The 144,179-nt window shown below is 40.4% G+C and overlaps 1 protein-coding gene across 1 annotated transcript; it reads left to right on the top strand.

Moving 5' to 3' along the window:
* Window positions 1-38,196: 38,196 nt before the first annotated feature.
* On the top strand, window positions 38,197-109,993 carry TMEM260 (transmembrane protein 260). Its single transcript, XM_005898774.3, is given in 17 exon segments — window positions 38,197-38,244; window positions 38,246-38,372; window positions 48,280-48,311; window positions 49,043-49,194; window positions 70,579-70,756; window positions 71,917-72,030; window positions 75,659-75,838; window positions 77,642-77,682; window positions 85,062-85,145; window positions 86,968-87,082; window positions 89,547-89,716; window positions 92,092-92,263; window positions 95,365-95,513; window positions 100,265-100,441; window positions 102,175-102,228; window positions 103,685-103,775; window positions 107,655-109,993. Coding segments are annotated over 17 exon segments (2,124 nt in total). The 5' UTR covers window positions 38,197-38,211; the 3' UTR covers window positions 107,910-109,993.
* Window positions 109,994-144,179: the final 34,186 nt, after the last annotated feature.

The raw sequence follows: 144,179 nt of genomic DNA, 5'->3' as shown, positions 1-144,179 counted from the left end.
TTTGGTACTGATGAGCCAGAAGATGAGACCATAGCACTGATTAACTGCTCTTTTTAGTCTTGTTCATTGTAATTTTCAGCAGACAGTGGGAAAGAAAGCCTTAATTACTGTAGTACCTTTTAAAATATGCATTTTAAAATATCAAAGTTCCTGAATGCCAGGGTGGGAAGGAAAGGGGGAAAAAAAAAACTGAAGTAAAACAAACAAAAAAACCCCACTGTGGAATAAAATTTTATTAGCTTATCATAAAATGGCATTTTCCATGCCCTATATGAAGATAATGTAGGCATTTTTTAATATAAAATACCATAATCTGAATGAAATCAGAAGCAAATCTCAAATGAATATAGTTGACTTGTAAGCATGAATTAATAATCAAATTCCTATGGTGGTTGTAATACTCTAGTTAATAGCCACACAGCCCATAAATGTGCATTCTCATGCTCTTACATGAAAAAATTCAAACATTTCATCAGGTTAACTTCTAAATTAAAATAATTATTTATTTTTGCTTATTTTTTGCTTTAATTTATGTTTTGCTTATTTATTCTATCTTGGGGGCAAGCTATAACTATATCCATTTGATCAGCATATCTGCAACCAGGTACAATAACTTCAGAGAAAACATTCTGTGAGTTTGCTGATGACTACCACCTGATCTGCCTCTTGAGAAATTTGTATGCAGGTCAGGAAGCAACAGTTAGAACTGGACATGGAACATCAGACTGGTTCCAAATAGGAAAAGGAGTTCGTCAAGGCTGTATATTGTCACCCTGTTTATTTAACTTATATGCAGAGTACATCATGAGAAACGCTGGACTGGAAGAAACACAAGCTGAAATCAAGATTGCCGGGAGAAATATGAATAACCTCAGATATGCAGATGACACCACCCTTATGGCAGAAAGTGAAGAGGAACTCAAAAGCCTCTTGATGAAAGTGAAAGTGGAGAGTGAAAAAGTTGGCTTAAAGCTCAACATTCAGAAAACGAAGATCATGGCATCCGGTCCCACCACTTCATGGGAAATAGATGGGGAAACAGTGGAAACAGTGTCAGACTTTATTTTGGGGGGCTCCAAAATCACTACAGATGGTGACTGCAGCCATGAAATTAAAAGACTCTTACTCCTTGGAAGGAAAGTTATGACCAACCTAGATGGCATATTCAAAAGCAGAGACATTACTTTGCCAACAAAGCTTCGTCTAGTCAAGGCTATGGTTTTTCCTGTGGTCATGTATGGATGTGAGAGTTGGACTGTGAAGAAAGCTGAGCACCAAAGAATTGATGCTTTTGAACTGTGGTGTTGGAGAAGACTCTTGAGAGTCCCTTGGACTGCAAGGAGATCCAACCAGTCCATTCTGAAGGAGATCAGCCCTGGGATTTCTTTGGAAGGAATGATGCTGAAGCTGAAACTCCAGTACTTTGGCCACCTCATGCGAAGAGTTGATTCATTGGAAAAGACTCTGATGCTGGGAGAGATTGGTGGCAGGAGGAGAAGGGGATGACAGAGGATGAGATGGCTGGATGGCATCACTGACTCAATGGACGTGAGTCTGAGTGAACTCCGGGAGTTGGTGATGGACAGGGAGGCCTGGCGTGCTGTGATTCATGGGGTCGCAAAGAGTCAGACACGACTGAGCGACTGATCTGATCTGATCTGAGCAACTCCAAGAAGATCCTCCATTCAAAAAGATTGCCTATCACTCATTATCAGAGAAATGCAAATCAAAACCACTATGAGGTACCATTTCACACCAGTCAGAATGGCTGCGATCCATAAGTCTACAAGCAATAAATGCTGGAGAGGGTGTGGAGAAAAGGGAACCCTCTTACACTGTTGGTGGGAATGCAAACTAGTACAGCCACTATGGAGAACAGTGTGGAGATTCCTTAAAAAACTGGAAATAGAACTGCTTTATGATCCAGCAATCCCACTGCTGGGCATACACACTAAGGAAACCAGAAGGGAAAGAGACACGTGTACCCCCAATGTTCATCGCAGCACTGTTTATAATAGCCAGGACATGGAAGCAACCTAGATGCCCGTCAGCAGATGAATCGATAAGAAAGCTGTGGTACATATACATAATGGAGTATTACTCAGCCATTAAAAAGAATACATTTGAATCAGTTCTAATGAGATGGATGAAACTGGAACCTATTATACAGAGTGAAGTAAGCCAGAAAGAAAAACACCAATACAGTGTACTAATGCATATATATGGAATTTAGAAAGATGGTAACAATAACCCTGTGTACGAGACAGCAAAAGAGACATTGATGTATAGATCAGTCTTATGGACTCTGTGGGAGAGGGAGAGGGTGGGGAGATTTGGGAGAATGGCATTGAAACATGTATAATATCATGTATGAAACGAGTCGCCAGTCCAGGTTCGATGCACAATACTGGATGCTTGGGGCTGGTGCACTGGGACGACCCAGAGGGATGGTATGGGGAGGGAGGAGGGAGGAGGGTTCAGGATGGGGAACACAGGTATACCTGTGGCGGATTCATTTTGATATTTGGCAAAACTAATACAATATTGTAAAGTTTAAAAATAAAATTAAAAAAAAAAAAAGATTGCCTGGCACTGTGGCCACAGCAAACTCTGTGGTCTGAACTGCAGAACTGCCTTGACCTGAAAATACAGCTTTTACACCTGGGAACTTATTACAACAAAAGGAAAAGAGTAACGAACAAAGAAGAGGGAATAGCCAAACTTTGAATCCCTCACAGAAACTGAGCCTGAAGAGGTTCAGATCATTTTAATTGAAAATGTCCCAATTATCATCAGCTAAGGGGCCGTATTTCACACATGACTGACTAATCAGGACACACTATCAAGCATTTGATCTGCAACAGGACAGGATACTTAAAACTGGGACAGCCACAGAAGGTCTGACTAATCCGTGAGTTTCCTATAATGGATTCTGCTGCTGTCTTAGAAGAAAGTAATATTTATGGTGATTTCTATTGTTCCTGCCTGAGTTCTGCAATCCAGGGTCTAACTCATCAACTGCTATCTCTGAAAAAAATCTCTCTTCCACAGCTTCCATGTCTACATGTTTGCATTCACAGGCTCACAATAATCACCCACTTGTTTCCTAATTATTAAAATACTTCTTGTTTTTATCTATAGCATCCCATGTCTCCTAAGAAGAAAATACTATTTTACCAAAAATGTGAAGCTTAGTTCCAGTAACTTGCCACCCAAAGGCAAAGGATTTGAGGCAGCTCTTTGGGGCTAAAAACTATTAGTAAAAGCTTAGACAAAATAAGGAACAAAAGTTAGTTTTGGAATTGTTTTCTCTATCTAGCTAGAGAAAAATCTTTTTATGTAGAAAGTTTCCAAACCTTAAAAAAAAAATCACTTAGCATTCCTGCTTTAAAAAAAAAAAGACTATTTTATTTATGTATTTAATTTTTTTGGCCACAGCACATGGCATGTGGGATCTTAGTTCTCCGACCAGGGATTGAAACAGTGTCCCTTGCACTGGAAGCAGAGTCTTAACCAGTGGACTGCCAAGGAAGTCCTAGCATTCCTGCCTTAAAAAAAAAAAAAAAAATTATCTAAACAGAACACCCACTCCAGTGTTCTTGCCTGGAGAATCCCAGGGATGGGGAAGCCAGGTGGGCTGCCCCACCAGGGTCACTATGGGGTCACACAGAGTCGGACATGACTGAAGTGACTTAGCAGCAGTAGCAGTAGCAAACAGAGACTATCTTAACATTGTACAGCTAAACTATATAGCCACTGTTGCTGCATTCATCATCATCCAAGGGAGATTATAAGGAAGGTGGGACACTAAACTTTCTCTGGTAGGATTTCAACATGGTGCCTGAAGTTACAAAACCTGTGTGCCAACTTGTGCCAGTCAAGCGTGGGAATGTGGTAGGGTCCTTAGGAGCCTGCAAAACACTTAAGACCTGAGTATGGGTTTTGGACTGAGATAACCCTGGAATCCAACCCCAAAGTGACAGGTGTTAAATTACTTGTCTAATCAGTCTCTTCTTACTTCTTGCTAAAGAATCCAGCTTTAAGTTCATTATTCAGACAAAAAATACTGCCCTTGAGTTTTCTTGCAGATAGAAGTAGCCATGAGACATGTTCTGTCCAATGAGATGCTGGATATGATTCTGAGGAAATTTTTAAATTATTATAAGAAGGGAAGTCTCAGTTGGCAGGGTCCTTCACCTCTCTATCCTCCCCTGTTCCTGCTAGAGATCTAGTAATCACACAGCAATGATGAATCCAAAGACAGAAGCCAACTTACTCTGAATGGCAGAGAGAAAAGACACAAAGAGGGTCTTTGAGCCAATGCAGTAACCCTAGATGGCCTCCCCACAATACCTTGTTGCATGGGCCAAGTAAATTCCAACTTGCATAAGCCACAAGGTGTCAAGTGTTCTAGTATTTGCAATTAGGCATTTCTCAGTGATAAACCAGTGTCTCAGAGCTTCATTTCTTCACCTACAGAATGGGGATCTAATCTTTATCAACTTTGAAGATTTGCTGTAAAGCCTCATTGTACGTGCATGCTCTGTTGCTTCAGTTGTGTCTGACTCTTTGCGACCCCATGGACTGTAGCCTGCCAGGCTCCTTGGTCTATGGGATTTTCCTGGCAAGAATACCAGAGAGGGTTGCCACGCCTCCTCCAGGATCTTCCTGACTCAGGGATCAAATCTAAGTCTCATGTGTCTCTGGCTTGCAGGCAGATTCTTTACCGCTGAGGCATCAGGGAAGCCCTAGTTGATATACCTATAATTCCTAGCCCAACGCCTAACTCAGTAATAGCTAGAGGCTGTTATTATTATTATTTATTGGTAAGACTGAAATGAGTATTTCTTTTTCTTTCCAGAAACTTAAAGGAGCAGAGCTCACCTTTCCCTGAGCTGGGGACTGTTCTGGGCAAAAAGTTGAGGTCATATTGGGTTGGAAGCCTTAGTTTAGTAGGATGATCTATAAATAGTCAATATCCAAAAACTTCATCCTTCTGTTCTTACTTTAGGAGATTTTTCTGGCTTACTGCTAATGCATACTAGCTGTTTCTGACACTCAGCAAGCTGTTGTGTTGTTTATACTGAAACCAAATTCCTTGACTATATTTCATTCCTGACACAATAATCACAGCAGCAAACTGCAAAATTAGCATTTAATAGGGCATTTCAATTAAAAGCTAGAGAAGTATTCTCTGAACAGATTCTTGCCTCTAAAGATAACATTTTCTTTTTTTTTTGAGTATGTGCAATTGCCATAACTCTGCTTTATTTAATGTGATATGCTTTTGGCTTCCTGGTTCCAATTTTGAGGACAAAATGACCAATTGTGGCTTTTTCAACTTGTATAAATTAGTTTCAGGAGACGGCTGTTGATTTTTGGACTAGCACAAACATTACAAGGGACTCAAAAATTATTTTGATCATGTGTGGTGATATAGAACATCCCTACAACTCAGCCCAATAACAATAACACCTCTTTTTCTGAACTTCAGCTAACTGAATTAAGAATGTTAATCAATGAAGGGTGAGATTTGGTCTAAGACAGATAAAAGAGCCCCTATTTGCTAGGCAGCCTGTTTGAGGAGTGGTAACCTAGACAGCATATTAAAAAGCAGAGACATTACTTTGTCAACAAAGGTCCATCTAGTCAAGGCTATGGTTTTTCCAGGGGTCATGTATGGATGTGAGAGTTGGACTGTGAAGAAGGCTGAGCGCCGAAGAATTGATGCTTTTGAACTGTGGTGTTGGAGAAGACTCTTGAGAGTCCCTTGGACTGCAAGAAGATCCAACCAGTCCATTGTAAAGGAGATCAGTCCTGGGTGTTCATTGGAAGGACTGATGTTGAAGCTGAAGCTCCAATACTTTGGCCACTTGATGCGAAGCACTGACTCATTTGAAAAGACCCTGATGCTGGGAAAGATTGAGGGCAGGAGGAGAAGGGGACGACAGAGGATCAGATGGTTGGATGGCATCACCGACTCAATGGACATGGGTTTGGGTGGACTCCGGGAGCTGGTGATGGACAGGGAGGCCTGGCGTGCACGGGGTCGCAAAGAGTCGGTGGGGTCGCAAAGAGTCAGACACGACTGAGCGACTGAACTGAACTGAACTAGAGAAAAAAGCTATAATGAGTCTCTCCATCAGTAAAGCAGTTTTCCATACTATAAAAATTCCAGTCCACTATTCTGAGGTATTTTAAGCTGCTCAGTTTCCTAGAGGAAGTTGTACTGCTAGCATTGTCCAACAGAAACAGTATAAACTACACATGCCAGCCACATATGTAATTTTAAGTTTTTTAGTAGTCATATTTTTTAAAAAGTAGAAAGACACAGGTAAAATTAATTTCAATAATATGTTTTGCCTAAAAGTATATCCAACATATTACCATTCCAACATGTAATCAATAAAAAAGCTAATGAGATATTTTTTACCTTTTGGTAATAAATACTTAAAATCTAGTGTATATTTTATACTTACAGCACATATCAGTGTAGTCTAGTCACATTTCAGGTGTTCAGTGCCACACGTGGCCAGTGGCTAACCTCTTAGATTGTAAGCACTAAAACTTCATGTGCTGCCTTGATCTCTTTGCGCCTCACAGGCCAAGTCCTAACTCAGTTCTCCTGCTCTTGCCAGATATGCCTCCCTACCCCTCGGGGACAGGCTTCCTATCCAGCTAGTTCCCCTGGCAGCCAGACCAGCTGCTCCCCACATGGTCCTCCACCTAATGAGTTTCACCTTTCTGCAAGCCTGTGGCATTTTTCAAACAATCCTCCTGTGGGAACCAGACTTATCCCACCCTCTTGTTACTACAGAGCCAGCCTCCTACAGCCCCTGCTGCTTCACTCTGCAACCTGTGTGTGGCGCTGCATAGTATGTGGTGTCCTCCCCAGGCTGTGAGTATACGGGACAAGAGAACTGCTGTCAGGATCATCTGTTCTGTCCAGTATCACATATTCAGTCCTCCCTGGAACCTTGGGGTAAGACTCTCTCTCCTACCCACGAGATTAAGAGAATATGAGCAAAACAACAGCATGAGTCTTTTTTTTTCAATTGGAGGCTAATTACTTTACAATATTGTGGTTGTTTTTGCCATAAATTCACATGAATCAGCAGTGGGGGTACATGAGTTCCCCATCCTGAACGCCCCCCTCCCACCTCCCTCCCCATCCCATCCCTCAGGTTCATCCCAGTGCACCAGCCCTGAGCACCCTGTCTCATGCATCCAACCTGGACTGGCGATCTAATTTACATATGATAATACTACATGTTTCAATGCCATTCTCTCAAATCATCCCACCCTCGCCTTCTCCCTCAGAGTCCAAAAGTCTGTTCTTTACATCAGTGTCTCTTTTGCTGTCTCGCATGTAGGGTCATCGTTACCATCTTTCTAAATTCCACATATATGCGTTAATATACTGTATTGGTGTTTTTCTTTCTGACTTACTTCGCTCTGTATAATAGGAATGCATGAGTCTTTTATAGTCAATTTTTCAAAATATCTGGAAGGATTTGGAGTCAGCTCTTAGCTTTCCAACATTTATATTTATAGCACATTGTAATTTACATTTACCTTGCCTGAAAAGGTTTGGTGGTAACTTTGTAACATATTTTCTTACTTGGTTAATATTTTTGATATTTCCTGGTACTGATCTTTAACTCAGCTTTGCAGATAGTTATGTGTTGGTTCTGCATTATCTTGTTGGAACTTCTGGTTTTTAGCATTCATGCTGAAGATGACCAATAAAACATCGTTATTAGGCAATATTATGAGTTTCCTTCAAAGATAAAGGCCTTCTCCATGGCAAACCGTTCATTTAGGCTGGAAAGGATGACATATGCCTGGCAAGTGTGCTGCCACTGCTCTTCCTGTGTCTGTGGCAAAATCATTAAGCCACTTCTCCACCTCAGAATCTCTTAGCATTCCAAAGGAAATCTGATTGTTATTTCTGGTCTAGAATCACCGAGCTATCCTGAGCCTTCTACATGATCCCCAAACTCTAAACAGGAATCAGGAGGCTGCCTCCCTCTCTCCCACCATTCTACTTCCAAACATCTTTCGAATATATTTTTGTCTTCTTCATGTACCTTGTGCAAACTCTCATCCAGGTCTTTGGCAGGTCTAAGGTAGCCCATCAGATTCAAGGTGCAATGGGTCTTTCAGACTCCAATACCTCTAGCTTCCTTCCATCCTCCACTCTGCTGCCCAGGTGGTATAGAACTCAGAGCTTATTTATGACTTTTTATTTTAAACATTTCCAACTGCGCCCTACTCTTATGGGGTAACACCCAAATCCCTTAGACTGGTAATCAAGACCCTTAAAAATCAAGCCCCAGTCTGTCCTTTCATTTTAGTCTTCACTCACCTAATCTCATGCATCCCTGTTACAAACTATTTCCCATCAGTTCAGTTCAGTTCAGTAACTCAGTCATGTTCAACTCTTTGCGACCCCATCACCAACTCCCAGAGTCCACCCAAACCCATGTCCATTGAGTCGGTGATGCCATCCAACCATCTCATCCTCCATCGTCCCCTTCTCCTCCTGCCCTCAATCTTTCCCAGCATCCGGATCTTTTCCAATGAGTCAGCTCTTCACATCAGGTGGCCAAAGTATTGGAGTTTCAGCTTCAACATCAGTCCTTCCAATGAACACCCAGGACTGATCTCCTTTAGGATGGACTGGTTGGATCTCCTTGCAGTCCAAGGGACTCTCAAGAGTCTTCTCCAACACCACAGTTCAAAAGCATCAATTCTTCTGTGCTCAGCTTTCTTTATAGTCCAATTCTCACATCCATACATGACCACTGGAAAAACCATAGCTTTGACTAGAGGGACCTTTGTTGACAAGGTAATGTCTCTGCTTTTTAATATGCTGTCTAGGTTGGTCATAACTTTCCTTCTAACCATACACCCCACATTAACCTAGCACCTTCATGCCATGGTACCTCTTTTTAAAATATCTATTTATTTATTGGCTGTGCTGGGTCTCCGTTGCTGTGCGGGCTTTCTCTAGTTGCAGTGAGTGGGGGCTACTCTCTAGTTGTGATGCGTGGGCTTCTCATTGTGGTGGCTTCTCTTATTGAGGAGCCTGGACTCTAGGGTGCTTGGGCTTCAGTAGTTGTGGCGAGAGGGCTTAGTTGCCCTGTGGGATGTGGAGTTTCCCCAGACCAGGGAATGAATCCATGTTCCCTGCATTGGCAGGAGGATTCTTAACCACTGGACCACCAGGGAAGTCTCTATGGTATCTTTATGGACACTACTCTCTACATGGTTTGCCCCTAATTCCTACCTAAAAGAAACAATAGACTGAATTGAGCTTACTAAAATTACACAGCAATGCAGGACACTGTCCATGAGTTCTCCCTCCAGGGCCGTGCACAATCCCCTCCATCAGCCATGCCAGACATAACAGGTAGCTTTCGAGTCTCGGCTGCTCCCAAAAGATTTATTTGTGTGATCTGCTTTATCAGTAAAAGTAACTATAAAGAAAAGTTCATCCATAACACAACATGAAATAAAAGTTGAATTTCACTTCATATAGTCTTTTGAGGCTCAGCTTTGTAAGAATGACTCCTAGGACAGTATAAAGAACACCACCTCTGCATTCATTCAGAAGGGCCTGGAAATCCTAGCTTTTTCAATTAGAAGACATATTTTGCTTCTCTTGCCTCAGTTTTCTCATCTGTAAAAAGCAATAAGTTACTTACCTCCAGAAGTTCTGAAGGATTTAATGAAAAATTCCACACTATATACTTACACAGAACATATAAATGGTACTATTATTATGTAATTTCACAAGCTTATTTTTAATTTTAACAACTATCACAGGAATTGTCTTAGAAAACCCTCTTTGATTGGAAAAAATACTTTAATAAATACCTACTATAGATTATGCCTTCCCTCATAGCTCAGTTGATAAAGAATCCACCTGCAATGCAGGAGACCCGGTTTGATTCCTGGGCCAGGAAGATCCCCTAGAGAAGGGATAGGCTACCCACTCCAATATTCTTGGGCTTTCCTTGTGGCTCAGCTGGTAAAGAATCTGCCCGCAATGTGGGAGACCTGGGTTCGATCCCTGGGTTGGGAAGACTCCCTGGAGAAGGGAAAGGCTACCCACTCCAGTATTCTGGGCGACTTTCACTTTCACTTTTCACTATAGAATATGGGACCACAAAAGCCTCTTTTTTTTTTTTGTTACTTGTTTTTTAATATCACAAGAATACACCATTTGTGATGACCCCACCAGTGATTAGAATCAGAGGGTAGAGGTATTTTGCTATCTCCAGTGCCTGGCATCTAGTAAAAGCAGAAAGCGTCCTTAGATATAGCCTGGTAACTAGGCTACTGTTAGAGTTTCTTTCCCCTTGACAGTCATTTACCTACCTATTTCAGCCTGGAGAAAGTTTAGATTTTTCTTCCTGAAAATAGATGCTTTAAACAGAAGACACAGGGGTGTAGAGACTCACCAGGGAGGGAGAGGAGCACGAGAAGAGGGAACGTGCCCAGACAAATTTCTCCCCCTTCATCCCTCTCTAAGGCTGGCACTGAGAAAATTATCATCTTAAATAACAAGAAAAAAGGGAGTGAATATTTATTGAGTATCTACCTCACTCATGTACTTTGCTAGTACTTTATTATAATTAAAAACAATATTAGCTATCATTTAAAAACTAAGCATTTGCTATACTTTGGCCACCTGAGGCAAAGAACTGACTCATTGGAAAAGACCTTGATGCTGGGAAAAATTGAAGGCAGGAGGAGATGGAGACGACAGAGGACGAGATGGTTGGATGGCATCACCGACTCGATGGACATGAGTTTGAGCAAACTCCAGGAGTTGGTGATGGACAGGGAAGCCTAGCGTGCTGCAATCCATGGGGTCGCAAAGAATCGGATATGACTGAGTGACTGAACAGAACTGAGGCATTGTACTAATTGTCTTACATCTGTTTTTTTCAGTTCATCCTCATGACCATGTTATGAAGCATTATAGGAGATGGAAACAGGAGATAGAGGAGGAAGTAGAAGCTCAGAAAGGCTAAGTCATTTACCCTAGGTTGAATAGATAGTTATCCTAATTCCAGCACCTGGAACATAGAAGCTGGAGCCACCCGACTTCAGTACCTGTGCTCTTTTCCAGGTACCACAGTACCTCTCAAAAGGCAAAGAGCTCCATGGGAAGGATTGCCCTTTCTTATTAATTTTCATATACCCAGTCCTACTTGGAATCCCTCACTCATAGTAGGTGCTCAGTAAATGTTTATAGAATGAATAATAGCAGAGAAAAGACTGGAGAATAGTACAGGTGTTGCAAAGAAGCAATCGAGGGATTGAGAAAAGGGACAAGTGGATGTCCTTCATAATTCAGAGTGACACTACAGAACACACCGCACCATCCTTGGATGGCTACATTAAATGATGTCCACACCTGATTTACATGGTCAGAAATAAAGTCAACTGCAGCAACTATCATTTTGTGAGCCTGGTCGGGCTCTTCATACCTGCTGATTTTCATTAAATGCTGTTTAGAAAAATAATTGTGTGACTCTGCCCTGTTGGCATTAAATATAAATCGTTGGTTTGGCTGCTAAAATACAACATTCAAGGAGTGCAGAGAGAGGGGCAATTTAAAAAAATGCTTTAGCTGAAGACAGGAGCTACTAGATGGCTTCCCATGGCAATCGGCCACACGTGTGTGGCTCGCTCTGCTGGAGGCGCTGTGCTGTCCGTGTCACAGAGCCATCAGTCACGGATTATGGGCTGCAAGGGGTGCCTGGGTTTAATCTCATTTTTGAATGAATTAATATTATTAGTTTTGACAAATTAATGGTATTAAATGTGCAAGGTTAGTGTGAATTATGTCCACATCCACCTATTACTAGAGGTGCCTTACTCTTGTGTGAAAGCTTATTGAATCGATTCAGTGGAATTGTCTTTTCTATTTTCTAAAATATTTTCTTTGAAGCCTTCAAAATATGGACTAGTATATCTATGGACACGAGTTTCCTGATACAAATCAGTACTTAAGTCCATGCTATGAGGGGCTATACAACTGAGTCAACCGGATGAAGATATAAGTTTCTTGTAGTTTATTATTTATTACAGATAATAAACTAATCACTGGGGAAATGCTATCTTCTAGAAAAGTTTCAAGTCTCCCCTCCTGCTCTTTTCCCTTCCAATTAAAAAAAAAGTCAGTGCTAAGATATACCCATTTCCTTTGCAGGGAAGGAAGGAAGGTAGGAAGGGAGGGAAGAAGGAAGAAAGGAAGAAAAACAGGCCCATATGCTTCTGTGTATTGTTTTCAATTTGAAATCTAAATGAAACACATATTGTTAGAGTATTATGTCAGCAGAACTAAATTTCATGCCCATGGTTGATCACATATGAATGCGCACAAATGATCTTTTAAATAAAAATTTTGGACTTTCCTGGTGGTCCACTGGTTAAGAATCCACCTGTCAATGCAGGGGACACGGGTTTGATCCCTAGTCTGGGAAGATTCCACATGCTGAGAGGCTACTAAGCCCTCGAGCCACAACTACTGAACCTGCACTCTATAACTCGTGCTCCCCAACAAGAGAAGCCCCCACGACGAGAAGCTCGCATACCACACCTAGAGAGTAGCCCTCTTCATCGCGCTTACCAGTGAAGACCCAGAACGACCAAAAATAAAATAAATAAATAAAAGAGAAACAGTTAATGTTAGTATTATGTTTAACTCAATATTTTATTTCAACACATAATCAATATGAAAAACTTAGGTATTTTACTTTCTCTTTTTCAGATTAAGTCTTTGTTCCAGTATGTCTTGTATACAACAGTACATCTCAATACGCAATAGCCATTAGTGGCCAGACTTTCTTTCTCCCAGTCCAACTTATCCTACTGACCAGATCATTTCATACAATTTTCAATGTTTCAAAGCGTTTCCTTCCCCAAACTATCTAATTTCTACTCATTTTATATCTTTCAATTTAATAAATATGTATTATTTAATACCGACTATAAAAAATGAAGGAAATATTTCCTACTTTTGAGCCATTTACCTGTTTGATGAAGAGTGCCCTACTCGGAACTAAGGGCTCCTCCTCCCTCCCCGTCATGTTTTATATGCACCTGCCTTAATGTACGGAGAAGGCAATGGCACCCTACTCCAGCACTCTTGCCTGGAAAATCCCATGGACAGAGGAGCCAGGTGGGCCGCAGTCCATGGGGTCCCTAAGAGTCGGACAAGACTCAGCGACTTCACTTTCACTTTTCACTTTCATGCATTGGAGAAGGAAATGGAAACCCACTCCAGTGTTCTTGTCTGGAGAATCCCAGGGACGGGGGAGCCTCCTGGGCTGCCGTCTATGGGATCGCACAGGGTCAGACATGACTGAAGCGATTTAGCAGCAGCAGCAGCAGCCTTACTGTAATTGTTGGCCTTTCTGCACGCAGGGAATGGCTAGAGAGACAGAGCACCGATTCTGCTTATAAGAGAGATTTTTTCTTATTTACTAGTGATAAATATAATTTTGTATCACTGAGGCTTAAATTGGAAGAGCCTTCAGAAGGTGGGATGGTTAATTTTATGTGTCAACTTGACTGGGCCATGGGGTATCCAGGTATTTGGTAGAACATGATGATGTCTCTGTGAGGGAAATTTCAGATACAATTAACATTTAAATCAGTTGACTGAGTAAACTGAATTGCCCTCTATAATATGGGTGGGCCTCATCCAATCAAGGTCTAAACAGAACAAAAGACTGACCTTCCCCAAGTAACAGAATTCTTTGTCTGAAGGCTTTAGAACTGAGCAGCTTTTTTTTTTTTTTTGGCCTTCAAACTCAAACTGAAGCATGAGCTCTTCCCAGGTTTCGAGTCTGCTTGCCTCCAGATGAGAACTATGCCATCAACTTTCCTGCTGACTCACCAGCCTCCATAATTACATGAACCAATTCCTTATAATAAATAAATAAATATCCTATTGGTTCTATTTCTCTGGAGAACCCTGACTAATACAGAAGGCATTTCATCCAACCTCCTCTTTCTAGAGTTGAATCAACTACGGCAAAGAGAGATTAGTGACTTGCTTAAGGTCACACAGCCAGTCAAGGATGGATCAGTAGCAGAAACCAAGTCCTTAAATTCCTACCTTCAGTGCTCTTGCACACTGTACACGTGTGTACAGTTCCACACTGGCATTTTACATTCACACACACATTTTAAAAAGGGAAGCAACGTACTTCAATGAGAACTTTGCTTTTACACATAGCAGGAAATATTTTTGGAACTCAAGTCATGATTAAATAGTCCATCTGGAGGAGGGCATGGCAACCCACTCCAGTATTCTTGCCTGGAGAATCCCATGGACTGAGGAGCCTGGCAAGCTACAGGGTCGCAAAGGGTCAGACATGACTTAGGCAACCGATCATGCATGCACAGTTACATGAAGAGAATTCATTACTTAGAGGCCCATTAAGGTTGGTGGTAAAACAGCTGTGGTTTTTCAATCAGTGGATAAACCTGGCTGGAACTGTGGCCGTATCAGTGGATCTGGCTTAATGATTTTATGAGTAAGCTGACCTGACATCTGAGGTTTCTGTTTGGCACATTCTCCTAGTACACTGTGTTCCAACCCAGAAGTGTCAGAACATTGAGAAGCTCAGAGGGCTATGTTAGAAAATAGCAAAGCTGGGGTGAGCCAGAGACACCAGCACAGAGGCAGCACTTGGCTGCTGAGATAGCCTCTCTTCACCAAGGAGAGTGAGAAGAGTAGCCACTGTCTACTGGGTGCCATGAGCCAGACAGCCTGCTAAGCCTTCCGCTGGAATTCATCATTTAATACAATAGTAATTCTGTGAGGAGGTGCTGTCTTTACCCCCTTTTTTTAACCTGTGGTGAAACTGGGGTACACAAAGGTCAGGAAATGGTGGGTCTGGGGTCCAGCTCCAGTGGTCTGGCTGAAGAGCCTGTGCCTTTAACACACAGAAGCCTCGGCATATTTCCTCAGAAAACTTGAAGTTTTACATTTAATTCAAATATCTGACTTTCACCACTGTATCCCGGGTTAGAGTGAGGAGACCTGAGTTAGTCCTAGCTCTGCCACTAGTTAGCCACTTGCCCTCCGGCAAGCCACACCACCGCTCTAGGCAACCATTTCCTCATTTACAAATTATGTTGTCAGTTTAATTCCCACAACCACATCTAGCTATGAAGTCCTATGAGCCTAATCCCTCACTCGGAGATTATCCTATTTAAACCTTAGTTTTATCATTGTGGTTGTTGTTTAGTCCCTAAATTGTGTCCGACTCTTTGCGACCCCATGGACTGCAGCATGCCAGGCTCCTCTGTCCTTCACTATCTCCTATGAAGGTTTGCTCAGATTTATGTCTACTGAGTCAGTGATGCTATCTAACCATCTCATCCTCTGCCGCCCTCTTCTCCTTTTGCCTTCAATCTTTTCCAGCAACAGGGTCCTTTTCAATGAGTCAGCTCTTCGCATCAGGCGGCCAAAATATCAGACCTTCAGCTTCAGCATCAGTCCTTCCAATGAATATTCAGGACTGATTTCCTTTAGGATGGACTGGTTGGATCTCCTTGCTGTCCAAGGGATTCTCAAGAGTCTTCTTCAGCACCACAGTTCAAAAGCATCAGTTCTTCAGTGCTCAGCCTTCTTTATGGTCCAACTCTCACATCCATACATGACTAACGGAAAAACCATAGCTTTGACTATATGGACCTTTGTTGGCAAAGTGATGTCTCTGCTTTTTAATACACTGTCTAGGTTTGTCATAGCTTTTCTTCCAAGAAGCAAGCATTTTTTAATTTCATGGCTGCAGTCACCATCTGCAATGATTCTGGAGCCCAAGAAAATAAAATCTGTCACTGCTTCCACTCTTCCCTCTTCTATTTGCCATGAAGTGATGAGACTGGATGCCATGATCTTAGTTTTTTGAATGTTGAGTTTTAAGCCAACTTTTTCACTCTCCTCTCTTATCACTACATAGATTCCTAAAATTTTTTTCCTTATATTCAGGAGAAAATTTAATAATAAATAGATGACTTAACTAATTTGTGAGTAAAATTCTGAGGGTATATATTTTATCCTCTGAATGATATTTTAACATCATACCCTTCTAATATTTTCAAATGGGATCAGAAAAGAGAAAGGATTTCAGGAGGAATTTTTCTAAGAGAAGGCCAAGACATGTGTTAAGGGAAGTCCCCCAAAAACAATGATTCTTTTGGTTGAGTAGAGACAATTGTTCATCTTCCTGATCTTCGTGTGTGTGTGTGTGTGTGTGTGTGTGTGTGTGTGCCAAAGCTGCTGCTTTCAAACTTGAGTCTTGCCAGTCTCAAACTCCTTCTAAGTGCTTCTGTAAAGATTCTGGGTGTTCTTTTTGTACCACACCTACCAACGCCCAAGTAGGTACTAATCCCCCACAGTGACTAGCCCTAACCAATATTTAAGTGCTTAATTTTTTTCAAGCTCTGTTTGTTTTGCCCATGACACTAATTTATGGTTAGGTTATAACATTGGCTATTTAAATTGCTGGGGACTTCATTTGTGGGAGAGAAAAATCCCTCAAGTATTGTTTATCATTATTTTTGTTTTAAAATTCTTACAGGATTTTCTCTCCACACTTTATCTCATTCTAGGTATTTTAGGAAAAACTAACAGTGAACTTGTCTGAGTAAAACTGCCCTGAGCTATTCTTTAAGTTAATTATCACTTCTTTTGGTTTTGTGAATGGCTGTTCAATGACACTGTCAGCAAGTGGAATGAACCAAATTACTTTAATTATGGAGTAATTGCACAGAGTGATGGTAATTAAATCTTGATCAGTTTAAGTGAGTGAATTAATTGCTCTAACTTGGAATGCACACCACAGCAAGAGGAGTTGTTTTGTAGTTTAATTAACACCATCCACTAAAGTCTTATCGTATCTAAAATGTAGACAATTAATGAGTTTGATATTATTCTCACCTTCACAAGAACTAGGACAGAATACATGCTGAGAAAGGTAGTGTACTAAGGGAATGACAGAAAACTTAATATTCTTGTCACTTGTATAGATATACTGGTTGCAATCTCTACTTTGCCTTCTGGAGAAATGTGCAAATAGGAATATTTCCATGTAATTAGCTTCTGGCCCCATTTCATTTCAACATTCCCTGATCTATGCAACAGTATACATTTCCAAATTTGTTAAAGTCTTAAATTTCTACCACCTGGATTTCATTTTGAATCATACATCATTTACTTCCTTTTAGTTTGAAGGAGTACTACCCTTACGAAGGTGTGCCTGGGGTCTTCATAAAATTTGATCATTTATCAATCACTTATTGGATATAGATTTCCACACCTGTTTTATTATCCATTCCCCAGTCCTAGTAAATGCTTTATGTTTTTAGAGGAACTTTCCTGCCAAGATCCAGATAAGTGATGTTCAGCCTTGACCATAAATTAAACCTACAAAGCTTTAAAACATTATTCATGCCCAGGTAGCCCTCCAGAATTTAGAGGGTAGATCCAGGCAGGTTTGAAAAGCTCCTTGCTGCTGCTGCTGCTAAGTCACTTCAGTCGTGTCCGACTCTGTGCGATCCCATAGACGGCAGCCCACCCGGCTCCCCCATCCCTGGGATTCTCCAGGCAAGAACACTGGAGTGGGTTGCCATTTCCTTCTCCAATGCATGAAAGTGAAAAGTGAAAGTGAAGTCACTCAGTCGTGTCTGACTCTTAGCGACCCCATGGACTGCAGCCTACCAGGCTCCTCCGTCCATGGGATTTTCCAGGCAAGAGTACTGGAGTGGGTTGTCACTGCCTTCTCCGTCAAAAGCTCCTTAGGTGATCCTAATGTGCACCACAGGTCAAGAACCATTGATTTAGAAAGTTCACACAGCTCATCGATTAACTCTCAGAGGAAGATGGTATTATCACAAATTTTCAGGTGGAGACCCTCTGGCTTGGTCATGTGGTCAGGACAGAATTTGAGGATTAAGACCTGGGTGTAATCCTCGGACCCTCTGCTGATGCCTCTTAAGAGCCAGTTCTTCATAGTTGTTTTACACCTGTGCACTAGAATAAATCAAATTGATAATTCCAAGTTTACAAACTAGAGAAACAAAGAAAAGGAACACGATTTATTTAGGCATCTTGGGCATTCTCTTATTAAGCTCCAAATAAGAAAAGATGTAGTGTTCTCAGCCCCAAGACTGTTAATATGTGTGCATTTGGTTTCAGGGTCATTTCTTAAGTGTCAATGATGGTGGTAATAATCAAACAGAATTTGTTGGGGGAATAGTATTTGCTAGTTCAGCCCTGATTTGAGTAATAAGTAAGCTTCTCAACATCATGCATTGCCAAAGCCAGAACCTGAATCTGGTCTTCCCCGATATCAAGGTCCACAGACTTTGAACCTCTCCATCATAGGCTCTACCCACTCCAGTGTTCTTGCCTGGAGAATCCCAGGGACGGGGGAGCCTGGTGGGCTGCCGTCTATGGGGTCGCACAGAGTCGGACACGACTAACGAGACTTAGCAGCATCATAGGCTCTGGCTGAGTATCAACACCAAACAATGGGAACTTGACCCAAGGAAGAATGTTGGTTCTTAGAAGTGTTCACACATAAGTTGACATGGGAGCTGGATTTTGAAAAGATAAGAGTTTAACTAAATAGACATTTCTCCAAAGAAGACATACAGATGGCTAACAAACACATGAAAAGATGCTCAACATCACTCATTATCAGAGAAATGCAAATCAAAACCACTATGAGGTACCATTTCACACCAGTCAGAATGGCTGCGATCCATAAGTCTACAAATAATAAATGCTAGAGGGGGTGTGGAGAAAAGGGAACCCTCTTACACTGTTGGTGGGAATGCAAACTAGTACAGCCACTATGGAGAACAGTGTGGAGATTCCTTAAAAAATTGGAAATAGAACTGCCTTATGATCCAGCAATCCCACTGCTGGGCATACACACTGAGGAAACCAGAAGGGAAAGAGACACGTGTACCCCAATGTTCATCGCAGTACTGTTTATAATAGCCAGGACATGGAAGCAACCTAGATGTCCATCAGCAGATGAATGGATAAGAAAGCAGTGGTACATATACACAATGGAGTATTACTTAGCCATTAAAAAGAATACATTTGAATCAGTTCTAATGAGGTGGATGAAACTGGAGCCTATTATACAGAGTGAAGTAAGCCAGAAAGAAAAACACCAATACAGTATACTAACGGATATATATGGAATTTAGAAAGATGGTAACAATAGCCCTGTGTACGAGACAGCAAAAGAGACACTGATGTATAGAACAGTCTTATGGACTCTATGGGAGAGGGAGAGGGTGGGAAGATTTGGGAAAATGGCATTGAAACATGTAAAATATCATGTATGAAACGAGATGCCAGTCCAGGTTCGATGCACGATACTGGATGCTTGGGGCTAGAGCACTGGGACGACCCAGAGGGATGGTATGGGGAGGGAGGAGGGAGGAGGGTTCAGGATGGGGAACACATGTATACCGGTGGTGGATTCATTTTGATATTTGGCAAAACTAATACAATTATGTAAAGTTTAAAAATAAAATAAAATAAAAAAATTAAAAAAAGAGTTTTCTATGTGGAGATAGGGAGAAAAAAGTTCCTAGAAGCCAAGGGAGCCGCCTGCGCTAAATGACACAAGTTTGGGAAACTGCATGTGGGCTTGCTGTGATGAGAGCATCTGCTGTGGCAGGGAGAGATGTGTTAAAGCCCATGGACCAAAATTATTGATAACCTAAACCTGGGCAGAAAAGGCAAATTTATCAGGCTCGTTGCAGCAAGAGAGAATGATCAGCGAAGGTAAAAGGAAGTTGTGAGGGATTCACTCTGGCTTCTGCAGAGCAGGTCTAAGGAGGGAATGAGAAAGTGCAGACTTGTTCTGGATGGCGTGCCATCCAGAACAAGGGCTATTCAGTGGTTGGGTATTTGATAATGTGATCAAGGAGCTGGATGGACTAAATCAGAGTTAACACTGTTGTGGTAAAGTTTTCCATGTTAGCTGGGAAAAGGGGATATTTAGTTGCCTCTGTGGTTGCAAATCGGAGAAGGCAATGGCACCCCACTCCAGTACTCTTGCCATGGACAGAGGAGTCTGGTAGGCTGCAGTCCAGGGGGTCGAGAAGAGTCGGATACACTGAGAGACTTCACTTTCACTTTTCACTTTCATGCATTGGAGAAGGAAATGGCAACCCACTCCAGTGTTCTTGCCTGGAGAATCCCAGGGACGGGGGAGCCTGGTGGGCTGCCGTCTATGGGGTCGCACAGAGTCGGACACGACTGACGAGACTCAGCAGCAGCAGTGGTTGCAAAGCATCCTTGCCTGTTTTAGACAAGGTTATAGAGGGAAGCTGATTACTGTTCTGTGAGCAGTTTATGTACAGTTGAGAACATCACAGGTGAGCTGCTTCACATGTTTTTATTTTCTCAAGCAACCATGCCGTGATTGCCATTTTAAGGAGCTAGAACTTACATGTAAGGAGTTTTTAAAAGTGAAATAACATATAAAGTTTCTGTTTGGGGAAGATCACTCAGGTGGCTATGCAGAAGAAGGTTTTGAATGTGGCAAGACCAGATATAGGTGGTCCAACAGGAGTAGAGGAAAGAAAATGCCCGGGGAATGGGGATAGAGAGGAAAGCGCTGCTGACAGATGCTTTAGGAGAAAAGAGAAAAAGTGCTACACAACAGTTCAGAGAAAAATAGCAACACAAAGCCACTGGGGCAAATCACAGGATGTGTCTCTATCTCCATGGTTTCACTGGGAAAACTACTTCTGGGGAAAACTGTAAAGGGTTTCCTTTGCCTTGAAAACTAAAACCCAGTGTTTACTAAGTTCTTACAGGGCAAATAAAATTTCTTAGACACCTGTAACTTGTTTCAGCTCTCGTAATGGCCTTTTCTTACCTCAGATGCAAAAAGTTTGCAATTTATTCTTCCTGGTACAATCAGAGCAAATTGATAAAGCACAGACATACCTGGCCCCAGGTTTTCTTGGAAGATGGACTCGGGTGGTCTAAGAATGTGAGTCCTGAACCAGCTGTCAGAAGCCTGAGCAGCAGATAGGAAGGACCAGTGGTAAAACAGAGTCAGGTCATCCAGTTCCTAGTCCCCACTGAAAAGAGCAAACGGGCCATTCTGGAGAGACAAGAAACTAGTAGAATATAGTAGAACCCTGGAAATTGGGAAGGAAAAAAACAGAAAAGAAAGAAAATTTTCTGTAATGTCAGGTGGGAGATTGGGAGTAACTGCGCACAGAGGAGAGGAGACCATCTTCTTTTTGGAAACAGTGCTAATTATACTGTTGTCCTGCTTTTCTTTTAATCCATAAAATTGTCATTTACTGATATAAAAATGGACACATAGAGAAGACTCATGTAATAGAGGGGGAAATGAAAAGAAAAATGAAATCAGTAAAATAAATCATATAGTATTATAACTATTAATGACCATAAGATAGATATTTTGGCCATTTAGAAGGAAAAAGGATATGGAAAAATCCAGTCTTCCCTTTTAGTCTTGTTTTGTTCTGGGGAGACTGCCTCGAGTCACAATTCTAATCTGTGACAGCACAGTTACATAAATAGCTTTGAGCAGAGTGCTTCTTAACACTTACTCCATTTAACACTACTCCATTTAACATAAATATTTTGAAGAGCAGACATTACTTTAAGAGCAACATTTCCTAAAACTCAGATGTCTTATTTATCCAGTTCTTCCACAAGCCTATTCTGCAGATTAATCTTTTCTAAAAATGTTTTTTAAAGCCAAATGAAACACTCAGAAAGTGAGGATACTATTAGTTCACGACCTTATGTTTTAGTGGAGAAAAAGTGGCTTTGCAACCCATAAAATGTGTTAATGTAGGGATAGAAATCTTTATCCTTCCACTGATACTAGGTCCAATCAATAGGGCAGATTAGACCTAAATAATCTGACATTAGTATTAAAATATATTTTAAAACATGTGTATCCATTACTGGTACATTACGTATGGAGCTTTATTTCTTGGTATTAAGACATATCCTGACCCCAAAAACACTGAGTAGAAATCATGACTATATGTGAAGTTGGGTAGGGGATACAGATAACGACTTACATCACTTTTTCAATTAGTAGCAAAGATTTGATGGCCATTTAAGAACTGATTAGCGAGTCAATAGATTAAAAAGACGGTACCTTGTGACGTATTTTGCTTCCCTGCCTTGGAATGTGTTCAACAGCAGTGAAGGACATCTGCCATGATCAACCAACATACCAGTGTTCAGATTTCATGACCAAACAATGTGGTAATAAGCACAAAAGGCGTGTCAAAGTCTCCAAAAAGCAAAAACCAATATTTACTGTAATGACAGAAATAAAGAAATACTGAATTTTAAAAAGCATAAATCAGTTCTATTAACAAACTGGAAGTAGCATTACAACAGCTATTTATATGGTTAAATTATCATCTGAAAATATGATTTTATGTGTTTAGAATGTATTCATTTTCCATTCAACTGCCTCGGTTTTTCTAGCATGTAATTATCAGTAAGTAGCTCATTTCTTTAATATATTTTGTTTTGAGCTGAAAACACTAAGATCATGGCATCTGATCTCATCATTTCATGGCAAGTAGATGGGGAAAAAATGGAAATGGTGACAGACTTTATTTTCCTGGGCTCCAAAATCACTGTGGACAGTGACTGCAACCATGATATTAAAAGATGCTCCTTGGAAGAAAAGCTGTGAACAACCTAGACAGCATATTAAAAAGCAAAGACATCACTTTGCCAACAAAGTTCCATATAGTCAAAGATATGGGTATTTCCATATTGAACGGTATTTCCATTCAATAATGAATGGATGTGAGAGTTAGATCATAAAGAAGGCTGACTTCTGAAGAATTAATGCTTTCTAACTGGTGCTGGAGAAGACTCTTGGGAGTCCCTTGGACCGCAAGGAGATCAAACCAGTCAATCCTAAAGGAAACGTACCTGAATATTCATTGGAAGGACTGACGCTGAATGTCTAATACTTTGGCCACCTGGTGCAAAGAGCCAACTCACTGGAAAAGACCCCGACGCTGGGAAAGATTGAGGACAGGATTAGAAGGGGGTGACAAAGAATTAGATGGTTGGAGGACATCATTGACTCAATGGACATGAGTTTGAGCAAACTCCAGGACACTGAAGGACAGGGGAGCCTGGCATTCTGCAGTCCATGGAGTCACAAAGAGTCAGACTCAACTTAGTGACTGAACAACAATCTTGAGCACCACCCATTCACTTTCATGCTGACAAACCCCATGTGGTAAATAGATAGCACACTCTTCCTGCTCTAATGGAGCTTACAATCCACATGAAGAATCATTTAAGGTTAAATGGAAAAATGTTAAGAAGACAACTCTGAAATATCCTAAGCCACAATATATTGCTTAAGTTTAAATAAATGGAATAGATTGTACACACGCTTTCAAGCCATGGCAGGCAGGGAGTCCTTGTTGAGTTGGAGTTCAAGCTTTAAGAGGAAACGAGTATTAAGCTGGTTCATGGAAGATGTATGGATAGGAGCAGGGGTGTGCTGGTGGGCTGGAGTAGCCTGATTTGTAGCATCTGTGATTTCCACAAGTACTCCCACCATGGTTGACTGAAAGCTACCAACTTGATTTTACTGAATGTGAAGTGGGAGAGTGCTGTGTTGTGCTTAGTTTCTCAGTTGTGCCCAACTCTTTGCGACTCCATGGACTGTAGCCTGCCAGGCTCCTCTGTCCATGGGGATTCTCCAAGCAAGAACACTGGAGTGGGTTGTCATGTCCTCCTCCAGGGGATCTTCCCAACCCAGGGATCAAACCCAGGTCTCCCACATTGCAGGCGGATTCTTTACCATCTGAGCCACCAGGGAAGCCCAAGAATACTGGAGTGGGGTGGGAGAGAAATGTTCACAACTGGCTTTTGTGAGCCAGTGCAAGCTGATATTGATACCACCAAATACATCTACAAGTGATGAAGATTCATTCAACAAGTATCTGAAAAGAAGAAAAGGCTGGTGTGGTTTTTGAGGTCTTCCTAAAAAATAAAATAGAATTTTTGCCTATCTCTTTTCCCTTATCAACCCCCAGTTAAAACACAGTCCTAATTATAAATTGAATACTTTTGAAAGCTACTGAAGGCTCTTTCCTATTAAAGGTACAATGCTGACCTATCACCAGCAATGCCTTTGAAGTGCTTTTCCCAGGGGTGATGGTGGTAGTCTTGCCCTGATCAATTTACCCCTTCTTTCTCAGTATCTCTTATGAACAGGACACACATTTTGCATCTCTTATTAGCAGGACCACGGGGCCCAGATTAGAAGTGCAGGCTGTGTTCCTAAAACAGATCAAAGTTACACACAACCACAAAATTAGACTGGATTTAAAACTTGGTAGAACTAGGCTAATTTGCTCTCTCTCTCAGCTGTACATTTGAAGTGTTTGGTGGGGACCCCAAGTCCTGATCTCATCGCTCAGGAAATGTTAAAATGCCTCTAGTGAATCTGACTTTAATTCACCATGACTGCTAAAACACAGGCTTTGAAAGCTAAAGGAGTAGCAATTTCCTATGTGAAATCAGAGCTCATAGGAGGATATTCTGCACCAGCTGCTTTGGATATATATGTGGATCCAAAAAATAACCTAACAGATACTTCTAGCAACCTTCCAAGTGCAAATGCATGGCTGAGGGGTTAAAGAGGCAAGTCATTCATTTGGTTCTAAAAGGATTAGAACAGACTTCATTTTCCTTGCTTCAAACTTTGCCTCCTTTCTTTCCCTTTTATCCCTTTTATTTTCTCCAGCCCATCCCGTTGTGGCTACCTCCCCCATTCATGACTCTGATTAACAGACAACCTCTAAGCTTACAAAAACAGCTCTTGAAAGAACTATTCTGATAGTTGCTGGGATGAGACTGCTCAGTGATCTCCAGCAAGAATCAGGAACACTCAGAGTAATCTCTGACCATTTGCTGCAAGGAAAATTTTGCAACAGTTAGAGATCAAGAAAATTGCAAGCTAGGCTAGACCACAAGGTCACATACTCCTTGCTTCTCAATTTATAAGATGCCAATACTGCTTCATTTTCAAGAGTTTCTGGGTCTTCAGGGCCAGATTTGCATCAGCTGAACAAAGCCTTTAACCTCTATTTGGATCACTTGAACGATTTCTTTTTCCCTCCAATACAACAAATATTTATTGAGTATCTCCTCTGGCCAAGCACCAACCTTGATGCTTTGGGGACACAAGTGAACAATATAAAGAAAGGACACCTACTCACATGGGGTTACATCCCTGCTATCCACAACACCATGGGCTTACTGATTTTTGGATAGTACAGCAGGTTTATATAGGGGAGCCGAAAGTAAAACTGAAAGAAAAATTCTAGGATTCTAGACCCATTGCCCATTCCCTGAATATTGTTTACATACACAGTCCTCTCACTGATGTCACATTTTCATTCTAACTTCGAATGATGATCTGACTTTTTACACTAGACTTTTCAAGAAGAGGTGAGAGATTGAAAATAAAACACAACTTATCTGACAGAAGGAATTGGGAAATCCAATACTTAAGAAAGACTACGGATTTCTTTGAGAGTAATATAAAAGCACACAGCTCGTACTGTTGGGCAATAAAGGACTACTACCAGACAGTCTTGTATTGTCTAGAATTGCTGATACACCGTGATAATAAAGAGTGGACTTTTAGTTGGTTTTATTGTTTTTAGATTTTCTCCAGAGAACACACCTTCCTTTTACCTGCACCCCGGGGTAACCACTCTCCCTGCCCCTTGGTACACTATGGCTCTTGCTTCAACTATTTTCTTAGGTTCATCTCATCTGTCACCAGCCCCTGTCAAGCCAACTCCTAGTCTGCGAAGATCTTCTGTAGCCATCATACTCTGTCCATCTTCACTAGCCCTTATCTAAACACAAACTTAAATGCTAATTACTCCTTTCTGTACATCCTGTTCCTCCTCAAAGAGAACATCACAAGGACAGGTCTGGGTCCAGCATCCATCACTTGTTGAATGACCTAACCGGTGCACAGTTACTGTTTAGCTGGTGGTGGAAGAGCGTGGGGATGGCGATGTGCCCCCACAGGCCCTACTCCTCTTGCAGAGGGAAAGAGCATCAGCATCCCAGCCTGACCCAAGCTGTGCTCCCTGCAGAGATTCAGTTCTGCGTGTCCAGCAATGTCTAATGAGTGCAGGTGGGGCAAAGAGGAAGTCGGGCCGCTAAGTATGATCTGGTAAAAACATTTAAGAAATAAAGGGCGGAATACACTTCTGAGTACAAGGTAAGGACTTGCGCCTGGGTCAGAGAGAGAAAAGGAAGAAAGTAAAAGCTTAGTGAGACTTTGGAACCCAAGTAGTGCTGCCATAAGAACAGTGTAACAAAATTCATCTCCCAAAAGGCTGGGACTCTTCCCATCTTTGCCATAAGCCCCAGTGTGGTCTCCAGATCATGGTAGGAGCATCATGAGGAAACAATCTGATGGGGGAGAAACAGCAGTGTTAGGGGCCTGCCAACCAAATGGGGCCTTGTCGGGTGGCTGAGCCCAGCATGTGTCACCTATTAATGGTAAAGAAAAACCCTAACATGTACTGAAAACATACTTTGTTCCAAACACTAGGCTAATGTAATTTAGGTATGTTATTTATTTACTATTCACAATCCTTTGAGGTATCTTGAGGTCTCAGATACAATGCAACAGAACAAGGAAGGTAATAGACTGGATTTTTTCAAGAACACACATGAGCACCACCCCCAACCCCATCCTCAGGAAACAGATGTTTGTGGAGTGATCTCCCAAGTGCAAGTTTTTCTGCTATTTTAATCAAAGCCCATTTAATTTCATTGGCTGGAGAGACCGCAGAAAATTCTGCTATTTTAATCAAAGCCCATTTGATTTCATTGGCTGGAGAAACCTCAGAAAACACAGGTGACTATATAATAACCATACTGGGTTAAGGAGAAGATAATCACAAATCACAAATAAACAATGTAGTCCTAGTTCAAATATCCAAAGAGATGGAGCTGTGCAGTGCTGATGTCCCCAGAGCAGAAATATAACTAGGGAGATGCTGATTAGCACTGATGGCTGGCAGATTGCTGTTCAGGTAAGATCAAAAAGAAGAAAGAGAAGCCTTAGGGGTGTGTATGGGAGGAGAGGGGCAGCCTCTCTCCCTCCTCCTCTCTACACCACCCCTGGGGAAGGTTAATTAGCCAGTGCCTATTACCAGGCTCCTCAGCTTACAGGTAGATGAGTGATTCTCAGTCTAGGCTGAACATTTGAACCACCTGAGGCTTTAAAATACCCTGCCTCGTTGACTCCCTCAGGGAGTATCTTTTAATTGGACTGCAGTATGGTGGAAGTGGGGAGGCGGAATCGGGATTTTTCTAAACTCCTTCTGGTGATTCTTATGTGCAGCTGCCAAGGTGCCAAGTTTGAAAACTGGATAAGAGCAAGCCCTGATGGGAGTTAATTGTACCTGATATTTATTGAGCAACTACTATCCCCAGGCATTGCACTGGGCACTCTACACGGATTCTTTCCAGGCCTTAACATCTGACTTGCAGATAGGTATGCTCATCCCGCTTTGAGAAGTGAGTACACTCAAATCAGTCATAGACAGTCTAGGCCATTTGCCTGCCCCCAAACCTCATCCTTTCCTGGTCTAACTGCTGCTCTCCTGGAAGGACAGTACCATAAACACTGAAAAGAGAAGTAGAGAGACCAGAGATGCTCTTCTCAAACATTCTTCATGAGAGACTGTAAAGATAAAAGGGCTCTCTGATACCTTTTCTGCCGATATCACAAATTGTCCTTGAACCTAGGTCTTCTTCCTTGTATCTGTGCTGCATTGCCTCTGGAAAGGTTTGCTTCTGAAACTTAGTTACTTCATCTTTTTTGTTCTGCTGATGGCGCCATGCTAGGTGCTAAGAGATCTACCAGGGAGCTAGAATATGCAGTGCTTGTCTTCAGGAGAGCTCTTGTTGAGTTGAGTAAGAATTCTTAAATGAAACTTCTTTGAAATAGTATTGAGGGGCAAGTATTTGAAAGGCCAGTAAATTGGTCTAGCCCCTAATTATTTAAAATGCGGTCCTCAGAGACTTCCCTGGTGGTCCAGTGGTTAAGATTTTGCCTTCCAATGAAATGGGTATGCATTCAATTCCTGGTCTGGAAGCTCTCACATATCTCATGGCCAGAAAACCAAAACATAAAACAAAAGTTGTAACACACATGTAGCACACATGAGTAACAAGTTCAATAAAGACTTTATAAATGGTCCACATCAAAAAAAAAAAAAAACTTAAAAATATGGTCCTCAGACTAGCTGCACCAATATCCTGTGGGAGCTTGTCAGAAATGCAGATTCTGAGGCCCTACCCCTGACCTACTGGTTCACAATCTGTATCTTACACAATCCCCAGGTGATAGAATATTTACGCATTAAAGTTGGAAGCAGTAGTCAGGAGAAACATTGACATTACGTCTGTCCCACTTTGTTGCTTTAGGAATATCTGTTTTATCCTTTTTCCTAAGAATGTCTCTCATACACATTTTTAAAAAAGAGCGTAGCTGCAAATCTCCGATTCTTCCTGCCCTTCTTGAAGCACATGAAGCCATGATGAGCAGAGAACTGGGATCTTGTTCATAACTAAGTCTTTTGTCAGTCTCCTTATATGGCCCCAGGTGCCCTGGCACAGCTGCTGATATTTAGTTACGTTCTGCACCAGCAGTTCTAGCATTTGGGAAGTGAAATTCCTTTTTCTCTGTCTGGCTTTATGAAAGCCTAGGGCAAAGGAGGTGAAGAAAGGGGAGCTTGGAGGAAATCAGCCTTGGAAGTATCAAGTGTAGCAGCGAGGTCAAACCATTTTCATTTTAGGTCCTGGCGTTTCATTTAGGCCTTGGCAAGCTATCTCTTTAAATGGCGATGTGAGAATTTCTTTACCAAGGCCACAAACAAAGGTTTGTAGTTCTAAAGGGTTCAACATTTGACTCACAAGTCCTTATACTGAGTTACACCTTAAATAGGGCTTGTGCTCTGCTTTGTGTTTGGAATGATAACTCTCGAAATGTCAAGAGAAGTCCTCTCAAGCATGATCTTCAGACACGGGTAATATTAATTGTTCCATTTAATAAGGGAACCGCAGCCCCACCGATCCTGACATGGATACGATTTTAATTTAGTCAAGTAATAAGGTGAATTACATTCTCAGATCCCAGATCTCTTCTTTCATAAACCCATTCTGTTCCTTGTTTTAGCATTGAGAATAAAAGACCTACCTTTGCTATTGAACAGATTCACAAGCAAAACCTACTCAAAGCAGGGAATGAATTTGCACATATTGGGAAACTCTTTGGAGTTTAAGGATGTAGGTGACTTTGAAACTGACTGAATTATTCTTGCAAAGTTGCAGAATTATGCTATATAATGTTTGCATTTGGAAAAATTAATTATGATCCTAAAGTCATGGGTTAGAAATATAATTAAACTGATTAGTGTCATAGGATAAAAATAAAAAGCAAGGCCTGTGACAGCTTCCCACTTTCCCTCCACTCCCCAGAAAGGCTCTTAAAGGAACATTTAAAACACGAGTCTTTGTTCCCTCAATCTATGGTGCTCAGGTCAGGTGGACCCTGCAGCGTGGCTGCAATATTTCAAGCAGGCACTCACAAATGTGTCATTTGACCTGCTGTTCTTCCAAAGAGGTAGGAAAAATGTGTTTCTTGCTGAGATAACTTGAAATCAAATAAACATAATCTCTTTAATTCTTTCTAAATAGTTCCATATTTTAAGTCTAAACACAATAGAACACAAAGCTTCTGGCTTTTAAAAAAGTTTTTCTTTTTTTATATGTGTTGTATTTTTTCCGCCAGTTTGTGTTTGTTTGATTTTAAGAGTACAATTTACCTTTCAAACTAGTGAATCTATTTCTTTTGGTTGAGAGACACACACATAAAAAATGGTAACATTGTTACTTGGCTAAATGAATTTGAGCTCCTTTCTAAGAATGCCATCTATAAGCAAAGACAGACATTCTTATTTATATTAACCATCATTTGACAGATCAAAGTCTAAACCAAGGCTTGCAACAAATTGAATATTTCCTTATGTAAAATTGGTTCTGGTCCATTGTTTTTATTTATCTGCAATAATGGTACTCACTCGAGTTTGTAATAACACAGTCATGGCTGAAGGGAGTTTGTTTTAGGTATTATATCTATTATCTGCTTCCTTTCCTTTCTTTAAACAGAATCTCCAAGGAGAAAGTCTGCATGTGGCTTGGATTTAAGAAGAAAAAACAAAAGCTTTCCTAAAACCTCACTGGGTAAGGTGTTATTTCAGATTGTTTTACGATTTTGAATAATTGTTATTTGTTTGCCTTTGGCATTGAACACTGGATAAAACAGAACTTGCCCTATTCTTAGAGAATTAGAAGGCTTGGAGTCATTGTAAATGTTCTATTAATTCCCTTAGCTGTTTTGAGGCAAGCCTACATAACCTTTTGCCCAAACAAGGAATGTTTATCTAGTGTGCCCTCGCAGTGGATAAATCCAACAGTGTGGAAGTGGTTGCTGTGCTTCACCACCACTAGAGTGTGCTCTAGTGCTGTAAGATTCAGAACGTTTTCTTTAGGATGTGGGAAAGGTAGATGGATAAACCACCTAGGAAAAAAAGCCTTTGGCATCTAATTTTACAAGTGTCCTTTTAAGTGTCTTGGTAAGGCTGGATTATGTTTGTGGAGTTGATTAAAGTGGATCTGGAGACTTTACCTTCAATATTAATGCATACTGTTTTGGATGAGTTCATTTTTTGTATCTGAGTTAGCCTTGTTTAGGTTCAATGGTAAAAATATTTCCCTGTTCATCTACAAGCTATGTTTTCAGGCAATAACTCTTTTGATTTATAAAATAACCATCACTACGGCCCCAGGGCATGGATGCATAGTGGCAGGGACTTAGGAAGAATTCACACTTTGACTCTGTCAGAAGACCCCTCCCCTAGTCCTGGATGCTCCGTTGGTGATGGGAGCACAGTCTCGGTCTCCACTGGGGGCCAGTCATGCTGGAGGGTGATTCTAGCATGTTTCAGCAGCATCTCCTCCCCCTGCAGCTCCCACATTGGAACAGGGTGCTTTCATCTCTACTTCTCCCCCAGAAGAAGTGGCCCCTTAGTCCCCCTTGTATCATCACTGATCCCTCTTGCTTCAAGGCCTTTGAACAACCTGAGACCCAACACAACTTCCTTCTTTGGGCATCAGTATAGTTGCTTCTGCAAAGTCTGCAACAGGGTCCTTGTAGCCCAGAGTTCTGTGACCACAAACTCTGGGGCTCACATTCCCCTTCTGACCAGAGGACAGCCCAGGACCACTTTCAGAGCATTATGTGGCTGAGTCGGCCTGGACAGATGGAGATTTATCTTAGGTCCTGCTCCGGAGGCCACCCTAAAGCAGACCGGCCATAAAGAGATTGCAGCCCAGAGAACTGTCTGAGATCTCCCAGTGCATCAGGCTTCCTTTGCCCCTGGAGAGATCCACATAGGAGTTTAACCTCCCTATGCTTCTTCCTATGAACTTCAGATGTGGAATAGACAGTATTCCAGCCCCCTTTTCAGCTGGGAGGTGGTGGTGAGTGCTCTTTTAGTTCTCTAGCACAATGGAGTCACAGAGAAGTAGCTTGGAAGGTTTCAGGCCCCTCTTCCCCTGCAATAAATGTTACCAAGCAAGGGCTTGCTACAAGAACCTCACAGAAGCCAGTAAGATGGCACTTCTTTGAGAAGGCCCTTTCAGAGCCACCCCAAATAGGGACTTCCAGGGTGATCCAGTGGCTAAGACTCTGTGCTCCCAATGCAGGGGCCCCGGGTTGGATCTCTAGTCAGGGAACTAGATCCCACATGCCGCAACTAAGATCCACCACAGCCAAATAAATTAAAAAATATACATTTTTTAAAAAAGAGCCACCCTAAATAAAATTAGAATCTAAATAAAGGCGGTGCACTTGCTATATCAGTACAGCTTTAAGCCAAGTTATATGAGAAGCCTCTCCAGCTTCTAAACAAAGCCCCATCAACGCAGACACCAATGAGCCATCTTTCTTCCAATGCAACTCTGAACAGTTGTTCCTTCAGACTCCTCTTCCAGAAACCTGGGGCAGCCAGCCTCTATGGTCTCTAAACCTCAAGGGGCACTACCTGTCCTACTCCTGACCCCGAGATTCTATCAGGGAGGGCCAGGAGCCCCTCAAATACCTCACTGGCTTCTGAGAACATGCATCAGAGTGATCTGCGTAAGAGCAAAGGCCCCCGGCAGGTCCTGCTTTTTCTCTTGCTCTCAGAGTTCCTCAGCCTTGTATTCCTGTGACTTGCACTCCTTGGGCAGGAAAAATGAACACAAACTTCACAGTGTGATGTTGTGTATGGAGAGAGCACGGGCTTCAAACTCCTTAGTTCATCGGTTGTGTGATCAAGGTTTACTCAAACTTTCTGGGCCTCAATTTCCTTCTTTGTAAAAGAGAGGTGATATGAGAAGCAGGCTGAGTGTAGCATAACGCTACCAAAAGTGAAAAATCGGCACCGTTAACTCAGAATTCTTCAATCTACAGAATGGTTTCCTCAATCCCATTTGTCAAAACTGCCTTTAAAAAGGAAGAAGAATATTACTCCTTCTTGCGTTTATATTATTTACCAAATAAGCTGTAATTTCAAAAGCAACAAAGTTTTGACAGATTTGAAAAAAAAGAACTCTGAGATTTGCACAAAAATAAATGTTTTCCTACCACAATAGAGCTTTCACCACTGAATATATGCTGGTTTTTTAAAACTAATTGCAATTATTTAATATGGGAGACACTGGTGATATAAAAATTTTAAAACATATGGTTCCAACTTCTGAGCCACTTACATTCCACTTGGAGTTAGAACTAACACTATGAAGTTGTGAAGACAGATTGTTCATTGACTTTATTGTGTATAACTATGGTTACTTGCAGTTTAAAATGATGAATACTATTTGATAACTGCATACCAAAACACCTTATATTTCAGAGTTTTTCCCCTGGAAGGATTTTACCTATTCAATATAGTGACAGGAGGGTAGAGTATTGTGGAAAGAACATTGCATTAAAGCCCAGTTCCACTTCTATCAACCAGCTGTGTGGCTCAGGTGAGACGCTTAACTTCCCTAGAATCTGCTTCCTTATCTGTAAACTGAGGGGTTGTAACTTTAGATCAGTGGGCCCCAGACCAAGCTAATCAACAGGTTCACCTGGGAACGTTTGAAAATATACAGATACCCAAGACCTACCTGGAACTACTAATTAAAATCTCCAGTAGTGGGCCCAGAAATTTACATTTTTTTTAAAGCACTGCGAAATGTTTCTGATGATCAGCCAGGTTTAAGAAAGACTACCTCAGAAAACTGGCCACTCTTGGTCTTTCTTTAACGAGCCTGTTTTCTCACCCTGACTAAAGGAATCTCCCTCAAATTCACCCTGGTCTCTTCCATCACTTTCCCACTCCTTGCTGAGGGGTTTCATGACATGCTCCTATGAATCTGTGGTCACAGATATACATCTCTGCTCCTCCTCTGTCCTCTGGACCACTGGGAGACCATCACTCTTCCCACTGCTTGTATTCCTACCACCACCACCCCTGCCCCCGACAGCTGAAGACACTGATAGAATGAATCCAGTCCTTCCAAACCCACACAACCACATATTCAAGCTCTGGGACCATGATTTGCCCAAAACATCAGTTCAGTTCAGTCGCTCAGTCGTGTCCAACTCTTTGCCACCCCATGAATCGCAGCACACCAGGCCTCCCTGTCTATCACCAACTCCCGGAGTTCACCCAAACTCATGTCCATTGAATCGGTGATGCCATCCAGCCATCTCCAGCCATCTCATCCTCTATCGTCCCCTTCTCCTCCTGACCCCAACCCCTCCCAGCATCAGGGTCTTTTCCAATGAGTCAACTCTTCTCATGAGGTGGCCAAAGTATTGGAGTTTCAGCTTTAGCATCAGTCCTTCCAAAGAACACCCAGGACTGATCTCCTTTAGGAAGGACTGGTTGGATCTCCTTGCAGTCCAAGGGACTCTCAAGAGTCTTCTCCAACACCACAGTTCAAAAGCATCAATTCTTCGGTGCTCAGCCTTCTTCACAGTCCAACTCTCACATCCATACATGACCACAGGAAAAACCATAGCCTTGACTAGACGAAGCTTTGTTGGCAAAGTAATGTCTCTGCTTTTGAATATGCTATCTAGGTTGGTCATAACTTTACTTCTAAGGAGTAAGTGTCTTTTAATTTCATGGTTGCAATCATCATCTACAGTGATTTTGGAGCCCAGAAAAATAAAGCCTGACACTGTTTCCACTGTTTCCCCATCTATTTCCCATGAAGTGATGGGACCGGATGCCATGATCTTCGTTTTCTGAATGTTGAGCTTTAAGCCAACTTTTTCACTTTCCTCTTTCACTTTCATCAAGAGGCTTTTGAGTTCCTCTTCACTTTCTGCCATAAGGGTGGTGTCATCTGTATATCTGAGGTTATTGATATTTCTCCCAGCAATCTTGATTCCAGCTTGTGCTTCTTCCAGCCCAGCGTTTCTCATGATGTACTCTGCATAGAAGTTAAATAAGCAGGGTGACAACATACAGCCTTGACGTATTCCTTTTCCTATTTGGAACCAGTCTGTTGTTCCACGTCCAGTTCTAACTGTTGCTTCCTGACCTGCATATAGGTTTCTCAAGAGGCAGGTCAACCAGTTAGGACCACAGTTAGGACCTGATTACTGATATTCAATCGCTAAGTCATGTCTGACTGTTTTGTGACCCCACGGACTGGAGCCCACCAGGATCCTCCATCCATGGGATTTCCTAGGCAAGAATACTGGAGTGAGTTGCCATTTCTTTCTCCAGGGGATCTTCCCCACCCAGGGATCAACTCACGTCTCCTGCATTGCAGGTGAATTCTTTAACTGCTGAGCCACTGGGGAAGCCCTTTATCAGCCTAGAGTTACTATTTAAAGTCTCAATAAGATTATCTTGGGAAAGAAGGCAGAAAGAGAAAGAAAAGTCTACAACCAAGGCCTGGTGCACTCTCATTAGGTGGAGGCTCGATAGAAGTGATCCAGGGCAGAGAGGCCAAGGGTAAAAGGAAAGACAAAGAATTGTGCTTTCACTGATAGCTGAAGGAGAAACAGTTTCAGGGTGGAGAGGAGTCAGCATGCTTACTGAGAGGTAGTCAGACACAGATACACAGAGAACTGGTTGTTCTCCATCCTCAAAAGAGATTAGCCATGAAGCTAACAAAGCTTATATTTCACAGCCCAAATCTTATGGTTACCGAAGGGGAAGGAGTAGGGAGGAATAAATTAGGAGTTTGGGATTAACATAACATTCTACTATATATAAAATAGATAAACAACAAGGATCTGCTGTATAGCACAGGGAACTCTACTCAATATCTTGTAACAACATATAACAGAAAAGAATCTGAAAAAGAATACACACTAATATATTTATCTGAAAAACTGCTGTATGCCTAAAACTAACACAACATTGTAAATAAACCATACTTTAATTTAAAAAAAAACTTAACAGCCTGTCACTAGTACAAGCTCCTTCCAATGCCCATAGTTAATTTCGTATCTGCAGTTTTGTATCCTTTTGCTTACAGGATTCTCCAACTTGATAAACTTAAGCCCCATAAACCTAGATGTGGCTCTCCTCACCATCCTTCTCCTCTCTCTAACAACCTGCCCAGGTAAACATCACTGATGTCATTTTTTCCTTAGTTCCCTGTGCTGCATTCCTCTCTTCCACTGTTCTCTTTTCTTCTCCTTTCATGCCCTAAATGAAGATGTCGACTAATATTTGACCTCAACCTGTTCTCCCTACATTATTGCTCTGTGAACTTATTCATTCATCTCATTCTTATGTGGCAATTCCCAAATTCAAACTCCAACACTGAACTCTACCTCTCAAATATGGGCAAATACTTATGCTCTTGTGGAATTTGCCATGATAAAAAGTTACCCTTTTATAAAGCTCATGAGCAAAAGATGAAATGGATAAAAAGGGAAAGAAGCATATGCTTGGCTCAGTCAGTATTACTCACTAGCATGTTCTTTCAGAAAAGAAATGGAACGGTACTTCCCTAGTAGAAAGAATCTGCCTTGCAATGCAGGGGACATCCCTGGTCTGTGAAGATTCCACATGCCTTGGAGTAACTAAACTCCACTCATCACAACTTCTGAGCCCAGGTTTTAGGGCCCGTGAACTGCAACTACTGAGCACTTGAGCTGCAATTACGGAAGCCAGGGAGCCCCAGAGTTTATGCTCCACAAGAGAAGCCACTGCAAGGAGAAGCCCGAGCCCCCAAACAAAACAGTAGCCCCTGCTCCTGGCCACTAAAAAAAGCCTGTGCAGCAACAAAGACGCAGAGCAGAAAAATAAAGGAAAAAAAAAAAAAAAGAAATGGAAGGCAGGCTGTCTTAGTAACCTATTGCTGAGCAACAAAGGACCCCCAAATTTAGTGGACAACAGCATTTATTATTTATTATTATTGCTGTCCTGTTTTTGCAGGACAGCAATCTGTGTGAGACTTAGCTGGGTCTCTCGCAGGCTGCAATCAAGCCCTTGGCGGAGGCAAGTCATTACTTCAAGGATCCCATGGGGCAGGATGGATCCCTTAGGAGGGATTAGCAGGATTCAGTTCCTCACAGGTTGTTGGACCAAGGGCCTCAGCTCTGCGTGGGCTGTCTGGCCGGGGGTGATGCTCAGTTCCCTGCCATGTGGATGGCTCCATAAGACAGCTCACAACCTGGTTAAGTGGCTTCATCAAAGTGAACAAGTGGGAGGGCAGCGAGGTAGTGCCCATGGTGGGGAGTGCAAGAAAGATGAAAAGTCAGTCTTTTATAACCTCATCTCCAAAGTGACCTCCATCACTTTTGTTTTATTCTATTGCTAGAAGTGAGTCACTAGGTCCTGCCCACACTCAAGGGGAGAGGATTTGCATAAAGGAGTGAATACAGGGAGTCAGATTACGGGGAGCATTTTAGAGGCTTCCTACCGGTTCTCCAGGGACTCGCAATCCTGCAGAGACAGCCTTATGGAGTACCTGAGAAAGGCCAAGGTAATGCTGGCGCCATGGCTGCCAGTCTACACAGGTGTGTTAAGTCACTCTACGTTTGAGACTCTATGTTCCTGTCAGCTTGCTTATAACACGTTTTAGACCATCACTGATCAGTGTCTTTTGAGATGCGTTCCAGGGAGATATCCACCTCCCCTCCCACTCCAGAATAGTTGCTACAATACTATATAAAGTAAGCTTAAAGACTTTACCAAGAACCATTCTCTGTGCTGGTGTAAGAGTCCCCATTCTTTCTGGTATTGCAGCCAACTGGAAAATGCAGTGACTTCAATTCATTTTCCACCACATGGTCAAAGCTTCACAGAAACACTCCTCCTCATCAATGTAGGAGACAATTTTATCATGATATAAATTATTTGTACTACCTCAGAAACTCAAGTTTTTCAACTCATCTCCCAAGTTTTCCTCATGCTATAAGAAAAGAAAAGAAAAAAAAAAGACCAATTAGCTTTCTTTAATCTCTCTGAAAATAACTCGGCGATTTAACAATTAGCACACGGGCATATAATTACTCGCAGTAAACATGTGATTTAGGTGTATGTTGGCTAACTAGGCGCACATTGCGGGTTGGCGGGCTGGGGCCCCTCGTGCAGTTCCACCCCACACCTCAGGGGGAAGTCGCTACCCTTCCTTCGGCCCGCTTGGCGACCCGGCTCCCGTCTCTGTCAGACCCGACCAAGTGGCCAGGAAGTGGGGGAGGCCATAGCGACGGCGGCCCAGGCTTCCTCTGTTAAAACAAGGTTTGTCCCTTGTGATGCGCTAGTGGAAAGCACACTATAATTCTGTAAACCCTGGGCACTCTGACGGCTGCCCGGGCCTGGGTCCCGCGAGATCCCGCATTTTCTACCCCCGCGCCGGCGCAGAAAGGTGCGGTCCGGCCCGACCCGGAAGCTGCCGCGGCCGCCTAGTGCCGAGCTCGCCTCTCGCCTTGTGGGCTCCTGGCGCCCCGACTTCTGGGGCCCGCCGTGTCCTCCTTTCTTGGTCCCCTCTGGCCCATGGGTCTCCATGGCGACGGCGGGGGCCCGGCTTGGGGGGCAGGCAGCCCGAGTGGGGGCGCGGGGCGCTGGGGGCCTCTGCGGCGGCGTCGCCGTGTTCGCCGCTGTGGCCGCCGTGTTCACTCTCACGCTGCCCCCCTCGCTGCCAGGGGGCGACTCGGGTAATGTACTCTCAAGGTCGTCCCTCCTGCCCTCCCTGATTCTGACCGTTTCCACGAGATCTGGTCAGTTCGCCCACTCCATCCTCCCGCCGGGGCCCCCCGCAGGGTTTTGCGTTTCAAAACCAGTTTGTGTGTTTTCATTTCTGTAATTGTCCTGTAGTTCTGGTCTCTTGTAGTTTTTCAGCCTTTCGAGACAGGGCTGGTTGCTTTCTCCTCATGGGACTTAACTGACCGCTCCACTTCTCCAGATCATCTTCCTAGCTTTCCATTCCTTTTTCGTCCACAGATACCAGTGTTACTTGCAGAGTCTTTGTCGTGTACCAGACAAAAGGGCTGACAGGAGCCGCGAGCAAGTTTCATGGAGAGTGTTGTAATGCGGGCAGAGACAATACACAAACTGTTGAATAAACACAACGTATTGGGAGAAGTTATTGGAGACAGTAAGAGGAAAATGTGATTGATAGTTGGGTAGGCAGTGGCTCTCTCCGGATGGCTAGTCCGGAAAGGCCTCTAAGGAGGTGATATTTTAGTTGAAATCTGAACGTTGAAAAGCAACCAGCCTTGCAGACTATTTGCGGGAGAACACTTAAAAATAGTGGAAACCAGTTGCGGCTTAAAGCTGATTCTATCGAAAAGCGTGACTCGGGGCTATTTAAATCACATGAATAATCGTTGCGTATTTGGGATGAGATGCAGAGGCAGGTTTTGTTTTGTTGTCAAACTGATCATCTAATACTGCCTAATAATGATCAGTGATTTTGTCAGAATGGTGCTGAAACTTGGGGTAGTGAATCTATAGACTGAAAAAAACTGAACACCTTAGTTGCTGCATAACAGAATACCCCCAAATTGAGTGGCTTAAAACAACAAACGGTTATTCTCTCACATGTTCTGTTGATCAGGAATCTGGGTGCAGTTTAAGTGGGTGCTCTTATCCAGAACAAGTTTGTTGTCCTGGTGTGGGCTGGGGTGCAGTCAACTCAAAGGTTCAACCTAACAAGGATTAAATTCTAAACCTCATCCAGCTCTTTGATGTGGGGGTTTCACAGAGAGAGAGAGAGATGGCACCTCTGCCTACAGCTCCGTCATTTTGTAACCCAATCTTGGCAGTGGCAGACCACTGCCCTGTTTTATTCTTGGAAGTGAGTCAGTATGTCCAGCCCATACTCAGCGGCAGAGGGTTATCCAGTGAGAATACTGGAATTTGGGAGTTTTAGAGGCCGTCTTCAAGGCTGCCTACCACATTGAAGATCCCTGATGTTCCTTTTACACATCATTACCTTTATTTTTTCTTTCAGATCCTATTGAATAGGAGCAGTGTTTCATTAGTATAGTGGGGAATGGAGTTATTTTCAAGTTTTATACTAAATAATAGAAATAACTTTATAGTTGTGAGAGCTTTGATATTGGAGAGTATTACTTACAGGTTGAATAGTTCTGTACCTTTGAAAAAAAGCATTGATAGTTCTTGACTATGGTTGTTTGAGCCTGAAGGATGAGATTAGAATGAATAATAATAACACTTGTTGAGCACTTAATATGTGCTAGGCACTGTTCAAAGTGCTTTACATAGATTGCCATTTTAATTCTCCCAGCTGCTACCCTGTGAGGTAGGTACTCATTTATTTTATAGATGACAAAACTAAGGTTAAGCTCTGTCCAGAATCACACAAGTAGAAGATAGAGGTAGTCAAGAGGAAAAAAACCCAAGTAGATTGAATTTAGAGCGTGCTCTCTTAACTAGCCTATGCTCTAAATTCTTTTAAATCTATCATCATGTATTTAGTGATGAAGTCTATTTAAAATTTATGATTGTGTTACCAAGCTCATTTTGCTTTCTGTACAGCAGGCCAGTAAATCGGGAAAACAGTTGTTGGAGCAAGGAATAACCACTTTAATTGTAAAGCTAGCAGACTGAAAAGATGACAGACTAGCACCTCAAAAAAAAAAAAACAAAACAAAACCTTGGTACATATACAATGGAATACTACTCAGTCGTTAAAAATGAAGTAATGCCACTTGCAACAACATGGGTGGACCTAGAGATTGTCATACTGAGTGAAGTAAGTCAGAAGGAGAAATACTGCGTGGCATCCCTTGTATGTGGACTCTAAAAAGAAATGATACAAATGAACTTAGAAAACAGAAACAGACTCACAAGCTTAGAGAAGGAACTTAGCGGTTTGCCAGGAGGAATGGATAGATAAGGAGTCTGGGATGGACAAGTACACACTGCTGTATTTAAAATGGATAACCGACAAAAACCTACTGTATAGCACATGGAACTCTGCTCAATGTTATGGGGCAGCCTGAATGGGAGGGGAGTTTGGGGGAGAATGAATACATGTATACATATGGCTGAGTCCCTTTGCTGTTCACCTGAAAATATCACAACGTTGTTAATCCACTATACCAGGTTTCCCTGGCAGCTCAGCTGTAAAGAATCCACCTGCAAATGCAGGAGATAAGGGTTTGACCCCTGAATTGGGAAGATCCCCTGGAGAAGCAAATGACAACCCACTCCAGTACTACCTGGGAAATCCTATGGACAGAAGAGCCTGGCAGGCCTCACAGTCCATGGTGTCACAAAAGAGTAGGACATGTCTTAGCAACTAAACCACCACCACCCCAATACAAAATAAAAAGGTGTTGTTGTTCAGTTACCTAGTCATGTCTGACTTTACGCCCATGGACTGCAGCATGCCAGGCCTCCCTGTCTCTCACCATCTCCCTGAGTTTGCCCAGGTTCATGTTCATTGCATCGGTGATGCTGTCCAGCCATCTCATCCTCTCACTTCCTCTTCTGCCCTCAATCTTTCCCAGCATCAAGGACTTTTCCAGTGAGTCATCTGTTCATATCAGATGACCAAAATACTGGAGCTTCAGCATCAGTCCTTCCAGTGAATATTCAGGGTTGATCTTCCTTAAAATTGGTTTGATCTCCTTGCATCCAAGGGACTTTCAGGAGCCCTCTCTAGCGTCACAGTTTGAAGGCATCAGTTCTTTGGCGTTCTGCCCTCTTTACAGTCCAGCTCTCAACAACTGTACATGACCACTGGGAAGCCCATAGCCTTGACTATACGGACCTCTGTCAGCAGAGTAATGTCTCTGCTTTTCAATACACCGTCTAGGTTTATCATCGCTTAACTGTCAAGAAGCAATTGTCTTCTGATTTCATGGCTGCAGTCACCATCTGCAGTGATTTTGGAGCCCAAGAAGAGAAAATCTGTCACTATTTCCACCATTTCCCCTTCCATTTGCCATGCAGTAATGGGCAGGTGCCATGATCTTAGGTTTTTTAATATTTAGTCTTAAGCTGGCTCTTTCACTCTCCTCCTTCACCCTCATCAAGAGGCTCTTTAGTTCCTCTTCACTTTCTGCCATTAGAGTGGTATCATCTGCATATCTGAGGTTGTTGATGTTTCTCCCACCTATCTTGATTGCAGCTTATAACTCATCCAGCCTGGCATTTCTCATGATGTGCTCAGCGTGTAGGTTAAACAAACAGGGTGACAGCAGACAGCCCTGTCGTACTCCTTTCTTGATCTTGAACCAATCAGTTGTTCCATATAGGATTCTAACTGTTGCTTTTTGACCCGCATACAGGTTTCTCAGGAGACAGGTGAGATGGTCTGGTGTTCCCATCTAAGAGCTTTCCACAGTTTGTCATGATCCATACAGTCAAAGGCTTTGGTGTAGTTGATGAAACAGATGTTTTTCTGAAATTCCCCTACTTTCTCTATAATCCAGTTAAGGTTAGCAACTTCATCTTCAGTTCCTCTTCCTTTTCTAAACCCAGTTTGGACATCTGGAAGTTCTTGGTTCACATAATGCTGAAGCCTAGCATGCAGGATTTTAAGCATGGCCTTATTAGTATGGGATATCAGTACAATTGTCCAATGGTTAGCACATTTTTTGTATCACCCTTCTTGGGAATTGGGATGAGAATTGACCTTTGCTAGTCCTATGGCTACTGCTGGGTCTTCCAGATTTGCTGATGTTGTTTAGTTGCTCAGTCATGTCTGACTCTTTGGGACCCCATGGACTACTGCACACCAGGTTTTCCTATCCTTTCCCCTATCCTTCCAGGACTTGCTCAAACTCATGTCCATTGAGTCGGTGATGCCATCCAACCATCTCGTCCTCTGTCATCCCCTTCTCCTCCTGCCTTCAGTCTTTCCCAGCATCAGGGTCTTTTCTAATGAGTCAGCCCTTCGCATCAGGTGGCCAAAGTATTGGAGTTTCAGCTTCAGCATCAGTCCTTGCAATGAATATTCAGGACTGATTTCCTTTAGGATTGACTAGTTTGATCTTCTTCCAGTCTAAGGGACTGTCAAGAGTCTTCTCCAACACCACAGTTCAAAAGCATCAATTCTTCGGTGCTCAGCCTTCTTTATGGTCCAGCCCTCACATCCGTACGTGACTACTGGAAAAACCATAGCTTTGACTAGATGGATCTTTGTTGCCAAAGTAATGTCTCTGCTTTTTAATATGCTATCTAAGCTTGTCATAGCTTTTCTTCCAAGAAGCAAGTGTCCTTTAATTTCATGGCTGCAGTCAACATGTGCAGTGATTTTGGAGCCCAAGAAAATAAAGTCTCACTGTTTCCATTGCTTCCCCATCTATTTGCCATGAAATGATGGGACCGGATGCCATGATCTTCACTTTTTTGAATGTTGAGTTTTAAGCCAGCTTTTTCGCTCTCCTCTTTCACCTTCATCAAGAGGCTCTTAAGTTCTTCACTTTTTGCCATAAGGGTGGTGTCATCTGCATATCTGAGGTTATTGATATTTGTCCCGGCAACCTTGATTCCAGCTTGTGCTTCATCTAGCCCAGGATTTTGCATGATGTACTCTGCATATAAGTTAAATCAGCAGGGTGACAAATTGCTGACATAATGAATGCAAAACCTGATGGCATCATCCTTTAGGGATTTGAATAGTTCTGCTGGAATTTCATCACATCCACTAGCTTTATTAGCAGCAGTGCTTCTTAAGGCCCTCTTGAAAAGTCAAGAATGTACTCCAGAATGTCTGGCTCTGGGTAACTAACCACACCATTATAGTAATCCAGTTCATTAAGATCTTTTTATACAGTTCTTCCATGTATTCTTTCCATCTCTTCTTGGTCTCTTCAGGGTCTATTAGGTCTCTACCATTTTTATCCTTTATTGTGCCCTTCTTTGGGTGGAATGCTTCCTTGATGTTTCCAATTTTCCTAAAGAGATCTCGTCTTTCTCCCTTTTGTTATTGTCTTCTATTATTAAGCACTGTTCGTTGAAGAAGGTCTTCTTGTCTCTCCTAGCTATTCTTTGGAACTCTGCGTTTAATTGGACGTACTTTTCCCTCTCTCCCTTGCTTTCCGCTTCTCTTCCTTCTTCTACTATTTGTAAAGTCTCCTCAGATGCCACTTTGCCTTCTTGCTTTTCTTTTTCTTTGGGATGGTTTTGTTCGCCACCTTCTATATAATATGTGGACTTCTGTTCTTAGTTCTTCAGGCACTCTGTTAACTAGATCTAGTCCCTTGAATCTATTCGTTACCTTTACTGCGAATTCATACGGGATTTGATTTAAGTCGTACCTGACTGGCCTAGTGTTTTTCCCGGTTTTCTTTGTGCTGTGCTTAGTCGCTCAGTTGTGTCCACCTCTTGGCGACCCTATGGACTCTGTCCATGGGGATTCTCCAGGCAAGAATACTAGAGTGCCATGCCCTCCGCCAGGGGATCTTCCCACTCCAGGGATTGAACCCAGGTCTTCCACATTGCAGGCGGATTCTTTACCATCTGAGCCACTAGCGAATTTTCTATGAGAAATTGATGATCTGAGCCACAGTCAGCTCCAGGTCTTATTTTTGCTAACTGTATACAGCTTCTCCATCTTCGACTACAAAGAATGTAATCAATTTGATTTCAGTATTGACCGTTTGGTGATGTCCATGTGTAAAATAGTCTCTTATTTGTTGAAAAAGGGTATATGCTATGACCAGTACATTCTCTTGGCAGAATTCAGTTAGCCTTTGCCCTGCTTCATTTTGTTTTCCAAGGCCAAACTTGACTGTTACTCCAGATATATCTTGACTTTCTACTTTTGCATTCCAATCTCCAATGATGAATAGAACATCTTTTTTCGGTGTTAGTTTTAGGAGATCTACTAGGTCTTCATAGAACTGATAAGCTTCTTTGGCATCGGTGGTAGAGGCATAAACTTGGATTACTGTGATGTTGAATGGCTTGCCTTGGAAATGAACTGAAATCATTCTGTCATTTTTGAGGTTACACCTAAGTACTGTATAAGTATAATTTCATACTCTTTTGTTAATTATGAGGGCTACACCACCACCACCACCACCCCAATACAAAATAAAAAGTTTATATACACACACACACAAAACAACCTAAATTTGGATTCCTTTTATACAGAAGAGGGGGAGGGTCCGCTGTGGTGCTGACCAGTAGCTAAGTGGGGCTGCTATATCTGGCGCCTGCCCCACACCATTACAATTGTTACTTTGTTTTCGTTAATAATGTCTTTTATTTTTTTCCCAAAAGAATAAAGTTATCTATTCACTTAGAGTTATCAGATTTTTTAGGTATTCTGATTTGTTTCATTTGACGCTGGACAGTAGTTGCTTCTAATATTTTTATGTTCATTTTTTTGAGAATGCTAAATAAACTTTTCCAATGTTGCCAGTAAAATTTGTAAATCACATCTTTGATAATTTTGCTTATGTGTTTAATGTACTGTTCTCTTTAGATTTCATGTTTATGAATTTTTTTTAACCAATAAACAGAATGCATCTCAAGACCAACATAAAGCATATACTCTTCTTCCTAATAAGTCTTAAATTATACTTCATGAATCCATCACATTGTGTGGCCTAGCCAAAACTACTTTTTGTACCACTTGATACACATTGTTGATTTATGGGCAAAAGCATTCCTGGTCATTTAGAGGAAAGGTTGGGAATCTAGCCTTCACTTGTGTTTGTTATTCTTGGGAAAAATAAATTAGCTTATATGTATATTTATATATTTTTAACATACAGAGGGATCTGGGTTATGTAAAGGTGAAACATCTGCTAACTACTCTGAGTTTGCCACCCATTTTTGTCCCAGACAAAGCTGTGGTTCTCAAGCTTGAGTATATTGATACTTGAGAATTGCCTGGAAAACATTGGCCCTGATTCCAGAGGGTGTCGTGTAAGGAGATTTAGGTTATGGTCAAGGAATCTTCACTTTTAAGGCATCCAGGTAATTCTGATACAGGTTATAGTAGGACTTATATTGGACAAATTGTGTTTAGTTGCTAAGTACTGTCCAACTCTGTTGAACCCCATGGACTATAGCCTGCCAGGCTCCTCTGCCCATGGGACTTCCCAGGCAAGAATACTGGAGTGGGTTGCCATTTTCTTCTCCAGGGGATCTTTTTGGTCCAGGGATCAAACCCACATCTCCTGCATTGCAGGTGGACACTTTACCACTGACCCATCGAACCCTAGTGTAAAGGGTTGATTGAGGGAAAGCAAGGTGCCAGAAGGCTTTTTTTTTTTAATTATTTCTCTTTGTATCATGTTCAATTTTAAGAGTAGTGCTTCTCTTTAGCTTTTTATCAAGAGTACATAATAGACTTTGAACACTAGCATCTTTTCTATTTAGATTTTAATTCACATACGAAAAGAGTTGGTGTTGGAGGTTTGTAACATTCAAGATTCATCTTTCTACCAACAACTCCCACAAAGAATAACAGTATATTGACTTTTCAATGGTAAAAAGAGAAAATAGGGCATTTTTCTTAATGTTAGATGTAATTCTAAATACATTTTTATTTGAGGAGAATGAATAGTGGCCTTGAAAATCTGAACTGAACTGTGCTTCATTGCACTTACAGAAATGTAAGAATCAGAAATTAATTAAAACCTTTTGGGACTGAACACATAAGAGCAAACCCATTTTGGAATATAAAATGATAAATACAGTTTTGGTAACAGTATCTACAAAGGGAAGGTTATTTTAAGCATTTTAAAACCATGAATGATTTGTGTAAGATACAAAAAGGGCTTTTGTCTTCTAAGATGTTCTTGAATTTTTCTGGAAGACTTCAAAGATGTCCTTAAGCATGTGACTTAAGTGAGTAGTATCTGTCTTTCATGCCCTTGTAGGGCTTCTCTGAAGTGAGCAATTATCCCACCTGATGGGGATGTCTGAGTCTTTTTGTCATCTTCTATGTGCGGGACTCTTCTGGGTGGCACAGGAGGGAGAGGTGCCGATGTCTTCTTGACAGAACCCTAAAATGGATAACTTAGTGGAAAAGACAAATGAAAACAACTAACCAGAATAGAAAGCAATCTAAAGAAGTGCTAAATAGGTTCAGGCAGGTTCTATGAAGGAGGCAGAAGTGATTAATTCTAATGGGTGAAGCTGGGGAGGGGTATGTGTAAGGAAAGGTGTCACTGAGAAGGTAACAATTGAACCAGGCCTTGAAGGATTTAGGAGAGAATGCTGGGTGAGAAAGTGAGTGATAAGAGGTGCAAAAGAGGACCATTTCAGAGTAACAGTGGGGAGCCCGATCTGACAGAGGTGAGCCTAAGTTTCATGGACATAAGCCTTGGGAAAGGAACCAGAAGCCGTAGAGGGCTTAGGTGTCACAATGAGAAATCAACTTCATTCAGTGGGCAGAGAGCAGCCATTGAGAAATTTTAGACTAAGAAAACAATCTTGACCTCTGGTGGGGCCGGGGGTGGGGGTGGGGGTGGCAGTAATTAGTGATTTCAGTAGGGAGATGAATTGAAATAGAATATTGGTCAAAAGCTACTGCCATAGCCCAGGACAAGAGAAAAGGTCTAAAATATGATCAGGGTTCTAGAAATGAAGGACATTGATAGCCACTGAAGGATAGAAAATAGACATTAATATGATCAGGGTTCTAGAAATGAAGGACATTGATAGCCACTGAAGGATAGAAAATAGACATTAATACATTTTCTGATAATTTTTAACTTTCATAAATCAGTTAATATTGATTGATTTCTTAAACTCTACAGTATTATGTATATAGGAATGAGTCAGAAATAGTCCCTGGATACTAAAAGGACTATCAAATAGGCACTGAATTACTACATCATAATTTTAGAAGTAATTGCTAATGTTGAGGAATTACAAAGAACTATGTAAATGACATGGTGATTTAATGGTTTGAAAAAAAATGTGCTGTGGTAATCAAAGCTTGCCAAAATAACCTGCAGTTAATAAGCATTTGGCAATTGTTTAAAAATATCCAGGGTAATGAATGTAGAGAAGGTATCTAAATGCCAGCTTAGGGCGGAAAGGCACATTTTATAGACTGTTCAAATCCAGCTTCTGCTCATTTTACATATAAGGTTGCATTTTTACAGGCAGTTTTGCACTAAATTCTTGAGGGATAACAGCGTTTTACACTAATGCTCTGTAAGAGTTTTTATATATTTGCAAGTGTAAACAACCTTCAGGACGGAAAGTAAGCTTTTTTAAAAAGTTGAAGTATACTTGATTTACAATGTTGTGTTAGTTTCTGGTGTACAGAAAAGTAATTCAGTTATACATATTACATATTCTTCATTATAGGTTATTGCAAGATATTGGATATTATTCCCTCCTATAGTAGGAGCTTGTTTAAAATAAGCATTTTTAGAAACTAGAATTCACCTATATTTCCACTGACCAGTTATTAAAAACTGTCAAAGATAGTTTGTTCAATGAGACCTAAGGGAGAAAATACTCTGAGACTATTTCATGCTGTTAAATCTCTACAGATTTACAGTTTTATCCAGTCAAATTAATGCAAAACCCCAATGCAAGCATTTGGATTTTGAAAACTTTGGAGGAGTGTCATTTTCTAATAGTAATTATTGGTTTTACATTATTTTTTCACAGGGGAACTGATCACAGCCGCACATGAGCTTGGAGTAAGTATTAGTTTTATTGTTTAATCAATGCTCTCATTAACAGTTTTAGGAATTAAGAAAGTTTAATTAAGCATGGAGTAAAGTAGATTAATTTATTTTCAAACCCCAGTTTTTAGTAACTTATAAGTACAGTACGTGACAATTTACTTTAAGTTTTAAATCCAATTAAACTAAATTATAAAGCAAAGCCTTTACTATATATACAGTAGCTGGCTTATTATCACCCCAAATTTTGTATAAGCTATGGAGAATAAAATAAATCGGGTTAACAGTTTTAATAAGTTTATTATTTAATAAACTTTATTATGGTGTATGATCCCTTTAGGCAAGACCTTAGGACTGTCAGCATGGTGGTAATCCGATAGCAGTGTGGTCTTTCAACTTTCTAACCAATGCGATATTTCAGAACCGGCTTTTTTTCAATAGCCTTTTAAATGACCCTAATGTACTGTGAACCCAGAGAACAAACTGCTTAAGGACTGACAATGAAATATGTCACCCTTTCTCTAGGTGACACACCATGTGATAGACGCTGCCAAATCCACTAAAGAAAATATTTATTTGTATTGGCACAAGAGGATTACAATAGAAAACCACTATTCAAACATTTAGTCATTGTCTCTTAATCTTTATACTTGCCTGGGAAAAGGGCTACTTTTCAATGAAAGCCAGTGTGACTGTTCCTTTAAAACTAGATGGAAACCTCCTAACTGTTGCTAATTTTCCCTTAGGTTGCCCACCCTCCTGGCTACCCTTTGTTTACTCTGGTGGCTAAACTGGCAATTCTACTATTTCCTTTTGGTTCGGTTGCCTACCGAGTCAATCTGCTGTGTGGCTTATTTGGAGCAGCAGCTGCAGCTTTACTTTTTTTCACCGTTTTCAGGTAAAGTAGTTGATTAGTTAAAGTTAATTTTAACTAATTGGAGATGGAGTTTTCTTATGGCCCATGTACATACATGACAAAAAAAAAAACACCCCAAAGAACACCTTTTGTTGCTTAAATGGTTTTCCTAATCACTCATGTGATTTCACTTTCTCAATTTACAGTAATTTCATATGTGTTTGACCCTCAAATGATTACACAGTTGGTTCTGCTTCATACAGTGGAGAGAAAGTGTCACCAGTTCATTATCACAATTCTCTGTTTAGGCAGAATTAATAATGTTTGTCATTTTAGGAAGATGCAGATGGGCCAGTTTAACAGTATGAAGTTCTTCTTTTGGTAAATGGTAAATATTATTTAATTACTCACAGTATTGCTGATAGGCAGCTGCCTATCAGGTCCAGAGCTAATACCTAATTATATTGTATTTTAAATATGCACATGCATGCATTTTGAAATGAGGCTATTAACTAAGGAAATCAATTTGGGAATGTAGTTTTAGTAAGGTTTCACTTTGTTACAGTATAGCTGTAGGGAAAACAAGCAAATGAGACACCACTTACTTCATAATGAAAGGCTTTCCTAGTTTGGAAGGCTACCCTACTTTTAAAAAAACAGGTCATTAGTTTAGGATTTGGTAATCTGTATTTGTCTTTGCTGTTTCTCGCTTTCAGTACTAACTCAGTCTAACCTACGCCTGAAAGGATTATAGTCAAAACTACAAATTATACTTTCTAAAAAGGAAAAACCAAGTTAAAACATTTCTTTCAAAAAGTATTGCAGATTTTATTATAAAAACAAATAATTTTGTATGTAAATATAGTATAATTTGAATAGAAAATATCAAAAGTCCTTTTTGGAGACTGTTTTATTTACATTTGTCATATTACTGCCCTTTGACTAAATTCTTTCTAAATTCCCTTTGCTTGTTTGTAAGAAGGTAAAAGTTACTATGGCTAAAAATTACTATTAAATCTATTTGTGAAAGTTTCAGGTTCAAAATTGTAATTGTTGATCATTCCTAAACGTTTATCTGTATTATTTAATTTGTTTTTATTTCAGTCTTACAGGTTTTCAGTGATAGCCATATCTTTAAGTATTAAATGTTTAACATTTTTGCTTGGATTAATTAGTATTATGAATACTTTTTCTAAATGATTAGAGTAATTTTTATTAGAATTGTTCCTTCTGGTCTTATTTTATAATTAAGGCTGTATCATTATTTTCATTGAGAGAAAAACTATTTTAAATATCTAGAGTGAAATTTAGAACATACCAGTTCTGTATTAAATGTATGAATTACTAATTTTCATAAGATATTTAAGACAAAGCCATTTTTTTTAAAAACTAATATTTGTTTTGCTAGTTCATTTGTATTTTAGATTATTTCTACAACATATACACATATTAAATGCTGTAGCTGTCTCTTAAAGCAAGTAAAGCTATTTGTTTTCTAAAACTTTTCCATGGTTTTTTGTTATATTAATTGTTGATGCCCTTCCACATAAAAACCACTGCAAAAATCATATATAAATTCTTTGTCTTTCCAGAATCCGAATAGTTTGGGACAGTAATTTTCCTTTGAGTTGTCTGCATTTTAAAATAGCTATAATTATTATGCTTGATTATAATGGGTTTTAGATCAGCACACAGACCTGTGACCATTTTATTTTAATATATGGTCTTAATGATAAATTCATATACTTACTGACATGTTTTAAAACAAAAACTCTTAATAGACTGGATATTTGCTTAGTTTTAGTAATCTAGTACTTTGGAAAAGTTACTTTCTTCTGAGATGTGTCCTAACAATATTATCTCTCATGTAATTTTAATATGAAAATACTTCATTATTTTGAATACAGATAATTGACAAGGTACACGTCCTTTGGGAACAACATAGTTCAAGTGGCAAATCTGTTTTGTCAAACAATGGCCGCCCTTCGGGAAAGAGCAAGCCATCTCTATGGTAATAGGACTAACAGTAGCCTATTGATCGAGTGGAAGAAGACATTATACAATGTCAGCTGGCTTGTTACAATTTCATTTGTCAAATGACCTGAACTTAACCTTTAAAACCTTCCTTCTGTGAATATAAACCCAACAGCAGGACTCGGTTTTTGTGCAGCCATTACAGTGACGGCTTTTTTCCAGTCCTAGTGTACAGTAAATGTATTCCTTCACAGGTTGACTCCTTCATCAGAACTCATTCAGAAGACATTTCACTACTTTATTTATCTACCGACCAAGTCATCATTCCATTTTCTTGTTGAATATTGAGGGGTTTTGATCCTGGAGACAGTTGTATTCTTTCTTTCCCCCATCACTTAAGAGAACATTACTGTACATGTAGGATTAGTGCTGACTGGTGTGCAGGAAATTAATTCTTTTAACAGGTTTAGGTTTTTTTCAGGTAATTGTTCACAGAGCATTCACTATATTTAGCTCTTGGGGTGGACATAAAGACCTTCTGTACCTTTTAAACAAAGATTGTATTTCAAAAGCAAATTTCTGTTTAAATATGTTGATGTAAAAAGCTCCATTTTTTTCAGTAAACATGACTTGGATTGAAAGACCAGTTACTTCGTTGTTGCCAATTACTATGTAATTTTTGCTTTTCTTTCATCTTTCTTTTGCTTTTAAAAGCCTATAAGATGTCATTAACACTGCATTTTTTGTCAATCTTTCCTAATGGTTGGCAAGAATTCTTTTATATTTGCTGAGGTAGAAAGGATATGAGTAAAACAGTACATTGAAAGCTGTATGTGTCACTGTACTTTACTGAATTAAGAATAGTAAGATTGGGGCAGTTATTTCTGCATGTATTTATTTATGTATTGTCCCCTAAGGGGATATTTTAAAGCATGATTATGTTAAAGGAGTTTAATCTAATACATTTCATTTATAGGAAATAGTATTCATTTTATTAATGTGTACATCTGTGCATTTAAGACTCTGTACTACAGTTAAGTGATTTAGAGGAACTGGGATTTTTTTTTTTCCTTTGAAGGCCAATGAAGTAAATGATTTTTTAGTTTGACAGAAGGGTATTTAAAAGTGTCATATTTGAAATTTGCAAATCCTATTAATACAAAAACATAAAAGTTATAGGTCCTATAAATCACTAATATGAACATTGTTTAGCTTTGCTTAGTACATGAATTTCAAACTTATTTTCTAAAAACCTCAAACTAGATCCTATTGACATGTACTTAGTAAGGAAGGAGTACTGAACTCACTGTCATTAACATGCTTCCATTGTATATGTTCTGGTATCACTGGCAGAGAATGGACTCTGTTGATAGTATCATATAACAATCCTTTACTTGAGGGAAGATTTAAATTGCTTATGATCTCAGATGAAAGCATCTCTAGTGTCCTATTTTTTTGATAAGTTCCAGGGCAGGGAATATGTTCTCAACAGGCTTGAGAGTCAGCATATCCTTTTCAAACTAGTATGGGCCAAATGGAACTGTAGCAGAACTCATTCAGCAACATTTGTTGTGCACTCATTTGAATTGAAAGTAAAATTTTTTAGTTTTTATAATCAAATTCAGTGCTTATTTTAGAGAAAGGCAAAGTTACTCTTAAATAAAATTTTTTTTAATAAATTTTTTTTTTTCTAAAAGGCACTGTTTCAGGAAGCTTGCATTAAAAAACTTTATAACTCCATTAAGGTTTTACAGTAAGAAATCAGATCTCTTAGTATCAAGCAGGTTCCCTAGAATATGTGAATATTAATTATAATTAAAGGTATCTTGAAACTCTGCCTGCTTACTACAAAGAACTTACAGCCAATTTCAGTGATATTTAAATATCTCCTGGTAGATTGTTTTGTGCCAGTATTTTGTTTGTGCAATATTTTATTTTTTATAAGTTATGTAAACATTTCTAAACATTCTGCCACTACTAAAAATTAATTTGATTAAACTTTTGGAATAGGAACACTTGATTCTGAGCACTGTGTCTGCTATTCTTAGGGTTTCAGCTAAGATTCCATTCAATAAAGAATTGAAAATTAAAATGCCATACCTTAGAGTATGTAGAATCTCCTGCTTAAGAGACATTTGGATTTTCCAGCTCAAAGAGTATTTTAGATTATTGCCATAGAGAATAATGTGAAGCTCTTCCTAATTTCAGAGGTAACTATGCATAAGTAACAAATAGTCGCCAAGTTTTTGTAGTTGAAGAAGAATGGAAAGTACTGGAGCATTAATTTCCTTTCAGGAGAATATCTGTCTTGATCCCTGGTTAATTGATCATATATTTCTCTCATACTTGTATTAAAATTGCATTGACTCAGACTGGCTAAGCATATTAAGAGCTTGGTTCATTTGCATTTTCTTATAAGTAGAAGGCCATATTAGGCTCAAATAGCAGCACTTCATTTTGAAGGAAAAAAGCAGGGCAAAAACTCTTTTTTAAGACTGTAGAGTCTTTTCTGACAGCTAGTCAGAGTTAGAATTAGTTCAAGGAAATGTTAATAATGCACTGCCTGGCCTAATCCCTTTGATATCACCAGGTATCCTCCTGTTCATGGGTTAATTGCTTTAAAAGCAAAGGCAATATTCTGAGCGGTGGGCCGCTTCACCTTTTCACAGCTGTTACCATTGAGTGACAACTAAATCCCATGTGTAAGATGAGGAAGAGCTCAATCTCCAATTGGGAGAAAATTTATGTAAACCACAATCCCTTCAGAATGTGCGGAAGTCATAGACTTTCTTGATTTACTCTGCTTTTCCCAGAAAGCTCTATTGTTCACTTTCCTAAGTCCCATCAACCCTTTGTAGCAGAATATCACAGCGGCAGCAGATAGCTTGAAATATATAAATGCTATCATAGCTCTGATTAATAGCAGTGCTTATGAGTCAAGTCTGATAACAGTGCAGCTCTCCACTCAATTTCAGATACTGCTAATGGAATCTGTCTTCTCCAATTGTAATATGAGAAGGCCTAATTTGCCATGGAGCTTGGAGCTGTCACCAGTAGGGGATTGTGGGGTCAGATGGGAGCTGCCAGGTTTTTGCCCTGCAGCTTGTATCTCTCACTTTGAATAGAGCAGCCCCCTGCCTGCCAGTTAGCTGATAGGCCGCCGTGGGGTTTATGCCACTATATACAATAGAAAAGGGCTACATAGGCTGACTTTATAATTGTGAAGCTAGCTCATATTTCCACAGCTACTGTGCTGCATAATTTCTAATAAGTGGTTTTAACAAATGTCAGATTATGAAAAGTTTCCCCAATTACAAAAACTTATAAAACATTTAAATTGCTAAATCTGTTTCCTGCCGAGATTTTTGCCACTGGAACTAGTCATCTGTCATTATGGCTATAATAATAAATGTATACATTTCTTAAAGTTGCAAATAAAATGATAAATCATAACTCATAGATTTCCTGCTTTTCAAAGCCATAAAAAGTAGAAAACACTCAACAAATTGAAATATTACTATATACTTTATAACGTTGCATAATAAGACAACTTTGTTGTCTAGTAAGTTGGTTAGTGTTTTTAGTGAAAATAGTTGAATATCCCCATTCTGTTGATCTTAGTTATTTGGATCTTTTAAGTTTACTTCATTTACCTTTAGAATCTTAACATTTTAAAAATTCTAAGTTTTCAGTTAAAAAGGACTTTGAGAATAATAATTCTGAACTATACCTTAACCAATTTCAGTTTTGCTACCAAATACAAAATATACTATCCAGATTGAGTAATAAGCTCATCCTGAGGCCTTGCATGGTTTTAAACATTTCAAGCAAAATTGATGAAAACCTGTAGTTTGGGAGTTATTTTAAGCTAGGTTGTACCTTAAGAGGATATTGCCTTGCATAGTGCAAGTTATTTGGCATACTATGGACACTTGGTCAAATGTAAAGTAAATGATAGTGATTCCTGTCAGGCTCAGTTCAGTTGTTTTTCTTTTAGGTATTTGGGTATAAATTGATGAGATGAGTTGTTCTAAGCCTCCAATAGCTTCATCATTTATTAGTTTACAAATTTTAATTCTAATGGAAATTGCATGATTGTATTTTATTTATGAGAACTATTCATAATCTTGTTCCCTCTGTTTCACTTGTGCCCTTTTCCTTTATGAAAGCTTTCCCATTTTCTTCCCAACTTTATTTGGTGGTTTTAAAATCAAGACTAATACTTTGTACTTTTCCTTTCAGCGTACTGGTAGTTGATATTTATGTAGCTGAAAATTCGGGGTAGAACAATCTTTTTCCTATTGATAGAGTCTCATGGAATAGAATAAACCTTGGTAGGATTTCACCTGGAGTGAAAGTAAATTTTTATAAAATACGGGAAAATGGGCTTATTTGCAAATTTATTAAAGATGCAAATGTTTTACATTTTTTTACTTATGGTGGTGGTGGCTTTAGAGATAGAACTTTAATATACCAGGCCCTAAATTATTGATTGATATTCATTAGGTCTAAACTTGAAAATGACAAGAAAAACATTTAGATTCTACTGCTCTCCAAATACCCACTGACTATAATTTGCCCCAGCTTCCCAGATGGTGCTAAGGGTAAAGAACCCACCTGCCAGGAGATATAAAAGATGTGGGTTCTATTCCTGGATTGGGAAGATTCCCCTGGAGGAGGGCGTGGCAACCCACTCCAGTATTCTTGTCTGGAGAATCCCAAAGCCAGGGGAACCTGGCAGGCTACAGTCCATAGGGTGGAAAAGAGTCAGACATGACTGAAGTGACTTAGCACATGTGTGCATAATTTGCCCATAGAGCACCTGGCACATATTAGATAGTCAGTACATACTTGTTGAAAGAGTGTTGAGTGAACTGCCACTGAATGAGAGAAGTTCAGCTGAAACTGAAAATCTTTGCTGTCAATAGCTTAGTTTCCCAGTTTGACATCTCCAGGTACATTGAAGAGAGAAATCTATGGGTGATGATTTTGCGAATGAGAGCCAGAGGTAACATTTGTATATTCTCCATGAACAAGACTCAGAAAGATAAGAACTTGGGAGGATGGGAGCAGTAGATTTGCCACTAATTGTATCCTGCTTTACTGTATCTCTTCCCTGTAATCTGATGCATTTTAAGTCATCAATATGAGTTGACACTAAAAATAATTTTTTTAACAAGAATGCTCAGATGCATTGTGGCCTTCCTACTTGATTCTATTGTACTTACTTCAAGTAGGAGTTTTAAATGTTCAAGGAGCATAGAGTACCCTCCATGTTGGGTTCTTTGCACACTGAAGACAAATACATTCATGAATTTTATGAAGCACGTCAAATGTATGTTCTGAAAGAATTTCAGTTTTCTGTTATTTGTCTTTTGATTACGGGTTAGACAAACATGTGACTACACATGAAAATCAAATACTGTGTAGCAGAAAGAAAAATACACCTTATCATCAATAGCAAACCTGTGTCAATGGTGTGAATTGTAACCCCTTCCCCCTCAATTTATCCATTGTGTCAACAGATGAATAGCATTCCATCAGTGAGAAAACTATTGCACAATCAGTACCTTTCTTGTCTAGGTCTCATAGAATTCTGAGCCTCACATTTGTTAGGATTCTCTGAGAAGCATCACATATTCCGCAGCCTAGAAGAGAATTTTTCCATTCTCTGGGTGAAATTTTAAATACTTGGGAACCCTTCTTATCCTATCTGTCATACTCCTGGTATATCTTTCCTCAGTGACTGACCACTGTGATCCCCTGGAATGTGAACTCCATGGTTTTAGCCTTAGCCCAAGTAAAAGGCAATAAGGAAAATTTATTTATTGCAAAAATACTGCAAAGTACATTTTATGTGTCACATATATGTAATATGGATTTATTTATACAAAACAAACTTCAGTAACTTTTAGGTTATTTGTTATTTTGAATCATCTGTATTATTACCTTATTCTGTTAGTCTGAGACCTTGAAAATTAAGCATGCTTCTCTAATAGTGTAAAAACTTGATTTTGATTGTTGACATCTTTTAAAATACAATGGCTGTCTTACTGAAATTTCATAGAAATGTTTAAAGTGTGTGTTCTTTATATGGCCTCATAAGATGTTATCTTTCTATAAGTCATGTTAGATTGTAAAATATGTATTTTACTTGAAGAAATAGCTCCCTTGATATCCTTCTGTGAGGCTCTGTGAGCCTCTAGATTGAGAATAGAAAACATTTTTCTCATATATATATAAAATTTATCATAATTAAAGTGGAAAATATTTTAGATTATTTTGCAATTTATTAGTGAGTTGTGCTGAAAACAGTTCTCATTTTATTCACAACTTCATTTGAATTTCTTTTTTTCCTCCAATTTCCTATTAGTAGCAGGTTCATCAATTTCAGTAGAAAACTGTTTGTCTTTTAAATTTAAATGAGCTAATTTTAAGATATCACTTTTAGCACATTAAATGTAAATAAATATATCTGTTCTTCAGTTGCTTTATAAAAAATAACAACTACTTAAGCATATTTATTTTTTAATATAAATTTATTTATTTTAATTGGAGGGTAATTACTGTACAATATTGTATTGGTTTTTCCATACATTGACATGAATCCGCCATGGGTGTACAAGCATATTTATTTAAAAGAATGAAATGAAAATTAAAAGTAGGCCTCCTTGATTGCCAAGTGAAAACACCTTGGTGTTTTTTGATTATGTCATTTTTCTTTGAAAAAAGAGTTAGGTTTAATCTATAGGTAGAAGACAGTTGTTTTGTCTTATTTGAGAGTTATTTATATTTACTCTCCATCTATTTATTTTACTTTATGGATGATACCAAACAGCTTGTTTTGTGGGTTCAGAACAACATTTTCACTTAAAACTCATGTTTAAAAAACAAGGTCAGATTAAACATTCCTTCACTATATTTTTAAAAGAAATATTGCTTAGCCAGAAATTTGAACTACAGTTCATTTACCAGCATTCATGCATAGTGTTTCACTATGCTTATATAATCTAATTCTGCCCCAAAATTGCAAAGGTATGTTGTACCCTTTTCAGGGGAAAAAAATTGTAGAGTGTGTGTTCTAGTTAGAATTATTGCCCAAAAGAGCAAATTACAACTAATTTGTTCAATAACCCACATTGGGAATATTATTGGTCAAACTCATAAAATAACAAAGACCCTAGCAATCAAAACAGATAATAGATTAATTGGAGGTTTTCAGAAGTCAGCAGATTCATAGAATTCATGCCTTAAAAAAAAATTGATAAACAGACAATAAAAGTGCTTGCTAAGTCATCTTATTTAACAAGTCTAAGACCAGATTCACCTTCAGACATATTTGTCAATGTGATTTTTGCAGCATCACTTAGATAAGTCTTTTGCACATTTAATGTCTTTATCCAGAATTCACAGTGGCTTATTGATATGAAAGATTTATTGATATTTGGCTCAAAAAGACATAAAAAGTGGAAACTTTGAGGTATTTTGTTTGAGATTTACAAAGATTTGAGAAAATACAAGGAACTCCCTTTACACAACAGTGTGAAAGGCAATATGAATAAAGAACAACAACAATAAAAAGTGAAGGTAAAGTATGTCTGAAATTATATATATATAAAAATGTTTATATAATATATTATATAAACATTTAGTTTCCAAAAGTTGCATAGCTTTGTTCTGTGTGTGTGTGTTCAGTCACTCAGTCATGTCTGACTCTGTGCAACCCCATGGACTGTAGCCCTCCAGGCTCCTCTGTCCATGGGATTCTCCAGGCAAGAACACTGGAGTGGGTTGCCATTTTCACCTCCAGGAGATCATCTAAATATTTGTAAAATGAGATATTCTTTTAACTTTTAAATGTGCTAATGTACTGACACAGCTGTCTAGCTACATCACAGGTATCAGTAGTCCAAAAAATTCTATTGGCTTTGTTAATACTTTATTTAGAGTTTTAAGTTCCTCACATCTGGTTTCTTAACTATGTTTTGATTAAGTTACAGTTAAAATATTTTATTCCTCAAGATTGTTTTTACTAAGAAATACAGAAAATCTCCGTATTCTGATTTATTAATACATTTAATTAATAATCAATAATAATAAAAGATTATTAATAAATTTAATTTAATGAGAGTCTGGAGAAGGGGCGGTTGCCCTAGTCTTTGCGAAAGTACTTCTGAAAACTTCTTGAAAAGGTGAAGCCTGTGCTGAGTTGTAAACTATCAATCAGTGGGAGTGGCCAAGTGAAGGCAAAGCCGTGATCCAGATACAGAGAATCTTCTGTGCTAAGAAACTCTGAGGTGGAAGAGAAACAGCCTGTAAGCACAGGGAGAAGTCATTCAGTGTTGCTGGAACACAGTTCAAAATAGGTTGTGTTGAAAATGAAGCTACAGGTGGGCTTGAGACCAGATCATGAAAATCTGTGTCTGTTGTCATGGGACGCTTATAATATGTTCTATAGTCAAAGAGGAACCCTTGAAGGGTTTGAAACAGAAAAGCACAACTTCAGGTGTGCCTTAGATCCCTCTCTCTGGTGGCAGTGGTGGGCCCAGGGCTGGAAGCAGGCAGCACATAAACCTACAACATTGTGTGAGCCTGAGGTGATGAGTCAGATGAGCTGACCTAGGGAAGTGAGTATGGGTAGAGAGAAGAATATGATTTTATAAAATGTTGATGAAGTCTAATTGGCAGGATTTTGGAAAGGGAGAGGAGCTCTGATGATGACTCCTAGGGCTCTTAATTTAGATAACTAAACAAGGAAGATAATGAAATTCACTAAGGGAACACAAGAAATTATTTCAGGCAAGAGGATGAGAAATGAACTTTGCACGTACTGACCCTGAGGTTCTGTGGGACATCCAGAGTTGGGGTGGCTTTGTGGTGAGGGTACAACAGTAAGTTGGAGATAAGATTAATTTCAAAACTAAGGGAGAGGTGGTGCTGGAGACAGATTTGTTTTTAGTTTGTCGCTGGCAGGTGAAGTCAAGATAGTGAATAAAGTCACCCAGGCAAAGTAGAGTGAGAACAATTTGCTGAGAATGAAATCTTTGAGAAACACTGGCTTGAAAGGTGTTAAATGCAAGAAGAGAAAACACATTTGGAGAAAACATAAAAGGAAGACACAGAGCCATAAAAGGAAAACCAGAGGATATGAAGTCCAGATGGTCAACTTGGTAGAGTGTGGCTGGGGCAGTGATCAACACAGCAGAGAGGTTCCTTGAGCCTGCCCTGTTTGGTGGTTAGACAGTCGCTGGAGACCCCAGTGAGAACAATTCCAGTAGAGAACTAGGGTGAGAACAGAGGATGGAGGCTGCAGATGGGGACAACGTGAGGCCAATCCTGAGCCTCACTGTGACCCTGAAAATTGCCTTCAGGAAAGTGTTCTCGACATCAGCTTGCCCGCAAGTCATTTTATTTCCATCTCAATGAAGGGAAACAAAGCATGCACAGATATTGTCATATACCGTGAATAATGTAACAAGACTGCCGACCTGCAGAGTCAGTGAATGAACTGGAGACCGTCTCTGAAGTCTTCAGAAGCTCTTCATCCTCACCATTGCTGACATTATCCTTTGACCTGTCAGCCAGTCACAGACTCAGCTTGCTGTGGGCTGATGTGGGACGCCACATCTGCTTGCTTGCCTGCTAGTGACATTCTGGCACTAGACCACACACCTCTCTTCCTACATTGCACTCACCCTGCAGACTTACTAATATACCATGTACTGCTTGTCTTTTGAGACAAATGCTTAATTTTAAAGGGTATCTTATGATTTTGAGAACAGCTTTATTAAACTCCTCCATCTCTCTTCCCACTCTGCCTGATTTGAGCATTCAGTTCGCTCAATTTCTTGGTGCCCCTACACTTGTCTTCCATTGAACTGAGACCTAGATCCCTTTGGTCATCCTTTTGATCTCCTCCATCAGCCCCCTGCTGGCTCTGCTTCCTTCTCCATTCAGTGTAGACCCCGTAGTTCATTGCTTTAACACCTTTTCCTCTTGTCCTTCTGCCCTACCTACCTAGTAAAACTCACCCTGGTTCCTTATAACCTTCCCCAGCCTTCCCCAGCGCAGATCAGGCTGCTACAGACCTTGCCACAGCCATGTGGACCAAGGCTGCCACCCCACATCCACAGCTTCTACAGTCTCCAGCCTCAGCTGAGTGCTTATTACACTTTATTTGCTATTTACAAGTCCTTGTTTTGTAGCCCTCCCTAGCTTGCAGAGTTTTCTCAGAGCAGACGATTCAAATTATCTTTACTTTTCTTAACCCACTAGACTGTACATGTTACATGGTTAGTAAATGTTGATTGATTCTGAGTTTTAGCACGGAACAAGCTTTTAAAGGCAGTATGTTCAAACCTGTGCATTTGAAGGAACATGTACTGTTTGATATATAAAAGACTGTTGGAAGCAAAGAGACTCTCAAAAGTATAGCCTATATACATTATTTTATGGAAATTAGAGATAGTATTAATAAAATGAGGCCTCCAAAATGTTTTATATTCTCTATATGGATGCATGCATAACTTTTTGCCCTTAGGCATACTGCCTTCTTTTCTATGTTCCACAAAGCTTTGACAACTGCAGCATTTATTTTCAGAATTTCCTCACACAGTTTTTCTTGAAGACAATAGAAATAATAAAGAAGGAAGGCAGATAGTTTTAGTCAGAATTCTCAGTGGCAAGCGATTGGCTGTGTTTAGCAGAAAAGAAGCATATTGAATGGAAGTTGGGAAGAATGCTACAACTCAGTAATAAGAAAGATATAGCAATTTTTTAAATGGGCGAAATATTTGAAAAGACATTTCTCCAAGGAAGATGTAGAAATGACCAATGAGCAATTGCAAAGGTGCTCACCATTGTTAGCCATTAAGGAAATGCAAATCAAAATCTCAGTGAGATACCCTTTCACACCCAATGGGATGACTAGAATCAAAAAGTCAGATAACAAGTGTTTACTGGGTTGTGGAAAAATCAGAACCCTCATCCAATGCTTGTGGGAACATAAAATTGTGTAGCCACTTTGGAAAACAGTCTAGCAGTTTCAAATGATTAAATTGGTTGTTTTAGGATCCAGCAATTCCACTGCTAGGTGTATACCCTAGAGAAATGAAAACATGTCCACACAAAAACTTGTACACACATATTTACAGAAGCAGTATTCGTAGCAGGCAAAAGATGGAAACAATCCAGATGTCCATCAGTGGAAGAATGAATAAGCAAAATGTGGAATAGCTATGTAGTGGAATATTAATTCAGCTGTACGAAGAAGTGAAATACTGGTACACACTACAAGTTGGATGAACCTTGAACACATCATGTTAAGTGAAAGAAGTCAGACACAAAAGTCCACGTATTATACGATTCTACTTATATGAAAACCCAGAAGAGGGAAGTTCACAGACAGAAGGAAGATTAGTGGTTACTTAAGCCTGGCAGTGAGATTGGAGAGAGAGTTAAAGGAGATAAAGTTTCTTTTTGAGGTGATGAAAATGTTATAAAATTGACTATAATGTTAGTTGCATATATCTGTAAATATACTGAAAGTCTTTAATTGTACATTTTAAATAAATGAATTATACAGTATATGAATTATATCTCAATAAAGCTTTTTGCTTTTAAATTCAAGAAAGTAGGGAAAACCACCAGACCATTCAGGTATGACCTATAATCAAATCCCTTATGATTATACAGTAGAAGTGAGAAATAGATTCAAGAGATTAGATCTGATAGAGTGCATGAAGAACTATGGATGGAGGTTCATGACATTGTACAGGAGGCAGGGATCAAGACCATCCCCCAAGAAAAAGAAATGCAAAAAGAAAAATGGTTGTCTGAGGAAGCCTTACAAATAACTGAGAAAAGAAGAGAAGCAAAAGGCAAAGGAGAAAAGGAAAGATATACCCATTTGAATGCAGAGTTCCAAAGAATACCCAGGAAAGATAAGAAAGCCTTCCTCAGTGATCAGTGCAAAGAAATCTAGGAAAACAATAGAATGGGAAAGACTAGAGAGCTCTTCAAGAAAATTAGAGATACTGAGGGAACATTTCATGAAAAGATGGGCTCAGTAAAGGACAGAAATGGTATGGACCTAACAGAAGCAGAAGATATTAAGAAGAGGTGGCAAGAATACACAGAAGAACTGTACAAAAAAGAATGACCCACATAATCCCAATGATATGATCACTCACTTAGAGCCAGACATCCTGGAATGTGAAGTCAACGGCCTCAGGAAGCATCACTATGAACAAAGCTAGTGGAAATGATGGAATTCCAGTTGAGCTATTTCGAATCCTAAAAGATGATGCTGTGAAAGTGCTGCACTCAATATGCCAGCAAATTTAGAAAACTCAGCAGGACTAGGTCACGGGACTAGAAAAGGTCGGTTTTCATTCCAATCCCAAAGAAAGCCAATGCCAAGGAATGCTCAACCACACAATTCCACTCATCTCACACGCTAACAAAGTAATGCTCAAAATTCTCCAAGCCAGGCTTCAATAGTATGTGAACTGTGAACTTCCAGATGTTCAAGCTGGATTTAGGAAAGGCAGAGAAACCAGAGATCAAATTGCCAACATCCATTGGATCATAGAAAAAGCAAGAGAGTTCCAGAAAAATTCTGCTTTATTGACTATGCCAAAGCCTTTGACTGTGTGGATCACGACAAACTGGAAAATTCTGAAAGAGATGGGAATACCAGACCACCTGACCTGCCTTTTGAGAAATCTGTATGCAGGTCAGGAAGCAACAGTTAGAACTGTACATGGAACAACAGACTGGTTCCAAATAGGGAAAGGAGTACGTTAAGGCTGTATATTGCCACTGTGCTTATTTAACTTATATGCAGAGTACATCATGAAAAACTGGGCTGGATGAAGCACAAGCTGGAATCAAGAATGCCAAGAGAAATATCAATAACCTCAGGTCTGCAGATGATACCACCCTTATGTCAGAAAGTGAAGAAAAACTAAAGAGCCTCTTGATGAAGGTGAAAGAGGAGAGTGAAAAAGTTGGCTTAAAGCTCAACATTCAGAAAACGAAGATGATGGCATCTGGTCCCATCACTTCATGGCAAATAGATGGGGAAGCAGTGGAAACAGTGTCAGACTTTATTTTGGGGGGCTCCAAAATCACTGCAGATGGTAACTGCAGCCATGAAATTAAAAGATGCTTACTCCTTGGAAGAAAAGTTTTGACCAACCTAGACAGCATATTAAAAAGCAGAGATATTACTTTGCCAACAAAGGTCCGTCTAGTCAAAGCTGTGTTTTTTTCCAGTGGTCATGTATGGATGTCAGAGTTGGACTGTGAAGAAAGCTGAGCGCCGAGGAATTGATGCTTTTGAACTGTGGTGTTGGAGAAGACTCTTGAGAGTCCCTTAGACAGCAAGGAGATCCAACCAGTCCATCCTAAAGGAAATCAATCCTGAATATTCATTGGAAGGACTGATGTTGAAGCTGAAACTCCAATACTTTGGCCACCTGATGTGAAGAAATGATTCATTTGAAAAGACCCTAATGCTGGGAAAGATTGAAGGCAGGAGGAGAAGGGGACAACAGAGGATAAGATGATTGGATGGCATCACCAACTCAATGGACATGAGTTTGAGTAATATCCGAGAGTTGGTGATGGACAGGGAGGCCTGCCATGCTGCAATCTGTGGAGTCGCAAAGAGTCGGACATGACTGACCGATTGAACTGAACTGAACTGAACTGAAAGCTTTTTAAAAGAGGAAATATTCAAATCTAGAATTTAAAAAAAAGGAAGTTGGAAAGCTTGCAGAATTTCTTGGAAGGCTGGATTAGTAGGCTCTGATCCCAAAATATTCAGAGTCCCAGGCATGTGTGTGCTGGTGAAACCACCGCGGCTGCCATCCCTGGGCCCCAGGCACCCCAGCTCACATCACCGACCCTGACCTGGGTTCTGAGCACTAGCCCTGAAAGTGCTGCCATTATTGTCTGTGAAAATGATGCACAAGTCCCACCCACTATGTCTGATTCTGTCTCCATACCTGCTCTTTGGCCTCATGAATTTCCAGTTCAAAGAATGGAGCAGGTGATTCTGACAGGCAGAGCCCAGGTCATATACCCATGCTCTAGCTGCAATGAAGACTAGAAAAATATCCTATATTTCAGTGTGTAATAAGAGGGGCTGTGCCTCATAAGCTTGTATCACTCAAGCATATGAAAGGATTTTAGATGATGAGTAGCAAAAGAAAAGAGAAGGTCCACTACTCTTGTCTTCAGTCTATAGACTGAGTTGATTTCTAAGCAAGCTCTTTTGAGATGCTAAAAATATCAAGATTATAGGTTTGATTTTCTTTACTGGCTTTATAATCAGTTACCTTCTCTTCTATAACCTTACTCAGCAGTCTCACAAATTATTTCTCTGATACCCAGAAAAATCAGGTGAAAGAGTATATGGATTATTCATTGTGAAACAATCTTGTCCTTGGCAGGGGGGGTGATATGGGACAGAAGTGAGGTGAGAAAAATTCAGATTTTAGACACTGCTGATGTAGGATTAGTCTTCAATAAAATGCTAATGTACATAAGTATCTGTAATAGTATAAGGTGACTGGATAAATTTTACCACTGATAATTTTACTTATACTGTCTTCAATGTCTAAAACCATATGAAATATTTGAAAAGGCAGTTAACATAGTTCATAATTCCAATAATGTCAACAATTCAAACGCTTTAGGATGTCTTCCTGAGCATAATAATGTGCTAAAAATCATTGTAGATTAGTGAGTCTTGAGTTTTCTTCCTGAGGATTTGTACATATCTGTTCTCTTTAATTAACTGTTTACTGGTTTTAAACTTTAACTGCCCTTTCAAAAAAAAAAAAAAAAAAAGTTAATATCAGTCTTCAGAGGTGTGTACAATTCAGGTTGGTAGTGTGTTGTTTAGATAACACATAGACATAAATACAATTCTAATAATTGACAAAACTTCTGTTCTTCACTCAGAGGTGCATATTTAACTAAATGTACAATATATCATTGAAAGTGAAAGTGAAATCACTCAGTTGTTTCTGACTCTTTGTGACCCCATGAACTGTAGCCTACCACACTCCTCCGTCCATTGGATTTTCCAGGCAAGAGTACTAGAGTGGGTTGCCATTTCCTTCTCCAGAGGATCTTCCCAACCCATGGATCATACCCTGGTCTCCTGTATTGTAGGCAGACGCTTTACCATCTGAGCCACTAGGGAAGTATATCATTAGTCTGGAATAAATGATTTGACATTAAAACTAAAATAGCCATCTCTTACCGATAATGTAATTATTTTAAATAGCTAGACTAACAATTTTAATCCTGGTTCTGCCACTTAATTACCTACTGTAGGGCCTTGGAAAAATTATTTGGCCTCCCTGAGCCTCAAATTCTTCATTTGAGAAATGGAGACAAACCACCATCTACTCATAGGGTTATTGTGAAAATTACATGAATATAAAGAAGGCAATAAAACAATACCTGAAACATGGCTAACAAGAAACTCAACAAATGTTAGCAAATTAGCTTGGAAATTTGCTGATTTCTTTAAACTTTTTATCTTGATGCAATTTCAGATTTATAAAAAAGTGGCACAAATGGCTCACTGTTTGCCCTTTACTCAGGTTCCCAAATATTAATATTTTACCACATTTGCTTTATCCTTGACTCAGTGGATATGTATGTATTATTTTGCTTTTTAACCAGTTAAGAATAAGCTGCAGTCATGATGTCCTTTTACCCTTAAATGCTTCAAGATACGTTTCTTTAAACCAACATTGTCTTACATATACACAGTGTAGGTCTCAAAACAAATTATCAATGATACAACACTGTTACCTAATCTTCAGACTTGATCCAATTTTTTCCACATGCTTATAGTAGATGACACCACCCTTATGGCAGAAAGTGAAGAGGAACTCAAAAGCCTCTTGATGAAAGTGAAAGAGGAGAGTGAAAAAGTTGGCTTAAAGCTCAACATTCAGAAAACAAAGATCATGGCATCTAGTCCCATCACTTCATGGGAAATAGATGGGGAAACAGTGAAAACAGTGGCAGACTTTAATTCTTTGGGCTCCAAAATCACTGCAGATGGTGATTGCAGCCATGAAATTAAAAGATACTTACTCCTTGGAAGGAAAGTTATGACCAAACTAGATAGCATATTCAAAAGCAGAGATATTACTTTGCCAACAAAGTCCGTCTAGTCAAGGCTATGGTTTTTCCAGTGGTCATGTATGGACGTGAGAGTTGGACTGTGAAGAAGGCTGAGCGCCAAAGAATTGATGCTTTTGAACTGTGGTGTTGGAGAAGACTCTTGAGAGTCCCTTGGGCTGCAAGGAGATCCAACCAGTCCATTCTGAAGATTAGTCCTGGCTGTTCATTGGAAGGCCTGATGCTAAAGCTGAAACTCCAGTACTTTGGCCACCTCATGCGAAGAGCTGATTCATTGGAAAAGACCCTGATGCTGGGAGGGATTGGGGGCAGGAGGAAAAGGGGACGGCAGAGGATGGGATGGCTGGATGGCATCACCGGCTTGATGGACATGAGTTTGAGTAAACTCCAGGAGTTGGTGATGGACAGGGAAGCCTGGCGCACTGCAGTTCATGGGGTTGCAAAGAGTCGGACACAACTGAGCGACTGAACTGAACTGAACTATAGTAGAAGAAAGTCCTAGATAATACCTTTTATTCTGTTGTCATCCTTTTGGTCTCTAAGCTGGGACAGTTCCTCGTGATGGTTTTGTTTTTTCTCAGGACTTTGACACTTCTTGATACATACAGGTCAGTTATTCTGTAGAATGTCCTTCAGTCTGAGTTTGTCTGTCCTCTTGCTTAAATTCAGGTAATGCATTTTTGGCAGGAATACCATAGAAATGATGCTGTATTCTTTTTTTTTTTGCAATAGATAAAGAAGCATATGATGATTTTTGTCCCATTACTGGGCTGTTAACTTTGATGATGTGATTAAGACTGTGTCAGTCCAGTTTGCCACTGTAATGACAGTTTCTTCTTTTGTAATTATTTACAGGGAAATACCTTTAGACAGTGTGCATATTTCTGTTACTCCAAACTTTACCCTCTACTTTGGTATCCATTGATTATTATTATGATGGTTGTCAAGTGGGGATTTCTAATTCTTCTAATTTCTTCTATAGTTATTAGTTGACTTTCCATGGACTTTTCCTTCTCACCCAACTTTTTATATCACTACAGATCCATAGCTTTTTTTTTTTAGATTCATAGATTCTTATTTATTCATTGGATTACAGTCTGTTACTCTAATTATGCTCAAGTTTTCCCCAGTTTGGCCAATGAGAGTCCTGTAGGCTGGCTAATATACTCTTTGGTCATGCCTCTATTTGAGCATTTCCTTACGTTGTGTCCCAAGATGTTTCTAATTCGTTTGCTACTTGAGCTTTTCCAATCCTGGAATCAGCCATTTCTCCAAGGGTGCTAATTTATGTTTTAAGTAAAAGAAGGAATCTTGTATCTTTTGCTGACTTTCCAAAGTCATATTGACAGCTGAAACTTAGAAGTTTCTTTAAATTGTTACTAATACTTTAAGATTAATTCATTCTTTTATTTGCTAAGTTTCCTTTCTGTGCTTGGGGCCAGATGCTTCCAATTAAGTGAAGTTTAGCTCCAGTTCACATTTCAAAAAACAATGTAAAAATCATTGATATGCAGAGATGAGCTAGAAACCTGGGAATTGAAGAGAAAATTGAGAGAAGAGTAGAGTTTTAATAAAGGAGCAGGGAGGACCTTCAGTTTAGGGCTACAGCACGGGCAAACGTATGGAGCTAGGAATAGGCAAGTCTTATTAGGGAATTTTAAGGAGCTTGACTACTTGGTGGGAGGTCATGTTGGTAATTAGTGTCTAGGGGGTCCAGTTTATTGGGAGCCTGGATTCCAGGTTGATTCTAATTCATCCTGTAGGAATAATGAGTATTCACAAAGAGTATGCTTTAGAAAGTTTAATCTGATGTTATATTTGCAGAAGGATTAGAAAAATGTAAGGCAAGTTAGGAAACTCTTACTTTGAATCTAAGGCAATAGGAATACAAATGGAAAAGAATCTGGAAAGGAATTTGGAAGGAAGAAATAACTTTAGGTTATTCAATCAGGAAAACTGGGAGAATGGAGTATTCTGCAAGAAACAGGAAACTGATGATTTTTATAAGGGAAAGAGAACAGGAAAATTGTAAAGAGAAATTCAGAGAAAAACAGGTTTGGTGATATTGAAATTTGTTAGCTTTTTTTTCTACTAAGGTTGATTAAAACCTATACAATTACTCCATAATTTTTATGCAAAACAATGCAGCTAAAAAGTAATGACCTATGATTTGACGTCTCAAAACAAATCTCTAAATTGAGATCCAGATTCCTCAATTAATTTGAAATGTGGACTTCTGTTGGCATTGAGAGTGAGGAATTTGTTTCCAAGTGTAGCTTTGATTCTTCTGTGTTACTAAAATTCACACTCCCACCCTTCTCTTTAAAAAAAAAAATATCATTTTTAACTTTGACTTTGTGTAAAGAAGAAATCATTAGAAACTAAGAATTTAGCTTACAAGATCTTAAAATCACCAAATATTGTGACTAAGACATACTTTGCCATATGTTGGGAGATAAATGTAGAAAGTACCTAGACCCAAACATACCACAAGAAGTGAGAGTGAGTGTTCCTGAACAGATATTCCTTTTTTTTCTTTTATTTATTTATTTTTAAAAGCTTTCTATTTTGTATTAGGATATAGCTGATTAACAATGTTGTGATATTTTGATAGTTTCAGGTGAGCAGCAAGGGACTCAACCATACACATACGTGTATCCATTCTCCCCCCGACTCCCCTCCCATCCAGGCTGACACATAGCATTGAGCAGAGTTCCCTGTGCTATACAGTAGGTCCTTGTTGGTTATCCATTTTAAATATAGCAGTGTGTACATGTCCATCCCAAACTCCATAACTATCCCTTTACCCCATCCTTCCTCACTGGTAACCATAAGTTCATTCTATAAGTCTTTAAGTCTGTTTCTACCAAACAGGTACTCTGCCATTTTATTAATTTTTCAGTCTTAATCAGTCATGATCATTTTTCTTCTTAGATATAGCAAGAAAAATGGCACAGGTTTGTTATCTCTCCAGTTTCTGTCTCTTGAGGCTTTCTAAAATGGCTTGAATCCTAAAGAGTACATCAGAGAACTAAACCTCATTCAGTTCATAAGATACCAAGCAGGTTTGTTCATTTGTTTCTTAATAGGTTAATGTATGGACTTTGTAATTAAAATCTGTTGAAAGGAATTATTACATGAAGTAATGTATTAACCATCTAATGTGTTGGGATAGTGCTGGGCGGCTGTCATAATTTCTGCTGCTACAGTTTATAAAAAGGAAAATAAAGTCAGTTCTTTTTGTTGGGAAAGAAGATTTCATGTTATCTGTATTTGCAGGCTTTCTGGCTCATATGCTGGAGGAATCCTTGCTGCGGGGGTGTTTTCATTTTCTCGTCTAACATGGCAGTGGTCCATTGCAGCAGAGGTTTTTAGCTTAAACAATCTGTTTGTGGGCCTGCTTATGGCTCTTACTGTACATTTTGAGGAGGCAGCAACTGCACAAGAAAGATCAAAGGTAACCTATTTTGATCAAAGTGAAATCACTTTTTGTTTTAATTTTTAGACAGATGCTCTGTTTCTTTTTAACTTTGGTTTAGATACTGTTTATCTATTCTGATTACTGTCAAGGTAATCTAGGCATGTTGAGAGAAAAAGCACTCTCAAAACACTCTGTTTTTTTACTGTAAACTATGAGAGCCTTTATAAAACATGAGAATTCTTTTTCTGTCCCAGAGTTCAAAAGTTTTTTGGAGAATGAGGGTATTACAAAATCCCCTTTGAGTCTTATGGGAAAGAAAGGCTTGTTAGCTAATCCAGTGTCGTGTGTGTGTGTGTGTGTGTGTGTGTGTGATCTTAAGATGCCAAGCTCTAGGTTGACCACCTTAAATTATTTACCATTATGGTTCATTGGCTTATTCTCTAGTTTCACAAAAGATCAAATAATTTGTACTTTTTTTCACTAAAAGGAAAGTAATCAGATGTAAAATGAAGTGGTTCTGAAGAGATTATAATGACTTCTAAGACCACTGCTATCATCAAAATAATTTGCAATGTGGAGGAACCCTGTCTTCTAAGGGCTTACCGTCTACACATTGAAGAGTTCTGAATTATCTTAATATATGGGCAGCCTTTGTCATTAAAGAATTTAGAAACAACATCAAGGTTTATCTGTGGTTTCCATAAACAAGCCTGTGATGATATTAGAGTTTATTTTTTGTTTAAAATAAACCCTTTTATGATTATGAAAATAACACATGTTCAAAAATAGCAAAAAGACCACCCGTAGGGAACCAGGTTTCTAAATAAAAGTGTTATATTTAATTAATTTAATAGAAGAAAATGTAAGACAAAGAATTGCTGAACTTTAGTTCTAGATTTCACTATACTATGTTCTAAAGAACTTGTCATCATATAGGACTTCCTAAAACCTAGTTTGAAGACAGTAATTTAAGGTCAGACTGCAGTGATTTGATAAGAATGAAAAATATTAATAAAATAATGGTGATAGATAATTAGTGAGTATTAAAGCATGATTGTTTGCATTAAAAGTTTGATGTTAACCTGGCTTACTGTATAAATGTTTAGTTTTAATAAAAAGAATAGCTTTTTACTATTGTGCTTTCTTAGTTTTCAGTGAATTTTTAACTTGGATTATTTGCTTTTATTATTTTTCAGATAGCTAAAATTGGTGCTTTATGCTGTGGCCTTAGCTTATGTAATCAGCACACAATAGTACTCTATGTTTTGTGCATAATACCATGGATTCTCTTTCGGCTTTTAAAAGAGAAGGTATGTTTTTGAGTAAAAATGCCCAATATGACATTTATGGCATCAGAAAACATGGAGTTTATTTATTTATTAGTTTCATACAAGGCTTGATAGGGATATTATAAAATCTATAGATGGTTTTGGGTAGTATGAACATTTTAACAATATTAATTATTTTAATCCATGAACATGAGATATCTTTTCATATGTGTCTTCTTCAGTTTCTTTCATCAATGTCTTATAGTTTTCAGTATACAGATATTTCATTAATACCTCCTCGGTTAAATATATTCCTAAGCTATTTATTATATTTGATGCTATGCTATTATAAATGAAATAGTTTTTTTTTTTTTCAGATAGTTCATTGTTAGTATATAGAAGCACAACTAATTTTATATCCTGTAACTTTCCTAAATTTGTTAAGTTTTACAGCTTTTTGATAGAATCTTTCAGTCAATTCAGTTCAGTAGCTCAGTCATGTCCGACTCTTTGCGACCCCATGAATTGTAGCACGCCAGGCCTGCCTGTCCATCACCAACTCCCAGAGTTCACTTAGACTCAACGTCCATCGAGTCAGTGATGCCATCCAGCCATCTCATCCTCTGTCATCCCATTCTCCTCCTGCCCCCAATCCCTCCCAGCATCAGAGTATTTTCCAATGAGTCAACTCTTCACATGAGGTGGCCAAAGTACTGGAGTTTCAGCTTTAGCATCATTCCTTCCAAAGAAATCCCAGGGCTGATCGCCTTCAGAATAGACTGGTTGGATCTCCTTGCAGTCCAAGGGACTCTCAAGAGTCTTCTCCAACACCACAGTTCAAAAGCATAGAATCTTTAGGATTTCCTATTTAAGAGCATGTCATTTGCAAACAGAGACAATTTCACTTCCTTTCTAGTTTGGATTCCTTTTATTTCTTTTTTTTGCCTAATTACCCTGAGTAGGACTTCCAGTACTATGTTGAACATGAGAGGTGAGAGTGGGCACCTTGTCTTATTCCTGATCTTAGAGGAGAAGCTTTCAGTCTGTCACCATTGAGTATTGTGTTAGCTGTGGCCTTGTCATATGTGACTTTCATCATGTTAATATATGCCCCACATCAATTAAATCAAAATTATTTTAGAGTAGGATCAGCCACTGGCTTGGCTCTGTAGATGCACAGAACTGCTGGCTGATCAACCTCTGCTCTGGCACCGCTGCAAACAGGAATGTGTTCTCCCAAGACTGGAAACCGGTCGCTGTAAGCCCTGCTTCCCTTCTCCATCTCTGTCTGATCCCCAGTGGTTGAGCCCCAAAGATCTATGCCCCCACCGCCCCTCCACCGCACACCGCCGCAGTGGTCCCTGCGAATGAATGCTGAGTGAGTCTCCTAAGGAGCATCCTGCAATGCCTGGGGAGCATCCTGCAGTGCCTGGGGAGCATTCTGCAGTGCCTGGGGAGCATCCTGCTGTGCCTGGGGAGCATCCTTCAGTGCCTGGGGAGCATCCTGCAATGCCTGGGGAGCTGGATTTCCACCCTGGGGGCTCTTTTCCCACTGGAAAAAGTGTACCCCAAAGGGAGTCCTCCAATGCAGTGCTGTGCTGGCCTAGGGGAGGAGTGATATAGTCAGAGTGCCCCTCAAAACTTCAAGTGCAGTCCTTCTCAGTCTCTGTGGTCCAGGACTTCAGCCTCAACCCCAGTGTCTGGGATTTTCACAGCAGTATCTTGTCTACAGGTAGTTGCTGATGGTGTTTTGTGGGAAGGACTGAAGTTGGGATTACTTATGTTGCCATCTTGATGGCGTCACCCTTAGCCAGGCTTCTGATATCAGGGAAGGTGTATCTAGATCATGAACTTAAAAAGCAAATCTTTTGTTTTAAGTCTGGAGGGAGAGCCATATTCTCATGTAAAACATACAAGACCCAGAGCTGACAAGTTAGGAACCTGATCTGAGAGCCTGTTTACCCTGTACTTAGATCAACCTCTGATGAATGATGAAATTTGGGAAAGTGTGACTCTTCAGAGCACCTTTTATTTTTATTATTTAAAGAGCAGAGTCTAGAAAATAAGATCTACCAGTGAAGTGATAGGGAATTGGATCTGACTGCTCAGGTGATCTAAGGCAGAGAAGGAAATTAGTTGGTTGCAACCCCAACTGCTTACTTAAATTATCTGGAAAGATTTAAGAAAGTAAATAGGTGTTTGTGTGTGTGTATGCCTTTGTGTGCTCTCACCACCCTAAAATAATTCTGATTTATTTGACTGGGTGTGAGGCCCTGGGACTGATAGTTTCAAAAGTTCCCCAGGTGATTCCAGTGTACATGCAGCTGGGACTCAGAGCCACTCTCCTGCACGCTCTGAAATAGTTCTCATGTATTTGTTTCTCTATTTCCCACACAAAAGGAAAATTCAGCAGCAACTATGTCTTGCCATTCTAAACTGAACTTTATAGTGTGCAGAAACTGCCAAAATCTAAACATTTACTTTCTTTAAAGCTACTTTTAAGAATAGCAAAGGCATATTCTTCAATTAGTTATTTCTTCCATTTTTTTCATCCCATCATTTTGTATGAATCTCATTACCGCTTTAGAAATGTCAAACAATATCAGTACTGTAATAAAAACACTCCATTTTCAATGAAGAATGCTTATTTGAAAATGCTAGTGTAAGTCAACTACTTTTCTACTTCTGGGGAACAGAAATCTTGGTTCTCATATTCATTGTCACCTATGAATTTCCCTTTTTCGTAAAGAAAAAATTGGCAATTTCCACTCACGATATTTGTAAGAGGCGACATTTCCAATTACTAAAGCAACCGTAGAATTCTTTTGGACTCAATCTTTGTAAAAATTTGGCAGAGTTTTCCTTGGTCTTAGAAACATGCAGAAGCAGGACTTCCCTGGCAGTACAGTGGTTAAGACTCTGTGCTTCAGTTACTTCAAGGCTTGCTCCTTGGTGGGGGAACTAAAATCACATGCCAATGACATGGCCAAAAAAGAAAAAGCAAAGAAGAAACTTGCAGATGAAAAATATATTCTGTTTGAGGCAAGATTGTTGCATACAACAACAAATTTCCTTCTTTCCTATGTAAATTGAGGGAAAAAAATAGCATTTGGATGAACTTGAATGTTACTTAAAAACTAGCTTCATTTGTACTAAGGATTTCCATGAAATGGCCAAAACTCTTGTAGAAAGAATATATTATTAATGTGCAGTCATAATATAGTGTATAGTTAAAGCCTACTCCTGATGATAATAATGAAGTGAATCAGTATTAGAACAATATCTTGGGCAGTTTTGAAAATGGTCAAACACCATAATCAACACTGAAATCACTTCCAAGTGGGTAGTCTCAGCTGTGCGATGCTGCATGTCATGACATGGTTTTAAATGTAGAGGATGCAATAAACATGAAAATCATGTCTTTGCTAATATTATTTGCTTCACTCAGATTTCACTTGCCATGCAAAGGAGTTCAGGCTGATGCAATTTCCTAGTAATCCACAGTAATCAGAAGGTTTAACATCATCTTCCGTGGTGACTTGATATAAATTGAGAGATCAGCTCTGAGTAAACATATTTGATGTTTTCCGCAATATGTTCTTGAAGTTCCAGGATGAATCTGACTAAAATAAACACTGTGATACATGTGACTCCCTATGCTCTAATGCAGGAACTCTCCCCAGGCTCCCTGTTGAAGTTGAGTCTGTGCTTCTCTGCTGGCCTGCTGCCCTATATTTACCTGCCTGTCTCATCCTACCTCAATCAAGCTCGCTGGACCTGGGGAGACCAGACGACATTGCTAGGATTTTTGACACATTTTCTCAGGGAAGAATATGGAACATTCAGTCTGGTAAATTTATATTTCAAACACTTTTAAGGAAATAACTGGCAAAACTTCAGTGTTCTGCCTGGACCACGAATGGAAAAAAAAACACATGACAGCATGTAGAATTTTCTTTGTTATTTATCTTGCAGACTTGCCCCTTGGAATGTAGCCTTTCACATGAGTTCAAAAAAACTGACTCACTTAATTTGGCATCATCCTTTTGTGTATCCTGAATGTATTTTTCAAGATAACAAGCAGTCAAAAGACACTGCTCCCAGGAGCTGAAGCTTTTCAGTCTTTTTATCATCGGGTATCATTTTGGACCCTTGGTCTATGATTAAAAATATTTGGAAACAGTTAGAGGAAAAACACTTCAAAAACTTTAATATACCTTGACCAAAACATTTCTTTTTTTTTTTCAAATATTTGATGAACAGTGTTCATGTTAGTATTTAGTGGGAGACCTAAATATGTTAATACTTCATAAAATATGATCTCACTCAAAGGAAACAGTCTGTTCCAGAGAATTTCAAAAGACTTTGCTTTCCCTAAGACATAGTTGAGGGTAAAACACTAAATGCGTTTGGGAGTAATGGTTATCTGAAAAGTGCAAGGATATACAGATGGGTTTTTATTTTTAAATACACAGTTATGTCTGATTTTTCTTTCATGATTTGTGCTTTTTGTGTCTTACTTGAATTAGGCAAATCTCAGATGACTACAATGTTAAAGAATACCATTTACACAAAATTTTAAACCATGCAAAAACTAATGATCTGTTACTCAATAATACATAAAAGGTAGTAACACTATATAGTTTTAGAATGTAGGGTAATAACTAACATAGAATTCAAGGTAATAGTTACCACTAGGCAATGGCACCCTACTCCAGTACCTACTCCAGAAAATCCCATGGACAGAGGAGCCTGGTGGGCTGAAGTCCATGGGGTCGCTAGAGTCGGACACGACTGAGCGACTTCCCTTTCACTTTTCACTTTCATGCATTGGAGACGGAAATGGCAACCCACTCCAGTGTTATTGCCTGGAGAATCCCAGGGACGGGGGAGCCTGTGGGCTGCCATCTATGGGGTCGCACAGAGTCGGACACGACTGAAGCGACTTAGCAGCAGCACCAGGGGGTAAAAAAGCCCCTTTCGAGGGTTCTGTGAAATATGGTATTTGTGTAGTTCTGTTTCTTCAATGAGTGATGAGTCTATAGATTTTTTTTAAAACTCTTTATCCCCTAAATATAGATTATATATGTTTTTATATATAAGAGATATTTCCTAAAAAATCATTTAATAAAAGAATAGTTATTATTCTTTGACTGAGAAGGTTTGGTGCTTTAAATTTATACTCTGGTTTACTTATATTGGTTATTCCATTGAAATATCGCTTAAGGGCCATTGCAGATTTGAAAATGTGTATAATTCACACATAATTGTGAAATTATAGGCAGGTGATAATGAGCTCTAATCAAAGTGCCCAAAAAAGAGCTTAAAGAGACTTTGTAATGAAAGTGTAAAGTCTGTTAATTCATTAATGTGTTAATCATTCCTGCTAGAAGAGTTTAACTGATTTTTAGCCAATTATTATTTCTGAAATGATTCCTAAGGGATGTCTGTGTTTAGTTTTCACTGGCTTCTCTTAAAAAATCCAAATAGACTCTGAAATAAACACTTTGAATGAAAGAGGAGTTGCATCATATATTTAAAACATCTTTTAAATATATCTTTTAATCTTTTAAATCAGGGTAATTGAAATACAGTAGCCTTCCAAAGTTTCAGTTTAACACTTGTCCAAATAAACTTTTCTCTTTATGTTCAGGCCAAATCTGAAATAGGATCCAGTATGTCTGAAATATTGCTGTGAGTATGAAATATTTTAAACTATTTTTAAATGAATTCTTTATTAATTGCTTTAAATGATTTTAGGGATTTCTGAGTTTATCACTTTGTGAAGCAGTACATCTGAGAAGTAGTTCTCATCTTTGTGGTTAACAGTTTTTGTGTATAATGTCAAATATTCTAGTATCCCATCAATAACATAAAGCTTGAAATGAGCACTAAATACAACAGTGAATAAGACTATTAGGAGACTAAATAGAATCTATAAAATGAAAATGTTTCAACTTTCAGTTGAATACAAAATTACCCAATATATTTTGGCTTTATAAATAACTTTTTCTTTGTTTATATCTTCTTGCTTTTGGAGACATATTAGAACATTGCATTTAGCACAATTTAAACAATCATTTTCTTGTTATTTTGCTTTGAACTATATTGCGGGGAGAAATATCAATAACATCAGATATGCAGATGACACCACCCTCATGACAGAAAGCAAAGAGGAATTAAAGAGCCTCTTGATGAAGGTGAAAAAGGAGAGTGAAAAAGCTGGCTTAAAACTCAACATTCAGAAAACACAGATCATGGCATCCAGTCTCATCACTTCATGGCAAATAGATGAAACAGTGGGAACAGTGAGAGGCTATATTTGCTTGGGATCCAAAATCACTGTGGACAGTGACTGCAGCCATGAAATTAAAAGACACTTGCTCCTTGGAAGAAAAGCAATGACAAACCTAGACAGCATATTAAAAAGCAGAGACACTACTTTGCCTTTGCCTAGAAAAGTCCATCTAGCCAAAGCTGTGGTTTTTATTTCATGCAATAATGGACACAATAAAGGACAGAAGAGGTATTGACCTAACAGAAGCAGAAGATATTAAGAAGAGGTGGCAAGAATACACAGAAGAACTACACAAAAAAGTTCTTCATGACCCAGATAACCACGATGGTGTGATCACTCACCTAGAGCCAGATATCCTGGAATGTGAAGTCAACTGGGCCTTAGGAAACATCACTACAAACAAAGTTAGTGGAGGTAATGGAATTAGAGTGGAGCTATTTCAAATCCTGAAAGATGATGCTGTTAAAATCCTGCAGTCAATATGTCAGCAAATTTGGAAAACTCAGCAGTGGCCACAGGACTGGAAAAGGTCAGTTTTCATTCCAATCCCAAAAAAGGCAATGCCAAAGAACGTTCAAACTACCACACAATTGCACTCATCTCACACACTAGCAAAGTAATGCTCAAAATTCTTCAAGCCAGGCTTCAACAGTACATGAAACATGAATTTCCAGATGTTCGAGCTGAATTTAGAAAAGGCAGAGGAACCAGAGATCAAATTGCCAACATCCATTAGATAATAGAAAAAGCAATAGAGTTCCAGAAAAACATCTACTTCTGCTTTATTGACTATGCCAAAGCCTTTGACTGTGTGGATCACAACAAACTGTGGAAAATTCTTCAAGAGATGGAATTACCAGACACCTGGCCTGCCTCCTGAGAAATCTGTATGCAGGTCAAGGCACAACAGTTAGAACTGGACATGGAACAACAGACTGGTTCCAAATTGGGAAAGGAATACATCAGGGCTGTATATTGTCACCGTGCTTATTTAACTTATATGCAGAGTACATCATGTGAAATGCTGGGCTGGATGAAGCACAAGCTGGAATCAAGATTGCTAGAAGAAATAGCAACAACCTCAAATATGCAGATGACACCACCCTTATGGCAAAAAGCAAAGAACTAAAGAACCTCTTAAAGTGAAAGAGGAGAGTGAAAAAGCTGACTTAAAACTCAACATTCAAAAAACTAAAAAAACTGAGATCATGGCATCTGGTCCCATCACTTCATGGCAAATAGATGAGGAAACAATGGAAACAGTGAGAGACTTTATTTTGGGGGGCTCTAAAATCACTGCATTTGGTGACTGCCCATGAAATCAGAAGACACTTACTCCTTGGAAGAAAAGCTATGACCAGCCTAGACAGAATACTAAAAAGCAGAAACATTACTTTGCTGACAAAGGTTTGTCTAGTCAAGGCTATGGTTTTTCTGGTAGTCATGTATGGATTGGAGAAGGCAACGGCAACCCACTCCAGTACTCTTGCCTGGAAAATCCTGTGGACGGAGGAGCCTGGTAGGCTGCAGTCCATGGGGTCGCACACGACTGAGCAACGACTTCACTCTCACTTGTCACTTTCCTGCATTGGAGAAGGAAATGGCAACCCACTCCAGTGTTCTTGCCTGGAGAATCCCAGAGACGGAGGAGCCTAGTGGGCTGCCGTCTATGGGGTCGCACAGAGTCGGACACGACTGAGGCAACTTAGCATGTATGGATGTGAGAGTTGGACCATAAAGAAAGCTGAGCACCAAAGAATTGATGCTTTTAAACTGTGGTGTTGAAGAAGACTCTTGAGAGTCCGTTGGACTGCAAGGAGATCCAACCAGTCCATCCTAAAGGAGATCAGTCCTGGATGTTCATTGGAAGGACTGATGTTGAAGCTGAAACTCCAATACTTTGGACACCTGATGGGAAGAACTGACTCATTGGAAAAGACCCTGATACTGGGAAAGATTCAAGGCAGGAGGAGAAGGGGATGACAGAGGATGAGATGGTTGGATGGCATCACCGACTCGATGGACATGAGTTTGAGGAAGCTCTGGGAGTTGGTGATGGACAGGGAAGCCTGGCATGCTGCAGTCCATGGGATCATAGAGTTAGATATGAATGAGCGACTGAACTGAACTGAACTGATGGTTTTTCCAGTAGTCATGTATGGATGTGAGAGTTGGACCATAAAGAAGGCTGAGCACTGAAGAACTGATGCTTTTAAATTGTGGTGCTGGAAGAGATTCTTGACAGTCCCTTAGACTACAAGATCAAACCAGTCAATCCTAAAGGAAATCAGTCCTGAATATTCATTGGAAGGACTGATGCTGAAGCTGAAAGTCCAATACTTTGGCCACATGATGCAAAGAGCCAACTCATTGGAAAAGATCCTACTCATTGGAAAAGACCCTGATGCTGGGAAAGATTGAAGGCAGAAGGAGAAGGGGATGAAAGAGGATAAGGTGGTTGGATGGCATCACCAACTCAATGAACATGAGTTTGAGCAAACTCCGGGAGTTGGTGAAGGACACGGAAGCCTGGTGTGCTACAGTCCATGGGGTCACAAAGAGTCAGACACAACTGAACGACTGAACAACAATATTCATTTAATTCTTCAAATATTCATTTATTTAATGTTTTAAGACTTCCTTTAAGCTGTCCTTAAGCTCTGGTTTTGACACATTTTTAAAAATCCAGCCTTACTAGAACCAGCTTAATATATTTTCATCTATATTATCTCTCAGTGTTCTTTGAAAAATGGGTTAATATTTGCTTTAAAACCTATGGAGATTAAGATAACTGAAAATTATCTATAGCAATTTTGTAATATTCTTACAGTATTTCAATATAAAATTAAGTATGAATAGGTTTACCTGACACTAAAGTGATCTCAGTATTAATACAGAATTCACAGGACAACTTGAAAACTTTTAAAAATATGGGGATAATATTTTAAATCTATATGTGAGGTAGCTCACATGTTCTCACAATTTCTAATTTGTTCATTTGCTAATTTTCTTGCTTCCTTACATACTTTGTTCTTTTTTTTTTTAATTACTTTTATTAAACTTTTTGACTGCGCTAGGTTTTCATTGCTTTGTGCGAGCGTTCTCTGGTCTCAGTGAGTGAGGGCTACCCTTCATTGTGGTGCACGGGCTTTTCATTGCATTGGCTTCTCTTGCAGAAAACAACCTCTAGGTGCACAGGCTTCAGTAGTTGTGGCTCATGGGCTCAGCATTTGCAGCTTGTGGGCTCTAGAGCTTGGGCTCAGTCGTTGTGGTGCATGGGCTTAGTTGCTCCAAGACATAGGAAATCTTCCCAGACCAGGGATCAAACCTGTGTCCTCTGCATTGGCAGGCAGATTCTTAACCTCTGTGCCACCAGGGAAGTTCTAAATTTCTTTCTATTCTAAATAAATGATATGTAGTTATTAATAGAAAATTTAGAAAATACAGGTAAGAAAACCAAGAAAATTAAAATTACCTATAATTCCAGCATGCAGAGATAACTACTGTTCTTAATCCATTAACATTCTTGTCTATATCCTTCCAATATTTTTTATATTTTTGCTTGTTTTTAAAAATGGAATCGTAATATACACTCTGTTTTGTTAGCCTGCTGTTTTTCATTTAATACTATATCTTGAAAATACCTCCCTGCCACCATTTAGACTTGTGGCTCCTTTTTCTTTTCTTTTGGGGAGAAGGCAGCAAGAAGCTCAGTTCCCCTTTTAAAGATAAAGACACCTTTATCAGTGTCTGTAGGCTTCTCCTTTGGGGCTTTTCTCCAGGCCAAGACTCCCAGCCTGCTGTTTTCTACCTACCTTCCAAAACTGTCATCACGTTCAGGATCATTGATATATTTTGTCTTAACAAACCCCACATGAACTCCAGAGACGCCTCAAGAGTAATCCTAGACCATACGTCTAACTTTCATTAGTTGCATGTAAAAGTCATCTATGGGGGAACTCAAAGGTCTCCTTTACATTGAAGTAATAGCAGTTAGGTCACATACGCAGAAAAAAAGACTTGACAAAAGTGACGCCCACGCACCCCCACACTGTTGTTCCAATGAAATCATATGTGGAATGGGGATATAATCCTAGCACTCTGTGAGGGAGAGAATTTCTAGTCTTTAATTGTTTCAGGTGGACAGGAGTATTAAGAAAGGCAACTCATAATTAACCTACTAGAAAATTCTTGAACATGATAGAACCTAATCATCTACCTTTTCCAGTCAAGCAAATTGCATTCTTTCTCCATGCATATCTTTAAATTGCCATCTTGTTGGATTACATACTGGAAATTATTTAATCTAACCCTAGGCAGTGACCATGTTTTAAAGCTTACATTTAAGCAACAGATCTCTACAAGAGACTGACTTCGTTCCTTTTGAAGGATAGTTTGAAATGGGCCTCATGCTGGAATCAACAGAAGCAGAGATATTAAGAAAAGATGGCAAGAATACACAGAAGAACTGTACAAAAAAGATCTTCACGACCCAGATAATCACGATGGTGTGATCACTCACCTAGAGCCAGACATCCTGGAATGTGAAGTCAAGTGGGCCTTAGAAAGCATCACTACGAACAAAGCTAGTAGAGGTGATGGAATTCCAGTTGAGCTATTCCAAATCCTGAAAGATAATGCTGTGAAAGTGCTGCACTCACTATGCCAGCAAATTTGGAAAACTCAGCAGTGGCCACAGGACTGGAAAAGGTCAGTTTTCATTCCAATCCCAAAGAAAGGCAATGCCAAAGAATGCTCAACTACCACACAATTGCACTCATCTCACACGCTAGTACAGTAATGCTCAAAATTCTCCAAGCCAGGCTTCAGCAATATGTGAACCGTAAACTTCCTGATGTTCAAGCTGGTTTTAGAAAAGGCAGAGGAACCAGAGATCAAATTGCCAACATCCACTGGATCATAGAAAAAGCAAGAGAGTTCCAGAAAAACATCTCTTTCTGCTTTATTGACTATGCCAAAGCCTTTGACTGTGTGGATCACAATAAACTGTGGAAAATTCTTCAAGAGATGGGAATACCAGACCACCTGATCTGCCTCTTGAGAAATCTGTATGCAGGTCAGGAAGCAACAGTTAGAACTGGACATGGAACAACAGACTGGTTCCAAATAGGAAAATGAGTACGTCAAGGCTGTATATTGTCACCCTGTTTATTTAACTTATATGCAGAGTACATCATGAGAAACGCTGGACTGGAAGAAACACAAGCTGGAATCAAGATTGCCGGGAGAAATATGAATAACCTCAGATATGCAGATGACACCACCCTTCTGGCAGAAAGTGAAGAGGAACTCAAAAGCCTCTTGATGAAAGTGAAAGTGGAGAGTGAAAAAGTTGGCTTCAAGCTCAACATTCAGAAAACGAAGATCATGGCATCCAGTCCCACCACTTCATGGGAAATAGATGGGGAAACAGTGGAAACAGTGTCAGACTTTATTTTTCTGGGCTCCAAAATCACTACAGATGGTGAGTGCAGCCATGAAATTAAAAGACGCTTACTCCTTGGAAGGAAAGTTACGACCAACCTAGATAGCATATTCAAAAGCAGAGACATTACTTTGCCAACAAAGGTTCGTCTAGTCAAGGCTATGGTTTTTCCTGTGGTCATGTATGGATGTGAGAGTTGGACTGTGAAGAAGGCTGAGTGCCGAAGAATTGATGCTTTTGAACTGTGGTGTTGGAGAAGACTCTTGAGAGTCCCTTGGACTGCAAGGAGATCCAACCAGTCCATTCTGAAGGAGATCAGCCCTGGGATTTCTTTGGAAGGAATGATGCTAAAGCTGAAACTCCAGTATTTTGGCCACCTCATGCGAAGAGTTGACTCATTGGAAAAGACTCTGATGCTGGGAGGGATTGGGGTCAGGAGGAGAAGGGGACGACAGAGGATGAGATGGCTGGATGGCATCACTGACTCGATGGACGTGAGTCTGAGTGAACTCCGGCAGTTGGTGATGGACAGGGAGGCCTGGCGTGCTGCGATTCATGGGATCGCAAAGAGTCGGACACGACTGAGCGACTGATCTGCTCTGATCTTCTCATAGTAGATGAGTCTCCATTAATAAAATACACATTGTGTTGTTTCCATAATTATGGCATTACATTTATTCCAACAAAATTGCCAGTAGGGAGAAGAAAGTTCTTTGAGATAGTGTTTAGAGTCATTTTTTTATTAAAAATTGGAGATTGCCAGAGCTATTTGAAAACTCAGATAATACTTGGAAAATGTATTAGTTAATGAAAGAATTTAATTATAGGGGAGAAATACATTTCTTGGAGATTACTTAAACACTTTTTGTACCAAATAATACAGAAAACAAGGAAGACTTTTAAGAAAGGAGATAACCTCAAAAAGGATGGTTGGAGATCAATTCTCTTTCCTTTTTTCTCCATGATTGGATCTCCAGAAAATTATTTGAATTAATTTTGTTTTCAATTTCACATGACTTCTTATCAAACTAATCTGGGATACAAACTGGTGTATAATATCAGTATAGTAGACCAATATCAAAAATACCAAATAATTATTTGTTCTTAGCTCAAATAGTGTAAGTTGGTAATTCAGTGTTACAGCTGAAAAACATCTTACGACTATCTAGCTCTTTCTTGTGGTACTTTTTCTCCCAAATTTAAAAGAACACAAAATAATTGAAAATCTGACTTATTTACTGTATAATCAGGTATAGTATGTAAAGAATGCTTTGTTTGGAACTAGCAAATTTGTTTTCTGCCAATAATAAATTAAATTGTCTCTTACAGTTCTCAAGTGACAAATATGAGGACCCAACTCTCATTCAACATTCAAGCCCTTGCAGTTTGGGCAAATATATGTTTAACAAGAAAGTGAGTAAAGTAATTCCTTTTTCTGTTATTTTTTCCATGTTCATTAATTGAATTAATATAGTCACTATATCATTATGGCAAATAGATGGGGAAACAGTGGAAACAGTGGCTGACTTTATCTTTTTGGGCTCCAAAATCACTGCAGATGGTGATTGCAGCCATGAAATTAAAAGACACTTACTCCTTGGAAGGAAAGTTATGACCAACCTAGACAGCATATTAAAAACCAGAGACATTACTTTGTCAACAGAAGTCCATCTAGTCAAGGCTATGGTTTTTCCAGTAGTCATGTATAGATGTGAGAATTGGACTATAAAGAAAGCTGAGTGCTGAAGAATTGATGCTTTTGAACTGTGGTGTTGGAAAAGACTCTTGAGAGTCCCTTGGACTGCAAGTAGATCCAACCAGTTTATCCTAAAGGAGATCAGTCCTCGGTGTTTATTGGAAGGACTGATGTTGAAGCTGAAACTCCAATACTTTGGTCACCTGATGAGAAGAGATGAGTCATTTGAAAAGACCCTGATGCTGGGAAAGATTGAGGGCAGGAAGAGAAGGGGACGACAGGATGAGATGGTTGGATGGCATCACCGACTAAATGGACATGGGTTTGGGTAAACTCCGGGAGTTGGTGATGGACAGGGAGGCCTGGCGTGCCGCGGTTCATGGAGTCGCAAAGAGTCGGACACGACTGAGCGACTGAACTGAACTGAAGCTCTGTTAATTTCTCGTTTACTGACTTTCTAGTCTATTGAGTATATTCTTATATAAATGTATATTTGAATATATACTTATTGTTTTATTTCCTTAACCCTTCACATTATAGTGAGCATTTTTCCATACCATAACAAATACTTCAGTTCAGTTCAGTCGCTCAGTCGTGTCAGACTCTTTGCGACCCCATGAATCGCAGCGCGCCAGGCCTCCCTGTCCATCACCAACTCCCGGAGTTCACTCAGACTCACGTCCATCGAGTCAGTGATGCCATCCAGCCATCTCATCTTCTGTCGTCCCCTTCTCCTCCTGCCCCCAATCCCTCCCAGCATCAGAGTCTTTTCCAATGAGTCAACTCTTCGCATGAGGTGGCCAAAGTACTGGAGTTTCAGCTTTAGCATCATTCCTTCCAAAGAAAAGAAGGGACAAATACTTAAGATCATTTAAATTTCTGTATAATAGTCCATTCTAAAACCTGGGACAATTAACTTATATGTTTTCCTATTTAAGAGTCTTAGATTGCTTCCACTTTTTCCACTACTGTAAATAAATACCAAGGCATTGTTATGGATTAATTCTTATCCAGTATTTCTGGTTCTTAAAGATTTATGCCCACATAGCAAATTACTGGGTCAATGAATGTGAATATTTTTTAAGGCTCTTGATATATTGATATATTATCAAATTAATTTTCCTTGAACATTGTACTAACATACGTTCTCATACAACTTCATTCTCACCAGCATTGAGATTTGTCATTTTAAAATTTGTATTATTTTGATGCATGAAATTATTCTTTTGTTTTGCATATGTTTAATTAAGCTTAAATTTAATAGGATTAGTAATTTATATTTTCTTCTGCAGATTTTAATTTCATATTTTTTGCTGCATAGTTCCAAGTTATGCTTATAATATGTAGTGCAGTGTGACTTATTACTATGTTCTGGTTATCTATTCCAACTCACATTTTTAAGCCTAAGGTCTTTCTTTGTTCCTATTTAAAAATGGAAAGATTTTTAGTTCCAAATATTTTTCCTATAGCTTGTAACTGTAATATTATTAATATTCATGTCACATAAGTAATTTTTGACATATTTTAATTTTTTTATAGGGACAGACAAAGCCCATCATTAGTATGGCTTTTTACTGGAATGTTTTGCATTTATTCATTGTTCTTTGCCTGGAGGGCAAATTTAGATATTTCAAAACCGCTTTTCATGGGTGTGGTAAGTTTTGCCTAGATATATCCTTTGACCAGAAAGTTCGTGAAGAATGTACAAATCTGTCTTTCATGAATCTTGTAGAAGGGCAACCAGTCTTAGAAATAGTTAAAATTGTCGTGAAGTGAAGTGAAAGTCACTCAGTCATGTCCAACTCTTTGGAATGTTGGAGTGGGTAGTCTTTCTCTTCTCCAGGGGATCTTCCCAACCCAGGGATCGAACCCAGATCTCCAGCATTATAGGAGGATTCTTTACCAAGTGAGCCACAAGATAAGCCCAAGAATATTGGAGTGGGTAACCTATCACTTTCCCAGGGTATGTTCATGACCCAAGAATTGAACCGGGGTCTCCTGCATTGCAGGTGGATTCTTTACCAACTGAGCTATCAGTGAAGCCCTGATATTGTGTATACATGATCACAAATCAAAATTAAATTATTGAATAAGTAAGGCTAAGGCCTCTTTTGGGGGGGGGCGGAAAGCATTGTTTCATTAGCACAATAGTTAAATAGAAAAATAAATGTAAGGTAGATTTAAGTTAGTCATTTTATATGTGTGCTTGGAGATATGTTAATAGGAACCACTACATTTCTTCTGGAATTTTTTAAAATAGCTTGATGAAAATTTTAATGGTGTGGGGAGATCAATGAATGCATTGTTGATGATTTTTATTAGTGGGTGTGATTCTGAGTGATGGTCATTAGTGTTCTTATAGTTGAATAATAATGATGGTTTTTCATATCATTACTTGTGGTAAATTCCGTGTAAGAATAATGATAACATCCATCATATTTAAGTACTATTTTTGTGATTGGTTTTGTGGAGTTTTCTTCACCTATTTATGGGGGGCTCATGTTAATTGTAGAGAAGGAAATAGCAACCCACTCCAGTACTCTTGCCTGGAGAATCCCATGGACTAAGGAGCCTGGTAGGCTACAGTCCACGGGGTCGCAAAGAGTCAGACATGACTGAGCGACTTCACTTTCACTTTCACTTTCACATTAATTGTAAGTGGTGGTGTTGGTTGTGGTATTGTATTGAATTTTGGTCGTTCTTTTTTAGGATTAATGGTGTTTTTAATTTTTTTAGAGGGGGATGTTGGTGGTATTTGGTTATACAATGGCTATGGCTACTGAGCAGTATCCTGAAGTTTAGATTTCTAATAAGACTGTCTTAGGGATATTCCTTTCTGGTTTAGTTATAGTGTTTTCAATGGTTTTTTACATGTTGAAGGATGAGAAGTTGGAAATTGTATTTAAATTTAATGTTTTAGGGGATTGAGCCTCCCTGGTGGCTCAGTTGGTAAAGAATCTGCCTGCAATGCAGCAGGCATGAGTTCAATCCCTGGGTTGGGAAGATCCCCTGGAGGAGGGCATGGCAACGCACTCCAGTATTCTTGCTTGGAGAATCCCATGGACAGAGGAGTCTGGTGGGCTACAGTCCATGGGATCGCAAAGAGTCGGACACCACTGAGTGACTAACACTTTCACTTTCTTTTTCACATTTCTTCTGGAACTTTTTTAAATAGCAAAGAAATATGGGTTGTGCTTAGGGTCTCTACCAACATATTCCCTTATTTTCTTACCTCACCAGTCCACACCTGTACAAAACAGGAAGTATATTTCAATTTTCCCTGACTACGATATCTGAGATTAGAGTATTTCTTCTCCTTATAACAGAACCTATGTAAATGTAGATAGCAGCCAAAACCAACCATGTGTGTATATTTCCGAGAGACCTGATGAATAATACCTTATTTGAGTACCTGAGTTCTGAATCAGTTGAGAACAAGATAAACCAGTACATTGGGTGGGAGAATCACCTTTGTTACCAATAACGATGGGGTTGGAGAATGTGGTTAATACCTGTGGGCACTGGAGCCTTCTCATCCTGTATCCCTGAACAGTCTAGTCACAAGCAGTGCTGCTCAGGATGGGCCTCTTCCCTCCCCAGTTCACCTCACCCCAGAGTCTGCCCCTGGACAAGTACTTCCTGTGGGCAACTCACTTCCAAGAGAAAGAGAGAGGAAAGAGGAGAGCTCTTCAGGCCCAACTCCCAAACTGTCCAGTCAGCTCAGTCCCTACAGTCCTTCTAGGAGAAATAAGTGAAGGGAAAGAGTGTTATACTGGTGGGGCTTCTCATGGAAGGAAACATCAGGAGTTAAGCAAAAGCATTTCTCCACCTCTTCAACTTTGCACATTAGGATAAAGAATTCAAGATTAAGTATGCAGTATAGAAAAGACTTTGTGGATCCAAAAAGGGAGATCCACATGTCAGACAGGGAAGGAAGAATGCTTGAAAATGGAAAAATCAAGTGACGTGGAGTTGAGTTGGGGAAGTCAGTTAAGAAGACATAAATGACACAGGCATGAGCAACTAGATGCATGCAGTATATTTTTAAGATATGTAAATACCTGATTGATTACATAAAACGGTCAGTTGGATGCACTGTTCCCATGCCTCGTTCACAGGTGGAACGATTCTGGATGCAGAGCAATGCAGTGGTGGCTGTCCTTGCTGGCATCGGTTTGGCTGCCCTTGTATCTGAGAGTAACCGAGTGCTCAACACCAACGGGCTTCAGTATCTGGAATGGCTTTCAGCAATTCTTTTTGTAACTTGCCAAATATATTCTAACTATAGGTAATACATGGTTATTTTTATGAAAAGTAGCTTTCCAGCCAGAGACAGTTGGGATATTTAGATTCTAGGGCTTTGTTTTATCTTTACCTTCCACTAGCTTTCAAAGTGAGATAGCTTGATCTGAATGCAGTGGTTGTTAAACTTTTGAATAAGAATCTCAGCATGAGTGATATATAGTTTCAGGGCATTGCAAACAGGCGTTCAAGTGGTGCGTGTAAACTACCTGTGTATTTTCCACTAAAGGGGATCCTAGAGCTACTTTGTAGACTCTTGGATGGCATCAGTGACTCCATGGACATGAGTTTGAGCAAGCTCTGTGGCCTATATGTAAAATTCCATGATCTAAAATACCACTTAGATGGAGAGTAAAGGCATTTGAAGTCTTGCTTTTGTTTGTTTTTGCCATACCACTAGGCTTGTGGGATCTTAGTTCCCCAACCAGGGATCGAACCTGCACTCTCTGTGTAGAAGCACTGAGTCTTAACCAATGGACTGGCAGTTAAGTTCAGTCGCTTAGTCGTGTCTGACTCTTTGTGACCCCATGGACTGTAGCAGGCAAGGCTTCCCTGTCCATCACCAACTCCTGGAGCTTGCTCAAACTCATGTCCATGGAGTCATTGATGCCATCCAAACATCTCATGGACTGGCAGGGAAGTCCCAATTTGGGCTTTTTTTGTATGCCCTAAAATAATTTACTTTGTGCTTCAAAGAATTTATCTTTTGAGTAATCCTTGGCCCTTATCTAGTATACTCTGTAGTAGTGTATATTAAATATTTTGAATATTCAAAGTTCTGAAAGTTTCTTAACCCTTATGCATTATTAGTGTTGTTTGTATTTTTCAAAATCTGCTTAATGACCATTATAATGTAAATGTCAGTCAAACATAAAAGATGTAAAGACTTAGATGATAATTCATTTATTTGCAGTAATATTGAATAGACTTTATAGAAGTGGAAGAGTCCGCTGGAGTTTTGTTATAGTGAGATTTGATTGGTACTTTATAATGCTGAGGAGCAGCCATGCTAGGGACTCTGTGTCACCAGGAGGCCTTGTGGGAAGGGGAGGCAGGTTCCTGATACGACTCCACAGCTGGCTCGGGAAGGGGAGGCAGATTCCTGATACGACTCCACAGCTGGCTCGGGAAGGGGAGGCAGATTCCTGATACGACTCCACAGCTGGCTCGGGAAGGGGAGGCAGATTCCTGATACAACTCCATAACTGGCTCGGGAAGGGTTTGCCAGGCCCATAGTGTGTTTCCCACCCCTCTTTTATCCCATTCTTCTCCTGGCTCAGGTCTTCAGGGCAACTCAGTTTCCACACCAGGGATGCCTGCACAGACTGGGTGGCTTGGTTTGATTTGGATTCTTTTTTGCCCCCAGGTGAATGGAACTTTGCTGGGTGGCAAAAGGTGAGGCATCACCCTGCAAAGTAGGGCATCACAGTAGGAAACATTTGCATCATCAATTACAAAGGCAGGGATAGTATTTGTTCCTGGAAGTATTAATTTGCTTTGTGATGCTAACTCAATGATTCACCTTTAGGCTGTGTTTCTTATCACCGTTACATGTAATGGACCTGATAATAAGAGGAAGGACATTACTTGTTCAGTTATTTGATGCTTTTTCTCTCTTGTATTCATTTTCTTTTTTTGTGGAAGGCTCTGAGAATTCATGCCAGTTTTTCCTTTGAAGTTATAAAGTCCACTTCATCATCGAAAAGAGCTATACTGCTATTGTTGGCAACAGTAAATAATGGCTGAAGAGAAGTAAATATCTCAGCAAATTATTCCTTCCCTTCTTTCTCACTGGGCTCATCCCCTAGTGATAATCAGCTTCAGTCTAGAAGGGAGAGAGGAACACAGAGAGCCAGTGGTCCAGGGAAGTGGTAGAAAGGATCAACCTCTACATGCAAGAGAGTCAGACAAATGTGCAAATGTATGCCAGAAACTGGCAAATTTCCTTTTGTGTTTCTGAAAATCCCTTTGAACTAAATGGAATTAACATGAAATTACGTTATACTCCAAGTGGAATTAGACACCTTACTTCTTTTTAGTGAAATTGGATATGTTTTTAGGGGTAAAATGTACTCATTATTGAGTACTAACTTGTTCCCTTTTTATGGAAATGATTATAAATTCCAGAAGTAAAGTAGTACGCTGATTTTTTTCACTAGCACAATTAGTTCTACATTTTTTTCTCCAGTTAGTAGTGTTCCCTTTGAAATATATGTGTCCTCTTAGAAGATATGTTAGAATACTTAAAACACTAAGTGTAGATTGTATAATGGGAAAGGAATGGAGTGGGGAATAAGCCTAGTCTTATTAAAACCAAAACAATGTGTTGCTATTTTAATATTTTTAAATCCTTTTATTTAGCATTTGTGACCAAAGGACCAACTATGTGATTGATAAATTTGCAAAGAACCTTCTATCCTCCATGCCTCGTGATGCAATTATCTTACTCAGAGGAGATCTGCCAGGGAATTCTCTCCGTTACATGCATTATTGTGAGGGACTGAGGCCAGATATTTCATTAGTGGATCAGGAAGTAAGTATGTGAGAAATATACTTAAAATATAGTAGTAGCAATTGTTTTAAAATGTGTATTTTAAAGAACTATTTCTTTTTTTTAACAGTGCATGGGTTCAGTTTTCATGATCACTCTGAGGTAAAATATATATCACATTCTTTCCTTTATTGTAACTAATAGGATAAGTCATGTGTTTCTTCTTTGTTTTTTAAACTGAGTGTTTTAAGAATTAATATGTCTCAGATTCAAACAACATCCTAGGTCTCTAGTTCACATGGCAGACCATGACAATACTGTGTTGTAAATTTATTTTTAAATTGTTCTTTTACATCCAATCAGCTCAGCCATTCAAATTAACACTGCCCCCTGGTCCAGGGATTAAAATAAATTAGGCTGACTATAAAATAAGTCATACTGCAAGTAAGTAAACATTTCACTCAAAATAGAAATTATTAACCACAATTCTGTTATAGAATTTGTAAATTTTGTAGATCTTATGACAAAAGTATGTTGGGAAAGGACTTGTGAAAATTTCAAGGTCTATTAAAACAATCTTCTGGAACTAAAAAAAATGTATTTAAACTATAGGATTTATTGTTTAAGCCATAAATAGTTAAAGAGAACAAATCTATCTCCACTCTTTTTAGAACAGTCATCAGGAAAAGAGAAATTCTTAACCTCGAAAAAGTACTATTAGTTTGATTGAGCAAATTATAGGCACAATACTGATTTTAAAAATTTTTTGAAAAAAACAATACTTATTGAATAAATTTCATTCAATTAATAAATAATTTAAAAATTTGACAACACTTTAAACAGATTTGCAAATATAGGGAAATTTGAAAATCACACATATTTTTATAAGCAGTGTGCATTTATGTCATGTACACTGATGATTCATTTGGTCTTGATTAAAATGATCTAGAATCTGACAAAAGCTAGATCATTTGTTAATAATATGGTATACCATGATTTTAAATACAGGTACTATGGTTGAGAAGCTTGGATTTCAAAGTTAATTCAACCTGAATTCACATCCTTATCCTCTCACTTCCTGAATGTATGACTTAGGGCTAAAGAGTTTTCCTTTCAGAACTTCTGTTTCCCTGTCTATAAAATGGAAATAATCATTAGATAAGTAAGTTAGGATGCTTTTGAATGTAAGAAACAAAATTACTAAGAGTAGCTTAAACTATGGGATTTTTAATCTCACAAAACAAGTAGTCTGGAGAAAGGAGCTTTTAGGATTGATAATACAAGCAGTTCCATGATGGCCGTGTTCTAGGGTAGCTTTTTTGCAGGTCTCTTGAATTGAAGGATGCCTGGTTCTAAACATTGCATGCAAAGTGCTTCTTCTGAGTTCTCTCTCTCTCTCTCTCTCTCTCTGTATTGGGAATAACATGTGCCCCAGATGCCCCCGCCAGACCTTTATTCAGGCCCCACTAACCAGTATTGGGTCACATGACTACTCCAAAAACTACTCACTAGCAAAGGAGAATGACTGTAACTCCCTGATTAAAACCAGGATTGTGTTAGCTGAAAAGAAGGATTGGCTGTTGAGTGGGCAATCAACAGTATCAGAAATAATTATTCTCACCTAAGGTTATTATGAGAATTGAATGAGAAACAGTAAGGTCCTAGTACAAAGTGGTTATTTAATGAATGTTACTGTTCTCAAATAGGGGCTTCCCTTATAGCTCAGTTGGTAAAAAATCTGTCCGCAATGCAGGAGACCCCGGTTCAATTCCTGGGTTGGGAAGATTCCCTGGAGAAAGGAATCCACTCCAGTATTCTGGCCTGGAGAGACTGTATAGTCCATGGGGTCACAAAGGGTCGGACATGACTGAGCGACTTTGACTTTGACTTTTGATTCTCAAATACTGAAACTTATTGGGAAATAAACTCTAATTCAATAAGTACTTTTTGAGTATTTCCAATATGTTGTTGTGGTTCAGTAGCTAAGTCGTGTCCAATTCTTTTCAGCGCTGTGGATTGCATCCTGCCAGGCTCCTCTGTCCATAGAATTCTCCAGGCAAGAATACTGAAGTGGGTTACCATGCCCTCCTCCCGGGGATCTTCACAATGCAGGGATCAAACCCACGTCTCCTGCATTGCAGGTGGATTTTTTACCACCAGGGAAGCACCCTCTACATACTTAGATTAAAATTAATTTGTCACTTCTAGTTAAATGACTTGTAGAGACAGGTAAAACATAAACATAATTGCTCAAGTGATGATATCCAAACTTTAATGAAGTCTTCTTTAAAAACTGAAATTTGTACATATAAAATTGTAGGATGAAGTATATATTAAGTATAGAATTAAAAAAAATTAATACTAATGATTTATTTTAACCAAAAGAATATGTAAGGACATGTAATTAACTTGGAGCTATTAATAAATTCAGATTATTTAGCCAAGGGGTTTTTAACTTTGACGCCTAGGTTATGTGATTGAACTTCTCAAGGGCAGGGATTATATCTTCACTATAGGTCAAGCACTACTTGTTTTTGTTTTCTGAATGAATGAATGAAAGAACAGAGTAATGACACATCTCTTTATTTTGCCTAGGTTGTCTAGTCTGGCCATCAAAAAGGCATTTCAGCTTCAGCAAACATAGTTTGGGAACTATTCTGTGCCAGGCATTGTGCTAGGTGCAGAGGCAAGGAGGTGAAAAGATACAGTCTCTTTCCTATAGGAGCTCTCAGTCTAGTGAGGAATAGGCTAGAAGCTATGATCAAGGTAGGTATATCGTGCTACAGGAGCATCTTGTTCTGCTGTGAAAACTGGGGAGGACATCCTAGAGGAAGTGATGCTTAAGCTGGTTCTCAAAGTTCAGTACACTCCCTAGGTATAAGAACAGGAGGTCCTTCTGGTCATAAACTAGGTGCTGATTTTATTGATAGCTGATAATTATAACTTAAGACATAAAATCTAAGGTCTGAGTCATTAGAAGAATAGTGGCACATACCTTGGTTGCATTTGTATGTATTTTTCAATTATGTTTATATTTAATGAGTAACCCCACATTTGGTAACTTTTTCATCATCCTTGATAAACTTGGTTCTTTTTAAAGAAACATATTAAAAGCATGATATCACATGTTATCTTTCTGGCAGATGATGACTTATGAGTGGTATCTACCCAAGATGGCAAAGCATTTACCAGGCGTCAAGTTTCCTGGGAACCGGTGGAATCCTGTAGAAGGAATATTATCTAGTGGAATGGTCACATTTAATCTTTATCATTTTCTTGAAGTAAATAAACAGTAAGCATTCTTTTCATATAATAGCTTTTCTAAAATCTTAAGCTTTTCTAAAATTGTTTATGTAGCTGCTGTGCTTCATCCAAAAGACCAATTTTCTATACCTATTTCCCTGTCACCGGTGAGATTATCTTTGTAATTAAATTGAATATCTGTGCATAAATGAGACCAGGCAGAAATAAATGTTATTGTTCTGGGTAAAGGAAAAATAAAGACAGATTAGCAAGAATAGCAAATAAGATCTTAGTACAATTCAGAGAAATTGGAGATGTGCCTGCCTACTTGAAATCATTGCAGGTAGATCGCAAGCAATTATAGTTTCCCCCTGATCAACACCATGGCCCCCTTTTAAGTTTAATGCAAATGTTTTCTGGGAATAATCACTATATAAAAATAGCTCAAGGATTTTTTTCTAAAGGATAAGGCATTTTTATAAATAAGAAAAACACCTACAGTTATGCTGACTGAGATAACATATGAGAATTGTGAATTCTATACTTCAGAACATAAAATTATTCATAGTTAAGGTCAAGAATAAATAACTCCTTCAGTGGTATACTGTTGAATATTTTTCCTGTCCCTGAAATGCTTGGGATTGTCCAGAGCCTGAAGAAGCAAACTTATTTCATAATTTCTATTCTCTTATAAAGAGGATTTCAGAAATTTTTATAAATTCCAAAGTTAAACTGTCCCTTACTAAGAACATAATGAAGTGGTACTTTGGTGTTCAGAGCCTGAAGTTTACTGTGGCTCATGAAGTCATATGAAGGTAATAGGTATAAATGTGCTGTGGAATAATAATTAATTGTTCTATTTTGGAATAAAATATTAACAACATCTCCAAATAGGCATTTTTGGTGCAGTTTATTTAATTGAACGTCTTAAACACTAATTGAACCTACTGTCTATCCGTTTGTATTAGGCAATAAAGTGAGACTCAGTTCCAGATTTAAGTAGACTACAATCTAGTTGTATATATACATAGATATGAATACAGTTAGCCATAATGGTGTAAGCTCTGTACTAACAAAGCCTTGTAAAGTGTAAGACACAGTAAATGTTCAATGTGTGTTTACTAAATGGATGACTTAATTGACAGTGTAAGCCAAATGTTCTGGGACCATGGATGAGGAAGCAATTAATTCTGCCAAGGGGCATTCATTCAGCATTTATTTAATAAACTTTGGGTATTAAAAATGTCCCAACACCTGTACTAGCTGCAGATGGATGGGTGTGATCCCTGCTGTTACCATCTTTGAGACAGATGTCAAGTGATGCCTTAAATGTGAAACAGATAAGTTATAGTATCAGCTGGTAAGCATGATAATACTGGTATGGATGAACTTTGGAGACTCAAAGACTAAGAAAGAATTTGCCAAGTAGATAGAACAGTTAGGATACAAAACAAATCCATGACCCCAGAAACTCCCTTTTTCTGCTCCTTTGTTGTTATACTGTGCCCAGACCCCTAGCCCTCAGAACCACGGATCTATCCTCTGTTACTATCAGATCAGTCTCTCAGTCGTGTCCAGCTCTTTGCGACCCCATGAATCGCAGCATGCCAGGCCTCTTCTGTTACTGTAGTTTTACCTTTTCCAGAATGTCATATAAATGGACTCATAAAGTATGTGACTTTTTGATACTAGCGTCCCTTACTTTAGCAAAATGCCTCTGAGATCCTTCCAAGTTATTGTTGTGTATCAATAGTTTATTCCTTTTTGTTACTGAGTAATATTCCTTTGTATAGACGTACTGCAGTTTATCCATTCATCTATTCAAGGACATTTGGGCTGTTTCCAGTTATTTGTGAATAGAGCTGCTATAAACATTCATGTACAGGTTTGTGTATGAATATGTTTTCATACCTAGGAGTGGGATTATTGGATTTATTGGATTGTTTGTTTTCTTACTATTGAGTTTTGAGAGTTCTGTGTCTATTCTAGATGCAAATCTTTTATTAAACATGTGATATTTTTTCCTAGTCTTTTTGTTCTCTTCAAAGTGTCTTTTGCAGGTAATTTTTATTTTGATGAAATCCAATTATCATATTTCTCTTTTATGGATCATACTTTTTGATCTCCTGTCAAACAACTCTTGCCTAATGCCAGGTCACAAAGATTATCTCATGTTTTCTTCTAAGATTTTTACAGTTTTATGTTTTATATCTCAGATCAAAAATCACTTTTGAGTTAATTTTTACAAGGGGCTTGCTTAGAACAAAGATATTTTTGCCTATGAATGTTATTTGTCCTAATATCATTTGTTGAAAACATTTATATTCTTTCTTCATTTAATTGCATTTGCACCTTTTTCTGTATTTACAAAAAAAAAAAATACTTCTGGGGTTTTTGACTGGTTTTAATTTGATTAGGGTTTTCATGGCATATCTTTTTTTTTTCTTATGCTTTTAGCCACCTACGTCATGTTTAAAGTGGGTTTCTTGTAGATAGCACGTATTTGACTCTTGTTTTATTATCCATTCTGACAATTTGTCTATCATTTCATTTATATCCAGACCATTTGCATTAATGTAAATATTGACATGTTTTAGATGTACATCTATCCTTTTATTACTTGTTTTCCGTTTGGTCTTCTGTTTTTCATTCCACTGTTTCCCTTCCTGCTTTCTTTTGGATAATTTGATTTTTTTTTAGCATTCCATGTTACTGTGTCTCTTGGTAAATTTTTTTCAGTGGTTGCTCTTAGAATTACAGTATACAGACATATTTAACTATCACAATCTATTTATTACTTTTGGAGAAGGAAATGACAAACCACTCCAGTACTCTTGCCTGGAAAATCCCACGGATGGAGAAGCCTGGCGGGCAATAGTCCATGGGTCACAAGAGTCGGACATCTCTTAGTGACTAAACCAATTTACTACTTCAAGTGAACTGTAGAAATCTTACTGGTGTGTAAGCTCCTTTACTCCACTTTTGATTGTGTTGTCAAACATGTTATATTAGACATGTGATAATTTTTGTTTTCAACATATGTTTTTTTAATTTAAGAGAAAAAGTAGTCTTAGATATCTGTTCAGATATTTACCAGATCTGTTGCTCTTCCTTCAATCCTGGTGTTCGAGCTTTCCATCTTGTATCATTTTTCTCCCTTCTGAAGTTAGTCCTTTAGCATTTCTTTCAAAACAAGACTGTTAGCAGTGAATTCTCTTAGTCTTTCTTTACCCAAAAAAGTCTTTATTTCACCTTCATTTTTGAAGGATATTTCTGGATATGTAATTCTGGGTTGGATAGTTCTTTTTTTTCTCTCATCACTTTAACAGTGTTATTTTATATCCTTTTGCCATGCATGGCTTCTGTTGAGAAATCTGCAGTTATTCAAATCATTGTTTCCCTTGTGTGAAATGTGTTGTTTTTCTCTGACTGCTTTCAAGATTTTTTGTCTTTAATTTTAAGCAATTTGATTATGATGTATCTGGGCATGAATTTCTTTGAGTTTAACCTGCTTGGGATTTACTAAGTTTCGTGAATCTGAACGATTGTGTCTTTCACAAAAGTTGGAAGTTTTCTGACGTTATTTCTTTAAGTACTTTTCCTGCTCCACCTTTTTTCTCTTCTTCTGGGATTCTGATGACTCCAGTGTTAGACCTTTTGATATTGTTCCACAGGTACCTAAGACTCTATACTTTCAGTATTTTTTCCTCTTTGTTTAAAGTATACAATTTCTCTTGATCTAGCTTCAAGTTCATTGACACACATTCTGTCTTTCTAAAATTGTATGAAGCCCATCCAGTGGAGGAGTAATGGGAGTTTGCTCCCAATCTTTGGAACCATGGCTCCTCTGGTTAGCGAGCAGCGTCCACTTCCACAGAGTTGCAGGAACCTGCCCAGCTGCCACTGTGCTGCTGCTTCTGCTGCTGGCACAGTGCTGTCTGGTGCCCAGGGAAAGAGGGAAAGGAAAAAGTTCTGGGGATTTCCTCTGCTCTTTCAATCCTTACAAGTTCCTTTTCCTGCTCCTTGGAGTCAGGAAAAAAGCAAGAGGAAGGCTTCTCTTGAGATCTTTTTGTTCTCACTTGGTATGTATTTTGGGTTTCAGGCTTCCTTGAGTTCAGGCCAGGTAATCCTGGAAGATGAACAGGAGTAAACTCACCACGGATTTGGTGGAACTCAGAATTCTGCTTTCTTCCCTCAATCTTCTTTCTACCATTTACTGTTCAGAGTCTTCAGATAGTTGTTCCATGTTTAGATTTCAGAATTAATTTAGAGATAAAGAGCCTATCCTCAGGCTACTTCTGGGCTACTCAGAAGGATTTGTAAATGAAAATCGTAGGTTCAATAAAATAATGCTAAAAGAGATTAAAAGTAAAATGCAATGGAAATTGGAGGACAGAAAGACTACTAGTATTAGTAGTACTACTAATACAAAGACATGTTTCCACCTATAAAATTTAGAAGGTAGCAAATAATATGTCTATTTACACATGAGACAGAACCACAGACTCTTTCCTTGTATTTGTCCCTTTGTCCCCACCTGATTTCTTCTGATTTCTGTGTCAAAAACAGGTAGGTTTTATTATTTATGTCTGTGTGCTTCCCTTCAATCTCCAGACAGCTTTTTTCCCCCACTAATATAAATTTAAAGCAATCTACTGGCAGAGATTTAAAGAAACCAAAGTGTTCACAAATGGTTTATTGGTAACTGAGGTTTAGAGTAAAAAATGACCCTTCCTGAGTTATATGTATTTGGCATTTAGAACCTTAAGCTGATAATACATATTTTTCTGTCTTCAATAGAAAAGAAACGTTTGTTTGCATAGGAATTCACGAAGGCGACCCAACCTGGAAAAAGAATTATTCACTTTGGCCATGGGGTTCTTGTGACAAATTAGTTTCTTCAGAGATTGTATTCAACCCTGAGGAGTGGATTAAACTTACGAGAAATATCTACAACTGGACTGAAAGCTATGGAAGGTATGGAGGGCAGTTGTTTGCCATCAGTGTGTAGCTGTTTTGTGTGCCTAAAAAACTCACTGAATTTTGAAATGCCTTTTAATTTTTTAGATTTTTGTTTTTGTTTTTTATTAGTAGTTAATATTGCTATTTGCTGCCCACAGAGTACCGTGATAGAGAAGGAGAACTTATATTTCTTGTCCTCAGGCTTGAAGAACAATGGAGAGGTGGAGGAAAGGCAGTGATGGTTAAGTGGGCACCATGTAGTTAGATATGTGCCACCATCCACATCCAGCTCTTGTAATGCCACATGGTCCGTCATCCTGTACCTCAGACCCTAAAAGTGGGAGAGATTCGTGAACTGAAGCAGAGCTTTAAAGCGCACTCTGTTGTCCCTGATAGTCTCCACCCACAGAAACTTGTCACTTCTATTTGTTTTCTTCAAGAATGGCAGATCAGGGACTCCCCTGGTGGTCCAGTGGTTAAGACTCCCCACTTCCACAGCAAAGGGCTCAGGTTCCATCCCTGGTCGGAGAACTAAGATCCCACATGCCACATGGTGTGGCCAAAACAAGAAAAAAAAAAAAAAAAAAGAATGGCAGATCACTTCTGTGTAGGAAGACTGGGATTTAAGTAACTTTTTCTTCACAACTGTTTGCCGTTAGCCTCGTTCTGTTGTTTTGATTAGTCTTTCTGGAAGCATCTCTACCTATAGTTGACTCTCTCCCATATGGAAAAGGAGTCACCATCTAAAGATAGGCTCTCTATTGCCTATTTTTTAAATTAAATTATGAATTATGCAAAGATTAGATAATTACTGCTTATAATTCAAGTGGGTAACTGTTCCCTTCTCCAGAGAATCTTACCAACCCAAGGATCGAACCCAGGTCTCCCGCATTGCAGGCAGATTCTTTACCAGCTGAGCCACAAGGGAAGCCCAAGACTTCTGGAGTGGGTAGCCTATCCCTTCTCCAGAGGATCTTCCTGACTCAGGAATCAAACTGGGGTCTCCTTCATTGCAGGCAGATTCTTTACCAACTGAGCTATAAGCCTATAATTCAAGAGCAACACTCAAAATCATATGAACAAATGCTACCGAAGATTTCTGAGTCGATATGAGCAAACAGACCCCACTGCTGTGCTCCAGCCAGAGCTGGATAAGTAGTTGTTTATCAAAGTACTCTGTGACCATTGTGAGGAAAAGCTGGAAAATCCCCTGTTCTCCAAACAGCCGATGACAGTACAGGTACACAGCATCACTCACTGCCTCCATTTTGTCAAAGTAGATACATGCTAAGAGAAATTTTAATTAAGTGGGAAAAAATCGGCAAACGGTTTAGCCAGTGCTCTTTGAGCAGCATCCTAGCTCCAACAACGATTTATCAAAGCCAGGAGTCCCCTCTTCTCACAGCTCTATGGCTTTCAGCTGTGCCCACAGAGGGACCCAGGCCTCACCCCTACCCCATTGCCCGCCTGACAGCTCTCGGGAAGCCTCCAGCCTCTTCCCACTGAGCTTTAGTGTGCTCCTGTGAGGCAGTGGGGCTCATCATGCAGATTACAAATACATTTACCAAAACCTCAGATTCCTAACCATCAAATATTTCTAAGGGAATAAGTTTGTTACTTTGGTCTCTATCTGTTCTTCAAGATGCAACCTATTTTATTTGCCTTGTAAGATTATAAAACAAAAATGACATGTCCGTAACAATAAAGGTAACTGGCAGGAAAATGTTACCATTTTCTTCTAACTACAGGTTTGATCCTTCTTCCTGGGAATCTGTGGCCAATGAAGAGATGTGGCAAGCAAGGTGACTAACTTATACTTTCGGTTTGCAGTCTACTTTTAATGTAGTAGAAGTAGCTTGTGGCAATTTTCATTTGAGCAGCAGTGGGGCATGGTGATAATAAAAGTAATATTTATGAGCGATTTTTTTGTTTGGGGCATTGTACTAATTGTTACTAAGGCATAATCTCATTTCATCCATACAGCAACCTGTGGAGAAGTCAATCTTACCCCATTTTACAAAAAGAACGAACTAAAGGCAGAGAGGTTACTTGTAGGCCGCATAGCTCTACCAATAGAGTCCAAAATTCACCTCTCTCTGACTGGAACATTCATCACTCCTGTGCTCTCCCGCCTCCACTAAACCAAAGTCAGTGTAATTGATTAAGGAGAGATTGATAATTACCACCCTGTCCCATGTGTAATGTGCTAGTTAGTTATTTAAGCACTTATTGAAAACTTCCTAGAAACCAGGCACCACGCTAGGCTTGGAGGCTACACATTGGAATACGACACAGTTCCTATTGTCAGTGGAGCAGACAGACATATTCCAAGAGATTTGACTGTTCACGTGCTAGATGCTGGACTTCCCTGTTCCTATGTGAAATGAACACTTCACAGTGATGCTCTTGTCTCTCTGTGTTCCTGCCATTATTTTAAAATATTCAAAATATCTAACACTAACTAACAGACTTTGGCCTAAAATGTAAAAGGCCTAAGTGATGCAGACAGGGGTACCAAGTATGAAGTACTTCCTCCAGGAAAAATGGATTGATGCCCACTCTGGGCCAGGGGCTGAGTGCACCAGAAATTGAGTTAGGGTGTAATATGTTTAAACAGGGTTTTTTTTTAATTGTCAAGAAATATGGTTCTTGACAAAATAACAATTACAAAAAAGTGTTTGTAGTAGTGTTTTGGAAATGTCAGAAAATTGCATATTTCAAGTTATCAACCCGGTTATAAGAACAAATACTTGCTTTGAGGGACTAATCAAAGATATACCAAATGTTTGCACGGTTCTTCAGTGTGACAGTGTGGGAAAGCTTGGGGAGAAATCACATGAAGAAAGCAGGTCATTATTCGGGCAGGTATTGATTTAATTGGAGTGCTGAATACAATTCGGATGAGTTCATGTGGTCAAAGAGTCCAGCCACCTTTGAAGAACTGGTCACACACGGCATGAGCCGTCGTGATGGGTATCTTCGGGGATGTGCTGACAGACTCAGCAAGTCTCCCCTCCCAGCTGCTCTTGCACAGTGAAGATGTACATCTGGAGGGAAGGTGATGCACAACAGTGATGATGAACAGAATGCAGCGTCTTGGGGTGGGGGAGGGCTACTGTTGGTTCAGAGTAAACTTCTGTGAATATGAAAGAAGTGAAAAGAATACGATAAAGGGTTCTGTATGATCCTCATCAATGGAAAAGTCTGGCCGATTTAGTTTTGAATGTGAAATTGATGTGAACACCCTCCCACTCCCAGGATGAAAACACCGTTCTTCATCTTTAACCTGGCAGAAAGTGCAAGTTTGCCTTCAAATGTGAAAGCTCAACTCTACACTCACGCCTATAACGTATGTTGCACTTTTACATATATAAATACATTTGGTGGGAGGGTAGTGGTGACTGTTTGGGATGTAAAGAGAGTGTATCACAGAGTTTTTACTTTTTTTGTTTCCAGCTTTATTTGGCATTATAAATCAGTACAAATGGAAAAACAGTCATGTGTCTCTCAAATAATATTTAAAGTAAATGACCGTGGTTGACAAAATAATGTAAGAAGTTCATGTCCTCATCTCCAGAACTTGTGAATATGTGGCCTTACACGGCAAAGGGCACGTTGCAGGTGTGATTAAGGATCCTGAGGTGGGGAGATTATCCTAGATTATCCAGGTGGGCCTAATATAATCACAGGGGTCCCTAGAAGAAGGAGGCAGGAAGGTCAGAGTCAGAGAAGGAGACATGGCATTGCAAGCAGAGGTCAGAAAGAGATTTGAAGATTGCCAGGTAGCTGGCCTGAAAGATGGAGGAAGGGGCCACAAGTTAGGAAGTGCAGGCAGCCTCTGAAAGCTAGAAAAGGCAAAAAAAAAAAAAAACAGATTCTAGAGCCTCTAGAAATATATGATACATTTATATTGTTTTAACTGCTATGTTTTAACCACTACATTTGTGCTGATTTGTTACAACAGTAATAGGAAGCTAAGATGATGGCTTTATTTTCTTAAAAAGCAGTTCTGATGGGTCGCCCTCTATACAAAAGTCATGACCCTGGCAACACTTGAAACGATCGGACCATCGCTGGTTGAGATTTCATGAGAGAGAGAAAGGGTCGTGGAGAATAACCCCAGGAAGCCAGACAGCCAGGCACGCTAAGGCTCTTGCTTAGCTGGTCCTCTGTGATGGGAACGAGGGTACAGACCAGAGGCTTGCTTTGCTGTAGCACTGTGTTAACAAGGCCCTGCTTTTCTGTGGTTTATAGCACTGGCCTCTTCCCCGCCTTCTGAGATAGTCTTGGAGCCTGCAGTATAGGAAACAGACATCCTGGCAAAAGCCAGTGAGAATGGAGCCCAGGAGCTGTATGTCTAGCAAGTGATTATTTATGCTGTCTCTGGGCTGCTGTGGATCTACTCAGCCAGGGCATTTGTTTGGGACTGAGTCAAAATAGCATGGTGTCCAATTAGTGTGACAGCTTTTACTCCTCAATTGTGTGCTTATTGGTCCATGGTTTACTCATGTATTCATTTACTCACAGAGCATTTATGGAGCACCCAGTCTGTACCAAATACTGTGATGGAGATGATCAGGCATTGGCCCTGCTGTCAAATGGGCACACGCCAGAGAGGGAGATAGAAGATAAAGTCCTGTTAGTAGTGAGAAATACAAGAGCTGTGCAGGGGTGCCACGGGACAGTGAGAGGCATATGAGCACAGCCTCCTGGGGAGAGGTGGCGCAGAAGGGAGGGAAAGCTGCCACAGGAGATGTCACTGCAGTGTCATCTTGAAAGATCAGAGGAAGCCAGCCAGACACATGTGGTGCAGGAAACCACAGGGATAGAGGTGGACACCTCCGAGGTGCCCATCAAGGACAGCCAGGGACTAGATACAGGAAGCAGTGTTCTGGAGTTCTGACTGGCAGTCAGGGAGTCCTGGTTCAAGGCCTGCTCCACCATTCACTGTTAACTGTGGGCCAATTAACCTTTCTATTTTTTCTTTCAAAAAAAAAAGTGGATTGTAAATTTTATAGATTATCTCTCACGTCCTGGCCATGTCAGATCCATTTCATCTCTAATACCCTGTGATTCTGTGAAAAACAAAAACTAAAAACAAGTATTTAGTTGGGAGGAATCCGAGACTTAGTACTATTTTATGTTCTCATCAGTGATCTGTTCCGTGGTCAGTCGTTAGGCCACCACTAAAGCCAATTCATGGATTTATTGTCCCTTTGGGCCTGCAGGCATTACTCTGTTCAGTGAACACAAGTCTGTGACATAATCTATAGGTATCTCCTTCACGTGTGTCTCCAGGTATGTGACATCATTTGCAAGACAAAGGAGCTCAAATACTTGATGAGTCAACACAAATCACCTCCTCGCACAGGTTTTTCAAGAACATTCTTGTTAGGTATAGAAGATATTTTTGTTATTATTTACATTGTCCTGCTCAATAGTTATCCAGAACATTAAGTTCAGGTGTACTGGGAAAGCAAGAATGATCTGTTATCTTTAGGAATACAGTTGATACACTGAAGATGCCCCCCAAACTAGAATATGTTCCACTAAACTTAGTGTCACAAAGATTCACGCTTAGAGGAGGAAATACAATTCCCACATGATGAAAAATGACTGTTAGCTTCTTAAGATACAGCACATGTGACTAATGGTCCATCCAGAATGAGCTGATGAGACACCAGGATCAGAGTGTTTTAGAAAAGGGTAGTATGGCTGTTCTGATGTCCGAAGACGTAGCAGGGAGGTTGTGAGTGAGCCTCTTATTCTCTTGAGCCATTGGAAAGTGCTTACTGAGTTGCTGGCATCCATCTTGCACTCCAAAATCTAATCAGGATTTTGAAAACGGCTAAGAAAAGAACCTGAGCAGTTCCTGAGCACCGACTTTGTGCAGGGCAGCCTGCCGTGCATTTTACACATGTCCCTCATTGGAGGGAGGCTCAGGAAGAGGAGCAGCAGATAGGGAAAATAAAAAAGACTATGAGAAAAAGTAGAGAAGCTTTGGACATTTTACCAAGAAAATAAAATGCTGACTTAATAGCTTTGAAGTCTATGAAAAGTACGAGGTGACTCTTTCCTATTTTATGGAGTGAAGGCAAAGGGAAAATAGCTTTAAAAGCAACTTCGGGACTAAGAGTTATTAAATATCAAAATGACATAAAAAATACAGATTGGGGAATTTTTCATGGGGATGTTGTTTTGAAAAAGACTGGATATGCATTTGTCTACTCTAGAGTAGGAGTTGGGGAAACAGATAATATAATCGGGTCCCTCTCAACTGAATGATGTAATGAGTATAGTTCTAATTCAAAAAGCCCTTGTCCCTGGAGAAAGCATCATTACTTGTCCTGTGCTCTAATGGAGGCTACTGGTTAACTCAAGTGCCTGTGGATTTGACTTCAATTTGAAAATCCCCAAGAAGGTTGTGAAATTCCCCAATAAGCAAGCATAATATTGTTTTGTAGATTTGCATCTACTTTTTTGGTTTATTTGTTAATTTTTTATCTTTTTCCTCTAGAAAACTCAATATTAAAGATTCTAATTCTATCCAATCAACACTATATCTGATATTGAAAAACAAAATTCTGAATTCCTGGGGGCAGAGTTTTAACTATGAAAATTGTTATTTTAGGACACTGGAGATTTTCAACATCTCACTTTAAGGGTGTCTCTTAAATTATATTATGCCCAGCCTGTTGGATGCTGGATTTGTTAGAGGTTTTCTATTGCTACTATTGTTAATACTGTTGTTTATAATGTAGAGAGAATTTTATGTAAAAATGAGGGACAAAATTGAAATTTCTTCAGGTTCTTTTTCCATGCAGTTTTCTAAAGAAAGTTACTTTTTTTTTCTTTAATAGCTAAATTTAGAGTTTCAACCTTTCTGCCTGTTGAGTAAATAGCTTTCCATGAATTAGAACCAAATCCCTTTCCCAGAACATCTCTCTGGAGGAAGAGCATTCTGTCCTGACCCAGTGTGTCTAAAGTTCCCTCCGCAACATCCAAAAAACCCCAGAAACAGCTTTATATGAAATGCATTTGCCTCCTGCTACTGTAATAATTACAGTATCATCCTTGCATTTTCTGCATGGCCTAGCAACGATTAGATTTTTACTACAGGCTGCTTGCATTTATTTTTCCCTGTGTTATTAATTCCTTTGTGTTTTCTAGTCTTTTTTAAAAAGTCAAGGGATAACAATGGAATGTCAATGTTCTTGCTGTCTTCCAGCTTTATAAGGAGATTGTCTATTTACGAAGGGAACACCCGGTGAATTGGCACAAGAACTACGCCATCTCCTGTGAACGGATGCTGCGCCTTCAGGAAAGAAGTGCAGACCCTGAAGTCTTGTTATCTGAAACCATCAGACACTTCCGTCTCTACACTCGCAAGGCCCAGAATGATCCCCAGCTGGCCGATATTTCAGTTGCTCTAAAGCACCTAAGAAAGGAACTACGAAGTCTGAGAAACATGAAAAATGGCTGAGACAGCAAACTGTGAAAAACCGGCTCAGCTTTCAGCTTCCAAAATTCCCAAGTCCAAAAGTTTTTCCTCCAAGAAAAGAAATGGCATTAAAAAACGGAAGACTAGGTCATCTCCCAGATATAAGTAACATGGTGTTATAAGTAAAACAGTAACGGTACTGTTTTACGGCGGAGTTAGAAACTGAGATGTGCTATTTCCACAAATTCTATTTAGCCTGTGTTACTGAATTAGCATTTCAGTGAGAATATTTTGAAAAATCTTCCTACTTACACAACCTTTCATCAAATGACTTGCTTGATTAAATTCTAGCAAAGAATGAACTATTTTCATATACTTAAAATATCGACCATGAATCTTAAGGGCCCTGCTTATTGGGATTGGTATTAAAATTAAATTCTTAAAATATTAATACCAGACCAAAGACATTCTCTGGCTCCCAGAAATGAAATTATTATTATTTTTTTTTAATAAATCTTGTTACACTTCAAGCTAGAGTACTGTTTGGGGTGCGGGGGATGGGGGGGCATTGGTTTTCTTTCTTTCTTTTTTTTTTTTTTTTGAGTAGCTGTAGTTGTTACATAATCTCACACTTCAAACTAAATACCAACCAGATGATATTTTGGAAAAAAGTTAAGGTTTTATTGTGTTTGATCATTCTCTGAAATCACTAAAAAAGTAAAGCTAATTGTTTGCTTTTTTTTTCTTCAGTTGCTTAAACTGGCAAGTAAAAAGGATTTTGTCTTTCCTTAATTAATTTTATATTCATGTTTTACTTCTATTTGGACTCATAAATCTGGACCCAATAATTAGGAGGCTTCCTGCTGCCAAAAGGGGGGGCAGTGGGGGTTCAGGGGTGTGGGGAAGTGGTTCAATAAATTCATTTCTGTTACAAGCATCTTTTATACATATTACTAAAGAGAACATAGTAAGAAATGCAAATAATAGTTCTTTATTTTATTATGACAGTTAATTAATAGCAACCTGTTTTAATGAATAAAGTCACTCAGAGTCCTTCAGCACTTCCTAAGTAGAGGCCTGAATCTGTAGGGATTCTTTTCCCCCAATTGTATAGCTCCTAAACTCCAAGCACTATATAGGCCCCTGTATAGAAATGCTCACTAATGAAGAGGGAGGGCTAGAAGCTTGTCTGCATTCAAAGATCACTGGTGAGTCATTCAGCAAGAAAAGGCCCCTTACCAGGAATAGTCACAGTTCCGTGGCATTGTACTAGCGAAAGGGTCTGATCAAAGGTCTCCTGTGGAGCTTGCATGGTTCCCTTTCATACTACGACCATAATTAAAACCACTAATTCTCTTTTAAAATGCTGCAGGATGCCATGTAGGCATCTGTCTGGAGTGTCCTTTGTGATGTCATAAGCTGTTAAGGGCCAGTGCCGAGGGCTTTTGAGTGAAATGCCAGTCATGAAGGTGCTTCAAGACAAGGGTGCCTCTAAAAGCTTGACAGGGCCTTGACTGCACAATTCGAGCTGAATTTGCCCCTTGTCAGCTGCCAGTAAATAAATCTCAAAGGGGGAAAAGCTGAAGTTTCATTACCTGATCCATGGGGCTTTGTTGGTTTTGGCACCACACAGGGGAAGCCCTTGCCCCTCCATTCTCTGGATTTGAAGATGTCCATCGGAGCCTGCAGCGCCTGGACAGGGTTCAGAGCGGAACCTTTTGAAGAGTGTCAATAGTTGTAACAGTTCAGCTGTTAGGAAGACAAATAAATGGAGGAGCTCATTAATCCGCTTTTGGCTCTCAGTGCCTTTTGCCCTTTTATCACAGCCTTATTAGGCTCCTACTCATCTTGAACCAGAAAAAAATGAATTGAAGTTGTTGAGTACTAATTGGCAAAGACTTTTAATCATGGGCCAAGAACTTTCACTGACTTGAAAGTAACTTCTCCACAGGGAAGAACCAAAAACCTGGTTTACCTTAAAACAAAAAACCTGTTGGAGTTCAGTGTGGTGTAAAAATTTAAGGAAGCATTGAGAAATTGTCTCAGTTGATCCATTTGAAGGAATTATGTAAGATTATGATTTCTACTTTTCTTTTTAAACAGTGCAATAAAATTCATATACTCATTCCCTGGAAATGCACTGTCTTTATTTTTTCAGAAGAGACACTGTGTGTGTGTGAGATGATCATGTTGGTTTTTGAAATCTATATTCTGTATACGGAATAATATGTAAATGTTCATTTCAGCATCTACCTACACATCTTGTTTTGGAGTAATATTTCCTACTTATGGCCATAAGTATGGCAAATGAGGGCCTCTTTAAATATCTGCATTTTAAATGTCTGTTCATGCTATGATACCTCATATACATCTGAATATGCTTTGCATATTGACTGTTGTCAGATGCTGCGTAGATTATTCTGTATTTGTGCAACTGTGACTTTGGACCACTCTCTTTGAGAAAGCAGTGATACGATGGCCCACTGTAGATGGGGTCATAATTATTTAAATTTCTAAAAACCAGCAGTGAATGGCAAAAGAGCAAACTGAGCTGAGATTTGGGGATGTTGGGCTTCATTCCAAGATCAACTACTTTGAAGAATTCTTTCTATTTTGTGAGGTTAAACCATTTGCTTTCTTTTCTTTCCCTTCCTTCTCCTGGGCTAGTGCACAAACACCATAAAACCTGACAGAAGGGGTTTCCTTCAGTCTAACCCCTGACATGGAAGAGAATGTGAAGAAGGTGACTTCTCATGCAGGATTTGGCCAGCATTCCCCTAGCAGTGTCCCTGGAGTGCCATGGGTTGGCAGGATGACAGGAACCCCACAAGGCCAACTCCTGCCTGGACTTTGGCCTAAGGAGCAAGTTGGAGCCAGAAGCACTGTCTGCCTCTCCACAGGCTGCAGTGCCCTCCTGCCCAGCACTAAGGCTGGCACACACCAGAGGGCCAGTGGAGAAGGGGGTAGTGGCTTCCATGTTCGCTAACAAACCTCCCCAGCCCTGTTGCCGCTGATGGGAGATATACTTGCTTCTTGCTGTTGACTTTCTTCTTTGTTTTTCCAAAGGATCCATTTGTTTTTTTTAATGCCTTTGTTCTATGATTCAAAATGTAGCCAAAAGAGAAGGGAATCAATGACCTGTGTCCTATTTTGAAGTCTTCTAATAGGAGTGAAATGTTATTTCTGCCTGCATTCTTAGTACTTTCTAATGATAGCACCAGGATGTTTATACCCTTTATGATACTTAAATAAAGCTCTTTTTGAGTGTTAGGATTATTGTATGATACCCTGCTGATTTCTTTAAGACATCAGACTAGGATATGAAGAGTAGTTTTTTAAATTCGTATTTTGAAAGTTAAACAATGTGAGTCATTTTTCAGAGTTCCCATCAATATCTTTCAGAATTTAGAAATATTAATACTTTTAACATTTAAGAAAAACGTTAATACCAAAGATTGAAAAAAATGGATCCTATTAAAGCAAATCCTTTTATTCTGTTTTAATTCTGGTATATTTTGTGAAAGCACCAGTGAGGAGTAATACTTAAAATTCTGTTCTTCTAACTGGCTCTGAGCCCTGTGGTAAAACGGTAAAGAAAGTCTAACCCAGTAGGAGATTCACACTGCTTTGTTCATCCTCATATCTTGTTGTGGATGCAAGCCCATCCTAAGACTTACACTTAGAAACAAATAACTGATGTTTCCAGGGATTCTGGGAACATCTAAAGGCCAAGATCTTGGCACAGACTTACAGAGCAAACAGGGAGCTGAAGCTCAGCAGCGATCATATTCAATGAAGACGTCATTGTCAGCACACTCTAAAGGTCTGTTTGATTTGGATCAGCGTGGATGATAAAAAAAAAGCCTCAGGAATAGCACGATGTGCTTACCTGGATATTGGAAAGTAAACTAATCGGAATATATCTTGAGAAAGGGATTTTTCTTAAGAAAAAATTCTGATTGCTCTTCAACAATGTAGTATATATTTGCATATACTGGAAAGATTAGTTTGTATCATATTGCAAAAAAAAAAAAAAAAAAAAAAAGGTGGGGAGAGACAGGTAGAGGTTCCAAAACTGTAAACACAGAGCCTGAAATTGTTGCCCTGTAAATGGAATTATCTGGATCTTTTCCACTGATCCCAAGTGCTATTGGTGAGGGTTAATTTTCAATAGCACAGATAATGTGATGATTTTTTAAAAGTTGATAAGAAAGTTTCAAGATATAAATCGAACACAAAGGCAAATAAATGGACCACGTTGCCATCCACATGCTCCAATTTCACAGAGCACCCAAGTAGTCACAGGTCTTTTTGGTGCCATTAGATGAGGTTTATGTTAAACAAAGGTCTAATAAAAGATAAATAGAAATAAGCCATATCTAAGTTTTAACCCATTCAGAATGTTGTTTAGAATTTGTTATAAGTCGTATGAGATGGTAAGAATAGATGAGGTATAATTTTTATATTGGCAAGTTCTTTATATATTACATATGATAAACTAGTAAATGGAGATTGTCCTTTTTTAAAATATGCAAACCATAACCAACTTCTATTTTAGAAATGTGATCTGAAACGGAGTTATTTGGGGACTTCCCTGGTGGTCTAGTGGTTAAGAATCCACTTTCCAATGCAGGGGACGCAAGTCCAATCCCTGGTGGAGGAACCACGATTCCCACATGCTGCAGAACGACTTAGCCCAGGTGCCACGCCTGGAAAAGCTGACACGACGCAACGAAAGGTCTTGAGTGTCTCAACTATGACCCAACACAGCCAAATAAATACATGTTTAAGGAGTTTTTTAAAATAATGTAACCTTTTAAAGAAAATCTTTCTGGAGCTTTTCTCATATAAATAAAATATTCCCTAATGGTTGAACCATTGGAACTACCCTTAATACCTGTGGTTGTCACTTATATGCATAAGTATGTGTGACTAAAGGGGCTTCCCTTGTGGCTCCATGGTAAGGAATCTGCCTGCTAATGCAGGAGACACAGTTTCAAACCCTGGGTCAGGAAGATCCGCTGGAGAAGGAAATGGCAAGCTACTCCAGTATTCTTGCCTGGGAAATTCCATGGACAAAGGAGCCTGAAGGGCTACAGTCCATGGGGTTTCCAAGGGTCGGACACAACTTAGCAACTAAATAACTAAAGTGTGACTAAAGCCACAGAGGGAACAATGCTTGGGAAGTTAGACTCAATTTTCCCTCCCTTAGACTGTAGTGTGAAGGAACCTAAATGAATCACTTATTACCCCACATCTTTGTGTACTGTCTGAGACACAAGAAATCCCTGGCATTCTAACAAAACTGCAACAGAGGATTAGAGGACAGGGTAAAAGATGCAAGGACTAAAATCTTGTTATGGTATTTTCCCCCAAATGGGTTTTGAAAGTAGAAGGAAAGCATTGTATACTTTTTTTTGGCTGCACCACATAGCTTGCAGAATTTTAGCTCTCTGACTAGGAATCGAACTCAGGCCCCCCTGCAGTAGAAGCACAGAGTCTTAACCATGGGACCACCAGGGAATTCCCTATAAGTGTTTTATTATTAACAGTGCTTTTAAAAGTTAATATTTAAAAAAAATCAAAGGCTCTTTTAAAATATTCTGGCATAAGCCACAGGAACTTTTAAAAGTGTTGTTTATAAACAGAAGATGATTAACACCATATTGTAAAACAACTATACTCCAATAAAAATTAATTTTAAAAAAAGATGACTCATTTATCAAAACACTAGATTCCTCTGCTTGAAGAGTTAAAAGCCAATCTAACAGGTGAAAAGAAGTTTCAAAAATAATTTCGCTTATAGAAAAATGAAAAACCAAAGTTCAGTTATGCAGAGCTTAATAGAGAGTACTTGTAGTTAGGCATTGGAGAAGGCAATGGCACCCCACTCCAGTACTCTTGCCTGGAAAACCCCAGGAAAAGAGGAGCCTGGTAGGCTGCAGTCCATGGGGTCGCTAAGAGTCGGACATGACTGAGTGACTTCACTTTCACTTTTCACTTTCATGCATTGGAGAAGGAATTGGCAACCCACTCCAGTGTTCTTGCCTGGAGAATCCCAGGGACGGGGGAGCCTGGTGAGCTGCCGTCTATGGGGTCGCACAGAATCGGACACGACTGAAGTGACTTAGCAGTGACTTAGCAGTAGTTAGGCATTGTTTTTATTTAGTGTGTCATAATTTTTCACTAAAATTAGAGCGTATTCCTTCAATATGTAGACTGGTATTTACAGAATTTTTAAATTTCTCTTTCGGGAATCAGAGTTCTGCAGTTATCTGCATTCAACTGGAGGCAGTTCTTCAGCGTGCAGGACTGCCTAGTTAAGGTGATATGACCGTCACCAATTCTGTGTGTTAAGGTGACTGTCAAACTGGGTCATAAAGTCAGTTTAGTGGAAACTGACAAGCTTTTTCTTAATGAAATAGAATAAAAGATATCATAATGCACCAGAGGTAAGGAGAGTAACTATTGTTTTATAAAACTTTGTTTCATTTCACATGTATGTATGTGTGGTTTATGTCCAGCATATCTTACTATGAGTGATATTAATATAGTGAGATATAGATATAACATTTACATACAAATCTATACAGGTAGGTGAACTAGGTCATAATATACAATGTACTTCTTATTGTGGATCACAGTAAGGGATAAATCTGAAAGCCACTGGACTCAGAGAATTTATCCAAATTTATTGAATGTTAATGCCAAGAAGATTGGGGAAGGGATCATCTAATGTAACTAGTGCGACTAACCTAGATAGGAGCCAGAGCACACGCTTCTTGGCCCAATCTGGTATACTTTCCCTTCTTCCATCACAGTTAAATGAAACTAGTTACATTCTACTCTCAACTCTGTGTCACACTGAAATCCCCAAATTATGCAGTCATATTAAAATTGTGATAAACTTTTCCTGCGGTAAATGGTGTGTGAAATCAAGAACTATGTCGTAGGAAATTGTTTAAAAGCCATACATCGAACTTCTTTCTTGCCCTCCTCCAAAATTCTGGAATATAATTTCTTTTTTTTTTTTTTCCTTCCTTTTTACACCAGGCCAGTTGTATCCCTGGCTTTTGATAGAGAATTTTTCTACCATTCTGGACTTAGGAATATATATCCAAATTAAAAGGTTTTAGTGTGATAAGAAAAAGTCACTTTGAAACCCAGGAACTTATTAGCATAAATTACATTCCAGCTGAATCAGCTACTGAAAGTTCCATTTGAAAAATGTCCCAGTACTTTATATATTCCTTCCTGCTCATATGCAGGGTTCAAAACAGAATAGTATTTCTATGTTTTGCAGGAGGAACTATGTCCTATCTGCACTGGAGTGTTCATTGGGAATTAGACTTTTCCTCCCAGAGACTAAAACCAGCTAGAGCCAGTGTTCATGATTGTTCTATTTGGTTCAGCCACTCTATTGAAAACCAGTGTCCATGAGGTCAGAAGCCTCTCCGAAGAACTAAATATCTGGTTTCCTAATTATGAGCCTTACCAATTCAGTGTCTAGATGATTTATTTCAAATTTGGCTCTGAAGTCATGTATGTGATTTGTAAAAATGATAACAATAATAATTATTGTCATAACAAGTAATTCCATTTAATATCCATTGAATGGCTTCATTTCTGCATTTACTGTCAGTATTGGAAGTAGTCTGGCTTTTCATCTTTGGCAGGCAAATACATTTAGTGGTGCTCATAAGACGAAGACTCCTGATGTGACCACACAAGCCATGCTGCACGAATTTATGTGATGATACTTTTCTCCTTTCACATATCCCCTTGTGAACAATGAAATAGTTGATCTACAGAACCTAAACATGTTGAAAACTATGAGCTAATTGTATAAGATAATGTGAAAGTGAAAGTCGCTCACTCATGTCTGACTCTCTGAGACCCCATGGAGTATACAGTGCATGGAATTCTCCAGGCCAGAATACTGGAATGGGTAGCCTTTTCCTTCTCCAGGAGATCTTCCCAACCCAGGGACTGAACCTAGGTCTCCCACATTGCAGGCAGATTCTTTACCAGCTGAGTCACGAGGCAAGCCCAAGAATACTGGAGTGGGTAGCCTATCACTTCTCCAGCAGATCTTCCCGACCCAGGAATCCAACCGGGGTCTCCTGCATTGCAGGCAGATTCTTTACCAGCTGTGCTACCAGGGAAGTCCAAAGGTAAATATGGGAGCCTATATAAGAATCACGGAGAAGGCAACGGCACCCCACTCCAGCACTCTTGCCTGGAAAATCCCATGGGCGGAGGAGCCTGGTAGGCTGAAGTCCATGGGGTCGCAAAGAGTCGGACACGACTGAGCGACTTCACTTTCACTTTTCACTTTCATGCAGTGGAGACGAAAATGGCAACCCACTCCAGTGTTCTTGCCTGGAGAATCCCAGGGATGGCAGAGCCTGGTGGGCTGCCGTCTATGGGGTCGCACAGAGTCGGACACGACTGAAGCAACTTAGCAGCAGCAGCATATAAGAATCAAAACTAGAACTTTATTTTAAAGCAATTTCATGAGATTTCATAATAATTGTGCTTATTAATAATAACTATCTTGTGAAAAATGTGACCTGCTTGAAATTTTGTAAGATAGATATTTTATGTTCTTTTTTATTATAGTGCTGCTGGATTAAAGAAATACCTGAACAAATACCTTGCTCTCATCTGAAAGCTCCCTCAGTGGTGTGCAATCTCTGCAAGAACTCACTGGGACCTCCCATAGAAGGAGGGACAACTCAAGATCTCCTTGCCTGCATGAAGCAGCGCACGCACACACATACACACGGGCATACACACACATGGGCACACTTGTGCCTGAAAGAGCAGAAACCTAGTCTTTCCCAACTCTTCCATTCACCTGTCCAGGAGACAGGCTATTCCAGAAAGCACAGGCCTTTTTTAGACAGCACTAGAACACCCAGTGGATAGGGCTGGACTCCCAGCTCTGCACTCTGGAGCGGGATGACTTAGTGCAAGTGTCTGCATGCCTTATCGTCCTCATCTGTAGAAGGGGGTCATAGCACACTTACCGCATGGTGTGTCTGTGAGGACGAAATGGGCTGATATAGACGGCATGCACTGAAGATGACCCAGTGCAGAGCAACTGCTCACGGTGCTGCGGGTCCTCATTAATGCAAGCGAATACCAGAGCTCAATCCCACTACACACCAAGGACAAGTCTTCAAAGCCTCCTGTTGCTTTGCTTCTCTCCTGAATAATTAAAAAGTTCTCAGTAAACATGCATCTGAAAAGCAATTCCATTTAAATTACAATGTGTCATTTTATAGTAATTACAAATGTGTCATTTAAATTATAAGGAAACCTGGTAATTTTAAGAGTGTAACCAAGAAGTGCCGAACAGATGAAGAAATGAATCTTGGGCCCAGAGCCACAGACTTCCAATAAGGAAGGAGTGGAGTGCCCATCAGGGTGTTTCCTAAATGAGGACCTCATCCACTCACTGCTTTACAACTCATTTTTAAAAATTCATTTCATCCATAATCACTTTTTGAGTTCCTACAGTGTTCCAGGCCTGGATAATAGGTTTTCAGTGGGGCTGAGGGCGGGGTGAGAGGTGAGGAGTGGGGAGAGGTAGGAACCAGAGAGACAGGAGCCCGTCCCCTAGGGAGCTTCCAATCTAGAGAGGGAGAAAACCAAATGCAAGCACTGAAAATCTACAGAGGATCCTTGGGCACCACCACTACATTTAACCCAACAGAGCAAATCTCTCACTGTTACAAATGCTGGTTGAAAAATGTTTACCACCACCGCTTCAACATAGTTTAACAAGCTTCCCACCCATTTAGATGTCCAAGTCTCATCCTTAGGACATAGAGAGCCCTGATGAACCCAGACACGGCTGCACTGGACTGCAGAGTAGTCCCTCTCCCTACACTTCCCCTTGGTCCTCCTCTCCCCACACCTCTTTTCTGCCTAGAGTCCAGAATACTCTGCCCTCCTTGGCCACACCTTGTTTTTCTGCCGATCTCAACAGTACTGGATTAAAAAAAAACTCTAGTGCTGTCTGCCTACGCAGAAGAAACCTCACTTCTGCATTGCTAGCTTGGTAACCAAGAAGGGAGAAGTCAGGTAACAGAAGCATGCTGAGTGCTTTTAGACTCAATGCCTGACTCCCTGGGACCCACCTCCAGGTTCTAAGAGGTGCAGTGGCTCCCTTGGGCCCTCAGCACATGCTATTGCTTCACTCCACTGCTGGAAGAGAACAGGTCCTTCATCCACAAAGCAATGGGAAGCAGCCAGCACTTCCATGGCAGTTTTGCCCAAAACGTATAACCTCACAAGTGTAATCACAAGAAAACAGCACCCAAGCCCAAATGGAAGGACACTGCAAAATACCTGACCAGGACACTTCAAAAGTGTCACAGTTGTGAAAGACAAGGAGAGACCAAGAGCATGACACAGATTGAAGGGGACTAAGGAGTTGTGACAACTAAATGGAATATGGGATCCTGGGTTGGATTCTAGAACGGAAGTATTAGTGGAAACACTAGTGAATCTGAACCCAAGTCTGCCGTGTAGTTAATAATATTGCACTAATGTCAGGTTTTTGGTTTTGTTGTACTGCGGTCACATGTGCCAAGTTGCTTCAGCTGTGTCCGACTCTTTGGGACCCTATGGACTATAGCCCACCAGGCTCTTTTGTCCATGGAATTCTCCAGGCAAGAATACTGGAGTGGGTTGCCATACCCTCCTCCAGGCGATCTTCCTGATCCAGGGATCGAACCAGCATGTTTTGTGGCTCCTGCATTGCAAGCAGATTCTTTACCACTGAGCCACCAGGGAAGCCCCTGAAGTCATGTTAGATATTAAATTAGGTGAAGTTGAGGGACAGATACACAGGAACTCTCTGAGCTATTTTTGCAACTTTTCTATAATTCTAAGATGATTTCACAATAAAAGAATTTAAAGAACATTTTTAAGGCAACGTGCTCCTTTTTTATTTTAGTCCTTGTCATTTCATTCCTTATTGAAAGCTTTAAACCTCAAGACATGCAATATCTAACACAATGGTCTTTACTACTTGGGCGCACTGATGATCAAAGGGACAAGATTTTTAAGGGCAAAGACCACAGACCTGCCATTTGGGTAGGTGGTCCTCACTGGCCCTGAGCCTGAGCCCCCTTCTAGGGGCCGTCCATTGGGACCTGGGTGAGGACTGGGCATCAACAGGGAGCCTGCAGCTCTGGTTCAGCACCTTGGGGGAGCTCAGGAGAGGTCTGTGGGATTAATTTCCCTGAAAAGCCACTGGACTCAAACCCAGTTTGAAGACAGCAGGGTCTCGCCTCGGATTACTCCTGTGGTCCGGGTTTCTCTCTTCAGGCGGTCCTTCTCCGGGAGAAGAGGGACTGAAGGCGAAGCACCCTTAATTCCCTAATTCTTTCCAAAAATGATTCAGGTTTTTGTAGCTTCATTAGCATTTGCAGATAGAAATACATTTTAAATGGCATTATGCTAAGTAATTATTCTTACAGGATGTGAAATTAAACACATTTTACTCAGCATGAAATTATTCCTGCCACGTACTGAGTTTGGTGACAGCTTGAGAGTTGGGACAGTGGGTTGCAAGAAGAGGAGAAGCAATCTATGCATTTAAAAAAAAATGTGCCAGCCCAAAATATTCTACCGAAGGTAAGTCCTTGTAGCAAAATAATTTTGGCTGGCTGGAATATTAAACCTGCTACTATAAATTTCACGCCTTGCATTCCTAAAACAGATGCGGAGAGAGGATGCCAAAAATTAATTGGAAATAATGTGACTTGCTTTGTGTACTCTATCCAGTAGAGGGCATAGCAGATAAGCGTTGTGTGCGTTGGTGACTTAGCGACTGATAAGGCTTGTTTGTAATTGCTTCTCTAAAGATATGTAGCAGCATGCTTGGATGCTTATTTACATTTAGGAATGTGGTTCAGAATAGGAGGTTTAGATTTATAACTTTGTTTTTGTCTGTTCAATACATGGGAGACTTCGGGTCGTTGCGAGCTTTATATTTACCAATGCATAATGTTAAATTGCTGGATTTAATTGTTACAGTACAGTGAATTATTCTATTATTTCTTACTTTTTATCCTAAGGAAAATTCAAACTTTCCAGGCTTTAGGGCAGGATAAAATGGCTCTGAGCATGTCAACGTCTCAAGAGCACATTATTTTCTTATTGGATTGTATTAACTTTACAGATGGAAATTTGAAGGAGAATTAGAAGGCTTAGGGATGGGAAATTTGGAGAAGAAAAGAATAATGTCTTAAGATTTCTGGAGGGGTTAACTGGTAAGTCATTTTGAAAGCTGCTGATGCTAATTCTCATAGCAAGAGACATAGCAGACCCTAAAATTATCAGAAACGAGGCACAGAATTGCTAAGAAAGAAGAGAATCCTGTGTCACACTCAGAATTGCCAAGGATTATTCAGGTTTTCTGTCTCTGTCTCATTCCCTCCCTCCTTCTTTCTCAATACCTGCTGTAACTGGCAGAGATTTTTCTTCTGTAAACTCCTGATAGGGTAACTTTCCATAATCTAGGGGAGGGTGCTTGGCAGTTCCACTTAGTTTAAAAAACAAACATGGTCTCCTGCCTCAGATGCAGGTATTTGGCCCTGAAAGGACAGCAACATGACATATATAAACAAACATTCATCCAGAAGCACTCAAATTTTCAGCTGAAGGGAAAGCTGTGGGAATAAACCACAACATTAAAAAAAAAAGCCTAACAGACAATAACGCTAAAAAGAAAAAGTCACAGGCCAGCCTCCTGCCAGGGAATTGGGCTATTTCCTGAGGATCGGGCGGCTGGGAGGGGGCAGCCGCAGGTGCCCTGTCCACACTGTGGGATCGGATCTCCGCCAGGCACCAGTCGGCTGGGTGTGGAATCCTGGTTGTCATCACCCCTCCTTGCCTCCAACACGGAGCTTCCTCCTCACCTCCCTCACCCCAGAGCTTTCCCGCACCATTTTGGAGGTTTCCGTGCCACCCCCAGATCAGAGGTGCCCTAATGAGAAGAATCCACAGAGCTGGCCTCTGAGTGGGGAACCAGGAGTCTGGGCTCCAGGGTGGCAGGAGACTTGTTATGTGCCCTTTATTTTTTTGCTTTGAATTTTGTACCCTGAGCAGGTATTGCCTAATCTTAAAATTGCAGAGAAACAGAACCTGAACCTAAGATAAGAGGAAGAGTGGCTTGCCTGCTCCTAGACCTGCTCTTGTTAACTCTCTCTTTGCTGCATCATTTACTTCCTCCCCTTCCTCATGCTCTTCATGTAGGAAGAACGATCCTTTCTCCCAGGAGCAAACTCTACTGCAGATCTTGTATCATTTGTCCTCGGAAACTTTGTCATTTATATCATCTGTTTCTACAAATGGAGCCCTCCCTTGTGTGTGAGAGAGAGAGCGGGGTGACTAGGTGGAGGTGCTGAAGAACTCCTGCAGGAGGGGAGAGGAGGAAAGAGAGAGATGACTGGGAGAGAATGGGAGGAGCTGCTCATCATTAGAAAGGTTGTGGCAGGAGAATTCGACCTGAAAGCTTATACATTTGGGGGTGAGCTTCAGGATAAATTCAATTTAATTTGAAAGTTAGGGTTTCCAGAGCTCTGTACCCCACCCATCCATCACTCAAAACCCTATTGGCACAGAGAGATATATACAAACCCAAAACAGCAAGAGCCTCGATTTGGTTCCTACATAGCTGCAGCTGCCAACAAAAAGCCTGATTCTTGCCTCTCTTCTTAGCTGCTTCTCTTGCCCTAAAATCTTTCTAAGCAGAAGCTATGTTTAATATTGCAAATAACTACTCCCATTGGTATATCAGTCAGAGTCCCCTCGCAAAATTCAGAATCCATTCCAACTAGCTTCAGCAGAAAGGAACTTAGTACATGACATTAAATAGCTCACAAATTAGTAGAGACAGGCTCTAGGTTGATCCTTTCTAGGATGACTTCAACACTGCTCTGCAGAGCCGGGTCACCAACAGAGCTGCAGCCTCTACCACCAGGAAGCTCTCCGGCAGAGCAGCAAGCTATGTCTTGCCCCAACCCCAGAACCATAACACCGCTGCTGCCATCGGGGAGCCATCATGGTTAGGAAGCCCGTGTATCTGCTGCAACCAGAACCACCCAAGTGTCCACTAGAATCCACACCAGAAACAACTGACCCACCACAGCTTTAAACACGCAGAGCAGCAGTCAGACACAGTGAAACTGAACGTGAGTGACCATGCTTCCCAGTGAAAAGAGCAGAAGTGAGGGCTGTGTCTCACTCCTGCCTTCCAAACCTCGTGCATCTGACTGGCTGGACAGAGCTCAGTCCCAGAACCCCAGCTGCAAGGTTGGTGTCTGGAAACATAGTTCTCATTTCCCATCCTCTGCAGTATGGAGGGCATTCCAGAAGGCAGTGGAGTAAATGTCAAACATCAATATGCTATGTCTGCTACATTTCAAACAGACTACAGTGCTGAAAACATGCTTTTTTGGAAAAGGCTTATTTACAAACTCTACACAAGAGAAAATGGTGTCTTCTGAGCCAAAATTAAATGTGCATTCTGAAATGGACAAATTCATAAAGCAGGATTGTCCCAACAAGAATGTACAGGTATTGAGATCAACACACAAAGAAAGAGGGGATGGGAATTCTTTTATTTCCTCTATCCTACCAATAGAGGAATCCACAAAGGTCAGTACACTGTATCTGTTTATGTGATATCTGGAACATGGTAAGCAGTACATTATTAGAAGATGGGGCAGAAGGGCAAACGGTAGCCTATTTCATCTAGTAATGGCACAGGAACTGGTGTGGACTCCCCTGTTGTGAAGTCTACAACTGAGAAAAGAAACTCTTGCCTCATCAGTGGAATGGGTTAAAGATGTAAACTGGTCACGGTCCATCTGCATGCAGGAGTAGTGGAATCAACACGCCTCCAACAAGATCAGAAAGCCTGCCGATCACAGAGAAATGCACGTTGTATTTCTTTTCCATTGTCACTTGAGAAGCCATCTGAGGACAACTTGGGCATGAGTGGGAGTATATCCTTGGGCCACTGCTGGGAGGCAGAGCAGGAAGTACCACTCAAGAGTTAGAACGAGGACAAAGCTGTTTTTGCTACAGGAAAAAAGCAGCTTAAAAAAAGAATTTCTGAGAACTCAAAATCCAATGACCCAAGAGACTACAATACACACACTGTCCCAAGGCTTTAAGAAGCCGGAAGACCACTTATAAAGAAAAGCATAACCTATAACCAAATAACAGAGACCACAGATTGCAGGAGGAGGTGGAAAGAGCAAAAAGACACAGCAGAGATTATCCTGTGGGGAACCCTTACAAAGCCGCGTGCAATTTGTGATGGAAAGTCAGGAGTCCAACTGAGAACCAGAGCGTGAGACAGGAAGCTGAGCTGCAATGGCCATGCAGAGTGCGGTTCCCTGATGTCACCAGCATGCAGTTCAGTTGCATTGTCGTGCCTTGAGGGGAAGCAGTCATCTGCTCGAAAGCTTTGAGTTACTCACAACCTTCAGCACAAACGTTAATTCATCTTAATATTTTCATTTATTTACCTTTTTAATAGTTTTTTAAAAAAATACTATGCAGAAAGCAACATGAAAAACATAGGCGTGGTACTTTAGGGAGGTTGTTTTATGAGAGCCAAATAGAAATAAGGAAGCAATTACATTGTTATATGGTATCTGCTTTTGAAGAAAAAGAAAAGGGAAGCATAGAGGGTTATGCAGGAAACCTACCCAAACTCAGAGTGGGTGAATGACAGATGAAAGCTGCAGGAGGAGGGGACCACTGAAAGGGGAGAAGAGTTAGCCAGGCAGACAGGAGAGGAGGGGCGAACAGAGGGGAAAGAGAATTTCAGGAAGAAGGAATGGTGAGTGCTAAGTCTCAGAATGTGTAGCACATTCAAGGAATTTATAGTAACTCTGGATATTTGAAATGCAGAATTTGAAATGAAAGTGGCAAGATGAATGTGAAGCAAGAGCGGACCAGTCCATGAAGGAGCTGAAGACTCAGATGGAGGAGTTAAGGTTGTATGTTAGGGCGATGGGAAACTATTAAAAAGAATTCCACACTGGGGCGTGATGCCATGTGAGTGTAGCATGATCAGAGTGACAGCGATGTTGGGAACAGACTGGAGTAGGGGAAAAGTAGGAAGGAGAAACCCGTCGGATGGATGCGGTCACAGTCACAGAGTGGCGATAATGTGGCCAAAGCTGGGGAAGTGACTGTGGAAAGGCAGGGAAATGGGCATATACAAGAGAACCTTGAACCTGGAAAAGGCTTTTTTTTTTTTAATGGAAAAGGCTCTTAACTCTGCCTACCCATCCTGGTAAGCTTGATTTCCCTGTCCCCAAGACAACCATCACAAGTTTCTTCTCTCCTCCAAACTCCAGCTCCCTTTCCTCCACCTTCCAGCTATCTCCTGTTTTGTTGTGCACAGAGGAGCCATTAGAAAGGATTTCTCTTTTCCTCACCATCACACTCACCTGCCTCTGCCCGTCTTCCCCTTCTCCACTTTTGAACCTTCCTGCTATCACAAACCAACCCTGTCCCAACTGTGACATCCTGTTCTGGCCACCTTGTCCAGGATGCTGATCCTTTGGACTTCTCTTCCATATCATTGGTGCCTCAGGCTTTCCCTCTCTCTCTCCCTTTCCCAGCCCCTCTTTCCTCTGTGATCTGGCTTTGCCTGTCACTCCAAGCTTCTCTGGGTCTATTCTGCTCCTTATGCCTACTTCAGCCACACTGGCCTCAAACACTCCAAGCATCTTTCTCCATGCAGGGCCTGTGTGAAAGCTACTCCACCTGCCTGGAAAAGATCCTGCCATTTGTATTGGGTTAAATCATGTCCCCAAATTTTGGGCCCTAAAAATTCTTGTCCACCCAGAATTTCAAGATGTGACCTTATTTGGAAGTAGGGTCTTTGTAGATGTAATTAACTAAGATTAAGTCATATTGGGTAAAAGTGGGCCCTAAATCCAGTGACTGGTTTCTTATAAGAAGAGGCATATAAAGATACAGATATGGAGGGAATGAGACCCTGTGAAGATGGAGGCAGAAGTTGGAGTGGTGTGTCTATAGGCCAAGGACTGTGGACAAAAGCAATAGGAAGAGGCAAGGAAAAATTCTTCCTTAGAGCCTTTGGAGGGAGCATGGCCCTGCTGATACCTTGGTTTCTGACCTCTAGCCTCCAGAACTTGGAGAGAATAAAATTCTGTTGTTTTCAGCCTCCCAGTCTGTGCCTTTTGCTACAGCGCCATTCTCACATGACCCATCCCTTTTAGCCCAGAGCCTTCCCTGTGGGGCTCTTCACTGGCCAACATCTAAGTTTTTCTCTCGTATTTTTCTTCTTTGTTGAAACAAGTTTATTTTTTTTTATAGTCCTTATCATGAGAGGAAGTCATGTGAGTATTGGCTTACTTTTGTTTGCATTATTTATTTCCCATAGTAAACTCAAAGCTCCAAGAGGGCAGGGAACACATCTGATTGCTTACCTCCCCTTATTGGCCTGAAATATAAGTTTCAGTAAACATCTGGTAACCGAATGAAATAATGAATGAAGGAATGAATGAAGCACTCATAAGCTAGAAAAAAGAGGATTTGTAACTAGTTAGTTATGAGGGGAAGGGGCAGGAGTGGTCAGGGATCCCTGGTTCCCACCCCAGTCCTTGGTGGATTCAGTTGTCCTTCACTGAACTGCAGAGCATGGGAGGAAGAGCAAGTTTGGGGAATGTTTACTTTTGGATTTCTGAGTCTGAGGTGCCTGTGCGCCGTTCACAGGTAGAGGTCAGCTAACTGGCACCCCTGTTTCTGCCTCCCCACCTCCCCCAGTCTGTTTGTAACACAGCAGCCAGGTTGAGCCTTTAGATACTTGAGCAGCTGACATCCCTTCTCTGCTAACCACTTTCCGGTGGCTCTCATGTGTGTGTATGCGTCAGTTGCTCAGTCATGTCCAACTCATTGCAACCCCATGGACTGTAACCCACCAGGTTCCTCTGTCCATGGGATTTCCCAGGCAAGAATGCTGGAGTGGATTGCCATTCCCTTCTTCAGGGGATATTCCTGAATCAGGAATCAAAACCATATCACTTGCATTGGCAGGCAGATTCCTAACTACTGAGACACCAGGGAAGCCTGTGGTTTCCACATACTATTTATTTTCCTGGTTAATTTACTCTCTGACTTGTCTAGTAAGATATTTGTTTCATGAGGGCAAGACTTTCTGTCTGTTCTGTTCACTACATATATCCAGCACCTGCAACAATGTCTGGCAGATAAGAGGTGCTCAGTAAAATGTTTGTTGGATAAAGGAATAAGATTCCATTAAGACTTCAGTCTATGGGTCTGGCACTAAGGAGTGAGTTCTGGGCTGATGAGGATTGGAAGCCACTGACAGATAGTTAGGTAGATAGATAATAGATATATAGAGCTCCTGGAATGGATGTGATCTCCCATGAGCAGGGCATAAAGTGAGAGAGAAAGGGGGTTAGGACCAAGTCGCATGAAACATGAACCTTCAAGAGAACGACAAAGAGAGTGGTATCCTCAAAGGAGACTAGGAGGCAACAGCTGGTATGGTATCAAACCACCAAGGATACAGAGCATTCCACAGAGGGAGGGATCCACAGTCAAACACGACTGAGAGGAAGCGGACAAAGAATGGTAGACTCAAGATGGTAGAGGTGACAGTCCACTTTCAGTGCGGAAGAATGAGTCAGAGGGAGGATATGCAGACAGGAGTTTAGCATATGATTTGGACAAGTCTCCAAGAAATCAGACTGAGAAGAGACACGGATGATTACTGGAGTCAATATGGTCAAATACACCGGTAGCCCATGTGCCCGAGAGCCCATGCTCTGCAGCAAGAGAAAACACTACAAGAAGAAACCTGTGTGCCACAACTAGAGAAAAGTCTACGCAGCAACAAAGACACAGCAGAGTCAAAAATAAATTAATTAAATTTAAAAATTTATTTTAAAAATAGTGCATGCTGCAACTAAGACCCAGTGTAGCCCAATCAAACAACAACAACAACAAAAACTTAATCACATAGGAACTTAAATATAGTGACTGGAATTATGAATACGTTTTGTTTACACATTTACTAAGCAAATATTTGCTCTTTTCAGCCTCCATTTGTCAACCAACTAATACGTGATTGGCCTCCTACCAGGAGATGCGTGCCTATTGGAAACCTGGGAGAGTGCTGCCCCTGCCGAGTCTCCAGTGGAGTACAAAAACAGATGGGGGACGGGTAATCACAATGCAATAAATGCTGCCCTGGGGGTGGGCATGGAGAGCTCACAGAAGGGCACCACTCCAGTTTAGAGGAAATGGAAGGCTTTCCAGAGGCAGAGCTGGCTGATCTGGGGCTACCTATGCAGATGACACCACCCTTATGGCAGAAAGTGAAGAGGAACTAAAAAACCTCTTGATGAAAGTGAAAGAGGAGAGTGAAAAAGTTGGCTTAAATCTCAACATTCAGAAAATTAAGATTACGGCATCTGGTCCCATCACTTCATGGGAAATAGATGGGGAAACAGTGGAAACAGTGTCAGACTTTATTTTTTGGGGCTCCAAAATCACTGCAGATGGTGATTGCAGCCATGAAATTAAAAGACGCTTTCTCCTTGGAAGGAAAGTTGTAACCAACCTAGATAGCATATCCAAAAGCAGAGACATTACTTTGCCAACAAAGGTCCGATTAGTCAAGGCTATGGTTTTTCCAGTGGTCATGTATGGATGTGAGAGTTGGACTGTGAAGAAAGCTGAGCGCTGAAGAATTGATGCTTTTGAACTGTGGTGTTGAAGAAGACTCTTGAGAGTCCCTTGGATTGCAAGGAGGTCCAACCAATCTATCCTAAAGGAGATCAGTCCTGGGTGTTCATTGGAAGGACTGATGCTAAAGCTGAAACTCCAATACTTTGGCCACCTCATTCGAAGAGCTGACTCATTGGAAAAGACTCTGGGAGGGATTGGGGGCAAGAGAAGGGGATGACAGAGGATGAGATGGCTGGATGGCATCACTGACTTGATGGACGTGAGTCTGAGTGAACTCCGGGAGTTGGTGATGGACAGGGAGGCCTGGCGTGCTTCGATTCATGGGGTCGCAAAGAGTCAGACACAACTGAGTGACTGAACTAAACGGAACCGTAAGAGAGAGTGAGGTGGTCCAGGCTGAGAGGACAGCATGGATAAAGGCACAGAAGCTTGAAGGAATGTGCTGTGTTTAGGGGATAAGGTCTGTGTGATGCCCACGCAGGAGTTAGAACTGAAGTAGCAGGGAGATAGCACGGAGTGGTTCGTTGCAGCCATTTCCTGAAAGGTTTGGCGTGCCAACCACAGGAATTTGAACTTTATCGGGGAATGAGGATGAGATGAGGTTAGAGAAATATCTGGGGTAGAAGGGCCTCTCCTTTATGTTTTTTCTCCCGGTCATGCATGGTGGTATTTGCCCTCCAAAGGGCAGTCAAGTATTGAAGATACAAGAAGAGCCCCTGGCCATCCTACAGCCTGCTTCCCCTGTTAGCATGTCTCAGCCAAGACTTGAAAGGGGATCTTTGAGATGATTTAGCAATTTCCCCACTGCCAGACAGTCCCCGGATCCTCTGTCCTCGGCACCTCCCAGGATGATAGGAGGGGTCCCCATGCTGGGTGGGGCTGCATCAACCCTTGCACTGCCCTCTTCACTCCTACCTGTAGCAATCATGGACTATCCTTTTAGGACCTGTTAACATAGGCTTGATCTTCAACTTGACCTTCAATTTATCCCTACTTTAGAGAAAGGAAGAAGTATTTCATCTCTCTCAATCTTTCCTAAATGTTTTCAGACAGCGCACATTGGAGCCTCAGTTGCTTAGCATACAGATCCCTTTGGAAAGTTTGGAGCCCTCAGAGCCTGGTAGTAATGGAAAGTCCCCATCACAGGGTCACCTCTTAACATTGCTCTGCATGTTCTGGAATTTGATAAATACCAGGAAAGATAACAGAGAAGGCAATGGCAACCCACTCCAGTACTCTTGCCTGGAACATCCCATGGACAGAGGAGCCTGGTAGGCTGCAGTCCATGAGGTCGCTAGGACACGACTGAGAGACTTCACTTTCACTTTTCACTTTCATGCATTGGAGAAGGAAATGGCAACCCACTCCAGTACTCTTGCCTGGAGAATCCCAGGGATGGTGGAGCCTGGAGGGCTGCGGTTTATGGGGTCGCACAGAGTCGGACACGACTGAAGCGACTTAGCAGCAGCAGTAGCAGCAGGAAAGATAAAAAGACCTCAGCATCACAACACTTCTTCCTTTGTTAAATCATTCGTATGCTGCTGCCCTTCCTCTCAGAGTTCCATTTAGAAGTGCACAGTTCATTCAATGTTGTCCCACGGCCCCCAGGCCATTCAGGCTCAGGCCCTGTACTTGATAAGGTAGACACTGCCTTCCTCCCTCTCACTGCTGGAGACAGAGGCAGGAAATCCCCAAGTCCAAGTCCACAGTTCCATGGTCTCTACATAGGGACACCCCACCCAGAACTGCTTTCTGACTCCATCCCCTTTCTTTGCCTTCAGAGACTGGCAGAAAGCTTCCCACATAGCCCTCTACCTACACATTCAGAATGACAGGTGTAGTTTTATTGTAACCTGAGGTATTTCCAGAGGTCAGTGAACCATGCTGAGCCTTCAAACATTCCTCACTAAGGCTGTTACCCAAAGCACCTTTACATCTTACCGCCATAATCCGTTTGCTTTCTTGAGATGACCATGCATTTCCCTGGTTATGAGGATGGAGTCGGGACTGCCCACTCCAGCTCCTGGTCTGCGTCTCCAGGCACCTCTTCCAGGAGCACTAGTCCTGGGTGAGGAGCTGGCAGGTGGCATGTGATCAAGAGCATGAGCTCTGAGCCCAGGCAACTCATGATGCCGTCCTCCCTTCTCACATACCAGCTAAGCGGGTCTCTGTGTGGGTTGAAGCCACCAGCAGGTGGTAGGAATTCTGTTCTTCCTTCTGAAGCCCCGAGTTTGAATACCAGCTCTGCTGTCTTCTGGTAGAACAACCTTACCCAAATTCCTGAACTTCTCTGAGTCTCTTTTGCTACCCTGTAGAATGGGCACACTACTTACATGGAAAAATACATTGGAAATACACATGGCAGTTAATATTGCAATAGCCGTTTCATCTCTCTACTATCAGGTAGTGGCAACATCACCATCTGAAGAAAACAGGGAAGCTTTCAGAAGCCATCCCATAACTGCAAGGAGAGTTCTGACCCTGTGGACTACAATCAGCAAGACAAAGTAGCTGAATTCTTTAGTGAAATATTTATTAAGGTGTTTGAATTGTTGTTTCTCTGATAGACTATGGGCTTCTCTAAGATAGGGACTTTGATGGATTTGACACATAGGGAGAATCAGTCCTCAAAACTCTTCTTGAATATTACATTGACTCTTCCAAGTCTTTTGCCTTTCTATACAACGTTTCTAATCAGTTTGTTAATATTCAGTTGTTGGGGTTTTGATAGGAATTGCATTAAATCTCTATAGATCAAGTTGGGAAGAATTCACGTCTTGACAATATTGAGCTTTCCTAGCCGTGAGGCTAGGAAATATTTGAGCCATTAAATATTTCTCAATTTACTGAGTTAGAGCTTCTGTGATTTCTTGCATCAGAGTTTTTTGCTTTCCCCATACAGATCTTGTACACATTTGTTAAATGTATACCTAAGTATTTCATTTTTATGTGCTAATGCAAAGATTGTTGATGTTGTGTGGTAGATGATAGGAAGTCGAAGAAGTTGCTAAACGAAGGAGTAATATAGTGCATCTATTTTATTTGTCAATAATTTTATTTCTTTATTTTTGGCTGTGCCGGGTCTTTGCGGTTGCTCAGACTTTTCTTTAGTTGCAGCAAGTGGGACTGCTGTCCAGTTAAGGTGCACAGGTTTCTCTTTTCAGTGATTCTCTTGCGGTTGAGCACGGGCTGTAGGGCACATGGGCTTCGTGGTTGCATGGGCTCAGGGGTTGCGGCTCCCAGACTCTAGAGCACAGGCTCAATAGTTGTGACACATGGGCTTAGTTGCTCCGCAGCCTGTGGGATCTTCCAGGACCAAGAACAGAAACCGTGTCTTTTGCATTGGCAGATTCTTCATCACTGAGCCACCAGGGAGTCCTAAAGTACATTTATTTTTTAAGAAGATTGTTCTACCAGTATGGAAGATGGATTATTATCTGAGTAAAATTGGATGGAAAAAGAGCAGTCAGGTTTTTTTTTGTTTTTGTTTTTTTTTTTAATGTATACAAGTGGGAGCAAAGACCTGAGAGAAGTAAGTAAAGGCAGAAGGTATGGGAAACGTTAAATTTGACTCAAAAATAGTAAGGATGCTCTTTTTCTGAGAAAACCAAGCAGACAGACCTTCCAACAGCCTTGATAACTATTCACCTACACCAATCTTGACATCCAGGGAGGGGCATTTAAAGACCAAAATGGCAGTGTTAGCTGTCTACTCCAGCAACCATTAATCTCCTGCCCGTTTTCTTACAACCCCAATTTTGATCAAGAATCCTCCTTCCCCACCTGGCCAAGAACTATAGGAGTGGCCTACTTGGTCTATGGGTGTCCCTATCCCCCTTGCCAGGACTGAATCAAGAATGGGCATGTGGGCCAATTCTGGCCAGTAAGATGAAAAAGGAAGTCTGTTGAATGGGATGGGGACAGCAGCAATAAAAAATTCCCTCCATCCTAAGTGAAAGTCACAGGAAGAAATGATCTCCTGCCTTGCTGTGAAGGTTGTCCTGAATGTGTGACTCCCAGAGCTGCGGCATCCATATTGCTATCAGCCTGAGGATGGAGCCGATGGTGATGCTGGTGTAGCACAGGGAAAGCATGACTGAGCAGCTGAACCAAAGAAATCACATTTCTTTATTATTTAGGCCAGTGTGAGGTGGGATTTCTGAGACTTACATCTGAAAACATCGCATCTGTTACATCTGACCTTATTTAGCAACTAAGCTAAAGAGAACTCGCCTGCTATCCCCCCCACCCCTCTGAGGATGCCAAGCTCTTTTCTAGTGTCCTGTTAGATCATACCCCTAGAGTAGGACTTTGCCTGCTTGTTTATTGCTCTACCCTTCCACATCTAGACTGTCAAACATACTGTATGTTTTCAGAGTTCCTCTACCAAGTCTTCTACAAGAAACTTAATGCCAAGAAAAAAGCATACCTCTCTTGGAGAATTGCTCTTCTAGTAGGTTGTATGGACTAATTGAATGTCCCTTTTTGCCATGGCTGCCAGGAAGCTCAAAGCCTAATCTGATGCTAAATCACAGTAACTGTATTACATTTCACAGTCAATGCTTGCTTCTTCTTTCTTTCCACCACTTTGCTTTTCTAATTTTAGTTGAATGACCTTATTGTGTTTGCCTTTATTATATGTTGCTTCAAATCCTTTTTCAGAAAGAGGTGCATATTAAAAAAAAAATTAACAACTCAATTCTAAAAAGCCATGCAGAGGCCAAGTTGGCACCACTTGCTCTTTGTAATAGCCTGGGAGGGCCCCCAAAGTAGCCTGGTGTTTTATCTTTACAAACACATGTCAGCCAGAGCAGCGGTGCTCACGGGAGATCTCCCAAGACAAGGGCAAAAATCACCCGTCATTTTCTCCTGAATGGGTGTCTGGAGGACCATTCAGGCTCCTAGTGGCTGCATTTGGTGGGGCGGATTAATGTGGAGAGCCCTTGGAAAAATCAGCATCACCCTTGCCTGCACCAGCTATTGTTCCAGAGGTGAGCGCTCTGTCTAGTTTTGAAGATAGAATCTCTTTCCTGCCTGGTCCCCCAGCCCCGCCAGCTTTGTAAGCAGAGTCCAGTGCCCTCCAGCAGCCCCACCCCCAACTCTGGACCGCAGGTCTTTCCAGCCAGCCCTCTGTGCCAACTGGCAGAGGGTGCTCTTGTATAGCAGATCTGACTCCCTCTCCACCAATGAACTCTCTGCTCCAACCAGGCTGCCTCCACCAGCTGGAGGCCCTGGAACCCTCACATGGGGCAAATTGCTGTTTCTTTTCCCCAAAGACCGACCTGGGCCATGCCCTCAAACACTGCTGAGCTGGCCACATTCCCCTTCAAGCTTGTGTGCCCCATTCTGCCCCTCAGTTTCCCCACAGGCGGGACAGAAAGAAGCTAAATATGGGGGAATAGTTTAATTTGTGATATCATATGTATGCTGGGGTGGGGGGGAGGTTGGTAGAGCAGACAGCTCTCACCAAGCTTTGCAATCATAGATTTCATGATTTAATTGGAAATTTAGTAAATCTGCTAAAACATTTAGTGGTTTAAATTTTTCCTGTTCTGCAAGGAAACAAAGGCTTCTGGTTTACCCTGTGTCTTTCAACAACTTTAATTTCATTTGTAGATTACAGATGGAAGTAGCATTTCCACTCGATTGCATACTGGGCATTAAGAAGACAAAAACCTTCATTGTTTGCAGCCCTCAGAAATTTTTTTTCAAACATTAAGCTGTAGGTGGCATTCTTTATACCTGACATCAGAGCACTTTTGTCAGGCGTTTAGTTGACAGGATTTACTGCAAACCCATCCTAGGTGTGTGAAGCAGGGAAAACAAAATATTTCTTTCGGGTGAGCAGAGAGAGGAGTGCACAGGCTGATCAGCCCGATTGGGTAACCGCTGCTTTTCAAACTGTGTAATTAAAGATCTTTAGAGTTCTTCGAAGGGAATTAATTAGTAAAGAAAGGCTGTTTTGTTTACAGTCTTTGTCATCAACATAATCAAAAGCCAGCCTTGATATTGGTGGCAAATTGGACTGAATTCTCCCATAGCCAAGAATGCTTCCCGCAGAGCTGTTCTGTTTTTGGAAGTTTGTTCCATCTGTGTTAACTTGCCACTGGGGTGGAAGGGGGAGGCCCGAGGGGAGATGTACACTGTGTCCAGGGCAGGGGAGAGGCACCCTCAGTATTGCCAAAACACCCTGACCCACATGGAGTTGCCATCACTAACACCCACCTGTGGATGGTGTGTTGGCAGGTTGAGATTACTGTTAGGGTCACCTGTCTGGATGGTTTGCCCATGTGTGGCTGTGTTTTCAGGCCTGGATCACTGTACCTGGGAACCCCTAAAAACATCCTCTGGCAGTGTGTCACAGTGGTTATCACTGTACTGGCCTGGTGGGCATCCAAAGCACCTGGAGTGCTTCATAATCCATGCTGGCGTCTGGGTCCCTCCAGATCTACTGAAGAACTGCCTGGGACAGGAGTCAGGAATCTGTGTTATTAACTCACTACCCAGGTGCTCCTGATATGCAGCCAGGTCTGAAATGCAGAACTACTAAGTGAAACCTGTTAGTGACCTTTTGGTGAAAGGGCATGGGCATGAGTTGGGAAGAAAAGCAGAGGTACCAGGGAGAGTACCTTGGACCAGTAGGGCACAGGGTATCGCGACTAAAGCTGCTGGGAGGCAGGTCACCATTTTCCAAGTGCAAGCAAACCCAAAGCGCAAGACTCCTATTGTTCAGGCTAGATTTATCTAGCCTGAACAATAGGAGTCATTCTCCAAATCAAGACAGAATGCTGGTTGCTTCTCCTCCCCCTAGAATCCCATTTCTTGGTGCCGCCAGCAGCTTAGGGGAGGGAGCTGAGTTGGTCACATGGTTATCCAATGAGTGGGAATCAGGTCTTAATAGAATCTAGGTGTTTGGGGCCCCATTTCATCTGATTATCTTACGATCACATTTCAGATCCTATCCTGTCATGGTCATTACAAAGCTTGCAGGCTTCCCCGGCTACCAAACTGTCTTTACCTGGTCACATCTACAATAATACACACTGTCTCTTCTGGATCTTAGAGCATATCTTGTCCTAGCCCTTTAGTTTCATGTTCAATGAAAGTTTATGTTATAGAACTAATACAAGTGTGTTGTTAAGAAGAATTTTCTTAAACAAGCAGTGGTGTTCATAGTGGGGAGGGAGAGCTCTCCCGGCAATCTCACACTTCAAAGAGAATCCCTGTTACAGGTGTCGACCACCTTGCTTTTCAGATGTGGATGTGAGGGTTCAGAGAGCTGAAGTCAATGATAACATGGCAGAGCAAAGATGGGGGCCCCATCCAGTGCTCTTTCTACCCACTCCTTTTTTTTTTAACAGAAAAAAAGGGCTGAGAGATAGACCCAAACATTTAATAGGCAATTAATTTCCAACAGTGGTGCAAAGGCAGCTCAGTGAAGAAAGGGTAGTCTTTTTTTTTTTTTTTTAATTTACTCCTGGCTGCGCTGGGTCACCATCGTGCGCAGGCTCTCTCTAGTTACAGCAAGTGGGTTGTGGTGTGTGGACTTCTCATTGTGGTGGCTTCTCTTGTTGCAGAGCACAGGCTCTAGGGTGCCTGGGCTTCAGTGGCTGTGGCTCACAGTCTTAGTTGCCTTGCGACATGCACCCACTTCTCTTTGAAGGAGACTCTTCCAGCACCCCAAGCTGTCGGCAACTTTTCAGTGCTACTAACAAGGAGATGACTTACTTTCCATGAATCAGTAAAGGTTATCAACACACTTCTCTGGAAGCCCAAAACCACACCTTAGATTCTTTGGGGTTACAGGAAACACATCCTGCCGCTGATTTTATTTCTACCTCTGGCCTTTATATCCATCACTTTCTCATCACAAGGCTTTAGGTTTCTGAACCAGATTCCCAAGGTTATGGAGTCTCAGCTAGGAAAGCAGAACTGAGCCAGTTGGAGCCCATAAGCAGAGCACCTACAGCCATGTTGAAAGATGCTACGGGAAAAAAAAAAGAGAATAAGGCAGGTGGAGGTCCCCAGTAAAACCCACTCTGCTTTTCTACGAGTTCTCCTTAGGGGTTCTTCACCTTTCCCAACATTCCTGGGGACTCAAGCTTGCCCAGGGTTGTCATATACAATATACAATCTGGTGAAGGGGTGGTGAGTGAGTGAAGAATTAAATATTCTTGATTCCCAGGTCATGGGGGTATCTACACGCAGTTTGTAATAGTGAGAGGTTTTCAACAACACTAGAAAAGTGGGGGTTTATGCTTCAGCATGTATTTGTTTTGTTTAACAGACCAAGTGAACAGTCACATTCAGTTCTCAGAACTCGCAGAGTCATAATACAACAATCATAAGTTTCATTACACTAACTGTCCTATATTAAGCATCAAGGGGCTTCCCTGGTAGTTCAGCTGGTAAAGACTCCACCTGCAATGCAGGAGACCCCTGTTTGATTCCTGGGTTAGGAAGATCCACTGGAGAAGGGATAGGCTACACATTCCAGTTATTCATGGGATTCCCTGATGGCTCAGACGGTAAAGAACCTGCCTGCAATGTGGGAGACCTGGGTTCAATCCCTGGGTTGGGAAGATTCCCCTGGAGGAGGGCATGGCAACCCACTCCAGTATTCTTGCCTGGAGAATCCCGATGGACGGAGGAGCCTGGCGGGCTACAGTCCATCAGGTCGCAGAGTCGGACACGACTCAGCAGCTCAGCACAGCACATTAAACATCAAGCATGTGCCAGGCACTAGGCTAGCTGCTTCACAGAAATTATCTCATTTCATCAACTCAAGTAGAGGGAGTTTCTTTCATCTTCATTTCTGGATGAAGAAATTGAGACTCAGAGAAGGTACCCAAGGTCACACAGCTGGTTAACAAAAGAGTCAAGTTTCCAGTCCAGGTTGATTTGGCTGCAGAGCCGGGTAGTTTATGAGTGTAAATGCAGGCCTGGTGTCAGATCGCAGCCTCTACCTCCCCCACCTTGAAAAAAGCTCACGAAGAAAGGCAAGGTCAGCTAAAGTGAGGGCTGGCTTCCCACTGTGCATCCCAAGTAGATGTGAGCCATGAACACCTGTCTTGTTGGGAGGACAACACATTCGGGAGACAAACTTGTTACTTGAAAACATGACAACTGCAGACTCAGGTGAGGCTAGGAATTGGTTATTCCACCTTGTTGGTTTATTTATTTTATGTTTAATCCCCTTTTCCCCTAGAAAAATGATCTCCACCTCTTTTGAAGTCCTTTGCCAATAGTTCTGTTGACTGCAGTAATGTATACTGACCACAGCAATTGATAAAGAAATAAAGGCTTCTGTTAGATCTCAGGGTGGAGGGAAGCTGAGGGGTCACTGATTGTGAGGGAGACCCGGCCAGCTCGGAAGTAATTTTCAGGCGAGTCAAGAACCCAGAGTGGTGGGTTTTTATTTATTTATTTTTTTCCTTTTCTTTTACTATGTTAAAATCATTGCAGCAGAGCCAGGTTCTTGGTGCACCCCTCTGAGAAACCTCTTGCTTTTCCAGCTTAGTCAGAATCTGCCCTGTATTGGCCATACCATTGTTGGAAAAGACCTTGATTTTATTTTCGTCTCTTCTGTGGGCCCCTCTTCTCTCCCTCCTCTCCAAATGTTTTAGCATCTGTTAATCCCGGTTGGAAACCTCAGCAGATAAAAGTCGTGTTCTGTGTAGATTGCTTCCAGAACAAATACAGAGGGGTAAATAATTCAGCATTCGGTTTCTGGAGGGCTTAGGGTGGGGGCTGCAGAGGACAGCACCTCTTCCTCATAAGGCATCCAGTCAAAGCGAAAGCAAAGTAATTCCCCAGCTCAGATGGAATGCATGTAGATCAGGTTCATTTCCAGGACAGCCACTGCCTGCGTTTTAGGTGGTATTAGAAGCCACCATGACAGCAAAGTAGTTTTATGCATAGCGGCTTAGGAAACACTCTGAGAACCAGTTCAGTGAAGCTATCAGGTTGAAAAATACCAAGTCACAAAGTTTTAATGAAACTAAATGTGGATCAACGTATCATAAAGAGCATCCAGGATGACTTAAAAGACCCACGGGTGGAAATTAGAATGGATCTTCAGGATTTATTTGGCAAAGCCCGTCTATTTTGACCTTTTTTTCCGTTTCATATTAAGGCTACTGAAAGTGCGTTTTGTTTGGCTAAGGCTAGAGGAGTGCAGCAGCTACTGGGGCTGTTACACCGATGCCGCCACTGAAGTTTAGCAGCATTAATTGACTGATAAGAGCCCGGGCATCAAATAGCAGAGAGAAAGGCCATCGGAAATTTTCTTGCTTTATTTCTCTCTGCACTTCATTTACATCTTAAGTCATATTGGTGATCCAGATTTGAATAAAGCCACAGCTTACGCAGTGATTAGATCTCAATAGCTTGGATTTTCTATGAAATTGCTGCATTTTTTACTAGATGTATTTAGGAATACTGGTGAAAACTGACACCTTGGGTAACTTTATCATTTAAAATGGAGCTTCGGGTGGATAAAAAAAAAACAGCTAAAATAGGGGTATTAGTCGCCAGGCCTTTGACTCAAGCAGTGTCAGAGGTTAGAATTAGACAAAAGCCAAGCCCAGCACGACTTGGGCAGGAAAGAATGCAGATAAGTCAACCCACCACCTTCCCCTCAGCCTACTCTCCCCCCAAAATGTTAATCGAAGCAGTGATCCCATAACCTGAAGAAAAATAAGGAAGCCAAAAGGAATATATAATGCAACAAGAAGCTTTTTTTATTCTGAGATTTTTTTTTTTAATCATGAAGCAATATTTTTAACTCTGAGGTTAACCTGCTAATCCTTAAGCTGGTGATATGACAGTGTCAAATGTGATGGGATTTTGTGATTCTCATTATTGTTATGTATTGTTCTTTCCCTGGTATTCCATATTAATATTTATAAATGCCCTTTTTATAGAACCAAGAAGACCAAAACCCATTATTAAATTTTTAAAATGGACAAACCTCGCATCCAATATAGTTGATTACAATTTAGAACAAAAAGGATTTCGGTAGTAATCCACTTCTTGTTTCTCGTTGTTGTTGATTTGTGTAGACAGCAGAGCTCCTGATGTTATTTTTTTAAAAACTACTGTTTGCACAAAGTAACATCCAAATGACAGAGAATAACAGAATATTGATTCTGTTCCACAAGAAGATGGTGAAAAGCACCATAAGCAGGTAAGAGGGCATAATGGAGAAAAGGTGTGCATTTAAAATGCTAAGTCACCCACCAAGAGCAAGGGCAAAATGAAAGAATCGATTAAAATTTTTAAAAGAGGGGTTGTTCATTCAGTTGTCTTCAAGTGCCTCATTTTGCTTGACAAGTGGTCTCTGAAGAGTTCGGTAGGCATCCATGTGTGTGAAAGAGGAACTCTCTGTAATAGAGGTAAATCAATCATGCCATGGCCTAACCACAGAAGACAGTCGAAATTGACAACTAATCTACCCAGTCCCTTCTCCTTTCAGCACCACAGGATGCAATCAAATATCGTTTAAAGTGAGAAGGAAGAAAATGTCTACCCAGCTCAGGATGGACTATGTTCCCAGCCCTAGGCAGCCAAGATATTCTTCAGCCCCAGAGAAGAATATTCATAAAAGGAAGATATTTTATGGCCGACTGACCCCACCACTCCCTCTGCCTTTAAAAGGACCTAAATAACTCAGCATAATTAGCAGGAGTGTGTAGGACTAATTGGTTGTGGTTTGGGGGAGGGGTGGGGGATGGCTGGGTGGCCTGGTTTTGTAGAAGAATAATCGTGAATTTGAGCAAACTCTGGAAGATACTGCAGGACAGAGGAGCCTGAGTTGCTGCAGTCCATGGGGTCACAGAGTCAGACACGACTTAGCAACTGGAAAACAACAATAACAAATCATCTCTGCTAATGAGGCTGAGAATCCAAAGCAATTATGACAAATTATTAGAAACATCTCAACTCAGCCTGAGAGAAGGTGTTTTCATGGGGTATATTTTTATTCTTGTTTATTAACATCATTTTTTCCCATTCAATGTCCAAAGCCTGGGCTTCAGAATCAGACCTAGTTGTGAATCCTGGCTCTTCCCCTTAGAGTTGTGTGATTTGGGGCAAGTTACTTTATTACGCTTCCTTGATTACAAAATGGGAGACATGGGGAAGGATAAATTAGGAGTTTCAAATTAGCAGTTACAAACTACTATATATGTAAAACAGATAAACAAGGGCCTACTGTATAGCAGAGGGAACTATATTCAGTATCTGGTAATAAACTATAATGAAAATTTTATATATATATATATATATCTGAATCACTGTTGTACACCAGAAACTTACACAGCATTGTAAATTAACTACACTTCAATTTTTTAATAATGGGGAAATGGACACCTGTTGTCCTGAGGATTAAACAAGAAGATATGTGCTGTACAGGGCCTAACCCAAGGTAAGGATGCAAGAAATGGCAGCTTTAGTTAATAAAGCTATGATTTTGGAGATTTGAAACTATTTCTTGTGGATTTTTTCCTCTCTTTTATCCTCTCCTGGTTTAGGAGTTACAGTCCATGCATGTGGATCTCTGCAGGTCTGCACATACAAAAAATAAACTACGTGGGCTATTATGGGGGCCCAGGTTACTTGAAGAATTCCAGGCTATATTTGGTCTTCTGGGATAAAACACTTGGGCATTTATTTTTAAACACAACTATGGTATTTTCCAACACCAATAAGGAAAGAAGTCATAACTGATGCCTAGTAGTTCTGACAGTTATTCTATTAGAGCACAGAGCTCCAGCCACAGAGCCAGCGTGTTAGCTCCCAGCTGAAGCGTATTGTATGTTCAAAGCAGCAAGGGTGTAACTCAATTCCAATGAAACCCAAGTTTGGTGAAGCAATGAGAAGGCTATTCATTATGACCAATCTTTGTAGAAACTGGCCTCGCCTTCTGGGGAAACACGTCTTATGTTTCAGGCATGTGCAATGGCCTGGGTTTGCAATGTGGTATTAGTTCAAAAAAATATGCTAAGGATGCAAGTTTCTCAGACTCCTCAAAGACTTGTCAGCCTATCTCTTCTTGAAGTCCCTGGAGAGATTTGCTTTGGGCACTTTTCTCTTCCTTTCCAGAGGAGACTCCAGGCTTAGGAGACCCCTGCGTTCTTCTCAGGCAGTCAGTGATGTGAGTTGTACTCCTGGGTCTTCCCTCTCCACCCTCAAACTGTTCTCCTTCCACTGATTTATCAGAGCTTACTGCCCTCTTCACTGTTTTCTCAGGAGGACCCTGAATGAGCAAGCCAGGGTCATACGACCAACGCTTCATCAGAGCTGAATATATGTAACCAGTGACTGACACTAAGCTAAGCTAAGCTAAGTCACTTCAGTTGTGTCCGACTCTGTGTGACCCCATAGACGGCAGCCCACCCGGCTCCCCCATCCCTGGGATTCTCCAGGCAAGAACACTGGAGTGGGTTGCCATTTCCTTCTCCAGTGCATGAAAGTGAAAAGTGAAAGTGAAGTCACTCAGTCGTGTCCGACTCCTGGCAACCCCATGGACTGCAGCCTACCAGGCTCCTCCGTCCATGGGATTTTCCAGGCAAGAGTACTGGAGTGGGGTGCCATTGCCTTCTCCATGACTGACACTAACCTAATGTAACAGGGACTTTTTTATATTAATATTTACTTATTTACTTGGCTGTGTCGGGTCTTAGTTGCAGCACTAGGATCTTTGTCATGTCATGGGGATCTTTCGTTTCGATACACAGACTCTCTAGTTGTGTCGTGCAGGCTCCAGAGCGCACAGGCTTTGTTGCTCCGTGGCACGTGGGATCCTAGTTCCCCAACCAGGGATGGAACCCATGTCTCTTCCACTTCGAGGTGGATTCTTAACCACTGGACCACCAGGGAATTCCCAGTAGTGCCTTATTTCCCCTCAGATAACATTTTCTTTTCACCAGATAGTTTCTGTGCCCTTTCCATGTGGACTCAGGCCACCTTTTAGCTCCAGCTGTTACTGTGGCACCCCTGCACTCACTGTAGCCTGATGGTCCCTTCCCTCAGCTGTGCTTCCTTACTCCTACTTTCTGCCCAGGGCTCCTCTCCCTTGCTGCCTGTGGAAGCCAGCATGGCCATGCTAGCATCTCCATGCACAGACCTGGAGGTGTGGGGGAGTCAGCACTCCTTGGAGCAAGCCTCAACCAAGGGAAATGAGAGCCAGTGGGTAAAACTCCCCACTTGGGCTAGGCAAGGAGTTTCTATACTTGACACCAAAACAATGATCCATGAAAGAAAAAATTAATAAGTTGGACTTCATCAAAATATATTCGCTCTGCAAAAGACCCTCTTAAGATGAAAAAAACAAGCTACAGAGTACAAGAAAACACTGCAGATCATATATCCAATAAAGGACTAGTATCTGGAATATACAAAATTCAAAAACTCAAACCTCAACAGGAAAAAAAAAATAGAAAACAAACAACGATTCAGTAGAAAATTGGCAAAAGACATAAAAAGATACTTGAATATAGATGATACGCAAATAATAAATGAGCACATGAAAAGCTGTTCCACATCATTAGGGAAATGCAAAATAAAACTACAATGAAATAGTAGTACACACCTATCAGAAAGATTAAAATACAAAATAGTGACAACACCAAATGCTGGTAAGGATGTGGAAAAACTGGATTGTTCATGCATTGCTGGTGGGAATATAAAACAACTGGGCAATGGCTTAAGAAACTAAGCATGTAACTATCATACAGCCCAGTAATTGCAATTTGGGTATTTTTCCCAAAAAATGAAGACACACAAACCTATACACAAATATTCATAATAACTTTCTTCTTAGCCCCAAGCTGGAAACAACCCAGACTGTCCTTCAAGAAGTGAATGGCTAAACAAACTTGGTGCATCATACCAAGGAATACAACTTCATAATAAAAAGGAATGAACTTCTGATGCATGAGACAACCTGGATGAATCTCTAGACAATTATACTGAGTGGGGGAGAAAAACACAAAAGATCACACGCTGTATAATTCTGCTTGTGGAATCATCCTGAAACAGCGTAAATATGAAATATCATATTTATAGAAATGGAGAACAGATTAGTGGTTGTCAAGGGTTAAGGAGGTATGGTGAAGAGAGTGAAGTGGGTGTGAATACAAGGACAACCTGAGGGATCCTGGGATGATGGAAACACTGTGTATCTCAACTGTATCCGTATCAATATCCTACACTGTGTATCTCAACTGTATCCATATCAATATCCTGGCTCAGACACTGTCTGTCTGACAATCTCTGTCGTTCTTCCATTGGAAGAAGCTGTCTTTTTATTTCCTATAATTGCATATGCATCTACAACTATCCCAAGCTAAGAAGTTTCAAATACTTAAATGAAGGACTTCCTTGGCGGCCCCGTGGCAAAGACTCTGTGCTCCCAATGCAGGGGGGCCAGGGTTCACTCTCTGGTTGGGGAACTAGATCCCGCATGCCACAACTCAGTTTGGAAGCTTTAACTAGATCCTGTGTGGTGCAACTAAGACCCAGCACAACCAAATAAATACATATTTAGAAATGAATAGTTAAACTAGTGAATATCCATGACAGACACCTGGGAAACCTAGGGATACATTTTAGCTATTATTGATAGCACTTTCCTGCTATTACTTAATACAGCTGCTGTTCTGTACTCCTGTCCCTTCTGAAATACTATGAGGCAATGTGGCACAGCAGTAAGGCAGGGAGTCAAACTCAAGTTCTAGTCAGAACTCTGACACTTATGACTCAGCTGTGTGACACCGTTCAGTCACTCAGTCATGTCCGGTTCTTCGCGACCCCATGGACTGCAGCATGCCAGGCTTCCCTGTCCTTCACCATCTCCAGGAGTTTGCTCAAATGCATGTCCATTGAGTCGGTGATGCCATCCAACCATCTCATCCTCTGTCATCCCCTTCTCATGCTTTCAGTCTTTCCCAGCATCAAGGTCTTTTCCAATGAGTCAGCTATTCGCATCAGATGGCCAAAGTATTAGAGTTTCAGCATCAGTCCTTTCAATGAATATTCAGGGTTCATTCCTTTAGGATTGACTGGTTTGATCTCCTTGCAGGCCAAGAGACTCTCAAGAGTCTTCTCCAGGACCACAGTTCAAAGGCATTAGTTCTTTAGCACTCAGCCTTTTTTATGGTCCAGCTCTCACATCCATACATGACTACTGGAAAAACCATAGCTTTGACTAGATGGACCTTTGTTAGCAAGGGCTTCCCTTGTGGCTCAGCCGGTAAAGAATCTGCCTGCAATGCAGGAGACCTGGGTTCGATCCCTGGGTTGGGAAGATCCCCTGAAGAAGAGAAAGGCTACCCACTCCAGTATTCTGGCCTGGAGAATTCCATGGACTATATAGTCCATGGGGTCTCAAAGAGTTGGACACAACTGAGTGACTTTCTCTTCACTTCACCTTCACTTCAGCAAAGTAATGTCTCTGCTTTTTAATACGCTATCTAGGTTTGTCATTGCTTTTCTTTCAGGGAGCAGCATCTTTTAATTTCATGG

This window comes from Bos mutus, chromosome 10 (assembly GCF_027580195.1).
Source record: "Bos mutus isolate GX-2022 chromosome 10, NWIPB_WYAK_1.1, whole genome shotgun sequence".
Taxonomy (NCBI): Eukaryota; Metazoa; Chordata; class Mammalia; order Artiodactyla; family Bovidae; genus Bos; species Bos mutus.
This window is presented reverse-complemented; position numbering and strand designations above follow the sequence as displayed.